Consider the following 144,179-nt stretch of genomic DNA (forward strand, 5'->3'; position numbering starts at 1 on the left):
TGAGCTCGATGAAACTGGAGCCTTTTATACAGAGTGAAGTAAGCCAGAAAAAAAAATATACCAATACGGTATAGTAACACATATATATGGAATTTAGAAAGACGGTAAGGATAACGCTATATGTGAGACAGCAAAAGAGACACAGATGTTTAGAACAGTCTTTTGTACTCTGTGAGAGAAGGCCCAGAGAAGGCCCACAGGCCTTCTATGAGGGTGGAATGAATTGAGAAAATAGCACTGAAACATGTATATTATCATATGTGAAACACATGGCCAGTCCAAGCTCAATGTGTGAGACAGGGTGCTCAGAGTTGGTGCACTGGGATGATGCAGAGGCATGGGATGGGGAGGGAGGTGGGAGGGGTTCTCAGGATGGGAAACACATGTACACCCATGGCTGACTCATGTCAATGTATGGCAAAAACCACTAAAACATTGTAAAGTAACTAGCCTTATATTAAAATAATTTTTTTTTCTGTTTTCTCATTGTGTATATGAATTCAAGGGTTTTATCTGTATTGATTTTATATCCTGAATCTTTTAGATATTAATTGATTAGCTCTAGTTATTTTCTGGTAGTGTGTTTAGGGTTTTCTATGTAATGGATCATGTCTGCTGCAAACCATGAAACTTTTCCTTCTTATTCCTTTATTTATTTTTATTCTCTGTTGGCTGTGACTAGGACTTCCAAAACAATGATGAATTGTAATGATGAGAGTGCACACCTTTCTCCTATTACTGTTTTTAGAGGAGAAACTTTCAATTTTTCACCATTGAGGAAAATGTTTGGTGTGGGTTTGTTGTATGTGGCTTTTATTATGTTGGAATATGTTCCTTCTCTCCCTGCTTCCTAGAGGGTTTTTATGTCATAGGTGGATGTTGAATTTTGTTAAAGGCTAGCCTGCCTCCATTGAGATAATCATATGAGTTTTAATCTTTCAATTTGTTAATATGGTATATCACATTGATAGATTTGTGATGTTGAAGAATACTTGTATCCCTGGGATAAAGCCCACCTGGCCATGGTGTCTGATCTTTTAAATATGTTGTTGCATTCTATTTGCTGAAATTTTGTTGAGGATTTTAGCATTTATGTTCATCAGAGATATTGGTCTGAAGTTTTCTATCACTGTGGCGTCTTTGGTTTTAGTATTACAGTGATAGCAGCCTTGTAAAATGAGTTTGGAAGTTAACCATTCACTGTAGTTTCCTAGAAGAGTATAGACAGGATACGTATTAGCTCTTTTTTTGATTTTTGATAAAATTCATCTGTGAAGCCATTTTTTCCCTTGGATTCTGTTAGTTGGAAGACTTTTTATTGCAGTTTTGATTTCTATGCTTGTGTGTGTCTGTTAAGATTTTCTATGTCTTCCTGGTTCACTTTTGGAAAATAATACTCTTCTAAGAATTTCTCCATTTTCCCCCAAACTGTCCATTTTATTGGCATATAATTGCTCATATAGTCTCTTATGATGTTTGTATTTCTGTGTTGTCTGTTGTAATTTCTCCATTTTCAATTCTAATTTATTTATTTGATTCTTTTCCCATTTTTTCCTTGATAAGTCTGACTAATTTTTTCTATCTTGTTTATCTCCTAAAAGAACTAACTTCAAATCCTTGTGATTTTTGCAATAGTCTCCTTCTTTTCTTTTTCATTGATTTCTACAAGGACTTTTATGATTTCTTTCCTTCTATACACTTTGCAAAAAAACAAAGTTTATTTGTTTCAGGGTGGTGAGAGACATGTTCATGCTTGGCAAGCCATGTAGATATATGGCAAAAGCCACCACAATATTGTGAAATAGGTAGCCTCCAGTTAAAATGAATTTTACAAAAAGGAATAATAAAGAACTAACATTTTTAGTAAATTAAAAAGTGTTTATATTAAAATATATATCTGGTAATTTCTTTGGAACTGTTATGGGCAGCGTGGAGTCAGTTCAGTGTCAGATAATTCCTTGTTCTGGCTTGTGCTTGTTCTCAAGTTCTATAGGTGTCTATGAAAGACACAGTCCCCAGCATTAAATGTAGGCTTTTAAGATCTTGCACTTGTCACTTGCAGAGCAGTTCCTCCTCCATTGTTTATTTTGGCTTCTTCTGTTCACAAATCTCTTCAGTGTTTAATTTCTGACCTGACACAATGGGGTAAAAGAAGGAAAGTTACATGGCTCAAAAGAGCCTGGAGTTAAATCTCCTCTCCAGGTCCTCCCCACCATTCTGTGCAAAACAAAGAATCCTCTCATCCAAAGAAATAGACATTAAGGTTGATTACTCCCAGCTCACAGCTGGTCCAGCCTCTGGCTGATCTCCAAAATTCCTTGCCCCAGCCGCTTAAGAGACAACTACTCCAAACAACTAGGAAAAGAACAGGCCCCTTAAGACAACAACTTTCTATATGCATGCCTATATATACTTAATCTTTACATGGTTAAGCGCAGAAGCTTGCTTATCTAACTGCCGCTCCTTTTCACATCATTAAATGTTCTCTGTTTCTGTAAAGTGCCAGTCTTGTTCTTTTTTTGAACATCACCTCCACTATCTTACTTACCTTATAGAAAAGGTGGCCACTTACTTAGGCATACTTGTTCAGTTGTGTTTTGGGGACAGAGGGACATGTCAAATACCACTGGCATGTATAGGGAGTGCTCACATTGGATGGCCCACCCTGGGTATGCCACAGCCCAAGTGGAGTGTACTCCTGTATCTGCACTGCCCAGTCTCCAGGGTGCTCGGCATTGTCACCGTCAAGTGGGCCCTGATTTTCATGCAGTTCCCAGGACCATGTCTCTCAGGTTCTCAGGTGCTCTGTAGGGGTCCAGACCCAGATGGGCTGTGCACTTTGTGCCCTCCCCATGTTTGAGCAGTTCAGGTGAAAGTGTGCTCTGTGAACACACTGTTCAATGTGGGCCATGCATCTTATTCACATGCCTGGTTCAGCTGCTCACTTTCCCAGGTTCACTGAGAGGACATAGTCCCAAATGGGTCATGTGTCTCCTCTGGGGACCTGATATCAGGCTGTGGCACTCTGGCTAATGTCAAATAATCCAGGATACCAGGAAAACATGATTAGCAACTGGGAGACTGTTCACAATTTGGTGGAAGATGCGGTCTTTGGGGTCAACACTGCAGCAGCTCCTTGCCTTCCAGCTTTGGCTGTCATTCTCCTTTCGCTCTGTCTTTGGGAGGGAGGCCCCTATATGTCAGGTAGTTGGCTTACTCTCCTTTGGTATTTCCTCAATCCTTTGTTCTGTGATTGCCAAGAATTAGAGCCTTTAGCGGGAAAAGTCTTTTTCTATTTCTTCTTTTTTTGTCTCTGGCTATCCCACAGTTTGGATTGCTATCTCATGTTAGTTTCCTCAGATTATCCTCCAGGCATTCAACCCAGTCCTTACCATAAGAACCAATGATGCAGCCGATGCCTCCTTGCCCAGCCCCCTCTCACTGGTAACAGACACAAACATTCTGGCCATTTCTCTGCTGCTCATTTCAGCTAGGCACATGTTCTGTGAGCTTCACCCCACTCCTTGTTATATTGCCCTCTGATATTTTAAAATTCTACACAGATATCCATTTGAGAGGGTTTCCTACTGTGTGGAAACTTCTCCTTCTTCATGACTCCCTCTTCAGCGCAAGTCTCCATCCGTAAGTCTTTTGTCTCTGTTTTTCTATTTTATTTTTAGTGGGCTGCCTTTCTGGGTGCTTGATGTCCTCTGTCAGTGTTTAGAAGTTGATTTTTGAGGTCCCTCAACATTCAAATGATCTTTTGATGAATTTTTGGGGAGACAGTGTTCTCCCCATCCTATTCCTCTGCCATCTTAGGGCCACCCCCATAATATTCTCTTATGATTCATTTCTGTATTATTTGTTATAATTTCTCCATTTGCAGTTTTAATTTTATTGATTTGAGTCTCCACCCCACTTTTTTATTGAAGAGTCTGGCTCAGGATTTGTCTATTTTGTTTATCTACTCTAATAAATATTTTTAGTTTTATTGATTTTTCTGTAATCCCCTTCATTTCTTTCTACCAACATGGTGTTTTTTTTGTGTGTATATGTGATACTTTTTAAATTTGTTTTGGATGTAAAGTTAGGTGTTCAATTTGATTTTCTGTCTGAATGATCTGTCCGTTGGTGTGAATGGGGTATCAAAGTCTGTCACTATTACTGTGTTACTGTTAATTTTCCCATTATGAGTTGTTAACATTTTTCCTTGTGTATTGAAGTGCTTCTGTGTGGGTGCATATATAATTCTAATTATTATATCTTCTTTTTGGATTGATCCCTTGATCATTATGTAGGATCCTTCTTTGTAACTTATAATGGTTTTATTTTAAAGTTTGTTTTAACTGATATGTGTATCTCCTTCGCTTTCCTGGTCCAAGTTACTCAATCTCACAGGGATTCTATCTCATCAACCTCCCAGGTCCAAGCCCCTTAAGTTCCTGTGTGTTCCCTGGAGTGGAACACTCCCATGTGGGCAGTGCATTTCAGGAGATCTGGTTGGAGGCTGCGACACTTCTGGCATATGTGAACACTCCAGGATCTCCAGAAGAAGGGATTTGTGACTGGCAGCCAGCTCATGCTTAGAGGTAGATGCAGTCTCTGGGGCCTAGATTACCACAGATCCTCATATTTTACCTCTGAGTGCCGCACATCTGCCTCCCTGCCTCCACAGTGGGCCTAACAGCACCTGTCTTGCTCTCCTTTGGCATTCACTAGGATATAACCCTTTGTTTCATGAGTGTGCCAGTGTGACTTTAAAGCTTTCCTTCAAAAAAGTTCCTCTGTTTTTCTTTGTGTCTCTGGTGTTCCCAATGTTTTGGGTGCTATGTCACAGTAGTCCCCTCAGAGTGAACTCAGGGCTTTTAATCTAGGTCCTTACTCTATGGACTCATGCTGCTGCTCACATCTCTGTAACTATTTCACATTTGGTTCTGGGAAACAAGAGTGTGAGCAGTTTCTTCACTGGTAATTCCATTTTAGTGCAAATTCTGTGATGATTTTCCCCCTCTTCAGTTACCCTGCCCTCTGACAATCCAAAGTTCTCCACTGACTTGCCTGAGAGAGGGTTTCCTATTGTGTGGAAGCTACTCTTCCTTCATGTTTCCCTCCACAGGATGAGTCTCCATCTGTCAATTCTTTGTCTCTTTTTTGTGTTTATATTTTGTACTGCTTCATTAGGAAGATATTGATGTGCCTTTCTGTATATCTAGGTTCCTCAGTAAGCATTCAGAAATTGTTTCGTGGAAGTTGCTCCCAATGCAGATGATCTTTTAATGTATTTATGGTCTTCCTTTACTATTTGTCTATCATCTTGGGACCACCTCAGGCATGCTTCAAATGCTGAGCTAGTGCTTTTAAAACACGTGCTACATTTCCTGAGCTTGCATTCTACAGAATATCTCCATCTCTAGCAAGCCTGTGGTCTAGAGCAGACATGGCAAACTAGTGGGATGGCACTCTGGACCTGTGTCTGACAACTACTGAGTCTGAATTCGAGTACAAGTGCTGAAACTACTGAATTTGCAGCATGTATCACCTCACACTTCCTACCACTATTGTGCTTGCAGTTTAGATCAGGCTGTCTGAAAACACCCATTTCGTTCAAGGAAACATATCCCGCCACTACTGAGCCTACCTTCTACAGCATGGCCCCATCACTATGTAGCCCGTGAACTATAGCAGAATGGCTAAAACTCCTCAATTGCATTCTGGATCATGTGACTTTTTACTATTGAACTTGCATTTTACAACAAATGTTCCATAAGTGCTGAGCCTGTGCTATAAAACTGGTATACCCCAAATACTTTCCTTAACTTTTGGAGCCTGTGCCTTGCAAACGCTGAAACCCTGCTTTAGATCAACTGTTCTGTAATCACTGACCTTGCCAGAGCATACCTGAACCTACATTTATTACCACACATACTGCCACGATGGATGCTGTGTTCTAAAAGCTATGAAGACATAAGGAGTAAGCCAATACTGCAGACTATGTGTGCTACACATTTATTTTCCCTCTGCATCACGCATCTCACCACTACTGACTCCTGGTGCTAAAATAAACATGCTGCAATTACTGAGATACACACTGCAGCATGTGTCACACCGTGAGTGAGCTTCACAGTAAGCAAGTGCACTGCAACTACTCAGCCCATGTACTAGTATATGTATTCACAACCACTGTTGTCACACTCAGGAGCACATATTTCATAACTACTGAGACTGTGCTTTGGAGCTCAGATGCTGCAACCACTGAGTGTCCACTATGAACAACACATTCCACCACTAATGAAATAGTCTATAGAATTTGTGTCCAAGCTAATAAACTTGTACTCCTGATAACCTATCACTTCATTACTGAATCTGAACGCTAAACACGTGTGCTGCCATTTTTGACCATGTGTCTTGAGAAAGTATCTGCAGTTACAGTTTTTGCAGTCTGGAGCATGTGTTCCACCACTGCTGAAACTCAGCTCTTTAAAACACATTCTCTAACTTCTGAACTTTAAGCATGGAACACATGTCCCACAACTACTCAACTTGTACTCCTGAGCTTGCGTATGAGGCTCACATTGCCACTACTGAGCAGGTTCTCTAGCAGGTATTATACCAATGCTGAGCTTGTTTTCTATAGTATCTTTGAGTACTATTGAGCCCAAATGATAGGGATGCATTCATCAAAACTACTGAGCTCACCCTCTACAACAGGTGCCATACAATTATGCAGTTGCACTCTCAATCATGTTTATTATTGCCTCTGTATCTCAGATTATGGTACTTTTCCTGCAACGAATGAGCTGGCATTCTGGAGCACATGAACCCCCATTACTAAGTGCATGCTTATGTGCATGCATCTGGCCCCGAAGGAGCTTGTGCAATCTGAATGCTGCTGCTACTGAACTTGCAATTTGGAGCTTGTGTTCTACAATTAGTATACCTGTGACATTAAGCACTGTGCTACAACTTTGTTGTCTGGAGCATTGCTCTAGTGTGTATTTGCTTGTATTCCAAAGGACCCATCCTGCCTCTCCTAAAGGAGAGCACAAGCCTGTGCTCTTGGTAGACATGAAAAGTCATCTGAACTCTGGAATGTTTTCCCCACAACTTAGGAACTCGAATTCTGAACCAAATGAAAGTTTGCTGCTATGAGCCAGGAATAATGATAGGATTATTGGCCTCTGAAAGAGAGGATTCAATCCGGGACCAGTAATGAGGCTTGATCATTCAGAACTTTTGCATAATACAGTTTTAGTAAATTATTAAAGAGATAGAAAAGGTTTCTGACATAGACATCAGAAGCAGTCAGAGAAAGTCTCCCCTTGCTAATTTTTAGCATGTAATTATATACCTATTAACAAGCTGCTAATTAGAGAAAATAACTGCCTGCAAACTAAGGGTTTCTACCTGGCGCCTCACCCAGAGCATGCATTCTAAGATAGCATTGGCAGAAGTTTAGTCATCCTGGGCCATAAAACAGCTGACATGAATTTTGAAGAAAGGCAGATTTCTAAGCAAATACTCAATTCATTTACATAGCTAAATATGTCATATTAAGAACATATCCATTAGTAAAAGATACTGACTTGCTATGCCATTATTTGTTCTGAGTCTTAGGCAGAATTGACTTGAAGAAAGCAGGTTCTAAGGTGAATACTTAGTTGAACAACATAGATTAATAAAAACATTTCCATAAGATAAAGACATTTTAGAAAAGTTAGTTTCAGTTGGAACCAGATGTTATCATGGTGACATAATTTTAAAAGAAGGCTCCTTTTAATTTTTCTATGGGGAAGGGACATAAAAAAGCCTGACAGTTATAGTCTATTTTCTCTAATTGGAAACCCCTAATCAACACACTTCTGCCTGATTGCAAGTTCATTTATTGTGAAATGTGTGTGCTAGAGTACTCTTCAGCTTGTGTCTCACCATAACAGGATCAGTAGTTTAGTACATAAGCAAGAGATTAATAATCTAGATCAGATATGCTTCAGGAACTAAGCTAAATTATGCTATAGAGAACACGTGCTTCATCTCCTAAGCTTTCAGTCTATAACACACTTCTGACCACTCCTTTTCCAGTGCTCCAGTGCTTATGTGCCAAAATGAGTGGGATGACACTCTGGAGCCTTCATCCTACCACTACAGAGCCTGTGTTCTAGAGTACTAGTGCTAAAACTACTGAGCTTGTGATGTGGAGCAGATACCTTGGTACTAGTCTACTTGCATTTTAGAGTAGTCTATCTGGAACTACTTAACCTGATACGTGGGAAGATGAATCCAATCACTACTGGACCTGCATTCTAGAGCACACTTGCCACCACTATGTAGCACGCGCTTTACAGCAGGATGGCTAAAACTACTCTGTTGCTTTCTGAACATGTGTCTTTCTACTACCGGAATTGCATTCTAAAGGAGATATTCCACAACCACTGGCCCTGTGCTTTATTTTTTAATTTTTCTCTTTTTTAAAAATTTTTATTATTTTTTTAATTTTAATTTTTACTTTATTTTACTTTGCAATACTGTATTGGTTTTGCCATATATTGACATGACTCCACCATGTGTGTACATGTGTTCCCAAACATGAACCGCCCTCCCACCTCCCTCCCCATAACATCTCTCTGAGTCATCACCATGCACCAACCCCAAGCATGCTGTATCCTGCGTCGGACATAGACTGGCGATTCGATTCTTACATGATAGTATACGTGTTACAATGCCATTCCCCCAAATCATCCCACCCTCTCCCTCTCCCTCTGAGTCCAAAAGTCCTTTATACACATCTGTGTCTTTTTTGCTGTCTTGCAAACAGCGTCGTCATTCCCATCTTTCTAAATTCCATATATATGTGTTAGTATACTGTATTGGTGTTTTTCTTTCTGGCTTACTTCACTCTGTATAATCAGCTCCAGTTTCATCCATCTCATCAGAACTGACTCAAATGTATTCTTTTTAATGGCTGAGTAATACTCCATTGTGTGTATATACCACAGCTTTCTTATCCATGCATCTGCTGATGGACATCTAGGTTGTTTCCATGTCCTGGCTATTATAAACAGTGTCAGGCTCTACTACAAAGCCACAGTCATCAAGACAGTATGGTACTGGAACAAAGACAGACATATAGATCAATGGAACAAAATAGAAAGCCCAGAGATAAATCCACACACATATGGACACCTTATCTTTGACAAAGGAGGCACGGATATACAATGGAGGAAAAACAATCTGTTTAACAAGTGGTGCTGGGAAAACTGGTCAACCACTTGTAAAAGAATGAAACTAGATCACTTTCTAACACTGCACATGAAAATAAACTCAAAATGGATTAAAAATCTAAATGTAAGACCAGAAACTGTAAAACTCCTAGAGGAGAATATAGGTAAAACACTCTCCAACATAAATCACAGCAGGATCCTCTATGATCCACCTCCCAGAATACTGGAAATAAAAGAAAAAAGAAACAAATGGGATCTAATTAAAATTAAAAGCTTCTGCACAACAAAGGAAAATATAACCAAAGTGAAAAGACAGCCTTCTGAATGGGAGAAAATAATAGTAAATGAAGCAACTGACAAACAACTTATCTCAAAAATATACAAGCAACTTATGCAGCTCAATTCCAGAAAAATAAACTGCCCAAGCAAAAAATGGGCCACAGAACTAAATAGACATTGCTCCAAAGAAGACATACGGATGGCTAACAAACACATGAAAAGATGCTCAACATCACTCATTATTAGAGAAATGCAAATCAAAACCACAATGAGGTACCACTTCACACCAGTCAGAATGGCTGCGATCCAAAAATCTGCAAGCAATAAATGCTGGAGAGGGTGTGGAGAAAAGGGAACCCTCCTACACTGTTGGTGGGAATGCAAACTACTACAGCCATTTTGGAGAACAGTGTGGAGATTCCTTAAAAAACTGCAAATAGAACTACCGTATGACCCAGCAATCCCACTTCTGGGCATACACACTGAGGAAACCAGAATTGAAAGAGACACATGTACCCTAATATCCATTGTGGCCCTGTGCTTTAGAACTAGCATATGCCAAATGCTGTCCTTGACTTCTAGAGCATGGGCCTCAATATCACTCAGCCCGACTTTAGATCAGCTGTACTGCCATTACTGTGTTTGTTCTCAGGATCATGGCTGAAGCCATGTTTTGTAGCACACCTACTGCCACAACAGAATCTGTAGACTATAACTGTCATGCCACAAATGAGACTGCACTCTTGACTACATGTGTGACAAGTACTGTTTTTTCACCTTGGAGCATGATTCTCACTTCTACTGAATCCTGGCTCTTAGGTATACATGCTACAATTACTGAACTACACTCTTTAGCACTCATAACTGAGCTTCACCCTAAGTGTACTATAACTAATAGGCACACACACTAGACTATCCATTGATGACTAATTTTATGGGAATCAGGAGCACACATTCTATCAATAGTGAGACTGTGCTCTAAAACACAGATGCTGCAACTACTGAGCTTTCACTGAGGAGCACAAATCCCACCACTGTGAAATAGTAGTCTATACTAGGTGTGTCAAAGTTACTGACTTTTCACTCTGAAGAAATTATCATTCATTACTGAGTATGCACTCTAAGCATATGTACATCCACTTGTGATCCAGTGTGTATGGTAAAAATCTGCAGTTACTCTTCTTGCACTGTGGGGTATATATTCCACCACTACTGTGACTGAATTCTAGAAATCACATAAAAGAACTACTGAACTTGGACTGTGGATGACATGCCCCATGACTACTCTACTTGCACTCTAGAGTTGGAACATTGCAATTACTGAGTTTGAAGTATGAGGTTCCTATTCTGCCACCACTAGCATGGGCTCTAAGGCAGGCATCCTGCCAATATTGAACCTCTCTGCTATAACATCTCTGAGTAACATTGAACCAACAGTGTATACAAAGCATGCCTCAAAACTACTGGATCACCCTGTGTAACATGTCCCACAACACCTCAGCTTGCATCTGAAGCATGTTTCTTTCTGCTACTGTACCACACTTTACTTCACTCTTGCTGCAATTAGTGAGCTGGCACCCTGGAGCACATTATCTACCACTACTGAGCACATGCTGAAGTACATGCATCTGGTAAGTCCAGAGCCTGTGTTCCAGAGCAGACATGCCACAGTTACTGAGCTTGCACTCTGTAACTTAGCTTTTACAACTACTATGCCTGTGACATTTAGCATCACTCTACAATGACATAGCATGTCATCTGCTGCATTCCTCCAGTGGCCATCGGGCATAGATTCCAAAGAACAAATCCTGCATTTCATAATCTGAACTTTTGAGTAGACGTGAGAAAACTGCTGAGCCTGCCCTCTAAAATATGTACCTCAGTACTAATGAACTCAGATGTTTTTAATCACATATACACCACTTTTGATCAATATTCCAAGCCACTGTGCTATAACTACAAAGACCAGAAGCTAAATTATGCCTACAAAAATGACTGAACTTGGACATGGAACATATGCCCTGCTTCTAATGAGCATGATATTAGAGCACATGTATTACACATGTATGCACTCTAGAGCATACTTTACAACCCTAGTCAGCCTGCACACCTAAGCATATATATCACAACGGATTTTGCCTATGCTTTGAAACTGGCATGTACTGCTCAACATGTTTTCACCATTCCTAAGCCCTCATTGAAAACTATGAGTGGTACAAATACTGAGATTTCACTCTGAAATATGTTTCTCCTCATTATTGAGGCCACCATCCACAGCACAATTGCTGCAACACTGAGCTTCAATTATGGAGCACCTTTTGTCACCATCACGCCTATGCTCTAGAACCATGTGCTGCAAATACAACATTGTATATAGCCCACTGGTATTGAACTCGTGTTGTTGAGTATATGACCTGCCACTATTAAGCCTGCATCATAAGGCTTGCCTACTGCTAATACCAATACTGCACTCTGGATCTTGCATCACTGTAATATTGAAATTATATTTTAGATAAAGTGTGCCTCACTTTGTGACCCTTCACTGTAAGTAGGCATGCCACAAGTATTAGCTTGCTGTTTTAAATGTAATTCTGGCCCCTTCTCATTCTGCAGTCTAGATCAGGTGTATCAAAGCAATGTTGAACTTTCACTCTGAAGAACAGCTCTTGCCACAACTAAACTATGACTGGCAATCCTCATCATGCATCCCACAATTTGAATCTGAGTACTACAGAACACTTCTTGCCACTTCTGAGTCCTCATATTTAGGCAGGTATAAGAGAGTTAGTGACCCTGTGTTCTATAAGAATTGCATTGAAATTACTGATCTTGCATTCTGAAGCATGTGTTCCTTTATTCCTAATTCCATGCCCCAAAATACCCATGCTGCAACTACTGACGTTGCAGCATGGTGCACTCATACGTACCCTGGAATACACTCTACCCACAATTGAGCCATTACTCTAGATCAAGGGTGGAGCCACGACTGTGCTTGAAAACTGAAGTAGGAATCTCACTTCAAGTGTTCCAATGCTCTAGAGGATCTGCGCAACAACGAATTATGTGTCACTCTAGACCACCCATTAAATTCTTAGTCAACCAATGCTCTACACTCTAGATCATGCAAGCTGCAAATAGTGTACCTGGGATCTCTAGCTGATATGCCACAACTTCATGTTTGGTACAAAGCATCACATTTCCTGCCTCCACTGATCCTGCATCCTGTGATCCAGTGCACATATGCCACAACCCTTAAGTTTCTACTCTTGACCACTTGTCTTGCCTCTACAGAGATCATGTTCTAGAAAAGACATACTGCACCTACTGAGTTTCCTCTCTGGAGCCTGCATCCCAACATAGTGATCCAGCATTCACTCGGGCATGTCGACCAACAACTGAGTTTGCACTCTTGAGCTAGTGCCTCACAACTACTGAGATGATATTGTGCATTATGTGTCAGCCAATACTGACCCACATTTTTAGAACATTCTTGCTGAAACTACCTCACTTCCACTCTAGAGCATGAACCTCACCATCAAGGAACATACACCTTACAACAATGCCTGCCACCATAGACCCATAATCTAGAGAGGGCGTGCTTCAACTCTATCTTGTACTTTTGAGAACATGTGCACATCTCCACAGCTTGCATGCTACAGTATGCATCCCACCACTACTGACCCTACTCTGCCATAGATGTGCCACAAATAGTTGAATGGTACTTCAGAGTCTGTGTCCCAAAACTACTGAATTTGAATTCTAGTGTATGAGACCTGAAACTACTGAGTTTACACTCTGGAGCATGCGTCCAGCCACTAGTGTGCTTGCAGTTCAGAGCAGACTGTCTAATACTGCTAGCTGGTACATGGGAAGACACAATCAGCCAACTACTGAGACAGCATTCTAGAGCACACTCCCATCCCTACTGTTTCATTGCTCTACAGAAGGAGGGCTAAAAGTTATCAGTTACTTTCTGGAGAATGCATCTTTCCAATACTGAACTTGCATTTCAAAGCAAATGTTCCACAACTACGGAACATGTGTTCTAAATCTGAATAACCTCAAGTAATTTCCTTTCCTTTGGGAGCATGTGTCTTGCTAGCATGAATCCTATGTTTGGGTCAGCTGTGCTGCAATCACTGAGTTTGACCTTGACATGTTTTATTTTTTATGTTTTTTTTTTTTGGGGGGGGTGGGAAACCAGTCTTTCCAGTGACTGGCCCATCTTTTATTGTCCAGAAAGGCTTTTTATACTTTTGGTTGTACATAGAGATCAATAGATAATACAAAATTATGCAGTGTCAGCAGCCCTGACTCTTATCGAGACCAGGCTTTCTCTCTGCATACCTAGCTGTTTACACAAGTCTTAGGTGATTTACATCATCTTCTGGCCAGAAGGCCAATTAACATTTTACAGCCCTTTTCTGATAAGGGTAATAGTGTTGTTCTTCCCAAATTCTGGTGCCACTCTCAGAAAGCACTAAGTAAAGTTACATTCTTACATAACAAGGACATAACAATTTATAACAAAGAAAGAGGAGTACAGTGATTTATAACAAAGAGAAAATTCATTAACTCAAAAGTCTAGTATTGCTAACATCAAAACTACTATATTCCTATTTCTGCATCCTGTTTACATTGATTAATATCCTCACAGGTGCCTAAAAGATAAAGGATATGGAGGCCTGGCGTTAAACATTAACTCAACAATCAAACTAATTCTTAGCTCTAAAAGGCTCTATATCTTTAAGATGTTTTAAGCTTCGTGCCTCTCACAGTTGGGGGCTGTAAATAATCACAAGTTGTAAAAGTCCGAGGGAAACTGTCAGGCAAGTTACCCATCAGAGGGATTTGAGATGAAACATTCCTTTCATATGCAGGTGACCAGTTGGAGCTCTAAGTTAACTTTTTCCAGAGAAAGGTGATTGGGTTTAGCCCCCTGTAATGTCAGAAAAGTATAGTATAGCAGACAGTAAACAGACAGATTCTGGTTTTGGGGTAGATGCTCAGAACCCCTTGAGACCTGACTCGCCTTGCCTGTCAGGTCTCTCCGCATGACCTTGTCATGGGTGGGATCTCCCGTGCTGGCTCCCGGCAAGCTCGCTTCTTCATTTCTAAATTGTAATAATTTCAATTTCCACTCCTTGCTTCCTCATCCCTAGGGGTGAAGTACTTCCTCATTTGCTATCTCATTAAAACTGAATGTCTTTTTTAACACTGTGAGTTACCTAGTTATAACACTATACTTGGGCTTTCCTGCTGGCTTAGCAGTCAAGAATCTGCCTGTAATGAGACATGGGTTCAATCCCTGAGTCAGGAAGATTCCCCGGAGGAGGATATGGTAGCCCACTCCAGTATTCTTGCCTGGAGAATCCCAAGGACAGAGGAGCCTGGTGGGCTACAGTCCATAGGGTCACAAAGAGTTGGACACGACTGAAGCCACTTAGCACACACACACAACCCCATACTTAGTTAATAACATTGTATACCAGACTGTCTCTGTTGAAATAACAAATGTAGTAATTTCTGCCTTCTGACAGGTCCTCACAAATCATAAGGAGCAGATCCAAAAGTTCTCAGAGCTAGACAGTATCATGCAAAAAACACAACACTGAGTCTTCTAAATTTCTAATAAAGCCTTAATACCACCTATGTTACATGTGTAATACATAAAAATAAAATAATGATTAGTTAAACTCATTTATTCTCATGACCTGTCAGGTGTATGGGATGTGGTGGTCCCTAAAGTTACCTGGAAAATTGCATTTAAAACACTCTTGTTATCCTTTGGCATTTCTGTGCCTACCATTGTGAGTTTTGCCATCAATCAAATGGGCATCCTTGTCTTCAGCCTCTTTCTTAAACTCTTTTGATCCATTCAAACGTATTCTGTTTTGAAATTCAGAAGCCTTGCCAGTTTGAAAAAAAATAAAAAAAGATGAAGGGCACTCCCCTTCAAGAAAGGCTTGGCATGTTTTAAATGACCTTTAATGTGACATTGGATGCAACTATGGATTCTGTGCTCTAAAACTGTTGTGACACAAGTATTGAGCCTGCACGCTAAACTGAGTGCTACAAGTACTGAGCTTCACTCTGGAGAATCTGTCTCACCACTACTAATCACTAGTTCTTAAGTCTGCAGGTTGCTACTAGAGAACTCTACAATGGAGCACAAATCGCAACAAATCTGAGCATGACCCTAAGCAGGAGTACTGTAACTAATCAGCACACTTGCCAAATTATGCATTCACAATCAGTATTCTTAAACTCAGAAGCATATATTGCTCCACTAATGAAACTGCGCTCTGGAATACTATCTTTTAACTACTGAGCTTCCACTTTGGAGCACACTTTCCAGTACCACTGAACTAGAAGTCTAAAGCTACTGACCAGAGTTACTGACTTTGTGCTCTGTAGGACCTACCATATCACCAATGAAGCTGCACTCTAAGCACATACGTTGCCGCTTGTGAGCCTATGTCCAGAGGAAGCATTTGCAAGTGCTGTTCTTTCATTCAAGAATATGGATTTTATGACTACCGAGACTCATCTCCAGAAAACCCATGCTGTAACTACTGAATTGGATCTTGGAGCATGTGTTCCGCATACTCAATCTGCACTCAAGAGCTGGCATTTTGTAAGTACTGAGCTTGCATCTGAGGCTCTCATACTGGTACACCTGTGTTGTTCTCTAAAGAGGTATCCTGTCAATATTATGTTTGCTCTCTATAGTACCTTTGAGTATTATTGAACTCACAGTGTAAAACATGCATGAATGGAAACTGCTGAGCTCACCTTCTGTCTATAGCATGTGTCCCACAACTACTAAGTTTACACTCTTGAGAGGGTACAGGCAGGAAGGCTAGAAGTCTCCAAAAGGAGGAAATGACTACAAGTGTCAGACTTCTTCTATTTTTTAAATCTCTCTCTTAAGTTGCAGTGGAAAACAAACTATAAATGAAGACTTTTTTTCCCCTTTTCAATGAAAATTGAAAAGGAGGTTTCTTGGTTGCTATGATAACACCTGGCTCTACCTGAGCTTGACTTTTCTCAAAATTTGAGTTAACCAACGCATTTTTCTTATGGAAATGTTTTCTTTAGGGTATGTTAATAAACTATGTATTTTCCCTAGACTCTGTCTTTAAGTCAGTTCCACTTACAACTCTGAAATGGTAATGGCTCAACAGATCAGTATGTTTTACTCATAAAATCGTTTTCCTAATCTATGTTACTGAAACTATGTATTTGCTTGGAAATCTGTGTTTCTTCAAGATTCATGTCAATCATTTTATGAACTAGGATGACTCACATTGTGTCCATGTTATTGCAAAATGCATGTTGTGGGTGAGTGGCCTGATGTCACACTGAGTGCTGAGACATTTACTTCTCTAATTAGTAGCATACTGGTACCTATATAACATCCAGCTAAGGACAAGGTGGGGAGGCACTCTTTCTGCACCCTTCTGATGTCTATGTCATAAGCTTTCTCTATCTCTTTTATACTTTAATAAAACTTTTTACAGAAAAGTTCTGAATGACCAAGTTTCGTCACTGGCCCCAAGTTGAATTCCTCTCCTTTGGAGGCCAGGATTGCCAGCATCTTTCACAACTTACCAACAGACTTCTGCTCTGAAGAATGTTTCTTTCCCTCTACTGTATTGCACGCCTCCACCCAACTTCTGCTACAATTAATGAGCTGGCACTCTGGTGTATGTGAACCACCACTACTGAGTGCAGGCTCAAGTGCATGTAACTGGCCTATACAGAGTCTATGCTCTGCAGCAGGGATGCCACAACTACTGAGATTTTCCCTGGAATATGTGGTTTGCTAAGACATTGCATGCCTTGGAGCAGGATGTTAGGATGACATAGTTTGCAATCTGGAATATTCTCCCATGTCTTTGGGCTTGTATTTCAAAATTCATATCTTGTTCTTATAAGTGCATGTTCTTGAGGAGACATTACACAACTGCTGATCTTGCACTCTGGAGAATTTACCCCAATACTAATTAACCCACATTCTGTAGCACCCAAGTGTCACTTCTGAGGTGATTCTCCAAACTCATACGTCACAACTAAGACCACATTCTAGATTATACATGCTACAATAATGAGTTAGAAAATTAGAGCATAAATCCTGCTTTTCCTTAACATGAAATTAGGACACATATACCACAAGTAATTAACTTACACTATAATGCATACATTGCAACTCTAGTCAGCTCTAAATTTAGAGCATTTACATTACAACTGAGTGTGCCTCCTGTCAGCTGGCATACCAAAACTGTAGAGCATGGATTATTCACAATTTTCATTGGTACTGAAAGGTTGTTGCACTTGATCGCTCAGAGCTTTTGTGTAATAAATGTTTGTTAAAGTGTAAAGGAGATAGAGAGAACTTCTGACATAGGCATCAGAAAGGGAGAGAAAGAGTACCCCCTTGCTAGTGTTACCAATGGAGTTATATACACTAATTAATTATTACAGTGAATCAAAGGATGTCTGGAGGTAGTAAAGACCTCACTAGACCTACTTCCAGAATTTACATTTTAAGATAACAGGACAAGCTAGGAGGTTTTTTGCCTTTCCTCCCCCCCTCCCGCCAGTGACTGTCCTCAAGAGAGATGCATTATTGTTATATAATCCTAAGGAAGATAGAGGGGGAAAAATGTTCTTTTTTTTCCTCCTTGGGAATTCCAGACCCCTCCCTCCTTGGGGACCCCTGGGCTTCCTGAGATGCATTATTGTTATATAATCCTAAGGAAGATAGAGGGGGAAAAAATGTCTTTTTTTTTCCTCCTTGGGAATTCCAGACCCCTCCCTCCTTGGGGACCCCTGGGCTTCCTGTCAATCTGACTAGGAATTGACACTCTGTCTACCCCCCCCCCTTTTCTTTTAGGAAAATAAAGTTGTCAAGGGAAATGGGCCTCATTTTCATTCCATAACTACTTCCTGCTGTTTAGGGCCGTGGTCCCTAAATTGTTAAGGCAACATATTCTCCTAACTCTGATATTGAGGGTCTCTGATCCAGGGGCCCAAAGTAATAGTTGGAGGAGGCTGTGGTACTCGTAGGACCTCGGACAACCATTTGTAACTTAAAAGCCTTCAAGCGACTAGAAACAAATCCAATTACACAATTACAGATGCAGGGAGCAAACAGCAAAAATAGAACTATCAGAATTATTGTAATTAAGACAGTTTTCCACCATGGGGGAATAGTTAATATCTCCAAAAGTGAGGCAGTTGAGGCTTCAGGAGTATCCATAGCCTCAAGCATCTTGTTTATCTGTTTAGCAAAATGAGTAATGTTAGTGCTCACATCAGGTGTATATGCACAGCATTGGGTATGAATAATGGCACAAATTCCTTCTTGTGCACCTGTTAGAATATCTAAACCCAATCTGTTTTGTAAAAACAGCTTTCTAACTTGTGCTTGGTCACAATTAAGGCCTGAAATAGCTTTTCGAGAATCTTGTATGCCTGCCATGTAAAGTTAGTCAAAACATCCACTCACAGAATAATATCTGCAGTTCCCAAAGAGGTGACACAAACACTGCAGCCAAATAATCATACCAGTGAAATACAGACTATGCCCACTGAGTTTTAAGGTGGGGTATATTAGCAGGTTTTTCTGGAAACTCTGAAAATATAAAGCCATGAGTAATGACTAGACCTTGAGTGCATCTCCCTATTCAACCAGGGGAAAGACATGCCCATAGGTAAGAGCCGCATATCCAATAGGTCCAGTTTGGAGCAAGCTGCCATGACTGAGATATCCAGTCTCAATTAGTGCTTGGCCAAGCAAAGGGAGGACCTGGACTGGGGTTGGAAAACACAGGAAAGAATACATTGCATATTTCCTGAGGCAAAAATCCCAAGTGTTTCCAATCATTATAATAAAGTTGTTGATTAACTTCTGGGGATGGCTCCATTTGTTTCTAGCATATAGTTGCAGTAGATATTAAACCTCCTTTTCAGAATTTAGCTGTATAACCTTATCCCATATTTTATAAACATCAGGCAAAAACCATTAGATATATACCAATTTTCCTTATGTGTAGTGAAATAGTCAGTGAACCAAGACATTGTATAATCAAAATTAAAAGGCAAATTATATCCACAGTTAAAGTAAAACATGTTGTTCCAGTCCATTTTAGGGTCTTTTTATGTCATCAGATGAAGAAGAGGCATCACAGATGATTGTTGTCAAAAGTATTCACAGACTTGGAGAAAGTCTTTTCCTTGAAGTGGAGATGTCCACCATGGAAAGACTTCACTGATGCAGAGGGGAGCACTCCACTAGACTGATTGTGAAATGCTGCATAGAAGGAGCCCTGGACAGGAAGGCATTGCCTTGAGGATCAAACAACTCAGGACTTTTGAAGTCAGCAGAAGCAGGCTCACATAAGTTATCAGGCACATCTTAAAAGTACAAAGTCAGAGCATAGAAAGTAAAGACATAAAATGTCTTAGTTCTGGCCCAGGTGCCACCACTTAACTCAAGTATGATGTACTCATGAATCAGTTCCTGGCACTTTGACAGCTGTGGCAGAAGAAAGAATAACCTGGTTAAGGCCTTCCCAAAGGGGCTCAAGGGATAGGCCTCCAGACCCCAGTGTTTTTATGAGGGCCTTGGTTCCTGGCTCAAATGAGTCTTTCTGGACTCACAGGCTGGGTCAGGAGTCGTTTCATGGAGTTTCATTAATGCCTGTTGAAAAACTAAGAGCTGAGTTACATAACTAGTTAATTAAAAGGCTTCAGGGTTTACAGTCATGTCTGTGCATAAGAAAGGCCTTCCATAAACACATTCAAAGGGGAGCAGTCCCCCCTTTTGGGGGGCAGTTCGAGCCCCCCAAAGTTTAGATTAGACTTTAATCTAATTACCCTGTGTATTTTGAGTTAATATGTGCAGATGTCTTTTGATAATATCATTAGATATCATTAGATTTTTCAACATTTCCAGAGGACTTGTCTTCAGGAACTGTGTAAGTGATATTCTGTTCCTAGAGCTTTAGACACCCCCGAGTTACAGCAGCTTTAAAGATGGAGCCATTGTCACTTTGAAGGCTCAGTGGTAGCCAAAACCTGGGGATAATTTCATGGATTAAAATCATTATAATGTCCTTAGTCTGTTCACTATGACAGGAAACAGACTCAATTCATCAAGTAAAGGTATCCACCTAAACTTATAAGCAATAATAACCATTATCTCTTGGCATATGAGTAAAATCAATTTCCCAGTCTTCCTCAGGATAACTCTCAACTTTGTTGTAATCCAGATCTTGCTAGCTTTTCAGATTTGGGGTAATTTTTCTGACAAACATCACATCTTTTGATAATGTTCTTTAAAGTTTTCATTACATTTTTACCTTCAAACAAATGAGAAGCTATCTGGTAAATACTCTCTGCACTCAAATGAAAACTCTAGTGTAAATCATGAAGACTTTTCCATTGAGTGTTTTCAGGAATTATTAATCGTCCATCCTCGAAATATAACCATCCTTTATCAGTAGTCTTTACTCATCTTTTCTCATATCTTTCTAATTCTGTCTCAATATATTGTGGCTTTTCCTGTTCCACAGGACCTGTCCAAATCAAAGGGGTCTGTAGTGATGGGTTTCATACCCTGCTACTTTTTCAGCTTGACAGCCAGTGAGCTGATTACCTTCAGCTACTTTATAGCCATCCCTGTTATGTCCTTTGGAATACATAACAGCTACTTCTTTAGGATAATATATAGCAGTTAAAAGTATCTCAATCTCTCTGATATGGTTAATAAGTTCTCCTGTTGCTGTTTTAAATTATCTTTTTTTTTTTTTCCATATTGCAGCATGAGCATGTAAAGCCAAATAAGCATACTGAGAATCAGTGTAGATATTTACCTGCTGCCCTTTGCTCAACTCTGGAGCTTGAATCAGAGCCACAAGCTAACTAAGCACTGGTTCCCTGAGGGAAAGATTGTTGCAAGTGAAATGCCACAAAGACAAGACACATACAAAAGACAGACAAGACACAAGTCTGGCTGGAGGAAAAAAGAACTGGGCAAAAAAGTTGCGGTTTATTTTTATACAGCCCCCCTAGGCAGAATTCTAGACTGCATGACAAAGCCTTTTCAGTACAGCGCAGGTGCACAAATGTTATCGTACAGCAAGGGGAGTGAAAGCCTTGTTTACTGCAGAGTCTGTCCAGAGCCCTTTCTTCCTCTTTATCACAAGAAGGAAATGTTTCCTTGTTTGCAAGGGACCATTAAACTCAAGGCTGTGTCCAGACTCCTTGGCAGAACATCTTGTTTACAAGCACGTTCTGCCCGAGCAGAGAGTCCCGTTTGCAGGCACATCTCCACTTCCCTATGATGGCCGCATTAACTTCCTTTATCTCCCCCTTTTTTATTTGCTTTAATAAATTGTAGCATGGTCTGGATCTTTTTTGCTTCACGCTTCAGTTGTTTTTCTTTTCTCCATCTCTGGAAGACTAGAAAAGCAACACAACATAAAAGTAATATAAACACAATGTTCCCAAAAGTAGTTCCAATTAGGGAGGATACATGCCCTAATGGATTTAAGTTATTCATTTCCTCTTGAAGACTTTTTAACAAATCAGACCCTGCAATGTCAGGTAAAGTCCTGCTAAAAGTAGACAAAATTTGTCATTCTAGGTCCATAATCTCCGTAGTGAGATTTTGATGCCCAGTCTAAGATCTTTTTACTCTTTCCCATCTCTCTCTCATGTTAAATAGTACAGGTATTATACAAAACTGAGGAGAATTCCAATCACATTTCAACACACTTCATGTAGATAAAACAGCTAATTGATCTCCAAGCCAGGAAACGGTATGTTGAAGATTGAGCACGTCGGTAGCAAGTTGTGCATCTAAATCACGCTGTTGTTGCCATAACAAATGAGAGTCTTTATGCCAGTCCTGAACAAAATCAGCTGTTGAATTTCTTGGTGTAATGCAAGGCCTGCCACCACTGCTGTTGCCGTTACTGACGCAACTGCTACCATCAAAGCAATGACCACACCAAGCATACATCGAGACCAGTGTAGCAAAGTCTGTACAGCGGTTACTAGATGAGAAACAGCAAAATAATCTGACCACGGCCAAGTCAGATTTATACATAACCATACTTCTATCTGAGCCTTAACAATTACTAATGAAAAATTGGAGGTATTGGCCTGCCTTTCAAATTCTTCCCACCAAGACTGATTTACACATTGAGTTAGATTACAATAATCACATGACACAGACCCCACAGTATCATTTTATGTCCAATTTCCATATAACAATGCAAAAGGATATTTTACACGTGCCACTGTGGAATAAGATTTATTAACATGTAAATTAACATGAAATGGACCCGAAGAGTCGCCACTATCCAAAGTATAGTTTTCTGACCAGATAGTGAGATTAACTGAAACTGCCCATAGTTTCCAAACATCCCCTTCAATGTGCGGATATCCTTGCAGTTGTAATTGAGGAGGGACAAATGCAAATTGCTGCCATTTAACCGTTTCATTACCATTACCCATGAAAGTGCTATTTGCACGATGCCACCTAAGATATTTATTTGACCATTTTTCTAAGAATTGCCCGTGATTTGGACTCCAATCTACAATGATAGACCCAGAATAATTCATGACTTTAAAGGGTCCATGACCTCGGCAATGTTCCCATTACAAAGATTTTAGAGAAGGAACAAAAAAGTTAACAGGACATAGTGACATGTGTATTCTATTATGAACGTCTATCTGTTCTGTCGAGTTGTTAAATCCCCTAGTGGAAACAAGCACAGTAAAAGTAGCAAAATGGTAATTATTATACTTTACCCCCATGTATTATGGGAATGATGAGAATGTTTCTTGGTGGACAGAGAAAAGTTGTGTCCTCCTATGCACAAAGAAATACCTTTCACTGTAATGGTCAAATTACTAATATTATATTATTGTTTATGATGAGATAGCTGGCGGGGGAAAGAAGGCAGTCTCGTTAGTACATACCTGCACTTCTGGTTGCCCCCAGGAAACTGCTCTTACTAATGGGGGATTAGGTATATATGCCCAATATGTATGATTGCTTGCCGATACACCAATTACCTGACATGTCGCCATCGTCATCATGGCAAGCAAAAGATTGGTAGGATTTAGAGGTTGCCCCACCTTCATTAACTTATTTTCTGCTTCCTGGGTCAACTTCTTCATTTGAACCCACATAGGAGGTGTTGCTTCCCTTGTAAGGAAAGTAAAGCTTCTCTGCATAGTAAGCTCTTTGAATTTTTGAACAAAGGGATCAGCCATTGTTGATTTTGATCAGTCTTGCTGGGGTCCAAAACCTGTAATGATCAGCAGAAATGAAAGCATACCCTCATCCCAGATGTATTAACGATGCTGGGATCCAACCTTTCTCTTTATCTTTATACCAAATAGGCATATTCAAGATCTTCTTATCTTCTTCTTTCCCATGAAAATGCAACTCTGCTGCTGATCGATTTCCCTTGCTCCAAACATTCAAAAAAATTAAGGTAAGTAAGGTTTTATTCAGAATGTCCTTAGGTTTCATAAATCTCTCCTGTTCCCCCTTTTTTATTTTTTCAAGATATTTATGCAAGGTATGATTAGCCCTTTTAATGACAGCTTGCCCTTGGCTATCATAAGGAATACCAAAAGTATGAGTTATATGGTATTGAGATAAAAAGTGAGCTAATTTTGCGGATTGGTAGGAAGGTGCATTATCAGTATTCAATTTAATTGGTAATTCCATAACTGCAAAACAAGATAACAAATGAGTAATAAAAGTGTCAGCCTTTTCAGAATGTAATGCAGTGGCCTATTGAAAATATGTTGAAGTATCTATAGTATGATGCACACATCTTTGTTGTCCGAAAGAAGTGTAAATTGCATCCATTTGCCATATCTGATTTACTTGTTGTCCTCTCATGTTGACACCTGGTGGGGTAAATGGCAAAGCAAAGGGTGCACATATGGAACAAGAATGAACAATATTTTGAGCTTGTTTTTGAGAAATAGCATGAGATTTTTGTAATCCTTTAGAATTGGTATGCTGTAAAAGATGTTTTTGTTTTGTTGCTTTTATAGGATAAAGTAAGACATCGATTGCAGCATTTTCGAATGATAAGGGTCCAGAAAGGGCAGAATGTAGACGGATGTGAGTAAAGAAAATTAACTCTGAACACTGCAAGAGCAATTGTTGTACTTGGTAAAACAATTTATTAATAGCCGTTTTAAGGGTCAGTGGAAGGGAGACATGGGGAAGCTGTAGGCAAGAGAGAACAGCATATCGAGAATCTGAAACAATGTTAATAAGAAGTTGGGGAAAATCGTGCAAAACTAAATAGATAGCCCACAACTCAGTGGGCTGTACAGAAGAAAATGAGTGGGGGAGAACCTTAGAACTTTCCGGGGTCCAATATCCAGCAGTATATTTATTTGCCTCTGTAAAAATAGTGGGTCCCTTAACTGGAACATCTGAAATTGAGGACTGAGATATCATAGAGTTATTCTGGAGAAAATCAATCAATTTAGATGATGGACAGTGATTAGAAAATGAACCAGGAAATGAGGCAAGATAAATTTGCCAGTTTTCATTAAATTGTAAACATCGAGATATTTGAGCAGTTGTTAACTGAGTAACAATCTGGTGCAGTTCACATCTTGACAATTGTAAAATACGATGGCGACCTTTCCGTATAAGGAAGCCCAATTTATCCATATATGTAGTCAATTTTTTGGAAAATCTGTTAGCTAAGAAAACCCATTCTACTAATCCTTTTTCTTGAGCAGTTACACCAGATGGGGAATAAGGAATTATTACAAATGAAATAGGTTGAGACACATGTAATTAAGTAAAAGAGCCATCATTTAGTCGTTGCTCAACAAATTGAAGTTCCTGTGAAGCCAAAGGGGTTAAAATTCGGGGGCTCTCCAGAGCTATATCTCCCTCTAAAGTTGAAAACAAATGTTGTAATTGATAAGTAGGAATTGCAAGTACTGGGCATAGCCAATTGATATCTCCCAATAACTTTTGAAAATCTTTTAAGGTTTTGAGATGGTCCCATCTAATTTGCAACTTTTGGGGCCTTATTTTATGTTGCTCCAATACCGTCCCTAAATACGAAATAGGAAAGTCTTTTTAAATTTTTTTGGGAAGGCTATTTTAAATTTTATACTGTTAAATCCTCCTGTACTTTTAGAAAGAATTCATCACGTTTAGCAATACTAGGAGCTGCTAATAGGAGATCATCCATATAGTGATATAGAATATAATTGGGGTATTTTTGATGGAGAGATTGTAAAGAGCGAGCTACGAATTTTTGGCATAAGGTAGGGCTATTTGTCATTCCCTGTGGTAAGACTGTCCACTGATAATGTTTAACAGGCTGAGCATGATTAAGAACAGGAACTGTAAAAGCAAATTTATCTCTATCTTGCAATTATTGGGGAATGGTAAAAAAAAAAACAGTCTTTAAGATCTAGTACCATTAAGCACCAATTCTGAGGAATAAGAGCTGGAGAGGGGAGTCCCAACTGTAATATTTGCATAGGTTTAATACATTTATTAACTTTTCGTAAATTGGTTAACATTTTCAATTATATATATATACAAAATTATATATATATATAATATATATTAATAACAAAAACTGGAGAATTACAGGGAGAGGTAGAGGGCTCTATATGACCAAGTTGGAGTTGTTTTTGTATTAACTGTTTTAACGCCTCGAGCTTCATTTGTGGTAACGACCACTGCTCAATCCATTTTGGAGTATTAGTTAACAATTTTAATGGGAGTGCTCGAGGAATTTGAGCAGTGGCTAGTAGTCTTTTGATGGAATGGTTACAGAAGGCCCCAAAGGAGAGACAAGGTCCCTTCCGCATATATTAATAGGTATGTTTACAATATAGAAGTTAACAAATGCTGATATTCCATTATGGAATTGGCATTGCAAGGGATGGGCATTCTTCCAGACATCTGCAATGGAGCTCAGTCCCATCAGCATTAGAGGTGTTTTTTTTTTTTTTTCTCAATCTTGGGGCCATTGTTGAGAAGAAATGACTGTAACATCTGCCCCTGTGTCTACTAGTCCCTCAAAGGTTTTTTTTTTGTATAATCAAGGAGAGAATAGGGTGATAATTTTTGTTAAGCATTTTTCAAAATATGTGTCACTCAGTATTTTTGAATCTTCCTGTTTGTTCATTAGGAAGAACCAAAAAGGGGTGATAAGGTAGAAGTATTTGAGCAATACCCTCCCCAGCTAAAAATGAAAGCGTGGTAGAAGTAGAAACCATAATTAAAATTTTTTCAACATAGTCAGAGTCTTTTACCCCAGGAATTATGGTTAGACCTCTTAAAGCCACACTGCTACAGCCTAATATAAAGCCAAAAGTGCCTTTAGGCAATGGTCTGAATACATTTGTTTTTAATCTCTAAATGCCTCCTCCTGGCCACAAAAGAACATTTTTAGCTAGTGGAAAATTAGCCGCAGCATTCCCTGAAGTAGAAGACTCTAAGTCTGAAATCACCATTAGAGGTTTCTGTTTTTTGTTTGTTTGTTTTGATTTTTGTTTTGTTGTTGTTGTTGTTTTAAATAAGGCATTGTCTCCTAACGGTTGTTGGGAGGGAACAGGGTTGGGGTAGGTGGGACGGCAGGAGGGTAGGGAGGAGAAGTCCCTGGTATTGTTCCTGGGCCCCAAGGACTCAGGCCTGCAGGATAGTTTTCCGGCATTGGGTTGCCCATTTTATCTGTTTTAGATCTGCACTCATTAGTCTAATGAAGCCACTTCTCGCATCAACGGTAAGGTCCAGGAGGAGTCTTATTCTTCCCAGCAAGAGATCTGTCTTTAGGAATTACACCTTGATCAGCTTTTAATTTTTGACTTTTTTTTTTTTTTTTTAATATGACCAGGTTTTTTACAATGGAAGCAGTTACCTCCCTTTTGTGGTCTCATAGTTCTGGCCAAGGCTGTAGCAAAGACATTAGCCTGATGTTCTGCTCTTTCTATTTCCGAGCAGGCTCTGATATATTTAGCTACAGATGTACCCTGTCCCTTTAATGGTCTCAGTATACACTTGCATTTAGGATTTGCATTTTTAAATGCTAAAGTTTGCAATAATGTCTCTGAAATCTCTTCCCTCCCTACAGCTTGTTTCACAGCTATCCTCAATCTTGCTAGAAAATCAGTATATGGCTTATTGAGGCCTTGCATTGTTTTAACAAAGGAGGGCTGATTGTGGCCAGTAGGCACCACACGGTGCCATGCTAGTAAAAAGACCTGGTGGACTTGTCGTATGTCTTGGTCAGAGTACTGAGCCTGTTCTCTTAAAGCCCGATAATGGCCCTCTCCCATTAGCTTGTCCTCAAGAAGACCAGGGGGATTCTGTCTTTTATTAATCCAAGCCTGGTTGTTTGTTGGTATTAAACCAACCTGTTTGGTTCTTCTTCCCACCAGCTACGAAGTCTCAACCACTGAGAACACTCCACGACAGCTTGGGCAATAGATTTCCAATCTAACAGAATGATTAATTTGCCTTTCCCCAGTGATTTCAGCATAGCCAAAACAAAGGGAGATTGAGGACCATACTGCACTACTGCAGCTTTAAGATCTTTAACAATTTTATATTCTAAAGGAGTGTCGTGAACATTTGCCACACTGGCATTTTGCTGTCTCTGGATGGGAAATAATTGTGGAGGATCGATAAACCCATCAGGGGGAGCATGTAAGTAATCATCATAAAACATAGACAAAGGAAAGGAGAACCCACAACGTTCCCTGTCCACATCGGGCTGATCAACCGCAGTGGGGAAAAGAGAAGCATAAGGAGGAGCAGAAGGTGTAGATTTCTTTTCTTTACAGGATTTCCACCACTCTTGGAATAGACGGGTCATTTTTTTAAATCTCTTTACCCTCCTCTGATGAAACCGAAAAAGCCTCCAAATCTGATTTGAACTATCAGATGTTTCACCATTTACCAGAGGAGGCTCAACCGTATCTCTACCTTCTGGCGATGCAGAAGCCCCACCAACCTCTGGCACATCCTCATAAATTGCCTCTTCCTTCATTGAAGCAGTAGATTTAGTATCACTATCAGTAGATAGCGAGGTCAAAGGCTGTGTTATAGCACTACATAGAGACCACAACTTCAAAGGGATCACATTGCCCTTTTGATGTTGCTTTTTCAATTTCTTTTGGATTGTTTTTCATTCCTTCAAATTTAACTGTAGCTTAGTTTGATATTGAAACCAACAACAATATTGCTCCACCAAGCGAAAGAGCTCACTCAATCGATGAGTTGAGGCCTTAACGTCTATGGAGTGGAAAAGTCCTTTGACCAACTCCATGAATTGTGTCCATAATGATGAGGAATTCCCCATGATTTTCCTGAAAGTTCCCCTCCTATGGATTTAAAATTCCCCCGGCATTACTCACCCTTTAGGTTTCACTCGTGCCCCACATTGGGCGCCAGATGTTGCGAACAAAATGATGCAAACACAAGACACACACAAAAGACAGACAAGACACAACTTCTGCCGGAGGAAAAAAGAACTGCACAAACAAGCTGTGGTTAATTTTTATACAGCCCTCTAGGTAGAATTCCACACTGCATGACTAAGCCTTTTCAGTACAGCACAGGTGCACATATGTTATCGTACAGCAAGGGGAGTGAAACTCCTGGTTACTGAAGAGTCTGTCCAGAGCCCTTTCTTCCTCCTGATCACAAGAAGGGAATGTTCCCTCATTTGCAAGGGACCATTAAACTCAAGGCTGTGTCCAGACTCCTTGGCAGAACATCTTGTTTGCAAGCACGTTCCACCCGAGCAGAGAGTCCCATTTGCAGGCACATCTCCACTTCCCTATTATGGCTGCATTAACTTCCTTCAAAAGATTTTCTTCTAAAATCTGTTCAGCAGTAAGCACGGCATAACCTGCTTTACACTTTCCATCTCGAATGAAGGAACTGCCATCAGTAAATATTTCCATGTCAGAATTGTCTAAGGGGGTACCCATTAGATCTTCCTGAGCTGCATAGTTTAAAGTTTGGAATTGGGATCAATCATGATCAGGTGGTTAATTTTCCTTCTCAGGGAGGAATGTGGAAGGATTTAAATTTCCACAAACTTTAAACTTACTTACTGGTCCTTCTAACAATGACTGATATTTAAGAAGCCAACTGTCTGTCATCCAAATATTATTCTTGGAATTTAAGATTCCACTCACATCATGAGAAGTCAGTACAGTAAGGTTTCATCCATTAATTATTTTTAAAGCTTCAGGTGCTAATAAAGCCGCTGCCCCAATTACTCTTAAGCACTGGGGCCACCCAAGAGAGAGTACATGTAATTATCTTCTTAGATAAGCAATAGGTTACTGGTGAGGCCCTCAGGGTTGTGTCAAAACTCCTAAGGCCACATCTTTTCTTTCAGTGACAAACAAATTAAATTCTGACCCTGTGGGCAAGCTCAGAGTGCGAGCTTGCAGGAGAGCAGTCTGAAGAACCTTAAAAGCCTTTTGAGTATCTGGATACCAAACCAGTTTGTGGGTTTGGGCCTGCTGTGCTTCAACTATAAGCTTATACAAATACTGGGCAAGTTCCCCATAACCTGGAATCCAAATGCAACAGGAACCTCAGATTCCCCCAAATCCTCTCAATTGTCTTAAATTCATAGGTAGGGGATGATTTAGTGTAGTTTTAATTCTCTCGGGGCTTATGGCCTTAGTCTCTTCTGATATGATTAGGCCCAGATATCTAAAATATTGTTGATAAAGCTGAGTCTTTTCTCTTGAGGCCTGCAACTGCAGCCTGCCAGAAAGTTTAAGAATTCTTCTGAAGCTCGTGAAGAAGCTTCCTCTGTCTCAACACTGAGCAAAATATCATCTATATATTGTAACATCACTGTTTCAGAGCTATTAAAGTTTTTTAGATTCCCGTGACAAACTTTGTCCAAATAAGTGAGGACTGTCAAGAAATCCCTGGGGTTAACTGAGAAGCTGGCTACATAGGGTACACAAGGGCAAATGGAAATTGAATTTCCTCTGCCAAATGGACTGAAAAGAATGCAGCTTTCAAATCAGTTACTTAGAAATATTTGGTTCATTCAGGAATTTCAGACAATAGAATATAAAGATTAAACACCACAGAGTGTAAAAGAACTAGAGCCTCATTCATTATTTGTAAATCTTGAACTAGTCTCCATTTACCATTTGATTTCTTTAAATAGGAGTGCTGCATGGATTGTTACAAGGAATTAATAGTCCCTGGTTCTTTAAAACCCCTGATGGGTTTTAAACATTCCTTAAACTCAGGTTTCACTGGATACTGCTTCTTATGTGGAAATAAGTGCAGGTCTTTGAGCTTGAAAACTACAGGAATAGCATTCTGTGCTTGACTCACAGATTTTCCATCAGCCCATAATGTAGAATTTACATTTGTTAAATTAAATGGAGAGAAAGAGAGGGCTCTATATTCATGAAAACAGAGGCAAGGACCTTTCCACTATATCTCTGTTTAACACAGGTGAAGGAAATTCTGGCATGATCAGAAACTCGTGTGAAAATAGCACAGAGTCTCCATTATAGCTTAAAGAACAACTGAAGTAATACCTTTTGGCTCATTCAGACAATACCATTACAAAAGCAGATTGGGAAGATTGTGGGCCAGCTGCTTCAGTACGTACAGAGTAATGCCGGAAGCCAGCGTGAGGAATCCTACCCATGGCAAAGGTCATGAGGAAGGAAGCCCGACAAAACGCAAAGGCGTGATCTGGCTTCAGGGGTTCCCCCTGAGTTTTCCTGAACATCTACCCCCAAAATACCAGAGCCGTGGCCTGATTTTATTGTATTGTGCTTTTCCAATCTTCTGACACTCTCTGGAAAATATTAACTTAGGGCTTCACTCATCTGCATTTGAAAGGAGTGTTTCAGCTTAAACCCCTCTGATGGCTCTCTAACTTGCCTTACCTGGACTTTTACAACTACGCATGTGATTGTTTTCAGTGCCCCTCCCCCCCACCCCCCCACACACAACTGTTAGAGGCATGGGAAGCCTAAAACATAAAGACTTTCAAAGAGTTAAAAGTTATTAGAGTAGTGCTGATGTAAGATTTCACTGTTGAGCCAGTGCTTGTTGCTAAGTTCCCACATCTCTTATCCACTGGGCACCTGGGAGTTCATTAGTTAGAATGTAAGAAAAACAAGTGTAGCCTTGAAACTAACCACATCAGACTTTTGAGCTAATTGGTTCTTTCTTTGTTGTAACTCGCTGCATTGCTTCATGAAAATGTAACTTTTTTGATACTTTCTGAGGCTGACATAGATTAGAAATATAAGAGAAAAAGCACTTCAAGGGAAAATAAGTTTTCTGGTTGATCAACCTTTATCAAAAGAGGGTCTTAAAATGTTTCACAGGCCTCCAAAGCCAGAAGATAATGTACACAACATCATTTGTGGGAAAGGTATAAAGTCCTTTAAAAAATAAAGTTATTGGGCCTCGCTCATCAAAACAGCTTGGTCTCCCTGTGTCAATGATTCTCTCCTCCTCTTACTCTCTTTCAGGCTAATTTCCATCTGGAATACAGAGGTCCATTGTGCCTACTTATTTGCCTGGGTTTCTAAGACCTGAATGGAAAGGAGCCCTGTGCCTTCACTCCCTTGGGAGACCGGGAAGGCACCTGTGGCCTTACGTAGATGGTGCAAGTGTCTTTTCTTGAGACTTTATTGATTTTCTGTATAAACCAAGGAACATCAGCCTCTTCTCTCCTCTATTTTCTTATCCTCAACATTCTTTCCTTATCTATCTCTCTCTAAATCAATCACCGATTCAGTCCACCCTTTGAGTTCCCTGGATCCACTGGTGCTGGACCCCGGCAGAGTAAGTTTTCCCAGTGTCTAAAAGGAAATAGACAGATTGCTCCCCCACCCACCCCCCCCCACACACACACACAGTTATTAATACCCAGGGTTCTTTAGGTGTAATTAAGACGGGAGCTTCTGTGGGGAACCACGGGCACATTCAGTCCTGATTGCCTTGAGAGTTTGACACCTGAAACATACGCCTCTGGGGGCAGACTCTCTTCCAGTGTAGTCCTTTGCACACCAGATATGGAGCCCGGGTGGCTTAGATGTCTGAATGAAATCCCACTTGAGGTTCCCCTCCTTTCCACAGTAATAGCAAGCCAATCCCTTTTCACCTGGGCCCCTCTGCACATTTTTCTCAGATTGTTTAAGAATGGTTCTCATAGGCATTGTGACAGCTTCTGGCTGTTCCTTTGTCTTTTTATGCCTTTCTTTCTTTTCCTTATATTCACTACCATAATAGACTGTCTGAGCCAGATATGACAGATTATCTAAAGACTGTTTTGGTCCATATGCCCATTTTAATAGCTTATGGCAGATATCTGGAGCCAACTGAGTGATAAATCTATCTTTTAAAATCACTTTTCCCTCTTTGCCGGGGTCCAGCCCAGGTGGATCCAGGGAATTTGAAGGGTGGATGGCGTTGGCATGGAAAGACTTGTTTATTTAATAATATAAGATTAGATTAAGAAACTGTAGCATAGTAGGAAGATTAAGTGGAGGAAGAGGGCTGAATAGCTTGGTTTACGTGGAAGACCAATAAAATTCCAGACAAGGAATTTGCACCATCTACGTTGGGCCACCGGCACCCGCTTGAATATCTAAGGGTGCCTCGCCTTAAGCTCCCTTTCGTGCGAGTCTTAACAGCCAAGGCAAGTAAGTAGACCTGGTGAGCCTCCGCGCCCCAGGTGGAGATTCAGCCTGAAGTTAAAGTAAAGAGCAGAGAGAGGGAAAGGGAGAGAAGAAGAAAGAGAGAGAAAGACACGGGGGGAGCCAGAGTCCCAAGAAACCAGGCCGAGAGACTAGTTCGAGAAACTGGTCTGAGAAGCTGGTCCGAGAAGCTGGTCCGAGAAACTGGTCCCCTCCTTTATTGTTCAGAAGGCCTTTTATACTTTTGATAAAACATGGAGATCAATGGGTAACACAAAATTATGTAGCCTTCGCAACCCAGATTCTTTCTGTATATCATTTTGTATACAAAAGGTCTCATGTGATTTACATTATCTTCTGGCCAAGAGGCTTGTTAACACTTTTTGGCTCTCTTCCTTAATGAATGTTAATTTTGTTTCCCCTGAAGTGTTTTTCTTTAATCTACATCTCCTTAAAGCATTAAAGTTACATCTCTCTAGAACAAAGGTGCAGTGGGATATAACAAAGAAGGTACTTAAAGATCTAATGTTGCTAATACAAGGTCTACTGCTTGTTTTTCTATATACCAACTATATGTAAAAATAAAGGATATGAAAATTTGGCAGCAAGCATTGACTCAACAAATGAAACTTTTAATCAGTCCTATTCTAAAGATTTTGACTCCTCGGAAGCTCCTACATTCCTAGGATGTTTTAAGCTTCCTGTGCCTCCTGCGGTCAGGAGGCCTCAAACAATCACATGCGCAGCTGTGCGAGTCCTGCAGGCAGGCTAGAAAGCCATCAGAGGAGTATTTGGATTGAAACACTCTTTCAAATGCAGAAGACTAAAGCCCTGGAATTGACTTTTTCCAGAAAATGTCAGAAGAGTGGAAAAGCAGAGCACAAAAACAGGCAGATTTTTGTTGGGGTACATGCTTAGGAATTTCCAGAGGGGCCCCTGAAGTCTGAGCACGCCTTGCGTATGTCAGCTTCCTTCCTCATGACCTTGTCACAGGCGGGATTCCTCACACTGGCTCCCGGCACCTCTTCATTTTTGGGATCAATCTCAGTGAATCTGCAAAGGGCTTCTCTCATTCTATCTAGGAATCGACCAGGAGCTTCCTTCACCTCCTGTCCTATGTTTGCCAATTTGCCATAGTTTTAAAGGCTTAGCCTGTGTCCTTCAAGAATACATCTGACAAAATGACTCAGATCCCATATTCCTTTAGCTGTGTTGTAGTCCCAGTCTGGTTCTGTAACTGTGACTGCCTGATTCCCAGTGGGGAGGGTGGTTATCTCATCCACCCTCTTCCATACCAATCCATTATCAAGATATTCATCTCCATAAGCAAGCACTTTCCCCGAAACTAGAGTTTTTGAGTCGAGTCTGGACTCAGCATTTGTCCTAAGATGTACATCATATCCTTCCATGTAAGCTCGTAAGGCAGAGTAACACCTTTAAAAGATTTAGTATATTTTTTCTTGGTCCTCTGAATGGTATCCCAGATCCTCCTTGATTCTTTGTATTTCTTGATAAGATAAAGGCTTATTAGTACTCATAGACTAATTATTTATCCAGGTGGGTCCTTCATGAAGTGGCAACAGCTTGTGTGGCTGTTCCTCTGTCTCTCTGGCTGCTCTGTACATATGATGCCAGGGGTAGATTGGAGAAACCTGTTTTTCTTTATCTCTTTGTCTGCTGTCCTCCATCTCTTCTAGCAAAATAGGAGGACAGGAGGGAGCTGAAGTTTCCACACCCAAATCTATACTCTTAGAACACAAGTCTGGCATATTTCTCAGAGATAAAAAGGGCAATGCATATGCTGCTGCTACTGCTGCTGTTGCTGCTATGTCAGTTCAGTCATATCTGACTCTGTGCGACCCCAGAAATTAGAACCCACCAGGCTCCCCCGTTCCTGGGATTCTCCAGGCAAGAACACTGGAGTGGGTTGCTTCTACCCAGTTTCCTTGTTTTCTACAGAGCTGGTCTAATTGTATGAAAGTATTATAATTCAGCTGGATAAAGTTCAAAGGAGTGAAGCTGGAATTGTTAGCTCCAACTTGTAATAGAGGAAAAAAGCGACCAGCTCCATCTTTCTACCAGAGGCATCCCTCTCTACTCTAGATGATGGTGTAGACACACCTTACACCAAAGCTTTTCCCTTCTGGTTGGGCTTTATCTGTCCCTTCCTGACACAGGTGCTGTACTTGTTCCTCCTGGGTCTACCAGCAAGATGGGGTGGGGATGCCAGAAGTAGACCTGGTGCCAGAAGTAGACTTGATGCCATCCCTAACTGATGTCCAGCTCCTCACCATTAAAACCTTGCTTGCTTCTGATGCCACTCGGGGTGTGACCAGAGTAAGCTTCCAGAATGTCCCACAAGCTAAAACTGCTGGGGGAAACATTCCTCACCTCAGTGCCTGTGCACGACCATGAGTATATTTGACCACAATCAGACTGACATGAACATAAAACTGAGATGTTCCTTCTAAGCATCACCACACAGTATAAGCCCCTCCTCTGTCTCATTAAGAGCCAGTGTTATCAAATGAAAAAAATATCCATTGTAGCTCCATTGTAGTTCTGAGTAACCATTATCCTGAGAGATGCTCTTGGAGCTGGAGACCCATCTAGCTTCTGAACTTTGGATTCCTAGCAGAGCTAAATGCTTCCTGACTACCAATCCAAGTTTGGGATCAAAGTAACTGTACACAATAAAAGATCACAAGTTCCTTGAAAGTCTATGATCCAACAGATTAGTTTGGCACTTCTAATACCCAAGGATTTATGAAGTGGTCAAACACCAAAATGTCTGACCAAGAAAGGAGAGTTCAGAGCACATGCTTTGCCCATTACTGGTTGGCAAGAGAGTTCCAGGAAAATATCTATTTCTGCTTTATTGACTATGCTAAAGCCTTTGTGTGGAGCACAATAAACTGTGGCAAATTCTTCAAGAAATGGGAATACTAGACCTCCTGACCTACCTGTTGAGAAACCTGTATGCAGGACAGGAAGCAACAGTTAGAACTAGACATGGAACAATGGACTGGTTCCAAATAGGAAAAGGAATATCTCAAGGCAATAATAAGTTCCTGCTTATTTAAGTTCCATGCAGAGGACATCATGAGAAATTCTGGGCTGGAGGAAACATAAGCAGGAATAAAGACTGCTGGGAGAAAGAGCAATAACCTCAGATTTGAAGATGACATCACCCTTAGGGCAGAAAGTGAAGAAGACATAAACAGCCTCTTGATGAAAATGAAAGAAGAGAGTGAAAAAGTTAACTTAAATTTCAACATTCAGAAAACTAAGATTATGGAGTTCAGTTCGAAAACTTCATGGGAGATAGAAGGGAAAACAGTGGGAAAAGTGGTTGACATTATTTTCTAGGCTCCAAAATGATTGTAGATGGTGATTGCAGCCATGAAGTGAAAAGACACTTACTCCTCAGAAGGCAAGTTAGACCAACTTAGACAGCATACTAAAAAGCAGAGACATTACTTTGTCAACAAAGGTGCGTCTTGTCAAGGCTATGGTTTTTCCAGTGGTCATTTATGGATGTGTGTGTTGGAGTATAAAGAAAGCTGAGCACCAAAGAACTGATGCTTTTTAACTGTGATATTGAAGAATATTCTTGAGAGTCCCTTGGACTGCAAAGATATCTAACCAGTCCATCCTAAAGAAGATCAGTCCTGGGTGTTCTTTGGAAAGACTGATTTTGAAGCTGAAATTCCAATAATTTGACCTCCTGATGCAAAGAACCAACTCATTGGAAAATACCCAGATGCTGAGAAACATTGAGGGCAGGAGGAGAAGGGGATTATGGAGAGGAATATGGATGGATGGCATCACCGACTCAATGGACATAGCTTTGAGTGGACTCCAGGTATTAGCAATGGACAGGGAGGCTGCTGTCATGGGGTCAAAAAGAGTCGGACACGACTGAGGGATTGAACTTAACTGAAAGAGCCACAAACTGTTTTCAAAATCCTCCTCATCCTTTTGACCTTAACCTAGAAATTTTAGCTTTCCTTGTCACTCAGTTCGTAAAGAATCTGCCTAAAGTGCAGAAGGGCTGGGTTTGATTCCTGGGTTGGGAAGGTCGACTGGAAAAGGGAAAGGTTACCCACCCCAGTATTGTGGTGAGGAGATTCCACAGACTGTATAGTCCAGGAAGTTTCAAAGAGTTGGATACAAGTGAGTGGCTCTAATTTTCTTTTCTCAAAAAGGTTATGTGTCCTCCTCAAAATTTTTCAAATGATCGAAGCCACCATACTCTCTGCAGCCCTAACCCTAGGCTCCTTGTTTACTTAGTGGGTTGATGCCCTTTTCCTTTTAACTAAACTAATCTCTGAAGAATACATGTATGAGGCCATGTAGCTCCCAAATCTAAACTTCAATATGTACAAAAAACAAACAAACTGTTACTTGGTTGAGATGGGAGATGTTAGAAATTGTTCAGAGAGTCACCCTAACTGTCAGCTGGTACCTGTCCATCATACTTCCTATCCTCAAACACCAATAGTCTTTGTACAACCTATTGTTACTCTGATTAATCTTGACTTTTTTTTAATGCAAACAGCACAATCCAAACTGTTAACTTATGCCAGTTTACCACTGCCTGACATAATTATCTGACTGCTGGTCATGCTGGCATCTAGACACTGCTAAAGAATCTGAAGTATTCTTTGTTCCTATGGATGTGAACGTTTGATGGTCCAAGTATGGGGGATGGATGAAGAAGTTATGGGACCCACGGCTAAGAAAATTTTCCTTTGGCTATTTTTCTGCTGAGTTCATGGATCTTGGCTGACTTCTGTGGAAGATCAAGAACTGTCCCTTGCACAAATAAAAACTGTCACCTTAGTGTGAAAAAAAAAAAAAAACTTGATATTATTTCTATCCCTAGAGACACACTGGGACCATGATACACATAGAGTCTACATTTTGACTCCATAATTGGCACTTCAGACTTTTGAAAAGCATTATAATTGACTGCAGTAGGCTATACATAAACTGCATAAGGGTGGTCAGTGCAAAAATTTAGACTCACTTGGCTACAGGATCAAGATTTGAAGTTGGCAATGCCAGAGTTCAGGCCTCCTGTACCAACTCTTTTGCAACCCATTCTACTCTCACAGTATGACAGGAAATTATGGAAAATGGAAACATAGAGATGCTAGCATTACCAATGGCAAAGGTCAGGGAATACACCAGATGCTGGAGGTTACAGGTTCCATCCTAACCTTGTCTACCAACCATACTGGTCTTTCTAATTTAGGGGGCAATGATGTATATAGAGAGTGTCCATCTGAATGGTCAGGACGATGGGGAATTTGGTAGCTGAATCCTTCACTACCCTAAATTCCAGTCAAAGTAGAAAACGTGGCTCCTTTGCTCATTAATCTCTGCCCCATAAATACCTTAGTGGGGTAATCATAGACAAGTGACTGTATATCACAACTCTTAGTTGTTTTTTTTTTTTTTTTTTTCAGTTTTCAGGATCTTATTCCCATTCTCTAGAGGCTGTAAATTGGAAAGGCCATCTTATCTTCCTCTATTTTAGCGGAACAAGAGTTCAGTTATTTTACCCTATGCAAACTTTGAAAAAGCTTAAGCCACAGGTTAACATCCTAGCCTCAGTCATCCTCTAAAATAGACTTGCTCTGAGAATCCTAAATACTCAACCTAGAAAATCTTGTGAATCATTTCACTAAAACTGCTGCTTCTATGTAAATCAAATGGGAGAAAATATGTACAAATTATTGAAAGTGAAGAAAACATTTCTGTTAAGTCAAGAAACGCTATTTTATTGGACTAATCTACTCCCAGGAATGGAGAAAGGTTTCAGTAGGGTTTGAGAAGGTGTACTTTGACTTGATTTGTTCTTTTCAGTTCCTTCATCTTCATTCTAATCTATGTTCTTGTCTTTCTCTGCAGCTATCTTAACACTGAGCTACTGACCTAGTTTTGCTCTCCATAACTTCCAAATTAGCTTTTAGTTTGCAAAATTTCCAGGAAAGATGAAGAGGTGGAAACTCTAGGGGCTCCTGTCAGGCTTCTCAAGACATACCTTACTAACTTGTTGACTGTTCTGAATAAAGCCATCCTGGAAAGCTGTCAATAAAGTGAAATGATTAAAAACAAAAATAAAAGTATTATAGGCCCCGACCTCCGCCTGAATGTAGGAAATGAATTCATATGATGTTACCATCCTTATGACAAGAACATAGAAATGATCCTTGTCCCCAGAGTTAGGGAATTCAAGGGTAAGAAATCTACATAAACATACTCTGATAGTCCTCTATTAATGTTCTTTCCCAAGCATAAGCTTCTTTGTTTGTGAAATCTACAAATAAATATCTGTCCAAAAATCATATAGAGTCCTCTTTCATCTTGGCTAGGGGTTAGATATTATCCCTCAGTTTCTGAAGAAGACATTAGCTTCTTCTCATGATTGGAGAGCTATATATTTTATCTTTATTAAAATAAATACATCTATATATTGAGCGTGCTTTGGTCACTTCAGACAACCCATTTCTTTGAGACCTCTGTCTGTATGAATTAAATTAGTTGATTTTTCCTGTCTTCAGGTAATGATATATGCGTGGGTTGCCATTGGCATTGGAGGAGTATGCCACACACGAGGGAACCTGCTGGTCTAACTTCCAAGTGGCCACATGCAGTTGGACATTACTGAAAGAACTTAGCACACAAAATAACAGTTTAACTGATGGCTAATATATATGTAGTACACCTGTCCTTCTCATATTTGCCATTTACATGCTCATAAAAATATTGGGTACAGTACAAAATAAGAACATCTAGTTATATGCCACTACTGATGGAAAATATGATTCCTAATACATCTGCTTTGTTTAAGTCCATTCACATTTCCTTATGTTTTAAATTGTTTCAGTTAATTTGTTCTTATAGCAATTTACTTTTTAAAAAAAAAATATTTGTCCAAAGTACTTAACAACCCTCTTTATTTAGTATGAATTCATAGCAATGCCATCTTAATCATTCTTCTTTCAGTAACTGAATATCTTCCCCTTCTGTTTGTTCAGTTCACCTGGGTTTTTTTCCCCATTTTTATTAACTTTGTTTTTAGCATTTGTTCTCTTCTTTTTCTATTCAGTTCAGTTAAGTTCAGTCTCTCAATTGTGTCCTACTCTTTGCAGCCCCATGAATCGCAGCACGCCAGGCCTGCCTATATGTCACCAACTCCCGGAGTTCACTCAGACTCACATCCATCAAATCAGTCATGCCATTCAGCGATCTCATCCTCTGTCGTCCTCTTCTCCTCCTGCCCCCAAACCCTTGGAGCATCACAGTATTTTCCCCCAATCCCTTCCAGCATCACAGTCTTTTCCAATGAGTCAACTCTTTGCATGAGGTAGCCAAAGTACTAAAGTTTCAGCTTTAGTGTTATTCCTTCCACAGAAATCCCAGGGCTGATCTCCTTCAGAGTGGACTGGTTGGATCTCCTTGCAGTTAAAGGGACTCTCAAGAGTCTTCCCCAACATCACAGTTCAAAGGCATCAATTCTTCAGCAATCAGCCTTCTTCACAGCCCAACTCTCACATCCATATATGACTACTGGAAAAACTGTAAATATTATTACTTTAATCTATCACCTGTCTTTGGGGTTAGATTTTTTCATCCTGTTTCTGAAGGAGACAGAAACTTCTTCTCTTGATTGGAAACATATATGCCTATATTTATATTTATTAAATAGGTGTACATTGGATGCTTACTGTGTACTTTGAAGTTCATTAAATGATCGTGCCTCAGCTCAGTTCAGTAGCTCAGTCATGTCCGACTCTTTGTGACCCCATGAATCACAGCACACCAGGCCTCCCTGTCCATCACCATCTCCGGGAGTTCACTCAAACACATGACCATAGAGTCAGTGATGCCATTCAGCCATCTCATCCTTTGTCGTCCCCTTTTCCTCCTGTCCCCAAACCCTCCCAGAATCAGAGTCTTTTCCAATTAGTCAACTCTTCTCATGAAGTGGTCAAAGTACTGGAGTTTCAACTTTAGCATCATTCCTTCCAAAGAACACCCAGGACAGATCTCCTTCAGAATGGAGTGGTTGGATCTCCCTGTAGTCCATGGGACTCTCAAGAGTCTTCTCTAACACCACAGTTCAAAAGCATCAATTCTTCAGCACTCAGCTTTCTTCACAGTCCAACTCTGACATCCATACATGACTACTGGAAAGCCATAGTCTTGACTAGACAGACCTTGTTGGCAAAGTAGTCTCTGCTTTTGAATATGTGATCTAGGTTGGTCATAACTTTCCTTCCAAGGAGTAAGCGTCTTTTAATTTCATGGCTGCACTCACCATCTGCAGCCCTAAAAAATAAAATCTGACACTTTCCAATGTTTCTCCATATATTTCCCAAAAACTGATAGGACCAGATGACGTGATCTTTGTTTTCTGAATGTTGAGCTGTAAGCCAGCTTTTTCACGCTCCACTTTCACTTTCATCAAGAAGCTTTTTAGTTCCTCTTCACTTTCTGCCATAAGGATGTTTTCATCTGCATATCTGAGATTTTTATATTTCTCCCGGCAATCTTGATTCCAGCTTGTATTTCTTCCAGCCCAGTATTTCTCATAATGTTTTTTGCATAGAAGTTAAATAAGCAATGTGACAATATACAGCCTTTTGTACTCCTTTTCCTATTTGGAACCAGTCTGTTGTTCTGTGTCCAGTTTTAACTGTTCCTTTCTGATCTGCATACAGTTTTCTTAAGAAGCAGGTCAAGTGGTCTGGTATTCCTGTCTTTTTCAGAATTTTCCAGTTTATTGTGATCCACAGAGTCAAAGATTTTGGCATAGTCAATAAAGCAGAAATAGATGTTTCTCTGGAACTCTCTTGCTTTTTTCATGATCCAGTGGATGTTGGCAGTTTGATCTCTGGTTCCTCTGATGTTTCTAAAACCAGCTGGAACATTTGGAATTTCAGGGTTCATGTAGTGCTGAAAGCTGGCTTAGAGAATTTTGAGCATTATTTTATTAGCGTGTGAGATGAGTGCAATTGTGCGATATTCGGAGCATTCTTTGGCATTGCCTTTCTTTGTGATTGGAATGAAAAACTGATATTTTCCATTCCTGTGGCCACTACTGAGTTCTCCAGATTCACAGCATTATCTTTCAGGATTTGAAATAGCTCAGTTGGAGTTCCATCACCTCCTCTAGCTTTGTATATAGTGATGCTTTCTAAGGCCCACTTGACTTGACATTCCAGGTTATCTGGCTGTAGGTGAGTGATCACACCATCGTGATTATCTTGGTCATGAATATCTTTTTGTACAGTTCTTATGTGTATTCTTGCAACCTCTTCTTAATATCTTCTGCTTCTGTTAGGTCCATACCATTTTTGTTTTTTATCGAGCTCATCTTTGCATGAAATTTTCCCTTGGTATCTCTAGTTTTCTTCAAGAGATCTCTAGTCTTTATCATTCTGTTTTTGTCCTCTCTTTCTTTGCACTGATCACTGAGGAAGGTGTTCTTATCTTTTGTTGCTATTCTTTGGAATTCTGCATTCAGATACTTCTATCTTTCCTTTTCTCCTTTGCTTTTTGCTTCTCTTCTTTTCACAGCTATTTGTAAGGCCTCCCCAGACAGCCATTTTGCTTTTTTGCATTTCTTTTCCAAGGAGATGGTCTTGATCCCTGACTCCTGTGCAATGTCACAAAATTCAGTCCATAGTTCAAGAGGAACTGTATCTATCATACCTATTCCCTTAAGTCTATTTCTCACTTCTACTGTATAATCATAAGGAAAATGACACTTATTGTTTTACTTATTTCATTTTATTAAAATAAGAAATTGTTTTGGTAATATCAGCCTTTTTCTTTTGAGGCTCATGGACTTATTAGAAAATAATGTTCCCAAATGGAGGTTTCTCTGGTGTCTGGGTATATCATAATCCAAATCATAATCCATAATAGTGTATGTCTGGGCCTGATTCAAAACAAAGTCCTTATTTCTCTTCTGCTTGTTCTTTAATGTTCAAAGAACCATCAGAATCATCCAGCGTGAGTGTCTCTGACATAAATCTTGAATGTGGGATGTTACTGTTGCTGGTGGGAAAGTATCTGTGTTATTTTGTAGCTCTTATTTTGTCTTGTTGAAACTTTTACCCCTGTATTCCTAGGGAATGCAAAAACATAGCAGTAAAACACACATATATGAAGGTCTTTACTCTGGACAGTTGTAAGTGTGACTCAGCCTGGTTATATGAAGCAGTGGAGGGACGCAGAATATAAAGAGAGGTGAGCCAGACCATGATACAGAGTCTTCTTCAAATCTGGCAGATATGTCCTTGGCCATGCGGCTATGAAACATCTCCAGGCATCCAGTGTGCTGGTATCAGGCCTTCGGGGCCTAGGGGTGGAGATTGCCAGGAATATCATCCTTTGTGGTGTCAAAGCTGTCACCCTGCATCATCAGGGTACTGCTCAGTGGGCTGACCTATTGCCCCAGGTACCTCTTCCTGACTCACTTTCCTTGCCCAAGCAAAAAACTTCCTCACCTCTGCATTCACATCACTTTTTTCTTTTGTGTAACTTGTATTTCTACCTGCAAGAGGAGGGCATTGGTAAAAACTGGGCTGAGGAATCACAGCCTCACCTTGCTGAACTCAACTGCTATGTGCCAGTCAGCATCTACACTGTGGCCCTTGTGGATGACTTCCTTAGTGGTTTCCAGGTATCTTGCCTCATCAAATCACCTTATGCTTCTCAGATCCATTTTCTGGTTTGTTTGTTTGTCTGTTGTTTTATCGGACTGGGCCTGTTGGGTGCTGAAACACTGCCTAGAGTTTCCTAGAAAACTTGGGTACTGAATCTCTTCTTTTGTTGTAGGCACTTACTCTGGTGAAAAGAGAAGAACATTCGGACAAAGATTTTTTTCCAAATTGTTGTGAAACAGGATTAGCTTTGTCCTGTTTTGTTTAGTTTCAAAATGGAATAAAATAAAGTTTAGGATTTGTGGTTAAACACCAACTTTTACAAAGTATGTTAAAGGGCTTACCGGGGAGTAGCCAGGTAGGAGTGTGTGTTTATTTTTTAAAATAAGTGAATTAGTTGGTCTTCTGATTCTGTCCTGTTACTTTTCTTGTCATAGTCTGGGAATTCATATTTATCTTGAGTTTTCACCACCACTGAGTGTTATACACACTTTATTTTTGTAGAAAATATAGAAACAGGAATCTTGAGCCCTGACCTTCTGCCAGTTCCTGACTTGCCTTTCTCCTTTGTTTTCTTACTCCCCTTCACCCTAGTGTCAATCCTTTTCGCAGTGAGCATCTTTCTTGTTAAATGTGGTGGTCCTTACTAACTCTGCTTTGGAGGACTAGCTGCAGGTGGGTGAGTTCTATCATGGACATGGAATCACGCTGGTGGTAGCAGACAATCGAGGTCTTTTTGGGTGAGTTCCAGCTTCTCCATTTATGCCTAAATCCTTCCTAGCCCAGGCAAAACACCCTGGCTCTCAGTGCCCTAATGGATCTCTTACAAAAAGCTTGAAAAGAAGTTTGCATGTCCACCTCTGCCTGTACTGTGAAAGTACTTCCTTATTACCAGCATGATGCCTGAGTACCTGAGTTCCTGGTCTCAGTCCTGTTTTCTCCTTTTACAGGCAGTTGTTCTGTGACTTTGGAGAGGAAATGATCCTCACTGATTCCAATGGGGAACAGCCCCTGACTGCTATGGTGTCTATGGTTACCAAGGTATGGAGTCTGGCCCCAGGTAGACATGTTTGTAGCCTAAGTCCTTGTCTATGCTCCTAGTATCCTGATTCTACATGAGACTTTCTTTTTCTTTTCCAGTCGGGGCAACCCTGGTGTTGTCACTGGTCTGGATGAATCCTAACACAGATTTGAGAGTGGTGACTTTGTCTCCTTTACAGAAGCTCAGGGCATGAATGAACTCAGTGGCATCTACTCACTAGAGATCAAAGTCCTGGGTATGCTAAGCTGGGGGGTAAAGAAATTATTACCTAGAGCAAAGGGAGAATTATCTCTATGGTCATATGTATGTATACTGAATTGCACCATAGGCCAAGAGGAGAAAACTCTCTAATCTCTCACCTAGGATTTATAAGATATGTGTCCATGTAGCCTTAGTTGAGAACTGTGAACTGAACCTAGAAGCAGAAAGATTAATACTGCTAGTATTTAATTCCATCTGGCTCATTGGCTGCACCTCTTTTATTTTTTTCTTTAACTTTGAGACTGTGTAAAAGTAAAGTCTGTGTTTGCTTTTCCAAGTAATAGCTTCATCACTGCACAAAAAGCAAAATATGTGCAATTTCATGTGTGTAATAAACTTCTTCCAGCACTAAAACCTAGAAGAGCCTTTTTTATTTTATAGTTCTCAAATTAAAATTATTTGCTGGGTTTCACAGTTCCATGCTCTATACATTTAAATGTGCATACAGTAACATTTTGCTTCTCCCCAAACTATATCATATGTTGTCCTTTAGTGGTGACTCTTCTTGTGTTTTGATGTTTGAAGTTGTCTTTATTTCAGAATACCTAATTTTGAAAAAAAAATTGCAGAGTGTATCATTCTAGATATCATTTCTTAAATATGTAATACTGTTCTTTCTTGCCTGTTTTCCCCACGAAGTCTCCTGTTCTAATCCTTGTTCCTTTGTATTTAATGTTCTTGTATTTTCTGTCACTGATCTTTAGAAATGGATTGATGATCATAGACCTTAATATATGTTCTGATTATGATAGACCATTGTGTAATTTTCTCGGTGATTCCTTTCAAATTTATTTTACCTCTGAGATCATAGTTTTGTCAAATTTGGGGTATTTCTGCCCTGCTCCCTTTCTTTGGTCTTAATGCTACTTTCTCAGCCCACTCATCACTCCATCATCTCTGTGAAGATCTCCAATTTGATGTAATTTAAGCCACTTTACTTTTTCGGATTTCTCTCCACTCTTTGTTGTACTTTGGATAATTTCTTCTACTTTGTTAAATCTACTACTTTTTTTTCTTGTGTGTTAATTTGTTAAACCTACCAAGTTTACAAAGTCAGTGCACACATATATGCATGTGGTCACTGAAGTGGTGTCCAAGTCTTTGGGACCCTACAGACTATAGTTGATCAGGATCCTCTGTCCATGGATTCTGAAGGCAAGAACACTGGAGTGGAATACAATTTCTTCCTCCAGGGAATCTTCCCACCCAGGGATCAAACCTGGGTCTCTTTTAATGTCTCCTGCATTCGCAGGCGAGATCTTTACAACTAGCACCAGCTGTCAAGTCATAAATATATTTCATGCATCAATGGAGTTCTCAGTAGTCATGAATATAGTAAATAATTATTTGGAACATATAAAAAATACATATGGCTGCTTCAAGTGAAAAGATACGTGGAGTTTAACACATCTCAACAAATGCCAGAGCCAATTTTTTTTAAAAAGAAATAATGTTTCAAACTTTAAAGATTGATGAAAATTAAAGCCAAATACACATGATCTGGAAATTTTTGATGGATGAAAAATACTTGTGGATTATAAATTGTGGAAAATTCTGAAAGAGATGGGAATACCAGATCACCTGACCTGCCTCTTCAGAAACCTATATGCAGATCAGGAAGCAATGGTTTGAACTGGACATGGAACACTAGACTGGTTCCAAATAGGAGAAAGAGTACGTCAAGGATGTATATTGTCACCCTGCTTATTTAACTTATATGCAGAGTACATCGTGAGAAACATTGGGCTGGAAGAAACATAAGCTGGAATCAAGATTTCCAGGAGAAATATCAAAAACCTCAGATATGCAGATGACACCACCCCTATGGCAGAAAGTGAAGAGGAACTAAAAAGCCCCTTGATGAAAGTGAAAGTGTAGAATGAGACAGTTGGCTTAAAGCTCAACATTCAGACAATGAAGATCATGGCATCTGGTCCCATCACATCATGGGAAATAGATGGGGAAACAGTGTCAGATTTATTTTTCTGGGCTCCAAAATCACTGCAGTTGGTGACTGTAGCCATGAAATTAAAAGATGCTTACTCCTTGGAAGAAAAGTTATGACCAACCTAGATTGTATATTCAAAGGCAGAGACATTACTTTGCCGACTAAAGTCCATCTAGTCAAGACTATGGTTTTTCCTGTGGACATGTATGGATGTGAGAGTTGGACTGTGAAGAAGGCTGAGCACCGAAGAAATGATGCTTTTGAACTGTGGTGTTGGAGAAAACTCTTGAGAGTCCCTTGGACTGCAAGGAGATCCAACCAGTCCATTCTGAAGGAGATCAGCCCTTGGATTTCTTTGGAGGGAATGATGCTAAAGCTGAATCTGCAGTATTTTGGCCACCTCAAGTGAAGAGTTGACTCACTGGAAAAAACTGTGATGCTGGGAGGGATTGGGGGCAGGAGGAGAAGGGAACGACAGAGGATGAGATGGCTGGATGGCATCACTGACTCGATGGACGTGAGTCTGAGTGAACTCCAGGGGTTGTTGATGGACAGTCAGGCCTGGCATGCTGCGATTCATGGGGTCACAGATTCATACACAACGGAGTGACTGAACTGAACCGAACTGAAAGCCAGATATACATGATCGGGAAATTTTTAATTGATGCAAAATAATTGTGGATTTTAAAGTGTTCTAGCTGCATTTTAGTTTTTCTTTTTGTAAGTTTTGAACTTCTCTCATTGATGTTGGATCCTTTCAGAACTTGCTTCTTTTTCCTCTGGAGTGACATATTAGAGATAGAATACCTATGTTATTGAGGACATCAGCATTGTGGGTTTTTTCCTTTGTTTGTTTTTAATGAATGTATTTTTAAATGAAGTGTAATTGATGGAGAAGCTTGTGTTAGTTTCTTGTTTATAGTGTTTTAGTTTTATATACATTATTTTATGTATTCTTATCCACTATAGTTTATCACAGCATATTGGAAATGGCTCCTTGTACTATATAACAGGGCCTTGTTGTTTATTCATATTATGTATAGTAGTTTGTATCCTCTAATTCCATACTTGCAATCCAAGGGAGAGGTAGGTTGTAGAGAGGGAGAGTGGGAGCTTCTTCCATTCTGGTTTTGATAGTACTGTTGATCCTGAGAGGGCGTGAAGACACCTTGGAGGGTGAAGACAGATAAGTCTTCATGCTTTTTATCCTCCAAGTCCCTACACCTTTAGTATCTGTGATACCTTAAATTTATCTGAATATATCCGAGGAGGCATTGTCAGTCAGGTCAAGATAATTAGATAAGCTTGTGAGTATGTGCAGGAGGGTGTACTGTAGGGGTTCAGCTATTGCTTGTTTTGTTTAGCTTTTCTAGTTCTGATGTGCTGTTTTCTATTGTTCACCAGAAATCCTTGCTCAACTTACTGGCAGAGCCAGACCTTGTGATAACAGATATTGCCAAGTATTCTCTCTCTGCTCATCTGCACATTGGTTTCCAGGCCTTGCACCAGTTCTGTGCTCAGCATGGCCGGCCCCCTCAGCCCCACAATTAGGTAGGTGGGTGAACAAGCCAGCCTGGGTCCTGACACAAAATTTCCACCATTACTTCTTCTTCTCTTTACTGTTTCTACCTCTCCCTCTCCCTACAGTGGCCTGACTGACTCTTTGTTTCTTGTGTCATACCAGAAGTATGTAGTGGAACATATGTCCCTAGCAGAGGCTAGGAAGGCTCAAGACCTTCCAGTAGTGCAGCAAAACAATTTGGATGAAGACCTCATTCAGAAGCTGGCTTACGTGGCTGCTGGGGATCTAGCACCCATTAATGCCTTCACTGGGGCCTGGCTGCTCAGGAGGTTATGGGGGTATGTTAGGGTGGAAGGACAATGGTGCAGTGGGCTACTTTCTTTCTGACTCTGCTACTTGCTGTTATGCAGTGGCTGTACTCTGATGCCCTTGAGGTTCTCCATGGGAGCAAAAGGCTCTTACAGAGGACAGATACCTTTCAGTATGTGATCATGGCCCACAGAGAAGGCATTTCTTTGGTCTTCTCTGACACCTTTTCTCTAATCCTCTCCTCCCTTCACATTACACAGTGACAGAACCATTACTATGGGCAGGTAGCTGTATTTGGCTCCGGCCTGCAAGTGAAGCTGGGTAAGCAGAGATACTTCTTGGCTAGAACTCCTATTAGGCAAACACTACTTTCATTTATTCTAGCTCTGGCCACCTCTTCTGGAGTCTCCTGTTGGCTTAGAAGGGAGGGTGTTTGATTGTACCTTCATCTCTTCTGTGTACTTTTTTTTTTTTTTCATATTAGGTCCTTTGTTCTTGGTCTTCTGCCTCTTTCTTGATGTCCATGCATTTTCATGCTCCTGGTACTTCAATATTCAATACTAGATCCTCTTCACCAATCCTCTCTTTCAGACTCCAGGAGGAATAAGGACTGAGGGGTGGCTTTGTTTCCCTAGTGCCCCTAACCATTACCTCTCTCTCTTCTTGACTGCCTCTCAGGTTGGTGCAGAGGGCATTGGGTGTGAATTGATCAAAAACTTTGCCATGATTGGGCTAGGCTGTGGGGATGGTGGGTCAATCACAGTTACAGACATGGAAATCATTGAGAAGTCAAATCTGAACTGAGAGTTTCTGTTTGGGATGTCACGGTGAGTGAGATGGACAGGGTTAAGTTGTGTTTTTCTCCCTTTTCTTCTAATCTGTCATACTGACTTAGGTGTTTTTTGTTTCCCCCTTTCCTTCAGTTCCTCCATTAATTTTTCTCTACAGTTCAGTGTTTCAGCAGATATTCACTGAGTACTTATATCTTGCATTGGCCATATTATATCTCTTCCTATTCTTTTTTTCCATTGAATTTTAGTTTCTGCTTACATGAGATTACAGAAGCTAGATTATACGAGTGAGTCTTATGTAAAATTCAGGGTTATTTTTTGCCTGTTAAGTGTTTTCCTTTCACTTTATCATGCAGGTACTAGGCACAACTTTGATACTTGAGATATATAAGAAAATAGAGAAGTTTCTACTCTCAACGAGCAGTGGTATAAGATTAGGGAGATTCTCAACATTCAGTGGAGGTAGTCAGCCGCTCCAGTGTTCTTGCCTGGAGAATCCCAGGGCCGGGGGAGCAGGGTGAGCTGCCGTCTATGGGGTCTCAAGAGTCGAACACAATTGAAGTGACATAGCAGCAGCAGCCACAGAAGCAGACAGCACTCTTTCCTCAAGTCCATACATGTTTCAAGACTTACTAGGATATTATTTTCTTTTTATTCTCATTTCACCAGCGGAATAGGGAATCTTCATCTGTACCTCTGAAAGTTGATTGCAAAGGACGCGGTGTTTTCCAAATGACGAGATCAATATATGATTGTATAGAATTATGCATTAAGGAAAGATACCTTCAAAATGAATTGAAAAGCAGTGGATGTTGATATGAATTTCACATTTTACTTTGCAACTACATTTGTAAACACTTGTCAAGTGTTATGTATTAAAAAAAAAAAATCACCTAAAAACTTACTGAAATATTTTTTGGTAAGGCTGAGTCAGCTCAGTTCAGTCATTCAGTCGTGTCCGACTCTTTGCGAAGCCACGAATTGCAGCACACCAGGCCTCGCTGTCCATCACCAACTCCTGGAGTTCACTCAGAGTCGCATCGATTGAGTCAGTGATGACATCGAGCCATCTCATCTTCTGGCATCACCTTCTCCTCCTGCTCCCAATCCCTCCCAGCATCAGTCTTCTCTAATGAGTCAACTCTTCACATAAGGTGGCCAAAGTGCTGGAGTTTCAGCTTTAGCATCATTCCCTCCAAAGTAATCCCCGAGTTGATCTCCTTCAGAATGGACTGGTTGGATCTCCTTGCAGTCCAAGGGACTCTCAAGAGTCTTCTCCAACACCACAGTTCAAAAGCATCAATTCTTCAGTGCTCAGCCTTCTTCACAGTTTAACTTTCACATCCATACATGACTACTGGAAAAACCATAGCCTTGACTAGACGGACCTTAGTCGGCAAAGTAATGTCTCTGCTTTTGAATACGCTGTCTATGTTGGTCATAACTTTCCTTCCAAGGAGTAAGCATCTTTTAATTTCATGGCTGTAGTCACCATCTGCAGTGATTTTGGAGCCCCCCCAAAATAAAGTCTGACACTATTTGCACTGTTTCCCCATCTATTTCCCATAAAGTAATGGGACCAAATGCCATGATCTTCATTTTCTGAATGTTGAGATTTAAGCCAAATTTTTCACTCTCCTCTTTTACTTTCATTAAGAGGCTTTTAATTCCTCTCCACTGTCTGCCATAAGGCTGGTGTCATCTGCATATCTGATCTTATTGATATTTCTCCTGTCAATCTTGATTCCAGCTTCTGTTTCTTCCAGTCCAGCGCCTCTCATGGTGTACTCAGCATATAAGTTAATTAAGCAGGGTGACAATATACATCCTTGACGTACTCTTTTTCTTATTTGGAACCAGTCTTTTGTTCCATGTCCAGTTCTAACTGTTGCTTCCTGACCTGCATACAGATTTCCAAAGAGGCAGGTTAGGTAGTCTGGTATTCCCATCTCTTTCACAGTTTTCCACAGTTTATTGCAATCCACACAGGCAAAGCCTTTGGCATAGTCAATAAAGCAGAAATAGGTTTTTCTGGAACTCTCTTGCTTTTTCCATGATCCAGCAGATGTTGGCAATTTGTTCTCTGGTTCATCTGCGTTTTCTAAAACCAGCTTGAACATCAGGAAGTTCATGGTTCACGTATTGCTGAAGCCTGGCTTGGAGAATTTTGAGCATTACTTTACTAGCATGTGAGATGAGTGCTAGCTTGTGCATTGTGGTGGTAGCTTGAGCATTCTTTGGCATTGCCTTTCTTTGAGATTGGAATGAAAACTGATTGTGTGGTAGCTTGAACATTCTTTGGCATTGCCTTTCTTCGAGATTGGAATGAAAACTGATCTTTTCCAGTCCTGTGGCCACTGCTGAGTTTTCCAAATTTGCTGACATATTGAGTGGAACAATTTATCCTTTATATTCTTTTAAACAAAATATATAATGTGTTGACTGCAGTAGTTGTGAAAATTCATCTGCCTTCTAAAATATCTTCAGAGAAAATTGCAAAACCATAAATACACTCGATTCCCGTCTAATATGAAGGTTTTCATGTTGTGATATTTTTCTTAATGATTGTGTTATATAATGGGATTATCCCAGTCTTAAACAGACAAATACTATTTAAACTTTTCTCTGTTTAGATGTCTAATATTAAAAAAAAAATTAAGAGCTCTAATTTTGTCAGCTGCCACCATGGATAAATACCAAGAGCAAAATGTACAGTTTGAACGTGGAGTGAAAAATGTTTTGGGCTAAGAATGAAAATTAAGATAAAGAACATAGTGCCATGATATGGTAGTTTGCAATGTGTTAAAAAAAAGTATCGTTGGAGAGGTGACATTTCCAGAGAATTAAAGATGAGATAGGTGAAGGGAAAGAAATCTCAGGAACGAGTATACCACATAAATGTAGTCGCATAAGGAAAATCTCAAGGTTGAAGTATTCTTTCGGTAATCAAGAACAGTGAAAGTGAGATACCATGGGAATACAGAAACTTATAAAAGTAATAGGGGCCATCTCATCTTACCCTTAGTTGAAAGTGGGAACTGATAAAGGGTTTTGAACAGAAAAGGAACTTGAGCTGATACAGGGTTTCAGAGTATCTCAGTTTTGTAAACCAGATGATCTTGGTTTTCTAACAGTGAATGCATCACACGTGCATTCTGGCTGCTGGTAAGTAAAACTAACAATTCAAATTGGGTTGATAGAAGAAACAGGTGCTCAACACATTGTCACCTTTGTATCACTGTTTGTTTGTTTGTTTTTCCCAGCCCTGATCCCAATTTCTTTCGTCCTCAGCTGTGTGGCAATTTTTATGTGCCACAGAGCCTCTAAACTCACAGTGTTGGTCCTGAGCATCATTACTTAATCAGTTTTTAGAATAGATCTTAACAGATTAGTTGGGTGATTATATGAATGACAGTTCTGTTTCCTCTGTTCCCACCAAGAAATCGAAGTCTGACACAGCTGCTGCAGCTGTGAGCCAAATAAATCCACACTCTGGGTTATAAGCCATCAGAACTGTGTGAACCCTGAGACAGAGCGTGTGTATGATGATGACTTCTTCCAAAATCTGAATGGTGTGGCCAATGTCCTAGACAGTGTGGATGCCCGTAAGTGTTCTGGATGGGTGAGAACAAGGCCAGAGCCATGTTTTTGTTTTCAGAAGGCAGTGTCATCATCTTATGTAGTGGTGTTTACCTCCCCTTCATCTGCTGACTAATTTCCACAGGCATGTACATGGACTGGCCGTGTGTTTACCACTGTAAGTCACTTCTGAAGTCAGGCACCCTGGGAACCAAGGGTAATGTACAAGTGGTAATCCCCTTCCTGACAGAGGCATACAGCTTCAGCCAGGACCCTCCTGAGAAATCCATCTCCATTTGCAGGCTGAAGCACTTCCCGAATGCCATCGAGCACACTTTGCACGTGATCAGCTATGGGAGTAGAAAGAGGTGGAACAGATAAGCATTTAGGCAGTGTGAAGCTCTTTTTATTCCAGTGATGTAAGCAAGCCTCAGTGTATATAAAATGTGCTCTGCCTTCAAATCTCCTTCATTCACTTTAAACTTAGCACCATAAACTTTTTGAAATGCTTTTTCTTAACTTGTGAATTTTATTTTGCAAACATACAGGGAAGCATTATGTATACTATGCAAAATATTTTACATAAGAATTGTATATCTAACAACTGAAGGTGTTTTTCTTAATATACAGGATATTGTTTACTTGTAAACAAGATCCTCTTCTTAAAATCTGCTCTGTTCATGGTTTAAACCCCTCTCTAATACTGAGTACATAGTTTTGAATATAGCTTTCTTATTTTTGTCAAAAATACATTTAGCAGCTTGTCAGAATAATTTTATTTATATAATGTTCATATATACAGAAGTACATATCTTTCATCTCAATTGACAACATAAAAGCCTCCCGTTATCTGGCACTCAGAACCTACCACTAATTCCTGTCTTCATTTCTGTCCCCAAGTAATTATCATTTTACAAAAATAATCCTTAATGTATTTTTTGAGTATATTTAGGAAGTATGGGAATACTAAGAAAGGGAGAAGAAACAGTCGGATCTGTCACATTTTCTTTCAGGATGAGTTTATACTTGAATCAGGTATTCAGAACACAGTTTTTATCTCTGCCTGTCCATGCCTCCCATGTTTGTGTGTGTGTATATATACATATATTTATAGTTAGAGACAGAGGGAGAGGTAGTAAGATGTGTTGATGTGTGTGTCTGAGTCTGTTTCTCTCAATATATAAAACTTTGCAAGATTATGGTTTCATTACTCTGTTTCTTTCTACTAATATACAGAGAGGCCAATAAAAGGGCTTTTGAAACAAATACCTGTTTAACACTTGGACTTAAGCTCTTCATGCTTCAGATCCCTTATCTGTAAAATGGAAATGAAAGTTGTAACTCTCACAGGACATTTGTAAAGAATTTACATTTGGTATATCCATGTGACATTCACAATAAGTTTAAAATACATACCTGTGTGCTTATTCTTTGAAAAATTTTCCTTGAGGTGTAGATATTAGTGACATAGAATTTTGAAATGAGGATTCAAAAGACAAGATGTACCTGAAAGTCACAAAAGTGTATCAGAGCTGGCATTTGAACCTGGATCTCCACCAACAGGATGTTTCACCTCACTTTTCCTGAAACTGTATTTATTTATCTCTGTAATTCTAAGGGTCACAAAGTGCTATTATTACTTTCTGCCCAGTCCTTAGAAGATTACTGTGGAGAGATCACTCATGTTCTATTATTTCTGTGAACTTTTTTTTTCTATAATTGAGTCATGAGATCCTAGGTTAACATGTACAACCTCAGAAGACGGTTTACACAAACAAGCTTGGCAATAATCTCTGCCCATACTAACATCACTGATTTTTAAATGGAATGATGGGGGCTTCAAAAGTTTGAATAGCCCCATTGAAGAGCTTCATCCCTCTGTTTTCCCAAAGCAGATATGCCAGTCCTGTTTCCTATATTTTCCAGATGGTCTCTCTAAATGCCTGCAGAAAACTTAACTTTGCTTCCCATATCTCACGTAATGTTTTCTGCTCTGTCTGCAGTGGGCTCGGGATGAGTTTGAAGGTCTTTTCAAGAAATCAGAGGAAAACATCAATCAATAACTTATGTGAGTACTTTGGTGCAAATGCCTGCTCACCCTGCCTCTGGCCTGTCAGTCAAAGTACTCTGTAACCATTTAACATTTAGGAGCTACTGTATTTTTTTATTTTGGGTGTTTGAGTGATACACCAAGAATCACACCGGTGATGTGTGGACACTTAGTTCCACAGTCAAGGATTGAAACCATACCCCTTTGGTAGAAGCACAGTTAGTGGTGACCAGGGAATTGCTTGGTCTACTTTCTAAATAAATTAATGGTTGCTTAGGTGACAGGACTGAATTTCCACAGATATAAACTTACTCCTAAGACCACTTTGTAATTCTGTGTTGGTTTCCACTCTAATTCTTGATAAAGATGCAATGTTTGTGGAACGAACACTGTGCCTGGCAACCAGCCAACCTCTGGAGGTACTGGAGGCTGTGCAATGAAGCTTAGTGCTGCAGTGGTCACCATCATGGGCTGACTGTGTGACCTGAGTGTACTATCACTGGCATACCCTGTACTCCAAAAACATCAGACAGCTGCTGTATAACTTTACTTCTAACCAGGTAATAACACAGTTGCAGGGACCATTTGTCAGAATAGGTCTACAGGGAACAGTCTGCCCCAGCGTTTTGTAATTTATTTTTATTTATTTTTAAATGGAGAGTAGTTGCTTTACACTGTTGTATTGACTTCTGCCATGCGTTTGACATGATTCATTCCAGTTAATCCAGTTGTGGCAGGCTCAGCAAAGCATTGAGAGCTCTTAAAATGAATAAGAAAAATGATTTTTGAGGTCAAAGACTGCCACTGTTCTCCCTTAATCCCCAGTTAGTGTTTACTCTAGCCCTTGTATGCTTGGTATCAGTTTCCTTTAGATGTAGGATGTGTCATTCCAGATTCCAATCAAGACTGCCGAAATTGTAGAAGAAACAATTCAGAGTTAATCTCATAGAATCTATCTGTTTTCTCTTGGAACAAGTTATTCAGTTCATCTTTTCACCTCAGTATACTCACCATGGAATTAGGAATAGTTATGGCCTAATTTCATTAGAGTTTTGTGAAGGTAAATTGCTCTTTATTAAGTTAGTAAGTTAATTTGTTAGTACAGTGCCTGGTGGGCTTCCCTGGTGGCTCAATGGTAAAGAATCTGCCTGAAGTGCAGGCGACCTGGGTTCGATCCCTGGGTCAGGGAGATCCACCAGAGAAGGGAATAGCTACTCATGCCAGCATTCTTGTCTGGAGGCTCCCATGGACAGAGGAGCCTGGTGTGCTTCAGTCCACAAGGTCACCAAGAATTGGACATGACTTAGCATCTGAACAACAACAACACATTGGCTGGCAGTCCGTAAAAGTTTCATCAATATCTCTGTATATGGCAGAAAGTGAGTGTCAAAGTATGGTGAGTTGGGAGTTTCAGGACTGAAAAAAAAAGAGTTGTGGTTATCAAAGAGAATTCTTGTGTCAGGTTCTGTTCCCCTACATTTTTCTGTTTTCTAGCTTACAGGTTCAGGAGGCCCTCTCTGGTCTGGGCCTAAACGCAGGCCATACCCACTCATCTTTGATGTCAATGATGTAAGTCTATTCTCCTGTGTCTCCTGCAGTTGGGTAGAATGTCACTGAATGGGTGCTAAGGAGGCTGAGCCTCTGTAGATGAGTACTGATGTTCTTACCCCTCCATACCTTGCCTCCTTTAAGGCTCTGCATCTGGACTACATGACAGCTGCTGCCAACAGCTTTGCCCGGACTTATGGGAGAAGGAAATGGCAACCCACTCCAGTGTTCTTGCCTCGAGAGTCCCAGGGATGGGGGAGCCTGGTGGGCTGCTGTCTATGGGGTCGCGCAGAGTCTGACATGACTGAAGCGACTTAGGAGCAGCAGCAGCAGCAGCATGGGTTGATGGGCTCTCAGCATCAGAATGCTGTCACCACACTCATTCAGTCTATGCAGGTCCCTGAGTTCATCCCAAATTCCTGCGTCAGGATCCAAGTCTCTGATAAGGAGCTGCAAACCTGTTCCTCTGTTAGTGAGAGCACTTGATTTGGGCTGGAACCACCACACTACTGTAGCCCATGTCAATGCAAGGCTTCTGTGCCCTTTTGCTTTGCCCCTGGCTCTGCTCTGATATCTCAGGTCTGAGATTTACCCTCTGCTCTTTTTCCTTGCTTCTTCATTTGATTGAGACAAATTCTCTCTCACATTACTTCTTTCTTCTCCTTCTTTCAGATAGACCATGTCTTTTCTATGTTTTTTTTTTTTTCCCCTGTTTTGTTCCTTTTTTCCTATACTTCTGTAGAAGAGCTGGACAAAAATATCTTCACGAACCAGATAATCATGATGATGTGATCACTCATCTAAGCCAGACATCCTGGAATATGAAGTCAAGTGTGCCTTAGAAAGCATCACTATGAACAAAGCTACTGAAGGTGATGGAATTTCAGTTGAACTATTTCAAATCCTGAAAGATGATGCTGTGAAAGTGTTGCATTCAATATGCTAGCAAATTTGGAAAACTCAGCAGTAGTCACATGACTGGAAAAGGTCAGTTTTCATTCCAATCCCAAAGAAAGGCAATGCTCAAACTACTGCACAATTGCACTCATCTCACATGCTAGTAAAGTAATGCTCAAAATTCTCCAAGCCAGGCTTCAGCAATACATGAACCACGAACTTCCAGATGTTCAAGTTGGTTTTAGAAAAGGCAGAGGAACCAGAGATCAAACTGCCAATATCCGCTGGTTCATGGAAAAAGCAAGAGAGTTCCAGAAAAACATCTATTTTTGCTTTATTGACTATGCCAAAGCTGTTGACTGTGTGGATCACAATAAACTGTGGAAAATTGTGAAAGAGATGGGAATACCAGACCACCTGACCTGCCTCTTGAGGAATCTGTATGCAGGTCAGAAAGCAACAGTTAAAACTGGACATGGAACAAGAGACTCTTTCCAAACGGGAAAAGGAGTACGTCTAGGCTGTATATTGTAACCCTGCTTACTTAACTTATATGCAGAGTGCATCATGAGAAATGCTTGACTGGAAGAAACACAAGATGGAATCAAGATTACAGGGAGAAATATCAATAATCTCAGATATGCAGAGATTATGCATAATACCCATATGGCAGAAAGTGAAGAAGACATAAACAGCCTCTTGATGAAAGTGAAAATGGAGAGTGAAATGTTGGCTTAAAGCTCAACATTCAGAAAACGAAGATCATGGCATTTGGTCCCATCACTTTATGGGAAATAGATGGGGAAATAGTGTAAATAATGTCACACTTTATTTTTTGGGGGGCTCCAAAATCACTGCAGATTGTGATTGCAGCCATGAAATTAAAAGACGCTTACCCCTTGGAAGAAAAGTTATGGCCAAACTAGATAGCATATTCAAAAGCAGAGACATTACTTTGCAGACTAGGGTCCATCTAGTCAAGGCTATGGTTTTTCCAGTGGTGATGTATGGATGTGAATGTTGGACTGTAAAGAAAGCTGAGTGCTGAATAGTTGATGCTTTTGAACTGTGGTGTTGGAGAAGACTCTTGAGAGTCACTTGGACTTCAAGGAGATCCAACTAGTCCATTCTGAAGGAGATCAGCCATGGGATTACTTTGGAAGGAATGATGCTAAAGCTGAAAATCCAGTACTTTGATTACCTCATGAGAAGAGTTGACTCATTGGAAAAGACTATGATGCTGGGATGGATTGGGGACAGGACGAGAAGGGGACGACGGAGGATGAGATGGCTGCATAGTATCACTGACTCGATGGATGCACATCTGAGTGAACTCTGGGAGTTGGTGATGTAACAGGGAGCCCTGGCATGCTGCAATTCATGGGGTCGCAAAGAATCAGACGAGACTGAGTCACTGAATTGAACAAAACTGAGATAGAAATGGATATGATTTCTACCAGTAGTCTCTGTGCCTGATTTCTCCTCTGCTTCATTTTGACAGATCTCCTCATCTCAGTGCAGTTCGGTCGCTCAGTCGTGTCCGACTTTGTGATGCCATGAATTGCAGCACTCCAGGCCTTCCTGTCCATCACCAACTCTTGGAGTTTGCCCAAACTCATGTCCATCGAGTCAGTGATGTCTTCCAGCCATTTCATCCTCTGTCGTTCCCTTGTTCTCCTGCTCCCAATACCTCCCAACATTAGCGGCCTTTCCAATGAGTCAACTGGCTGCAAGAGGCTTCCAAAGTATTGGAGTTTCAGCTTTAGCATCATTCCTTCAAAAATACAGCCAGGACTGATCTCCTTTAGAATGGACTGGTTCTATCTCCTTGCAGTCCAAGGGACTCTTAAGAATCTTCTCCACTGCCACAATTTAAAAGCATCAATACCTCTGTGCTCAGCTTTCTTCACAGCCCAACTCTTTAACGTGTTATTAATTTGTGTGTATATCTTTTCTCATCTTTCTCTCAAGAATTTCCTCATGTCTCCATGTGTAAATGTTCCCCAACTCAAAATTCCAAGTCTCCTCCTACCTTTCTTGTGTTCTATAAACCTCTCTATATATTTTATCTTCTTGTTTATATCCCTCAATTTCTTCCTTTGTATATCTGTCCTCTCCACCTAAATCTCTTCCATTTTCTGTCTGAAATAGCTACTCACTCAGATGCCTCTTTGTATATTTCTCTTTAGGCATCTCCCTACCTATCTCCCCTTCAGATGTTTTCTACTGTCTATATATATATATATATATATATATATATATATATATATGAATATATATATGAATATATATGAATATATATATGAATATATATATGAATATACAATATATATATTTTAATCTGCACTATTTTTCCCCTCCTTCCTTCTCATATATGTCCTGTTTACCGGGTTCACTACTCCCTTTCCTATTGGTGCATTTCCTGGCAATATTCTTTTCTGTATCATTTATACCCTGGTATCTTCTCTGCCCTTTATCTTATTTCTTATCTTCTCTCTTCTCTGTCTTGCGTCTTTAAGATATCTTATATTTATGTTCTCACTGACATCCCGTGTTTGTTTGTTTGTTTAAGATTTTGGTAAAAAATCACAGGAGTTTTACCGTCTTAATCATGTTTCAAATTATGCTTCAGTTCATTTCAGTTCAGTCGCTCAGTCGTGTCTGACTCCTTGTGACCCCATAAATCTCAGCATGGCAGGCCTCCCTGTCCATCACCAATTCCCAGAGTTCATTCAGATTCACGACCATCGAGTCAGTGATGCCATACTGCCATCTCATCCTCTGCCGTCCGCTTCTCCTCCTGCCCCCAAATCCCTCCCAGCATAAGAGTCTTTTGTAATGAGTCAACTCTTTGCATGGGGTGGCCAAAGTACTGGATTTTCCGCTTTAGCATCATTCCTTCCAAAGAAATCCCAGGGATGATCTTCTTCAGAATGGACTGGTTGGATCTCCTTGCAGTCCAGGTGACTCTCAAGAGTCTTCTCCAACACCACAGTTCAAAGGCATCAATACTTTGGCGCTCAGACTTCTTCACTGTCCAACTCTCACATCCATACATGACCACAGGAAAAACCATAGCCTTGACTAGGTGGACCTTAGTCTGCAAAGTAATGTCTCTGCTTTTGAATATGCTATCTAGGTTGATCATAACTTTTCTTCCAAGAAGTAAGCATCTTTTAATTTCATGGCTGCAGTCACCATGTGCAGTGATTTTGGATCCCCAAAAATAAAGTCTGACACTGTTTCCAGTGTTTCCCCATCTATTTCCCATGAAGTGATTGGATTGGATACCATGATCTTCGTTTTCTGAATGTTGAGCTTTAAGCCAACTTTTTCACTCTCCTCTTTCACTTTCATCAATAGGCTTTTTAATTCCTCTTCACTTTCTGTCGTAATGGTGGTGTCATCTGCATATCTGAAGTTATTGATATTTTAAGCAGTATTAAATACAGTTACATTGTGCAGGAAATTTCTAGAACTTAACTTGCAAATCTTAAACCCTATACCCATCAAGCGGTAACACCCCAGGTCCCTTCCCCTCTGCCTCTGGCAGACAATACTGTATATTCCAGTTGTATGATTTTTATTTTTAGGTACCTTATGCAACATTTTACTTTCTCTCCCTGTCTAAACATGTAGTTCTGAGTCCATTTATGCTGTTAAACTTCCAGGATTTAAATGTTCCTTTTAGGGAGGCTTAATGTTTCACTGAATGGATAGATCATGTTTTTGCATCCATACATCCTTCAGTGAGTAACTTGGGTTGTTCCCAAATTTTTTACAAATAGTATCACTGTCTAAACCTTTCTCAGTGTCTCAGTCTTTTCCCTCAGTGTCCCACACACCAGTTTACTTCTTTTTTCTTTGGGGTGTTTCTGACTTATCTTTCCCACTTTATTTTAGTCTTTCCCATGCTGTCTCTCCATTTAAAACCCTTTATCTGTGTGAATTTCTCTGCCTTACTACAAACTCCTGCTTTAAATTCAGACTCTGGCCTTGAATGTAACGTGTATCTGGGAATTGACATGTACTATCTCTTGACGGCAGATGATAACCACCTACAGGAGCTCATGGCTATGCTGTCCATCCCATCGAGCCTTTCTGGTTTCAAGATGTATCCCATCAACTTTGAGAAGGTGCTTAGGAGGGGAGAACCCTCAGCAGCACAGGAGGATGGGCTAAGACATCTTTAGCTTACATGGGGTTTACATACCCACCATGAAGCCCAGTTATTTTTTGGCCTGGGACATCTTTGGCTGGACTGGCATGTATTGGAGGACAATAGATATCAGTCCTTACTATCTAAAAAAACCTTTGGTTCCTAATCTGCTTCCTCTTTTTGCTCTGTCTCCCCTCAACAATAGGATGATGACACTAACTTTCACATGGATTTCACTGTGGCTGCATCCAACCTCTGGACAGAGAACTATAACATTCCCCCTGCAGACCAGCATAATGTAACAAAAATTTGGATCTAAGTAAGCCAGAAAGAAAAACACCAATACAGTATACTAACACATATATATGGAATTTAGGAAGATGGCAATGACGACCCTGTATGCAAGACAGGGAAAGAGACACAGATGTGTATAACGGACTTTTGGACTCAGAGGGAGAGGGAGAGGGTGGGATGATTTGGGAGAATGACATTCTAACATGTATACTATCATGTGAATTGAATCGCCAGTCTGTGTCTGATGCAGGATGCAGCATGCTTGGGGCTGGTGCATGGGGATGACCCAGAAAGATGTTATGGGGAGGGAGGTGGGAGGGGGGTTCATGTTTGGGAATGTATGTAAGAATTAAAGATTTTAAAATTTAAAAAATAAAAAACTAAAAAAAAAATAATAAAAAAAATAAAAAACTAAAAAAAAAAAAGAAAAAAAAAGAAAAAAAGGAAAAAAAAAATTTGGATCTAACCTTGAACCGTTTCCAAATTTGAATCTGCCATATATGACCTTCTCAGTGGGACCTCAATCTCTCTTAACAACCACCGCTGGTCTCCACAGTCTGTGTCATAGATCAAGCTGACTGCAGGGAAGATCATCCTAGCCATGGCTACAACCACAGCAGCTATATTTGGCCTTGTATGTCTGGAGTTGTACAGAGTGGTACAGGGACACCAACAGTTTGAGTTCAATAAGAATAGCTTCTATAACTTGGCTCTACCCTTTCTCTGCTTCTCTGGGCCCCTTGCCTCACCTCATCACCAGATAAAGTCGTGTTTTATGGAAACCTTTGGTATTACTCATCAGTAAGTGATACTATATATGTGTATGAGTAAGTGGTACATGTATCTTAGCCTTGGAGGTCTGGCTCTGGTTTTCATCATTCTGGAAGTTTAATTTTGTGCCCTCTGTGTTCATTATTTTTGTGCCCTCTGTGTTCATTGTTTGAACCTGTGCACTGTGGAAATGAAACTGTCATATTTGTGATTTATAGAAGAGACTCTATCCTGGGCATGTCCCTTGATTTACTATACTGTGCTTTATCCTACAGTTTTATAACCAAGAGTGAACACTTTGGGACAGCTTTGAGGTCCAGGGGCTGCAGCCTAATGGTAAAGAGAATACCCTCAAGCAGCTCCTTGACCACTTTAAGATGAGGCCCCTTCTTAAATTGCTACACATAGGGTAGTGCTTGCCCAGGTCCATCCTCGTGACACTGTCGCCCCTCCTTTTCACCATCTTCAGACAGAACACAAATTGGAGATCACCATGCTATCTCAAGGTATATGCATGCTCTACTCCTTTTTCATGCCACCCAGCAAGCTGAAGGAATGGATGGACCAATCGCTAGTTGAGGTCACTGGGCAGGGAGAAAGAGGTTCTGTTTCAGCTAGGAGGCATCAGCTATCTATGCAACTCATGTTACTTATTTTCCCCTTTATATCCTTTTATCTTTTTTCTACGTGCCTGACCCTGTTATTCCTCATACTAGGATGACAGAAATCGCGAGTCAAGTATCAAAGCAAAAGTTGGGACAACATCTGCAAGCATTGGTGCTTGAGCTGTACTGTATTGGTGAGGATGGTGAAGATGTGGAACTTCCCCATGTACGATACAGCATTAGCTTATTCCTTTATATTCCTCTTCCATTTTTTCAGTCAACTCAACTTTCTGGCAAATGCTGAGTCTCACATCCTTTTGAGAACTTTTTGTTGCTTCTTCTGTGTTTAGTGTTGGAATTCTTAAAAAAGAAGCATTAATCCAAGTGTGTCATTCCTTCCTTCAGCAAAGGCCCAAATCCAGTTGTCTTTGGAAAAAAACAGGTTCACATATTAATGCAAAAGGCTCCACACTGCACCAACATGGAATTTCTCTCAAAACCAGGATTATCAGATTAGATTAAATCCAGTTGTTCTGCCAGATGCTTGTCTTGCACCATTTTCCTCCTGTCCTCTGCTTAGAGAGAAATAGAGACATTTGTAGGTTGGATGTAGAGCATACCTAGCCTTACCACGTGCGTTAAATCTGAATTAAGTTCTACTACCTTCCCTTCCCAGAAGTATCTTGCAATAACAGTTTGAAAGGTGGTAGATTCTGGGTCTGAATAATGGGTCTGAATTCTGAATCTTGCCAATGTGATTATTCTTTGTTTCATCTCTTGAATGATCAGATAAAGAGTTGTTTGGAAGTATAAAAAGGTTTAATTACTACCTATAAGTGCTGCAAGTAGTACTGTACATGGTACTTTTTCATTTTTTCATTGAGAATATACTTTAGCTTCCCTGTGTCCTAGAGCTTTGTCTTCTTCTAGCTTACTTGCACTCAGATGGTTTATAACCACCCTTTGTTGCTGAGTGGAAGCCTCATCTTAAACTCTGCTTGACTGAAGTTTCATGGCCTTAAGATGTATTGTACACTTATGAGGAAATTATTGACTGGAAAAGAAAAGTCCTTTTGTGTTGGACCCTGCTTCCTCATCTCTGGGTTTCCCTGTTTTTCTCTTGAATATCAGCAGACTGGGAAGACTTAAATGGTTTTATGTCATAGATGAACAGTGAGAGTACCAACAGTGGCTACACAAACGTTGTCGAGCACACCATGCACACTGTCCAGATAGGTGAAGCATTTAGTGTTTTCAGCTGCCACTGTATCTCTTCTGTACCCTCTGGTATCAACTCGGGTGCTTAAAGATAGCCACTCATACCCTCTGTATGTCACCCAGATATGTAAGACCCTCTGTATGTCACCCAGATATGTAAGCCCCTTTTTCCTACAGAACATTTGGAAAATCTGGTATTCCTTTTCTCAAACAGGGGTATTGAGAACAGCTCAGCCAGTCCATGAGCCAGGCCGGTCTTTCAAAATCAAGGCTACTGTCTTGGCCAGCTGAAGGCCAGACACCTTGTATGTCCTTGACTCTTTGTGGCCATGCTATTAATCTGTTGGGTGACCTCACTTCTTCCATAAATTCTTTTTGTTCCAAGAAAATCCTTGGACATAAGGAGCAGAACTTTACCTCTGCTATCTTCCTGAATGGCAGTGCTAGTTTTTGATATTAAATGCAGACATTTCTCCAGGATAGGCACTTTAAAACATCATTGTTGTTCTACATCACTGAAGACACTAACATTTATCCACTGTTTCCATCATCGTAGTGTTTGAAGGTTTCCTAGAAACTATATTCTCTTTTCTCCAATCTCATAGGTCCATATCCTCTAGCATATCATTGTGAGTCTGTCTCCATAAATAATTCTGTTGCTCAGCACTGTGGCCATTAAACCCCTTGTGGCTGTTTAGCACTTGATATGAAGCTACTGCTACTGATTTACTTAATGCTTCATTTTTTGAAAATTGAAATTTTAAAATGTAGCAAGGGGCTATGCACTGAACAGAAAAATGTCCCTGTTTCTTGGCCTTCATGTCTATCAACTCATGAATCACTAGAGAGTCATACACACTGCCAAGGATGAGACTCCAGAGAAAGCAAAGAATTCACATCACTACTATCAGGCTGAGCAATGGGGCATATTCAGAAGGACCAAGTCCATGAAATGAATACCAGCTGGCTCTGAACTGTCCAACAAGGTCACTGCCCCCATACCACATCCCTCAATCCCAAGGTCTCTGCATGCAAACTGTGCACATTCTTGTTTCATCACTGTTAGCCCCCTACGAAGTACACTCCAGAAGAGAGCCAAAAACACACACAACACTGAGGCTTTCATGACATTTCTGCACTGCCAGGTAGGTGGATATTTCCTGGTGGCATGGCACATTCACAGCCTGTCCTAGGATGCTTGGGATTTTGCACAGACAACCTATCTTAACATGTCTCATGTTTTGTTTCACATTGTGCCAGTGTATGTCACCTTTGGGGACAGAGCATGCTGCCTGGCAGGCTGATCCTGGGCAGCACTGGCCCAGACCTTCCTGGATCTCCTAACCACATGTGTAGAAGTGCAACAGGTTCTCTGTGCCTCTTCCTCCTTTGGGTTTCTTCCCTTCTTTTCAGGATCTTAGCCTCCTCACCATCCCAGGTCTGCCGTAGCTATGTCCACTATTTCGACTGGCTGGCCCACATCCCCACAGACTGTGGGGTACACAGGCAGTGGTTTCAAAGCCTCACCCCACCTGATTTTCTCTGGGTGAATCCTCAGACCATGTACTACCTCTTCTTGATCCAAACACACACACAGCAACAACATAGTAGAATGATGAGCGTGTTTTGTATTTGGTCTTATTGCAGATTTCTGGAGCCATGGTCTGGAGTTATCACTGGCTATCTTTTGCTCATTCCCATCCTGGCCAGGAGCACTGTGGCAATGTGTCAACCAACCACACTCAGACTCGGGAGGCCTTGTGCCTCCACTTCGGGTTACTCAGCACCTCCTCTCCTGTCACCTTCATCTCTGCATCTGCCTGGGCTGGACACACACAAACACAGACACACATAAACACAGGCAACACAAGCACACATGTGTACACAAACATATGTTCAGCACAGGGACACAAACACAAATAGAGAATACAGGTGTTTCAGTAGCTGAAGATGCCCATGTCCAGCAATATCAGATATGGCATCAGTAGGCACCAAGTCTTGCTCTTGGGGCTTCCTGTCCACCTCCTCCCTGAGCTCTTCCATATTTTCCCAAGGCAGCCTTAAGCTGCTTCCAGTGCTGCATGTGTGGTGGTGGTGAGACGCCAAGTCTTGGATCTGGAAATTCACAGAAGATCCCAAAGTCAGAACTCACATGCACTAGGACCCCAGAGAGGACACCCTTTCAATTATAGGCCTTCCCAGGGTAAGAGCCAGGTGTGAAGGGCTCAGGCCATCATAAACTCAGTGAACATCAGGAGGCTGGGGAATGGTGGGCCCTACTTAAGGATGATTCTAACAAAGATACTTGATTTACCCTGCCTCTCATAGTATCACATAGGACTCTCATGCTGCCAGAACAGCTGATCTGAGGGAGACTTTCTTCACTCATGGACACATGAAGTGTGCATATGTGTGTGCATGTGTGCACATGCACATGCAGCCAAAAACCCCAACATCAATTGCCAACTGTGCACAGGCCCAAGGCAATCCCACCTCAGCAATCTGTGTGTGTGTGTGTGTGTGTGTGTGTGTGCGTGTGTGTGTGTGTGCAGCCAAGAACTCTGTGCAGAGTTCCAAAGCAACACCAACTCAGCAATCATGTTAGATTCTGGGAAGTTGTGGCCTGACAACCAGGTGAGAAATTTAAAGCTCATGGTGTCCAGCCTGCGGCTGAATGCTCCCCATTCAAATTCCCAGAACCAGTGGACTGGAGTGGAGTGATATGCCCTATACCCTGCAGAAAGACATGGGAGGCAAGGGCAGATTCCCAACCATGGATCATCCACACCCTTGCACACCCACACTTACCACCCCGTGAGCCACATTTTGCCAGAGATGCCAAGGTAATACTCCTTAATGATCATCGTGTTCAAAGAGTAGGGGTTGTCTTGAAAGGAAAAGATCAGCCTACAGAGAGACTGCAGATGGCTCTGCAACTGCACCTGCCAGGATAGAGAGGAGGAAAAAGGTGCAAAATTCTAGGGGCCTCATCTTGTCTCACAAGCAGGCATTAACAGATTCTCAGATGCCTCCAAAACGTCACAGAATAAGACCATGAATAACATGATCCCCCAACTCCCTGCCAGGTCCCCTACCAATCCAAAGTCAGTCTCCCTCACTGACCTTTTCTATCATGTAACTAAGGAAGTCTTCATCTTGGTTTCTGAACTTGATGGACACTAGAGTATGCTCATAATCTGCTTTAGGCCATTCAGGTCATATGTCGGGCAAAGAAGAGCAAAGAGCATCAACTCTAGTCTGGGAGGAAGAAGGACCTTGGAACAGACATCTGCAAGGATGCTGTGCACTCCCATTTGCCTGGCCACCAGTGATATCCTCAGGCCCTGCCATACCATCAGACATGGTCATGGCTCTGGGTTCCTTGTGGTGCTGTGCATCTGAGGTGGTCTCTATTCCCCAAGCAGGGGCTGTTTCTGACTGATACTGTCATCCTCCTGAGCTATGAGCTGGGTAGTGGCATGTCACTGCTTAAATGATCAGGAATTTCAGACTTGTGAAAAACCCTGTCTGAAAGCAAGGGGCTGGTGTCTCTGTGTGTGTGTATGTGCATATGTGTGACTGCCATGGCTCAGCTATTTCCTGGGTTTATTCACATTTACAACAATAACTGTCCTTGGAGGCTGCTCTGGTGTACTTTCTCTGGTTATTCCTGACCTAGAGGCCTTGGGTGCTGTTCCTCCTCAGATGCAGGCCTGCAAGAGACATCCAAAGTCATGGCTGTGACACTTACAGGTGTGGCTCTGCCCAGAGACTACTCGGCTGTGCCCTTGGAGCCTGTCAATTGCCCATGACACTTCTTTCAGTGGCCTCTGGCACCCTTCATGTGCCCTGGCCCCCCTGCCTCCTCCTGCTCATACTCCTGCCACTCCTCCTCCTCCTGAGTAGCAGACCTGAAGGAGCAGTGGAAAGGATACAGATTTGACACAAAAGCCAGAGATGCCCTAGATGATGTCTCTTCTTTGAACCAGGTAACACTTCCGCTTCTCATGTTTCTTGTACATTAAACACTGCAGTTTTCTCATGCTCATAGCTCAGTTCTACCTCCAGGGCAGCCAGTGCCTTCAGCTCATTTATCGTTGGCCACTCACTCAGGCCTCAGTGCCTTTCCTGGCCCTGATCCTCCACCCTCTTCTCCTCCAGCTCCTGAAAGGACTGCTGTTCCTGCTCCTAATCCACCACAATCTCCACCTCTTTCATAATGTCCTCTGCCAGCAGCTGGAACATCCCCCACCCCAAATTCCTGCCATGTTACTATCCACTAGGACCCCACCATCATCTACCACCTCCACCCTGAATCAGATGGCCTCTTTGCCTTGCATGCCAACTCATACTGGAACGTTGCAGATTCACACAGCATCATGACGTCAGGATGTGTGGTCTCTGTCCCCTGAGCTCCTGGCTTCACAACTAAGATGGTCCTGAGTCCTGGGATGCTCCCGCCTTCCTCTGGCCACCTCTAACACTCCTCTTGGCCATAGCCATGACCCCCAGCTAGGATAGATGTGAAGGGACCGAACATAATAGACAGCAAGTGGTGCACAATTGTGGCCCAGGCTGCAGTAAGCTTGTGGGGGCCCACTAGCTCTTTGGGGGAAGGGAATGAGGGGGATATTCAGGAGGTGGGGAGTGGTGTTTTGGGGTGGCCTCAGGCTGAAGAAAATGGTGCCACACAGCCCAGGACATGGTGCATGGGCCCTGGGTGAGCAATCTAACATGTGGGATCCCTAGGCTGTGAGCCATGCCCAGGCTGCTGGGCCAAATTTAGACCAATTGCAGAGAGGGTAGTGGGCGGCACCCTTTTGGACACGCCCCTAGACCACTGGGCATCTTTTGTGGTCTGAGGCTCCAGCGCCCCCACATGTCCAGACTCTTCTCCATGAAGGTTGTGGCTTTCTTATCTAGAGCTATCCCAGGCGCTGTCATTGAACTGGCCTCTGGAAATTCAAACCACGTGTTACCACTCCACAATCCAAACAGCACACTCCTGTGTCACATGATACTGTCAATCACAGGGAAATCTCCCTCAGTATCCAAGAATATGCAGGGGTGCAAAGTGACTGGATGGTTTCCTTCATGGGACAGAGAGCCTGTTACTGTCCAGATGGTAGGGGAGTGGGAACAAACTAGCATGTTATATCTGCATTTTCTAGTTTTCAACAACAAAAACAGCAACAGCAACAAGAAAACACGAGACACACAAAGAAATACGTGGTGTCCGGTCACATATAAGGAAGTAAGTAATCGATATAAAGTATGGTTCAGAAAGCCTAGAAGCTGGACATAACATAGACTTTCCATCAGATAGTATAGATAAAAATAATACAAGAAACAATGTGTGTACATATATTTTTTAATTGTCAAGAATATTTCACTAGAGAATCAAGACGTACAGATTCTTTAAAAGAAAACCAGTGGAGATGAAAAGTGGAGTGGATGACTTCAAACTGTCTCTTTAAATCACTAATAGAACAATCCAAAAAGTCAAGAAAACACAAGACTGAAACTTTACAAATCGGAAAGTCTTAGGTATATACAGAAAACATGACCTATAAATAGAATAGAGAAAGGCTAATATTATTTCACTCATAATTTAATGAAGCACAAGTGAGTTTGACACAAAAATCAAAAGGATATCTGTCTCACAAGTCATATTCCAAACATTGAGATCATAGTGGGCAATAACAAGTAGTTCTCTAAGTATTCATTTCAGATTTACAACTTACACTCTAAAAGACCTAGTCTATGTCTTACTTTTCTCCTGTAAGCCAAACAAACAAACAAACAAACAAACACCACTTTTTTTTTTTTTTTGAGATTGAGGTTTTGCTTTATTTAATTTCATCATCTACAGCAGTCAATTCTCAAACTTGGATCTGAGACCTTTAAATTTAAAAATCATAACTGAGAACCCAATATAAGCTTACTAACAGTTTTCTTTTGATGGGTGAGAATACTAATGAAAATCACTGTCATATGCTACTGTTCTTATTTCAGCAAAGGTCATTTTTCAAAAATATTTAACAAGTAAAGCTGGAGGGAGACCTCTGGTGGTCCAATGACTAGGATTCAGGGCTTTTGCAGCAGTATTCTGGGTTTAAACCCTGACTGGGGATATATGATCCCACAAGCTGCAGTGCCATCAAAAACTAAAGAAAAAAAATGAAAGGAAAATAAGTAATCTAGCTCTATGAAATATATACAATAAAATATAAAGATAGCTTCTCATTTTACTACAGAACACTGAAAACTTCAGCCTGTAGCATAATCCCTGAAAACCTAGCACAGAGCCTTGAATACATACGGACTTCAAGGAAGACAGAAGGATGAGCTTTAGTATTTATCCAAATTATAAGAGAATATGTATTGCTTATTATATGTAAAATCAGAAAAGAAACAACCAGTCTTCCCACAGAACAAAGATACCATCACTCATCCAGATCCTGTCATCTTAAACATAAGTGGATCATAACAAATTTTGATGCCAAAAGAAAGAGAATCATAACTTGCTGCTGCTGCTGCTAAGTCACTTCAGTCGTGTCCGACTCTGTGTGACCCCATAGGCAGCAGCCTACCAGGCTCCCCCATCCCTGGAATTCTCCAGGCAAGAACACTGAAGTGGGTTGCCATTTCCTTCTCCAATGCATGAAAGTGAAAAGTGAAAGTGAAGTTGCTCAGTCGTGTCCGAATTCTCGACCCCATGAACTACAGCCTACCAGGCTCCTCCATCCATGGGATTTTTCAGGCAAGAGTACTGGAGTGGGGTGCCATTGTCTTCTCCACATAGCTGGCTAGAATAGGTCAAGTGCATTTTATTGCATCACTAAAATACTGATATTAATGAATTAATGATTCCTAAATTCAAGAAAATTATAATTTAAGCATAATTGTTTCCTGATAGTCTCGAAGACCAACCAATATAATATCTGAAGTATTTATCCAAATCTAGAAAAGAAAACTCACAGTATATTTAAAATGCAAACAAAAAATAATGTTTGATGTTAAGCCATACATAGTGTGATACAAAAAATACAATTCACTCATTGTGTGAAAAGTATCTGCTAAGAATTAGGTGAAAACTACAGATGATTGCATGTGTGTGTGTGTGTGTGCACGTGTGTGTGTGTCTTGTGTACATGTGCAGGTATGTGTTTATGATGTGTGTGTGTTCATGCTAATGAGACAAAGTCAAGTTATAGATAGTTACAGTATATTAAGCAAAAACTAAAGTTAGGCAGTTCAGTTTGTGTCAAATTTTCTAATTTAGTATATTAAATAATTTTACTTCAACTAAAGTCTTTTAAAATGACAAATGCATAGTTCTTTGTTACATTAATTACTTTTATTCACAAATTGCTCCAGGATTTTTCAGTTATTAAAAAAAATATAAATTAGTCATCTACACAAATATACCCATCTAGTTACCAATCTACATTGATTTAGGCCCCAAATCACTAACTGGAAAAGAATGACTCAAAAGAGTAAAATTGTTTTTTAATCTGAAAAATTAGGGTTGAAGGAACTTTTAAACAATGTAATCAATAAATGTGCCAAAATTGCTAAATAAGATGGCCTATCATTGTCCAATTTCAAATGTTCCTAACACCTCCTATAGCTGTTCTCATAAATCAAAATCTTACCCAGGACCATACACTATGTTTAATTAGCAATTAGGCTCTTTTGTCTCAAAAATAATTTTCAGGGATTTTTTTTTCTTTCTTTTATGGGTTAATATTTTTGTTAAGAGTCTAGGACATCTGTTTCATACTCAGAATTTACTTCCTCAAGTGCAAACAAAACTGGAATATGTCAAGCCTAGGTATCACAAATCATTCTTTCTAACTATAAGTCCTATTATGAAAGTTATAAAGGATTTCCTAATTTTATGCATTTATATTGCCACATGAATCACAATTTTCGAAGTCTTCAAAAATTCATGAAATCAGTCACTTGAAGCAAAGATACATTTTTAAAATAGAGTAGAATATATCTCTACACTGACCTTTTGTCTCAAGCTTCCTCGGATATGACATATCCTTGTCACACCATAAAACACATCGCTTCCAATTGCTTCCAACATTTTTATTACCTTAGCATATTCTTCAGAAGGGGCAAAAAAGAAAAAAAATAATTCTAAGATATTGTTCAATTTTTCTTAAAATTTACATTTTGTTATTAGTTTGATAATTGAAGTTTTAGTGCTACCTTTAGACCAAAAAATGATAATAAAAAAAAAAAAAGTTTAAGTATTATAACAAATGAGAACTGTCTCATGGTGACATGTAATATTTTTTTTTTCCATGAAAATGAGAGGACTCTCAAACAATGTCTATAGTCTCTTCCATCTACATTTATTTATTTACCCCCTTATTTTTAGAGCAAGTAAAAAACAACAAAAGTGAAGCTGTTAATCCAAAATCAAAAATTCTATTTCCACAAAATGCTATCTGCTACTGGGAATATTTAAGTTATCCACTAATCTGAGTTATAGTCTTCATGATTGCATGCTATACCTTTGGGCATCAAAACGGTTCATTTCAAACTGCACCCTAAACACTGACTTAGCAACATCTCACACTGAGTATTCCTCAAATTGTGGTTCTCCTTTCCCTCATTAACTACTGATAATAAACAGTGCGTTGTTCATAAAAAAAAACTTTTGCTTGAGAATATGTTGATGCTTATCTAACGTTCTTAAAATTGTATTTAAAGATAAAGTATCAAATGTTTAAAAACAATTATATCTAAGAATAGTCAAGAGGCCACCTGGTTCTACTGTCACTAGAAAACATTGACATATGCATTCACCAGTATGGGAGGATGTTTTCTTGACTTAAATGACAAAAGCAGGCATCAGCAAAGGGAAAAAAAAAAAAAACAGATAGTTAACATAAAATCGATACATGACTAATTTTGTTACTAAGGACTAACATCAAAGTGAGAGCCACTAGATCCATGATTAAAAGGTGCCTGCTCTTTGACCATTAAGATATGACCTAAATCAAATTCCTGATGATTATACAGTGAAAATGAGAAGTAGATTTAAGGACCTAGATCTGATAGAGTACATGATGAACTATGAATGGAGTTTTGTTGCTGAGAGCCAGCATGGGGAATCCCACCCATGGCAAAAGTCATGAGGAAAAGGGGTCTGACAAACGCAAAGGCGGGATCAGGTCTCAAGGGTCTCCCTGCACTTTTTCAAGCATCTATCCCCAGAACCAGAGTCTACCGGCTTTACTGTGTTATGCTTTCCACCAACTCCTCTGACAGTAACAGCGAGCTGTCCCCCCGCCACCTTTTTCTGGAAAAAGTTAATTTAGAGCTTTTAGATAATAAGTCTCCTGGGCATAATAAGAGTGTTTCAATCCAAAACCCCTCTGATGGCTTTCTAACCTGCCTGACAGGTTTGTCCAGACTCTTATAGCTGTGCATGTGATTGTTTGTGGCCTCCTGACCACGAGAGGCACAGAAAGCTTAAAACATTGTAGGAATGTAGGGGCTTCTGAGGAGTTAAAATAATTAGAATAGGACTGATTAAGGGTTTCATTGTTGAGCCAATACTTGCTGCCAAGTTTTCATATATTTTATTTGTTGATATAGTTGGTATGCAGAAAAAAACAGGGAGTAGCCCTGGTATTAGCAACATTAGATCTTTGCATTGAGTATTTTCTTTGTTATAACCCACTGCACCTTTGTTCTTCAGGAATGTAACTTTATTTCTTTGAGGGTGATACAGATTAAAGAAAAAACACTTCAAGGGAAAATGAGTTTTCTGGTTGATAGACATTTATCTAGGAAAAGAGCCATAAAAATGTTAACAAGCCCCCTGGCCAGAAGATGATGTAAATCCACCTGAGACCTTTTGTATATGGGAAGGTATGCAAAAAAAATAGCCTTGTCTCAATAAGGGTCAGGACTGCATCCCCTGCATAATTCTGCATATTCCATTATTTCTTTATGTACAACTTGGGGTATATAAGCTGCTTTTGAAAATAAAGCTGTGGGTCTGGCACCAATGCTTGGCTCCCCCATTTCATTCTTTTCTCCCTTTTCAGATTGAATTCCGATCTGAAGCACAGAGGCTCTCCATGTCTACTTATTTGTCCTGGATTTTAAGACCCATGCGAGAGGGAGCCCAAGGCGGGGCGCACTCCGCTATTCAAGAGGGTGCCAGTGGCCAACAGAGATGGTGCAAGCCCCTTGTCTCAGAGCTTTATGGTCTCCTGTGTAAACCAAGTGATTCATCCTCTTTTCTTCACTAATTTTCCTACTAGACTATTCTTTCCTAATCTCTCTTTATATCTCTAAATAAATAAATCTCTCCTTGCTGACTCTGTCCCTGCTTCAAATTCCCTGGATCCACCAAGTCTAGACACCAGCACTTTGTGACATTGTACACGAGAAGGGAATCAAGAACATCACTGAGAAAAATAAATACAAAAAAGCAAAATGGCTGTCTGATGAAGCCTTACAAAACTATGGGAAGAAGGGAATTGAGAAGCAAACGGAAAAAGGAAAGATATACACATTTGAATGCAGAGTTCCAAAAATAGCAAGGAGAGACAAGAAAGCCTTCCTCAGTGATAAGTGCAAAGAAATAGAGAAAAACAATAGGATGGAAAAGGCTAGAGAGCTCTTCAGGAAAATTAGAGATACTAAGGGTACATTTCATGCAAGATTTGCAAAATAAAGGATAGAAATGGTATGGACTTAAGAGAAGCAGAAGATATTAAGAAGAGGTGGCAAGAATACACAAAATTGTGCAGAAAAGATCTTCATGACCCAGATAATCATGATAGAATGTTCATTTACCTAGAAGCAGACATCCTGGAATGTGATGGGCCTTAGGAAACATCAACACAAACAAAGCTAGTGGAGGTGATGAAATACTTCTTTACTTCAGTTCAGTCACTCAGTTCTGTCCGACTCTTTGCGACCCCATGAATTGCAGCATGTCAGGACTCCCTGTCCATTATCAACTCCTGGAGTTCACTCAAACTCACGTACATTGAGTTGGTGATGCCATCCAGCCATCTCATCCTTGGTCATCCCCTTCTCCTCCTGCCTTCAATCCCTCCCATCATCAGTCTTTTCCAATGAGTCAACTCTTCACATGAGGTGGCCAAAGTGCTGGAGTTTCAGCTTTAGCATCATTTCTTCCAATATCATACCATTCCAGGGCTGATCTCCTTCAGAATGGACTGGTTGGATCTCCTTGCAGTCCAAGGGACTCTCAAGAGTCTTCTCCAACACCACAGTTCAAAAGCATCGATTATTCAGCACTCAGCTTTCTTCACAGTCTAACTTTCATATCCATACATGACCACTGGGAAAACCACAGCCTTGACTAGATGAACTTTTGTAGGCAAAGTAATGTCTCTGCTTTTGAATATGCAATCTAGGTTGGTCATAACTTTCCTTCCAAGGAGTAAGTGTCTTTTAATTTCATGGCCGCAATCACCATCTGCAGTGATTTGGGGGCCCAAAAAAAAAAAAAAGTCTGACATTGTTTCCACTGTTTCCCCATCTATTTCCCATGCAGTCATGGGACCAGATGCCATGATCTTCGTTTTCTGAATGTTGAGCTTTAAGTCAACATTATCACTCTCCTCTTTCATCAAGAGGCTTTTTAGTTCCTCTTCACTTTCTGCCATAAGGGTTGTGTAATCTGCATATCTGAGGTTATTGATAATTCTCCCAGCAATCTTCACTTCAGCTTGTGCTTATTCCAACTCAGCATTTCTCATAATTCCCTTTAAGTTATTTAAATTCCTAAAAGATGATGTTATGACAGTGCTACTCAAAATGCCAGCAAATTTGGAAAACTCAGCAGAGGCCAGGGTACTGGAAACTTAAGTGTTCATTCCAATCCCAAAGAAAGCCAATGCCGAAGAATGCTCAAACTATCAGATAATTGCACTCATCTCACACCTTAGCAAAGTGATGCTCAAAATTCTCAAGCTAGGCTTAAGTAATACATCAACCATGAACTTGAAGACATTCAAATTGGTTTTCAAAAAGGCAGAGAAACCAGAGATCAAGTTGCCAACATCTGCAGGATCATAGAAAAACCAAGTAAGTTCCAGGAGGGTGGGGGGAACAAAACAAAGTATCTCTGATTTATTGACGATGGCAAACCCTTTGCGTGGATCACAATAAACTGTGGAAAATTCTGAAAGGAATGGGAATACCAGACCACCTGACCTGCCTCTTGAGAAATCTGTATGCAGGTCAGGAAGCAACAGTTAGAACTGGACATGGAACAAGAGACTGATTCCAAATAGGAAAAGGAGTTTCTCAAGGCTGTCTATTGCCACCCTGCTTATTGAACTTCTATGCACTGTATATCATGAGAAACTTTGGGCGGGATGAAGCACAAGCTTGAATCAGATATTCAGATGATGCCACCCTTATGGCAGAAAGTGAAGAAGAACTAAAGTTCTTCTTGATGAAATTAAAAGAGGAGAGTGGAACATTTGGCTTAAAGCTCAATATTCATAAAATTGAGATCATGGCATTTGGTCCTGTCACTTCATGGCAAATAGATAGGGAAACATTGGAAACAGGCTACTCATACCGTTTCTAAGTCACCCAGATATGTAAGATCCTAGTTCTTATACAGCACCTGGAAACATCCCTTATTCCTCCAATCAAACCTGGTTATTGGTAACAGCTCAGCCAGTCCATGAACCAGGCAGTCCTGTCAAAATCCAGACTACTGTCTGGGCCAGCTGCAGTCTTTATCTTGGTTGCAGTACACCAAAGCAGCCTCAGCAGTTATTGGTGTAAATGTGGATGACCCCAGGATATAGCTGAGACATGGGAGTCACACACAAATGCACACACTCGTGTACACATACACACAGACACCAACCCCTTTGCTTTCAGACATGGTCTGACAATGCAAGTCTGACCATGGTCTTACTGCAAGTTTGACCATGTAAGCAGTAACATGGCACTACCCAGCATACCCAGGTCTGGAGAAGAACAGTAGCAGTAAGAAAGAGCCCCTGTTTTGGAAATGCAGACTGTCTCATATCCACAACAGTACAAGGAACTCAGTTTCATGGGCCTTTCTGATGGTACAGCAGGGCCTGAGGACATCAGTGTTGGTCAGTTCATTCCTGACATAGAGGCCTCAGGTGCTGCACTCCCTCAGATGCAGGCATAAAGGAGACACTCAAAGGCATGACTGAAATGCTTGCAAGTGTGGTCCTGCCCAGACCCTACTCGCCTGTGCTTTTGAGCCTTCCAATTGCCCAGGACCACACTTCCTTGAGGGGCCTCCATGTGCCCTTCCTGTGCCCTTGCCCTCACCCCTCTTCCTGCTCCTACAATGCCCCTCATCCTCTTCCTGAGCAGCGGACCCCAAGGAACAGCAGAAAGGATACAGCTTTGGCCTAAAAGTCAGGGATGCTCTGGATGATGGTGATCCTCTGAGCCAAGTGATGCTTCCTCCTCTGATGGTTCTTGCACATGAACCGAACCCAGGGCCTGCAGTTTTTGTCAGTTTTGCAGTGTTTTGTCAGTTTTGCAGTGTTCAGTTACACCTGTAGGGCAGCCAGTGCCTGAAGGGCATCTAATACCCAGTGCTCACTTAGGCTTCCGTGCCTTTCCTGGCCCTGCTCCTCCACCATCTTCTCCTCCATCTCCTGGGAGGACCCCTGTTCCCACTCCTCATCCGTCAAAACCTCCACCTCCTCAATAATGTCTTCTACTAGCAGCTGGAACTCCCATCCGATCCCCGCCATGTCTCCATTCAACAGGATTTCACCATCCTCCACCGCCTCCATCCTGAAGAGGGTGGCCTCTTCACCTGGCATGACAACTGATGGCTGCAAGGACCAGCCCCGCAGAGCATTGCAATGGCAGGCCACGGGGCCTCTTCCACCTGAGCACCTGGACTCACAACTAAGAAGTTCCAGAGTCCTGTGATGCTCCCACTTTTTTCTGAATGCCTCCCACACTTCTCTTGGCCCTGGACAGAACCCTGAGCTGCAACAGATGCAAAGGGATAAACATAATAGCACAGCAAGTGGTGAGCAATGGCGGCCCAGGATGCAGTAAATCTGTGGCCCACTAGCTCTTTGAGAGCGGGGAGTGAGGGGGATTGTCAGGCGGCTGGGTCTGGTGAGTCAGGGGTGGCCTGAGTCTGAAGAAATGGGTCACAGACAGCCTAGGACAGGGTGAATAGGCCCTGGGAGATCAGCTGAACAGGCGGGGCCCTAGGCTGTGAGCCATGCACAGGCTGCTGGCCCAAGTCTATACCAGTGGCTGAGAGGGTACTGAGTAGCACATTTACGGACATGCCACTAGACCAGAGGGCATCTTTCACGGTTCCTACGATGCATCTCCCCCACATAGCCATACTTTACTCCAGGGAGGTAGAGGGTTATGCATCTGCCTGGGGTAGCCCCAAGTGCTGTCATTGATCTGGTTCTGGAAATTCCAACCATGGATTCCTGCTCTGCAATCTGAATAGCACACTCCTATGTCCCTAGGGACTGTAAAACTGGGTGCTGTCCCTGAGTATCCAAAAGATACGCACGGGTGCTAAGTGGCTGGATAATTTTCTCCATAGGACAGAGAGCCTGTTGCTTCTGGATGCTAGGGGAGAATGGAAAAATCCCACAGTTTGCTATGGTTGATCTCCATAGTTCAGGGACAGCAGAGCAGTAGGGTACAGAGCAAGTTCTGCGTCTCTTTATCTTTGTTTCTGGCATAGCACTGTATTGAGGAATACCTCTGTATGTGTACCAGGAGCTGATGTCTGTGTGCCTCCGTCTCTCTAAGTCATGTTTTGCTGTCTGCCACTCTCTGGACACAAGCGCTCAGAAAAGATGCTTATCCTTAGTGTGAAGGCAAGCCCTTCTCCTCCGGAGTGAGTTGCACCAATGGGAGATCAGACTGTTTTAGTCCACACGTTCGGAGAGTGCTTTCTCAAACCGGAAAGCCAACAGAGGGTGATCACTGCTGTATTGCAGAAGGGGACGGGCAACCCTCCCTCCCATGCTGGCAGAAGTGAACGTTACACAGGATGGAGGCAGCTTGGCCACACTTTGCTCAGAGGGAGAAACGGGGCATGCTCTGCTGGCATGAGGAAATTCCCTGAACCTTGTTCGAATGCCTGCCAGGGAGAGGCTAAGGACAGCTCCCCATTAAGTTCCACAACTCATCAGTGTCGGAGACATGACTGTCTGCCATTTACCCTATCGAGTCCCTTTCAAAGTGGTTCTGCTGTCAGTGTGAGAACACATCCCAGCCTGCCTGGTTGCCCAACCCTGTGGGACTGGGAGCAGCAAGAGGATCAAACTAAGTCATCCATCCTATAGTCCTGATACCCGATATATGCATTCTGCAAAGAGTGCAGAGACTGATGTTTCAAACTGGAAGACTCTGCAGGTAGCAGGTGCATAAGCTGTAGTGCTGGTCCATCTTGAAACCTCACAAAAAAGGCAAGGGGTGCTTGTGTTCATGGCTAGGTCAGGGAAAGAATGCCTGACACTAGCAAAGGATGGAAAGGCCCTTGTAGCTGGGTGTTTTAGGGGCTATGGGGTCACCCACCACAGCTTCTGTGTCTGGGATTACAGCCTGCTCTGTGTCTCAGCTCCTCTGCACTCTCACTGGTCAACCCAGGCACTTTCCTACTACCTTTCCCTTCTGCAAGGCATCCTGGGTATTCTGTTGTGATTCCACTGAGAACTTGCCTGTTCAGTGAGATAACAGGGATCGATTCCCTGGCTTTACTGCATTTTCTAGCCAGAGTCTATGTACCTTTCCCTATGACCTTCATGTTTTCTCAATTAAACATTCATCACTTGGCTAAGTCAGTTCCATCAGCTCATACTCACAAGCCTGCTGGTAGGCACTTCTAGGCACACATGAGCTTGTACACACTAACATCCTTGAGAAGAAACTTGCACATATGGAGCTTTCTTCAACAATATGAAATTGGATAAGCACCCAAATTTCTTTGTCCAGGTTTTTGTTGTTGTTGTTTCACTTGCTCATCAATCACGCCAGGTTGCACTGCTAACTCTGTGACTTATCCTCAAAGTTTACAATGTCTTAACCTTTGCTCATAACAGGAACTGACCTGCAGAGCACCAGGCAAGGTTGAAAGCACTCGCTTTGGACGGCTGAGTGACATTCGCCTGTGTTCTGCCTTCTGCCATCACCTTGGACAGCTTCACACTACCACTCACATTGCCCTGATCCATTGTGCATTCTTTCAAGGAACCAGAAAAGAAGGACTCGCTAAGTTGGAGACCCACTTTCTTGATGTGCACCTATCTAGGTCATTCCTTGTCAGTGTAGTGCCCCTGTTGCTAGCCCACCAATCCTTAGGGCCCACAACATTCTGAGTGAGGCCCCTGTTCTTCCTATCTGTGTATCTTTCTGTGTGCACCTGTCTATCTGTGCCCCCAAGTGCTATCTCCTTGTAGCAGGGAAAGGCCAACAAGACACTTCAGCCTCCAAGAGCCCCAAGAGACTGGGACAGGCCTGGGTCTGATCCAATGTTGTGAAGAAGGTGTACATGGAAAAGGGTCTCTTCTGATACAAGGCATGGAACCTGAGGCCATAAAGGTAAGGGGGCATTCCTACACCTCCTCCCTTCTGTTTAACACTACCCAGACACACAGAGTCCCCGAACAGATGATGCTCTGGCAACCCCTTTCTAGGCACACAGCTCATGGCTCCCTTGGGCATAAAGCAGCTTTTCTATCTCAAATGCACCAAGAGGGCTTGAAACATCCAGGCCTCACTGGATGTTTTATAACTACCAAGACTCACTTTTAGTTGCTCTCATTTGGTCCAGGTACAACTCCCTACAGTCAGGCATCCCTGCTTGCCTACACAGCCCACATGCCAAGGAAGCCAGTCCCCATTTGGGCCCAAAGACATCCAAGATGATCACCTGGAAGGCAGGGTCCCTCTTTGTGTTATATGGTGCAGATCCCCTATGACAAAATCAGAAATTCTTCTCCAGTGAGACTGCCAGAATCCTCCCTCAGGTGAAGACACACACCTTTGCCCCTCTGGCCCCCACAACCAGGGGCAAGACCACAAAGGAAATAAGAAATTAATGTCAGGACTTTTCATATGCACCATGGAGTACCTTTGGCAGGATAGCTATTGCCTAGACCCTGGACCCTCAAATCAGCAGGTTCCAGACTGAACCCAAGGGCTTCCATGACTCGTACTCTCCTGAGGTCCCTTGGGACAGGCAATTAGGAAACCATCCTTGCTTCCACCCTGTTCCATCTCTCACAGGCACACCCCGGCAGGGAAACACACATGTACACCACACCTGCACTTTGCTGCCTTTCTTAACTGCCAGGGAGGCTGAAAGTGCCTAGAGGCATGCCACACTCTCACCCTGTCTCTCCTAGCATTCCTGTGATTTTTCTTGGATGGCCCATCGTGCAAGTGTGTGCCACCCTCACGGAGAGAGTGTGTGGGCTAATAGGCCAATCCTGGGGAGCACTGGCACAGGACTTTCCCTGGTCTCCTTCTCACATGTGTGGAACAAGTCTCCAGTGCAGCAGGCAGTTTGTGCATCTTTCTCCTTCAGGTCTCTGCTCTTCTCACAGGACCTTAGCCTCCTCACCATCCCAGATCTTGCCGTAGCCATGTTCACCATTCAACAGGTCAACCCACGTCCCCAGAGACTGAGGGCTCCACAGGCAGTGGTTTCAAAGCCCCACCACACCTGATTTGCCCTGGGTGAATCCTGAGACCATGAACCCCCTCTTGAACACACACAATATGATAAAAATTGTGTGCATTTTGTATTTTGTCTAATTGCAGATTTGTGGAGTCACGATCAAGAGTTGTCACTGATCATCCTCTCCACATTCCCATCCTGGACCAGGTCACTGTGGAAACTCGGTGACAAACCACCCTCAGACTGGAGACGCCTTGTGCATCCTCTTTTGGTTACTCAGCACCTCCTCTCTTGTCACCTTCATCATTGCTTCTGCCTTAGGCTGGACACACACAAACCCACATAAAAACAGGTGACACAAGCACACGCATTTATACAACATACACTCTGGACAGGGACAGGAATGCAAACAGAGAACACAGGTGTTTCAGGAGCTGAAGACGCCCATGTCCTGTAGTGTTGGAGATGGCATCAGTTGGCACCATGCCCTGCACTTGAGGCTCTTTGTCCACCTCCTCCCCAAGGTCTTCTGCATTTTCCCAAGGAGCCTGAAGCCACTTCCAGTGCAGCACTTGAGGTGGTGATATGATGCCAAGTGGTGGATGTGGAAATTCACAGAAGATCCCAAAGTCAGCAGAAAGGTGCATTGGAACCTCAGAGAGGATGCCCTTTCAATGATAGGCCTTCTGAGAGTAAGGAACGTGAAAGAAAGGCACAGACAACCTCAAACTCAGTGAGCAGCAGGAGGCCAAGTGATTGCAGGACCCATGAAAGGATAATTTTGACATACTTAATTCACACTGTGTCTAGTAGTATCACCTAGGACTCTCATGCTGCAACTACAGCTGATTTGAGGGAAACTTGCTTCACTCGCACACACACTGAGTCCACAAGCCCCCAGCCCCAGCAGGTCACGTGTTACATGTATCACCCAAATTCAGGCTCCCCAGCCAGCTGAATAAGAGCTTGAGCATCCCCATTTGGGAAACAACAGTGTCCCAGCTACTACATGGCTGTCCCTTTAGGGCCCTTCTCCAACCACCCCTTCGCCTTGCATGCCAACTCATACTGCAATGTCCCAGCTTCACACAGCATCACAGCATCAGGACACATGGCCCCTGTCCCCTGAAAACCCGGGCTCACAACTAAGATGGTCTGCAGTTCCGGGACACTCCTGCCTTCCTCTGGCTACCTCTAACGCTTCTCTTGGTGCTGATTGTGACCCCGAACTGGGGCAGATGTAAAGGTTGCAAACATAATAGATAGCAAGTGGTGCACAATTGTGGCCCAGCATATAATAACTCTGTGGGGCCCACTAGCTCTTTGGGGAGGGGAGTGAGGGGGATTGTTGGGAGGTGGGGAGTGGTATGTGGGGGTGGCCTGAGGGTGAAAAAAGTGGTGCCACACCTTTCAGGAGGTGGTGCCCGGACCCTGGGAGATCAACCTAACACACAGGATCCATACACTGTGAGCCACACTCAGGCTGCTGAGCCAAATCCAGAACAATGGCAGAAGGGGTAGTGGGAAACACCCTTGTAAACATGCCCTTAGACCAGTGGGCATCTTCTGTGGTTCCCTGGGCTCCAGAGCCCCCATGTGTCCAGACTCTCTTCCATGGACGTTGCGGGTTCTGAATCTGAACCTATCCTAGGTACTGTCATTGAATTGGCCTCTGGAAATTCAAACCACATGTTTCTGCTTCACAATCCAAACAGCACACTCCTGTGTTGAATGGTACTGTCAATCCCTGGGAGCTCTCCTTGAGTATCCAAATAATACTTAGGGGTGCAAACTGATTGGATGGTTTCCTCCATGGGACAGAGAGACTGTACTATTCCGATGGTAGGGGAGTGGGGACAAAGCAGCATGCCATATCTGCATTTTCTAGTTTTCAAAAACGGCAACAACAGCACCAAAACACAAAACCAACCAACCAACCAAACAAACAAACAAAACACGAGACACGCAAAGAAATAGGAGAAATTGTCAGGGTACATATAAGGAAATAAGCAGTAAATACAAAGCGTGGTTCAGAAAGCCTAGAAGCTGGACTTAGCAGACACATTATATCAGGTAGTATAGATAAAAAATACAAGAAAAAAATGAGTATTTTTTTTAATTGTCGAGAATATTTCACTAGAGAATCAAAACATACAGGTTTTTTTTAAAGAAATCCATTGGAGATGAAAAGAGGAGTGGCTGACTTCAAACTGTCTCTTTAAATCACTAATAGAGCAATCACACTAAAAAATCAACAAGGAAGCACAAGACTTAAACTTTATAATGAAAAAGTCTTAGGTATTTACAGAAAACATTACCTGATAGTAGAAGAGAAACAAATATAATTTCACTCAAAAGTTGATGAAGCACAAGTGATGGGTTTGACACAGAAATCAAAAGGATTTCTGTCTCACAAGTCATATTCCAAACATTGAGATCATAGTGGGCAACAATCAAGTAGTTCTCTAAGTATTCATTTCAGATCTTACCTTTCTCTTATAAGCCAAAAACAAACGAACAAATCAAAAACAGACAAACAAACAAAAAACAAACAAACAAACAAACAAACTAAACAAAAAAAAAAAACTTTGGAGGTTGAGGCTTTGCCTTATTTAATTTCATCATATACAGCAGCGGATTCTTAAACTTGGATCTGAGACCTTTAAATTTAGAAATCAGAACTGTGAACCCAATGTAAACTTACTAATTTTTTTTTCTTTTGATGAGTAAGAATACTAATGAAAATCACTGTCATATGCTATTGTTCTTATTTCATAAAGGTCATTTTTCCAAAAATATTTATAAGGCAAAACTTGAGGGAGTCCACTGGTGGTCCAGTGATTAGGACTCAGGGCTTTCTCAGCAGTATTCTGGGCTCAATTCCTGACTGGGGATCTAAGATTCCACAAGCTGCAGTGCCAACAAAAATTAAGGAAATAACAAAAAAGAAAGGAAAATGAGCAACCTAGCTCTGTAAAATATATATCATAAAATAGAAAGATACCTTCTCATTTTACTACAGAACACTGAAAATGTCAGCTTGCAGCATAATCCCTGAAAACCTAGCACAGAGCCTTGAATACACCTGGTCTTTAAAGGAGGACAGAAGGATGAGCTGTAGTATTTATCCAAAATTATAAGAGAATATGTATTGCATATTATATTTAAAATCAGAAAAGAAACAACCAGTCTTCCCACACAACACATATACTCTCAGTCAGCCAGAATCTTGTTATCTTAAATATAAGTGGATTGTAACAAATTTTGATGCCAGAATGATGAGAATCACAGGTCAAAAGCATTTTATTGCTTCACTGAAATACTGATATTAATGATTCCTAAATTCAAAAACATTATAAATTTAAGTGTAATTGTTACCAGATAGACTGGAAGACCAATGAATATAATATCTGCAGTATTTATCCAAATCTATAAAAGAAAACTCACAGTATATTATATTTAAAATGCAAACAAACAGTAATGTTTCATGTTAAGCCATACTTAAAGAGATACCAAAAATACAATTCACTCAGTGTGTCAAAAGTATCTGCTAAGAATTAGGGGAAAACTACAGATTAGTGTGTGTGTGTGTCTTGTGTACATGTGCAGGTATGTGTGTATGGTATGTGTGTGTGCTCATGCCTATGAGACAATGACTAGTTATAGATAGTTACATTATATTAAGCAAAAATTAAAGTTAGGCAGTTCAGTTTTTGTCTAACAGTATATTAAAATATACAATAATTTTACATCAACTAGTCTTTTAAACTTACAAAAGCATAGTTCTGTGTCATGGAAGTTACTTTTATTCACGAATTGTTCCTGGAATTTTTAGTTATTTAAAAAAAATGAAAAGAAGTCATCTACACAAATATAGCCATCTAGTTATCAACCTACATCAATTCAGGTCCCAATTCACTATCTGGAAAAGAATGACTTAACAACAAAATTGATTTTTAATCCAAAAAATTAGGGTTGAAGTAATTTTTAAACAATATGATCAACAAATGTGCCAAAATTACTAAATACGATGGTCCATCTTGTTCCAATTTCAAATGCTCCTTACAACCCCTACAGCTGTTCTCACAAATAATAACTTTACTCAGGACAATACACTATATTTAATTAGCAATTAGACTCCTTTTGTCTTAAAAGTAGTTTTTTTTTTTTTCTATCTTTCCAGGCTTAATGTTTTTGTTAAGTGTCTAGGCCATTTGTTTCATACACAGAATTTGTTTCCTCAAGTGCAAACACATCTGGCATAAGTCCAGCCTATGTGTCACAAATCATTCTTTCTAAATATCAATCCTATTATGAAAGTTATCAAGGATTTTCTAATTATATGCATTTATGCTGCTAAGTCACTTCGGTCGTTTCTAACTCTGTGCCACCATATAGATGGCAGCCCACCAGGCTCCCCTGTCCCTGGGATTCTCCATGCAAGAACATTGGAGTGGGTTGCCATTTCCTTCTCCAATGCATGAAAGTGAAAAGTGAAAGGGAAGTCGCTCAGTCATGGCCAACTCTTCACGACCCCAAGGGCCGCAGCCTACTAGGCTCCTCCACCCATGGGATTTTCCAGGCAAGAGTACTGGAGAGCAGTGCCATTTATATTGCCATATAAATCATTATTTTTGAAGTATTCAGGAATTCACAAAAGTCAGTCACTTGGAAATAAAGGCTAATTTTATAAAGGTAAGTTTTTTATTAAAGTAAAATGTACCTCTTTGCTAACATCTGCTGGATAGTGGAAAAAGCAAGAAAGTTCCAGAAAAACATCTATTTCTGCTTTATTGACTATGCCAAAGCCATTGACTGTGTGGATCACAATAAACTTTGGGAAATTCTGAAAGAGATGGGAATACCAGACCACCAAACCTGCCTCTTGAGAAATCTGTATGCAGGTCAGGAAGAAACAGTTAGAACTGGACATAGAAAAACAGCCTAGTTCAAAATAGGAAAAGGAGTACGTCAAGGCTGTATATTGTCACCCTGCTTATTTAATTTATATGCAGAGTACATCATGAGAAATGCTGCACTGGAAGAAACAGAAGCTGGAATCAAGATTGACAGGAGAAATATCCATAACCTCAGATATGCAGATGACACCACCCTTATGGCAGAAAGTGAAGAGGAGCTAAAAAGCCTCTTGATGAAAGTAAAAGAGGAGAGTGGAAAAAGTTGACTTAAAGCTCAACATTCAGAAAACGAAGATCATGGCATCTGGTCCCATGACTTCATGGGAAATAGATGGGGAAACAGTAGAAAGTGTTAGACTTTACTTTTGGGGGCTCAAAAAACAAACTGCAGATGGTGACTGCAGCCATAAAACTAAAAGACACTTAGTATTTGGAAGAAAAGTTATGACCAACCTAGATAGCACATTCAAAAGCAGAGACATTACTTTGCCGACTAAGGTCCATCTAGTCAAGGCTATGTTTTTTCCAGTGGTCATGTATGGATGTGACAGTTGGACTGTGAAGAAGGTTGAGCATCGAAGAATTGATGCATTTGAACTGTGGTGTTGGAAAAGAAACTTGAGAGTCCCTTGGACTGCAAGGAGATCCAACCAGCACATTCTGAAGGAGATCAAACCTGGGATTTCTTTGGAAGCAATGATGCTAAAGCTGAAGCTCCGGTACTTTGGCCACCCCATGCAAAGAGCTGACTCATTGGAAAAGACTCTGATGCTGGGAAAGATTGGGACAGGAGGATAAGGGGACGACCCAGGATGAGATGGCTGGATGGAATCACGGACTCTATGGACATGAGTCTGAGAGAACTCCAGGAGATGGTGATGGACAGGGACGCCTGGCTTGCTGCGATTCATGGGGTCGCAAAGAGTCTGACACGACTGAGTGACTGAAATGACTGACTGATACCTTCACACTGACCTTTTGTTTCAAGCTTCCTCAGATATGACATATCCTTGTCACACCATCAAAATACATTGCTTCCATTTGTGCATTTCCCAACATTTTGGTTACTTGAGCATATTCTTTAGAAGTGTCAAAAAAGTAAAAAATCAAAACAAAACTAAGATACTGTTCAATTTTTCTTAAACTGTAACATTTTTCATTAGGTTGGTAACTTTTAGTACTACCTTTGGACCAAACCATGAGTTAAAAAAATAAAATAAAATGGTCAAGTATTATAACAAAAGAGAAATATCTCAATGTGATAGGTAATAATTTTCTCCATAGAAATGAGAGGACTTTTAATCTCTCAAACAATGTCTGTATTCTTTTCCAGCTACATTTATGTATTTACCCCCTTATTTTTAGAGGAAGTAAAAATCAACAAAAGTGAAGTTGTTAATCCAAAATCACAAATGCTATTTCAAATGAAAATCTATCTGCTACTAGGAATATTTAAGTTATCCACTAATTTGAGAAAAACAACTCAGTCTTAAATCTTCATGACTGCATGCTCTACCTTTGGACATCAAAGCGGCTCATTTCAAACTGCACCTTAAATATGCTGACTTAGCAACTTCTCACTCTGAGTATTTCTTAAATTGTGTCTCTCCTTTCCCTCATTAACTCTACTGATAATAAACAGTACATTGATCATTAACAAACTTTTGCTTGAGAACACGTTGATGCTTATTCTAATATTCTTAAAATCATATTTCAAGATAAAGCATCAAATGTTTAAGAACAATTATATGTAAGAATAGTCAAGAGGCCACCTGATTCTACTGTCACATGAAAACTTTGACATAAGCATTAGCCAGTACAGTACGATGTCTTCTTGACTTAAATGACAAAAGCAGGCATCAGAATAAAGAGAAAAAAACAGGTAGTTAATATAAAACTTGTACATTATTAAATTTTTTACTAACAACTTACGTCAAATTGAAGCCACTGCAGTTATGATTAAAAGGTGTCTGCAGCTTGACCATTAAGGTACAACCTAAATCAAATTCCTGATGATTATACAGTGGAAGTGAGAAAAGATTTAAAGGACTAGATCTGATAGATGCATGATGAACTATGGACGGAGATTTGTGACACTGTAGAAGAGACAGGAATGGAGACCATTCCAAGAAAAAGAAATGCAAAAAAGCAAGATGGCTATTTGAGGAGGGCTTACAAAACTGTGAAAAGAAGGGCTTTAAAATGCAAAGCAAAAAAAGAAAGGTACCAATTAGAAAGTAGAGTTCCAAAGAACATCAAGGAGAGAAAAGAAAGCCTTCCTCAGAAATCAGTGCAAAGAAATAGAGGAAAACAATAGAATGGAAAAGACTAGCACTCTCTTCAAGGAAATTAGAGATACCAAGGGAACATTTCATGCTAATATATGCACAATAAAGAATATAAATGGTATGGATTTAAGAGAAACAGAGGATATTAAGAAGAGGTGGCAAGAATACACAGAAGAATTGTACAAAAAAGATCTTCATGACCCAGATAATCACGATAGAATGTTGACTCACCTAGAGCCAGACATCCTGGAATGTAATGGGCCTTAAGAAGCATCACTATGATCAAAGCTAGTGGAGGTGATGGAATTCCCATTAAGGTATGTCAAATCCTAAAAAAATGATGCCTTGAAAGTGCTGCACTCAAAATGCCAGCAAATTTGGAAAACTCAGCAGTGCCAGGACCTGGGAAATGTCAGTTTTCATTCCAACCCCAAAGAAAAGCAATGCCAAAGAATGCTCAAATACCACACAATTGCACTCATCTCACACACTAGCGAAATATTCCTCAAAATTCTCCAAACTATGCTTCAGTAATACAAGTGTGACCTTCCAGATGTTCTGTCCAAGCTGGTTTTCAAAAAGGCACAGAAATCAGAGATCAAGTTGACAACATCTGTAGGACCATTGAAAAAGCAAGCACGTTCCAGAAAAAAAAAATATATATGTATATATATATATACACACAGATATACATATGACTATGACTATATATATATATATAAAACTATATATATATATAAAACTATATATATATATGTATATATACATATATGACTATGACAAAGCCTTTGACTGTGTAGATCAAAACAAACTGGAAAATTCTGTAAGAGATGGGATTACCAGACCACTTGACCTGCCTCTTGAGAAATCTGTATGCAGGTCTGGAAACAACAGTGAGAACTGGACATGGAGAACAGCCTGGTTCCAAATAGGAAAAGGAGTATGTCAAGTCTGTCTATTGTCACCCTGCTTATTTAACTTCTATGCAATGTATATCATGTGAAATCCTGGGCTGGATGAAACACAGGATGGAATCAAGATTGCTGGGAGAAATGTCAATAACCTCAGATATGCAGACAACACCACCCTTATGGAAGAAAGTGAAGAAGAACTAAAGTTCCACTTGATGAAATTGAAAGAAGAGAGTGAAACAGTTGGCTTAAAGCTCAACATTCAGAAAACTAAGATCATGGCATCTGGTCGCAACATTTCACGGCAAATAGATGGAGAAACATTGGAAACAGAGGCTACTCATACCCTCTGTATGTCACCCAGATTTGTAAAATCCTAGTTCTTATACACCATTTGGAAACATCCCTTATTCCTCCAATCAAACCTGGGTATCGGGAACAGCTTAGCCAATCCGTGAATCAGGCACTCCTGTTAAAATCCAGGCTAATGTTTGGGCCAGCTGCAGTCTTTACTTGGTTTCTTTTCATGACAGAAACTTGAGGCTGGTTCATAATCTGTTTTAGGTCAAGGAGCCATTCTGGGCACATGCCAGGCAAAGAAGAGCCAGGAGCATCAGCCCTAGACTGGGGTGTGAGCAGGACAATGGAACAGGCATCTGCAAGATGCTGGTCAGTGCCGCTGGCCCAGCCACCACTGATATCCTCAGGCCCATAATTTCAGACATGCGCATGGCTGTGGGTTCCTTGTGGGGTTGTGCATTTGATGTGGTCTGCTTTTCCAAGCAGGGGCTGTTTCTTACCCCTACTTTTCTCCTCCAGAACTGTGTATGGTGGGTAGTGGCATGTCACTGCTTCCATGGTCAGACTGGCAGTCCTTGTTAGAAACTGTGGCTGCAACCCAAGGGGTTGGTGTGTGTGTGTATGTGTACATCTGTATGTGTGTGTGCGTGTGCATGTGTGTGTGTGTGTGTGTGTGTGTGTGTGTGTGTGTGTGACTCCCATGTCTCAGCTATATCCTGGGATAATCCATATTTACAACAATAACTGTCTGCTGAGGCTGCCCTGGTGTACTATCTATGGTTGTTCCTAACTTAGAGGACTTGGATGCTGCTCCTCCTTAGATGCAGGCTTGAAAGAGACACTCAAAGACATAGCTGTGACACTTACAGCTGTGTCCATGATCAGATCCTATTTGGCTGTGCCGTTGGAGACTGGCAATTGCCCAGGACCACACTTCCTTCAGGGGCTTCTAGGTGCCCTTCTTGTGCCCTCGCCCCCACCCATCCTGCATCTCCTGCTCTTTTCCATTCTCCTCCTCTTCCACCTGAGCAGAAGACCCCAAGGTTCAGCACAAAGGATACAGCTTTGCTCCAGAAGCCAGGGATGCCTTGAATGATGGCACTACTCTGAGCCAAGTGACACTTCCTACACTGATGGTTCTCGCACATGAACCGAATGTAGGCCCTGCAGTTCTTTTCTTTCTCACAACTCAGTTTCACCTGCAGGGCTGCCAGGGCCTGAAGGGCATCTAGCGCCTGGCATTCACTCGGGCTTCTGGGGATTTCTTGGCCCTGCTCCTCCACTGTCTTCTCCTACAGCTCCTGGGAGGACTGCTGTTTCTGCTCCTCATCCACCACAACCTCTACCTCCTCCATGATGCCTTCCACCAGCAGCTGGAAATTCCGCCCGATTCCCACCACATCTCTGTCCACAACAGCCTAGCTGTCCTTCACTGCCTCCACCATGAAGAGTGTGGCCCCTTAGCCTGGCGTGACACTTGGTGGCTGCAAACTCAGAGATTCTGCTCCAGCGAGACTGCCAGAATCCTCCCTCAGGTGTAGATGCACACCTTTTCTGGTCTGGCCCCACAGCTAGGGCAAGACCCCAGAGGAAGGAAAGAATTCATGTCAGGACTTTCAGCAATAGCCATGGGGTATCTTTGGCAGGATCACTGTTGCCTAGACCATGGACCCTGAAAACCAGCAGGCTCTGAACTGACCCCAGGGGCTTCCCTGTCTCCCAGTTTCTCGAGGTCCCTTGGCGCAAAAAGTAGCACACTGTCTTTCTTTCCTGTTCCCTCCCTCATAGGCACACCCTGACAGAGGGGCATACATATACACCCATATCTGCATTTTCCTTTTCTTTCTGCAGTGCCAGGAGAGCTGGAAGTGCCTGGTGCATGCCACACTCACACCCTGTCTCATCTAGCATACCTGTGGTTTTGTATGGAGAACCTACTTTGGCATATCTTGTGTTTTGTGTTGCATCGTGCCAGTGTATGCAACCCTTGGGGAGAGAGCATGCTGGCTGTCCAGGACCTTCCCAGGTCTCCTTCTTACATGTGTGGAAAAAGTCTCCAGTGAAGCAGGCAATCTATGCCTCTTTCTCCTTCAGGTCTCTGCTCTTCTCTGCATGACCTTAGCCTCCTCACCATTCCAGGTCCTCCTGCAGCCATGTCCAACATTTCCACAGGCCAGCCCATGTCCCTACAGACTGAGGACTCCACAGGCACTGATTTCAAGGCCCTACATCACTTGATTTTCCCTGTGTGAATCCTGACCATGACCCCCTTTTCCCAGTCAAAACACACAACACAGTAGAAATTGTGAACATGTTTTGTATTTGGTCTAACTGTAGATTTGTGGAGCCACAGTCTCTAGTTATCACTGGCCATCTTCTCCCCATTCCACTCTGGACAGGATCACTGAGGAGACTCAGCGACCTACCAACCTCAGACTGGGGACACATACCTTATTTCCTGGTTGCTTGGCACCTGCTCTCCTATTGCCTTCATCTCTGCATATGCCCTGGGCTGAACACACCCACAAAAACACAGGTGACACAAGCACACATTATGTATACAAGAGCATCTACCGCAAAACCAGAATCTGTCTGTCTTACTATTTTGTGCCTTTCACCAACTCTCCTGACATACAGGGGGCTATCCACAACCACCTTTCTCTGGAGTAAATCAGCTTAGGGTTCTAGCTAATAAGTCTCCTGGACATGAGACAAATATTTCAAATCAAACCCCCACTGTTAGCATTCTAGCATGCTTGACAGGTTTATCCAGACTCTTGCAGTTACGCATATGATTGTTCACAGCCTCCCTACTGTGAGAAGCACAGGAAGCCTAAAACATAGAGCCTTTCAAAGAATTAAAAGTTATTAGAGTAGTGCTGGCATAGGATTTCATTACTGGGCCAAAGCTTGTTGCTGAGTTCCCATGTCTCTTATCCATCGGACACCTGAGAGTGCATTAGTTAACATAGTTGTAATGTAAGAAGAACAAGTGTAGCCTTGAAATTAACTACATCAGACCTTTGAGCTAATTGGTTCTTTCTTTCTTGTAACTCACTGCGCCTTTCCTCCATGAGAAATGTAACTTGTTTGATACTTTCTGAGGGTGACATAGATTAGAAATATAAAGAAAACACATTTCAAGGGAAAATAAGTTTTCTGGTTGAAGAGCCTTTATCTAAAGAGGGTCATAAAATGTTCACAGGCCTCCAAGGCCAGAAGATAATGTACACAATATTGTTTATCAGAAAGGCATGCAGAAAAAAAAAAAGTCATGGTTTTGATAAAGATGTAATGTTTGGGCTGACTCTGTATGACTTTGCATCTTTCATTTCCCTCTATACACAACTTAAGGTATAAAAGTCTCTTTTGAAAGTAAAATAATGGGCCTTGCTCACCGAAGAAGCTTGGTCACCCCGTGTTTTTATTTTTTTCTCTTTCTTTCTTTCTCTCTCCCTCTCCCTCCCTCCCTTTTTCAGGCTGATCCCTTGGAACACAGAAGCTCCCTCTTGCCCGGCCAAGGAATAACAGCCACTTTCTCTCCCTTATTTTCTTATCTACAACATTCTTTCCTTATCTGTCTCTAAATCATTCGCCATTTCTCCTGAGGGTTTGCCTGAATCCTGCATGTGCTGGACCCTGGCAATTGTGGGATGAACAGTGGCGTACATGTGTCTCTTTCAGTTTTGCTTTCCTTGGAGTGTATGCTTGGGTGATTGCTGGTCATAAGAGAGTTCCATTTCCAGGTTTTTAAGAAATCATATGGTTTTTTGTGGCTACATCAGTTTTCATTCGTAGCAACAGTGTAAGTTGGTTACCTTTTCACTCCCTCTCCAGTGTTTCCTGTTTGAGACTTTGGGTGATGGTCCTTGGGACCAGTGTGAGATGACATCTCACTGTGGTATTGACTGTCATCTCTCTGATAATGAGGGATGTTGAGCATGTGTCCTGTGTTCATTAGCCATCTGTATATGTTCTCTAGAGAAATATCTATTTAGTTCTTTTGCCCACTTTTTGGTTGGGTTGTTTATTTCTCTGGTATTGAGTTGCATGAGCTGCTTGTATATGTGGGAGATTAACTCTTGGGCAGTTCTTTGATTTGTTGTAATTTGCTCCAGTTCTGAAGGCTGTCTTTTCACCTTGCTTATAGTTTCCTTCACTGTGCAGAAGCTTAGAAATTTAAATCGGTCACTGTTGTTTCCTTCTGTGTTTATTTCCATTACTCTGGGAGGTGTGTCACTGAGGAGAAGATCTTGCTATGATTTCTGTCAGAGAGTGTTCTACCTTTGTTTTTCTCTAAGAACATTATAGTTTCTGGTCTTCCGCTTAGGTCTTTAATCCATTTTGCATTTGTTTGTGTGTGTGCCATTAGCAAACATTTTATTCTTTTAATGTGGTTGACCTGTTTTCCCAGACCTGCTTGTTCAAGAGGTTGTCTTTGCTCCGTTGCATATTGATGCCTCCTCTGTCAGAGACAAGGAGGCCGTGGGTGTGTGGCTTTGTCTCTGGACTTCCTATTTTGTTCCATGGATCTGTATATCTGTCTTTTGCCCAGGACCTTATAATCTTGATGATTAGCTTTGTAGTATAGTCTGAAGTCAGGAAGTCTGATTCCTCCGTTTCCATGATTTCTAAAGAGTGATTTCCTCATTGGAGGTCTTTTGTGTTTCCACACAGATTGTGAAATCATTTGTTCTAGTTCAGTGAAAAACACCATTGGTGTTTTGATAGGGATTTCACAGTGGAATATGAGAATATCAATGTGAATGAACGTACTGATAGATTGCCTTGAGTTGCACACTCATGGTCACTATATTGATTCTTCTGACCCAAGAACATGACACACTTCTTCATCTATTTGTGTGATCTTTGATTTCTTTCACCATGGCTTTATGGTTTTCTGTACCAGGTCCTTGCTTTCTTCAAGTGAACATATTCCTAAATATTTGATTCTCTTCCCTGGATGGTGAATGAGATACTTTCCTTAAGTTCTCTTTTTTGCTTTTCATTGCTAGTGTATCAGAATGAAAGGGATTCCTGAGTATTAATTTTGTATCCTGAAGATATACTCTATTCATTGATTAGCTCAAGTAATTTTCTGCTGACATCCTTATTGTTCGCTGTGTAGATGGTCATGTCATCTTCTAACAGTATTTTTTTTTCTTCCAATCTTTATTCCTATTATTTCCTTTTTCCCTGATTGCGATGTCTAGGACTAACTTAAAAACTAAAGCCAATGTGTTTTTCACCTTAGAAAAGCTTACTGATGAAAATACGAAGCACTGAGAAATCTCAATTCTACCAGATTCCTGCAATAAAATCATGAAGATCTTCAGGAGTTAGGGGTAATTTATTAGGTGGTGGGGAAGCAGAATCTGTTAAGTATTTAGAAACCTATGTCATCATCAAATTAGTCTGGAATACTTGTAGTCTTTCCTTTGTTTCAGAGGCTTCTAGAGCCCTAAGAGTAATGCAGGGCTTCCTAACTGAAACCAAGAAACTCAACAAGAGCTCATCAAACTCTAACAGTGCACATTAGAAAAATTATGTTACTGTGCTGTTAAAAGTTGTGAGCTTAAAGAATGGCAAAGGTACATTCAAGATGATTGTGCTGAAGATCATGCTAAAACAGGTGAGGCTACAGGGCAAGGGAACAGGGGAAGCATGGGAGACCCCTGAATGAAGTGTGGTCCAAGGCAGAGGCAGGCTCCAAAGGCACAGCTGAGAAGAGTCCCTTAGGGCCACAGCTGTAAGTGTCACAGCCATGACTTTGGGTGTCTCCCTCAGGCCTGCATCTGAGGAGGATCAGCACCTGAGGCCTCTAGGTCAGGAATGACAAAAAACAGTACACCAGAGCGGCCACCAGAGACAGTTATTATTGTAAATGTTGATGATCCTGCGAAATAGCTGAGATAGCAGGAGTCCAAGACCCATGCCATTCAGTCAGAGCCCCTGTAGTTGCTCTCACTAGTGCAATGCAAAGGCATGAGGTGGTCCACCAGCAAAGAGGAACTGGAAGGGGCTGCTATTCTCATCTGCTCTGAGTGCCAGACAAATTCAGACACATGCCCACCATCTGTTGTAAAGACAGGGAGCAGGTCAGAGACCTAGGGCTTTCTTGCTGAAGACACATACACACACACATACATGCACACATACACATGCACACCACCCCCTTGCTTAAAGACACAGTGTGCAACAGGGATTGCAAATCCTGACACAATAAGCAGAGATGAAGGGAACAAGAGAGGAGATGCCAAGCAACCAGAAGAGAAGACACAAGGCATCACAACTCTGAGGGTGGTTGCTCACTGTATCTCTGCCGTGACCCTGTCCAGGATGGGAGTGAGGAAAGGATGGCCAGTAATAACACAGGAACTTGGCTCGAGAAATCTTCCATTAGACGAAATACAGAAAAACGCTCACCGTTTCTATTGTGTTGTAGTATGTGTTTGGACCAGGAAGAGGAGGTGCATCCTGGGTGACTGTCTTTGATGTCTCTGTGCCCAACCGAGGACTGGCTTCCTAGGCACATGGGCTCTGTAGGTAAGCAGGGATGCCTGACTGTATGGAGTTCTACCTGGGCCTAATGAAACCCACTGAAAGAGAGTATTTACATTTAGCAAATCAGTGAGGGTGGGTGGAATCAAGCCCTCTTGTTGTTTTTGAGACAGAAAAGCTGCTATCTGCCCAAGGGAGGCTTGATCTGTGGGCTCAGTAAGGGCAGGTTTTCCAGGTCATCATCTGTTTGGGGATTCCGTGGGTCAGGGTAGTCATAAACAGAAGGTGAAATGCCACCTTATCTTTATGGCCTCAGGTTGCACGCCTTGTATCAGAAGTGGCCCTCTATCTATGTGCACGTTCCTCACTACATTGTTATGTATTTATTTATTTTTTAAAGCTTTATAACTTTTTATTGAAATGCACATATAGAAAAATACATAAATCATGAGTGTACAGTTCAATGGATACTCACAAACTAAACACATCCGCATAATTAGCATCCAAATCAAGAAACAGAAAATTACTGGCAACCCTGAAAACTCTCTTGTGTCTCTCGCAATCACTGCACTCCAAAGATAACTAGGGTATCTGACTTTCAACACATAGATTAGTTTTATCTCTTTTGGACCTTTACATGAACAGAATCATACAGTATGCATCTCTGTGTCTAGCTTACATTACTTAACATTATACTTAATGAGACGTATCTATGTTTTCCATGCAGCAATAGCTTGTTCATTCTTGGGCTACAGTTCAAGATCTTTCTTAAATCTAAATCTTGGCAAATTCATCTTCAAGAAGTAGATTGGAGATACCCAGCTGGAGTTTTTATCATGTTCCATTATCACTTGACTTTCCACGTTTCAGTGAAGACAGTTTCTGCCTCTTGTTTTGGAACACTATTTCACAAGTCCTGACATGTAGAAAATGTTCCTGAGAGTCTGAATTTTTCTTCCCAAGAATCCTTTATATATTATCTAATTACTCTCCCTGGGACCATTACATTTTTCCAATGATAGAAGACTATTATTGTTTCCTCTGTGTCATCTTTTTGGCAGTAGTGCCTTTATTCTTGCTTTTGTAGAACAACATCTAAATGTCTTTCTGCCTTCTGCCATCATGTTGAAGTTTAGGGTCCATCAGCAAAATTCCAAGGACCATGTCCAGCCAATGGACACACACTGGGTTGTAAACAATCTTCATTTCTGGGAAGAATTTGTTTGTTTAATTTTTTTTAAATTTTTTTTATTTCACTTTACAGATTGTATTGGTTTTGCCAAACATAAACACGAATCCTCACAGCATTGGATCACATGCAGGCTCATCACAGTCCCTGGGGGCCCTTGGAGGCTCCGGCATCTCTTTGGACTTTTCCTGCTAAAGGGAGATAGCACTTGGAAGCACAGGTAGACATGTGCACATAGAAAGCTACACAGATAGAAAGAACAGGGGGCCTCACTCAGAATGTTGTGGGCCCTAACGGGTGGTAGGCTAGCCAAAGGGACATGAATTTAATGAGGAATGACCTAGATAGGTGCACACCAAAAAGACAGTTCTCCAAGTCAGCTGAGCCCAGACATCCTTGTTTTCTTGTCCCCTGAAGGATTGCACAGACAACGGATCAGAATAGCCTGACTGGTACTGGGAAGCTGTCCAAGGTGATGGGAGAATGCAGAACGCAGGTGCCTGTCACTCAGCTGTCCAGGGCGAGTGTTTCCAACCTGCCCAGTTCTCTGCAGATCGGTCCCTGTCAGGAGCAAATGCCAAAATTTTGTAGCCTTTGAGGCTAAATCACAGAGTTAGAAGTGCAACCTGACGTGATTGATGAGCATGTGAAAGAAAATAACCAGGACAAAGAAACTCGGGTGGTTACCAAAACCCATGTTCCTGGAGAAGAAAGCTTGTACTTCTGCATATCTGCAAGTTTCCTTTCAGGGAAATTAGTGTGTACACACCCACGTGTGTGCATATGTGTGCACATAATCGCCTGACAGTACGCTTGTGAATATGAAGTGTCGGAACTGACCTAGCCAGGTGATGGAAGTTGGATAGCGAAAACATGAAAGCCATAGGGAAACGTACATACTCAGGCCATCAGAAGCACTGGAAACACCGTACTAATGCCTGTTATCTCACTGAGTGAGCAATTTCTAAGTGGAATCACAGTGGTGCACCCAGGAAGCCTGGCAGAAAGGAGAGGCAGGAAGAAATTGACTGGGGGCCACCAGTGAGAGTGCAGAGGATCCAAGACACAGAACAGGCTGCAATCCCAGATACAGAAGCCACAGTGGGTGACCCCACAGCCCCTTGGACATGCAGCTACAATGGCCTTTCCATCCTTCTCGAGCACTGGACATTCTTTCCCTGACTTTACCATGAGCATGAGCAACACTTGCCATTTATGTGAGGTTTCTGAAATGGACCAGCAAGGCAGCATAGGCACTTGCTACCTGCATAGTCTTCCAGTCTGAAACATCACTCTTTGTACTCTTTGCACAAAGCATATACAGGGGGTCAGGACTATAGGATGGATGGCTTAGATTGATCCTGTTGCTGCTCCCAGCCCCACAGGATTGGGTAACTGGGCAGGCTGGTACATGTTCTCAGATGGAGAACAGAACCACTTGAAAGGGCCTCAATAGGGTAAATGGGCAGACGTACATGTCTCCCGCACCAGTGAGTCATGGAACTTAACAGGGAGCTGTCCTTAGCGACTCACTGGCAGGAATTTGAACAAGGTTCAGGGAGCTTCCTCATGCCAGCAGAGCATGCCCCATTTCTCCCTCTGTGGAAAGTGTGGCCAAGCCACCTCAGGCCTGTGCAGGTTCATGTCTGTCCAGTGAGGGAGGGAGGGTTACCCGACCCATTCTGCAGTTCAGCAGTGGCTGCCCACTGTTGGCTTTCAAGATTGAGAAAGCACTCTCCAAACCTGCAGACTAAAAATATCTGATCTCCCATTGGTCCAACTCACTCAGGTGGAGAAGGGCTTGCCTTCACTCCAAGGATAAGCTTCTCCTATGAGCGCTGGTGTCCATACAGTGGGAAACAGCAACGGCACCACTTAAAGAGATGGAGACACACAGACACCAGCCCTGGTACACACAAGGAAGGATTGCTCCAAACAGTGCTATGCCAAAGCAGAGACAAAGAGAGAGCTCTGTACCCTAAGGTCCTGGTGTCCCTGAACAACAGAGATCAACGTGGCAAACGGTGGGGTTTTTCCCTACTCCCCTAGCATCCGGCCAGCAACAGTCTGTCTGTCACATGGAGAAAAGTATCCAGCCACTTGGCACCCCTGTGTATCCTTTGGATACTCAGGGAGAGCTCCCAGTTATTGAAGGTCCTGTGGGACACAGGTGTGTGCTGTTTGGATTGTGGATCAGGAATCCGTGGTTGGAATTTCCAGATCTAGATCAATGACAACCCCTGAGGTAGCGGCAGATGCAAAACCTGATAGTTCTCTGGAGCAGAGACTGGCCACGTAGTGGAGCTGGATCCCAGGAACACGGAAGATGTCATCTGGTCTAAGAGCATGTCCATCGTGTGCTGTCCACTACTCTCTTGGCTGTTGGTCTAGATTTGGGTCAGCTGCCTGTGCGTGGCTCACAGCCTAGGGCCCCGCCTGTTTGGCTGATGTCCCAGGGCCCGTTCACCCTGTCCTGGGCTGCCACCACCCGTTTCTATAGTCTCAGGCCACCCCCCCCACAACACCAGCCATAGCCTCTGAACCATGCCCCATACTCCCCACACCAAAAACGCTAGTGGGCCCCACAGGATTACTGCACTCTGGGCCGCCATTGCTCACCACTTGCTGTGGTGCTATTATGTCCTGTCCCTTAGCATCTGACCCAGGCTGGGGTCATGGTCAGAGCCAAGAGGAGTGTGAGAGGCAGTCAGAGGAACGTGGGAGTGTCCTGGGACCCTGGGTCTTCTTAGCTGTGAGCATGGGTGCTCAGGGGGATGGGGCCCCATAGCCTGTCCTGCTGATGCTGCGCATGGCTGGGACGTTGCAGCCATGAGTGGTCACACCAGGTGAAGATGCCACCCTCTTCAGAGTGGAGGCAGGAGAGCACAGCGAGGCCCAGGTGGACAGAGTTGTGGCAGGTATCAGACGGGGTTTCCAGCTGCTTGCAGAGGACATCATTGAGGATGTGGAGGTTGTGACGGATGAGTAACAGCAACAGGGGTCCTCCCTAGAGCTGGAAGAGAAGACGGTGGAGGAGCAGTGCCAGGAAAGGCCTGGAGGCCCGAGTGAGCTCCCGGCACTAGATGTGCTGCAGGCACTGGCGACCCTGCAAGTGGAACTTAGCTCTGAGCCTGAGAAAACCTGCAGGGCCTACGTTTGGTTCATGTGCAAGAGCCAGGAGAGGAGGAAGCGTGACTTGGCTCAGAAGAGTGCCATCATCCAGGGCATCCCTGGCTTCTGGGCCAACGTGGTATATCCTTTCTGCTACTCCTTGTGGTCCACTGCGCAGGAGGAGGGGGAGGTGCAGAGGCAGGAGCAAGAGGAGGAGTGGAGGCAAGGGCACAAGATGGGTGCTGGTGGACCCTGAAGAAAGTGCGGTACTGGGGCAGGCTCCAAAGGCACAGCTGAGTAGAGTCCGGGCAGGACCACACCTGTAAGTGTCGCAGCCATGACTTTGTGTGTCTACCTCAGGTCTCCATCTGAGAAGGAATAGCCTTTAAGTCAGAAATGACCAGAGACAGTACACTGGAGCAGCCTTAGCTGACAGTTATTGTTGTAAAGCTGAATGATTCCAAAAATAACTGAGATATGGGAGTCACACACACACACACACACACATACACACACACACACACACCAAACCCACACAACATATGTACACATACGCTAGCCAACACCAACCCGTTTGCTTTCAGACATGGTTTGTCACAATGACTGTAAGTCCTACCATGTAAGCAGTGACATGCCACTACCCAGCATACACAGGTCTGGGAAATAACAGCTATCAGAAACAGCTCCTGCTTGGGGAATGCAGACCACCTCAGATGAGAGAACACCACCAGGAACACAGAGCCATGAGCTTGTCTGATGGTATGGCAGGGCCTGAGCTCATCAGTAGTGGCTGGGTAAGCAGATGTGCCCAGCATTGTTGAAGATGCCTGTTCCCGTGCCCTTCTTCCACCCCAGACTAGGGCTGATGCTCCTGGCTCTTCCTGGCCCAGCATGTGGCATAAATGGCTCCTTGACCTCAAGCAGATTATGAACCACCCTCAAGTTTCTGTCATGATCAGCGACAAAGATAAAGACATTCTCAGCTACATGATTGACTAGAATGTCAGTGAGGGAGACTGAACACAGGTGGGTATGGGACTTGGGGTGGTGTGGGAGGATCATGTTATCCATGTTCCTACACTGTGAGAGTTTGGAGAAGCTTCATGGAAGCTGTTAATGCCTGCCTGGGAGGCAAGCTGAGGAGCCTAGAAGCTTGCACCTTTTCCCTCCTCCCTATCCTAGCAGGTACAGGTGCAAGCCATCCATGGTCATGCTTCAAGCTGATCTTTTCCTTTCGGGAGCACCCCTATTTCTTGAAAAGAGTGATCATTAAGGAGAATTACCTTGACATCACTGGTAAAATGTGAGTCCAGGAATGATGATTGTGGGTGTGCAGGGGTGTGGATGATCCACCTATGGGATCCACACCCATCTCCCCTCTCTTCCTGCAGGGTATAGGGTACATCGTTCCACTCCAGTCCATTGCTTCTAGGACTTTGAACAGGGAGCAGCAGCTGCAGGCTGGACACCAGGAGCCTTAACTTTCTCAACTGGTTGTCAGGCCACAGCTGCCCAGAATCAAACAGGATTGCTGAGGTGGTATTGTTTTGGTCCTGCATACAGTTGATGAGTGTTGTTGGAGTTCTTGGCTGCTCATGTGAGGGTTCTGATCCTGGTCAGCCCAGGGCTGAGCTTGCTCAGCAGCAAAGTGTTGCAAGCAGATTTTCAGCTAAGACAAGTGGGATGATCCCCTGAAGGACTACCCCAGGAGAGAAGATTCTTTAATGACAGAGACACGTGCGGTGAAGGGGTTTGGAGGTGGGCCATGAAGGGACAGCTGTGTACTAGCCAGGACACTGTCCTTTCCCAAATGCAGATGCTCAGTCTCATGAAAGCTGGCTGTGGAGTCTGAATTTGGGCCATGCATGTAGCAAGTGGACTGCTAAAACTGGGGCTTGGGGATTCAGTGTGTCCGTGAGTGAAACAAGTGCCCTCAAATCAGTTGTGGTTGCAGAGTGAGAGTCCTAGGTGATTCCACTAGAGGCAGGATGAATTAAGTTTCTTTGTCAGAATCATCCTTCCATGGGTCCTGCCATCCCCTGGCCTCCTTTTGCTCACTGAGTTTGAGATTGCCTGGGCCCTTCAAACCCACCCATTACTCTGGGAAGGCCTATCATTGCAAGAGCATCCTCTCTGGCATCCCAGTGCACCTGTGTGCTGACTTTGGGATCTTCTGTGGATTTCCACCTCCGCCACTCGGTGGCCCAGCACCACCACACATGCTGCATTGGAAACGGCTTCAGGCTACCTTGGGAAAATATGGAAGAGCTCGGGGAGGAGGTGGACAGGAAGCCACAAGGACAGGACATGGTGCCTACTGACTCCATCTCCGACATTGCAGCGACCAACCACCCTTAGACTGGGGACACCTCGTGCTTCCCCTTATGGTTGTTCAGCACCTGCTCTCCTGTCGCCTTCATATCTACATCTTCCTTGGGCCAGACACATGTACACACACACACACACACACACACACACACACACACACACACACACACACACCCAGCTGACCCAAACACATGTGTGTATACATACACATGCTCAGCATGGGGACACAAATACAAACAGGGAACACAGGCTCCTGAAACACCTTTGTTTCCTGTTTGGGTTTGTGTCCCCATGCTGAGCATGAGTGTGTATACACACATGTGCTTGTGTCATACGTGTGTGTGTGGGGGGGGGGTGTCAGGCCTAGGGCAGATGCAGAGATGAAGACCAAATACAAAAACACACTCACCATTTCTACCTTGCTATTGTGTGTGTTTGGACCGGGAAGAGGGGTTACATGCTCTGAGGATTCACCCAGGACAAATCAGATGGGCTGGGTCTTTGAAACCACTGGCTGTAAAGCTCTCATTCTGTGGGCACATGGGCCGTTCTGTGGAAATGTGGATGTGGCTATGGCAGGACTGGGTTGGTGAGGAGGCTAAGGTCCTGTAGAGAAGGGCAGAAACCCAAAGGAGAATGAGGCACAGATTGTCTGCTGCACTGGAGTCTTTTTCCACACATGTGAGGAACACCAGGAATGTCCTGGGCCTGTGCTGCCCAGGATCAGCCCATCAGCCAGCACACTCTTTCCATGAGGGTGGCACACACTCACATTATGTGATGCACAACACAAGATGAGCTTAGGTAGGCTGTCTGTGAAAAACCACAGGCATCCTTGGAGAGACAGGATGTGAGTGTGGCATGCCTCCAGGCACTTCCAGCCTCCCTGGCAGTGCAGATAGGCAAAGAAAGTGCAGGGGTGGGTGTCCATATGTGGCACTCTGCCAGGACGTACCTATGAAGGAGGTAACAGGGAGGAAGCAAGAATGGTGGGCTTGCTGCATGTCCCAAGGGATCTCTAGAGAGTGGGAGACAGGGAAGCCCCTGGGGTCAATTTGAACCTGCTGGTTTTCAGGGTCAGGGTCTAGGCAATAGCAGTCCTGCCAAAGATAACCAACCCATGGCTCGTGCTGAAAGTCCGGATGTGAATTCCTTCTTTCCTCTGGGGTCATACCCCTTGCTGTGGTTCTAGACAGGAAAAGGAACACGGCTGCACCTGAGGGAGGATTCTGGCAGTCTTGCTGGAGCAGATACTCTGATTTTGTCATAGCAGATCTTCCCCAGGTGACCCTCAGATGGACGCTGCCTTCCCAGTGACTGTCTTAGATGTCTTTGGGCCCAACCAAGGACAGGCTTCATTGGCACTTCAGCTGTGTGGGCAAGCAGATATAGCTGATTGTATGAAGACCTACCTGGCCCCAATGAGAGCAACTGAAAGGGAGTCTTGGTATTTAGTAAATCAGTGAGGCATGGGTGACTCAAACACTCTTGGTGCTGTCACAGGGTTAGAAGTACAACCTGACATGATTGACGAGCAAGTGGAAAAAAAAAAAATAGCCAGAACAAAGAAAGTCGGGTGGTTACCAAAAATCACGTTCCGGGAGAAGAAAGCCTGTACTTCTGCATATGTGCAAGTTTCCTCTCAGGGACGTTAGTGTGTTCACGCATGTGCATGCAGATGCACCTGCCAGTACGCTTATGAGCATGAGCTGTCAGAACTGACCTAACCAGGTGACGGAAGTTGAATAGCAAAAACATGAAAGCCATAGGAAAAGGTACGTAGACTCTAGCTAGCAGAAGCACTGAAGCCAGGGTACTTACTGATCCCAGTTATCTCACTGAGTAAGCAAGTTCTGAGTGGAATCACAGTGGTACAGCAAGGATGCCTGGCAGAAAGGAGAGGCAGGAATAAAGTGCCTGGGGGCGACCAGTGAGTGTGCAGAAGATCTGAGACACAGAACAGGCTGCAATCCCAGACACAGAAGCCATGGTGGGTGAACCCCACAGCCGCTTGCACACCCGGATACAAGGGCCTTTCCATCCTTCCCAAGTGCCAGGCATACTTTCCCTGACCTTACCATGAGCATGAGCAACCCTTGCCTTTTTTGTGTGGTTTCAGTGATGGACCAGAACTACAGCATAAGCACCTGCTACCTGCAGTCTTCCAGTCTGAATCATCACTCTTTGTACACTTTGCAGAACACATATATTGGGTATCAGGACTATAGGACGGATAATTTAGCTTGATCCTCCGCGGGAGGGAGGGTCACACCACACCTTCTGCAGTTCAGCAGTGACCACCCACTGTTGACTTTCAAGGCTGAGAAAGCACTCTCCGAATGTGTGGACTAACAAAGTCTGATCTCCCATGGGTGCAACTTACTAAGGAGGAGAAGGGCTTGCCTTCTCATATAAACTTCTCGTATGAGTTCTGGTGTCCAGAGAGTGGCAGACAGCAAGAGCACCACTTAGAGAGGTGGAGACAAACAGACACCAGCCCTTGGTACACACATGGAAGGATTGCCCAAAACAGTGTTATGCCAGAAGCAGAGATGAAGAGACACAGAGCGAGCTCTGTACCCTAAGGCTCTGGTGTCCCTGAACAGTGGAGATCAACTGTAGCAAACAGTGGGGTTTTTCCCTTCTCCCCTAGCATTCGGACAACAGGTTCTGTGTCCCATGGAGAAAAGTATCCAGCCATGTCCAGCCCCTGTTTATCCTTTGGATATACAGGGAGAGTTCTCAGTTACTGAGGGTCCAGAGGGACACAGGAGTGTGCTGTTCAGACTGTGAAGCAGGAACCCATCATTGGAATTTCCAGAGCCTGGTCAATGACAGCGCCTGGGGTATCAGCAGATGCAAAACCCATTACCTCCCTGGAGTGTTATATGCCATGTGGGTGCGCTGCAGCCCAGGAACCATAGAAGATGCCCTACGTTTGAGGGGCGTGTCCGTAAGGGTGCCACCCACCATGCTCTCGGCCATTGGACTAGATTTGAGCCAGCAGCCTGTGCGTGGCTTACAGCCTAGAGATCCACCTATTCGGCTGATTTCCCCAGGGCCTGTTCACCCTGTCCCGTGCTGTCTGCCACCCCTTTCTTCAGCCTCAGGCCACTGGACACACACCAGCCCCTGCTTCCCTACCATCCCCCTCACTCCCCAACCCTAAAGAGCCAGTGGGTCCCACAGGATTACTGCAGCCTGACCCGCATTTGAGCACTACTTGTGCTATTATGTCCCGTCCCTTCACATCTGCCCCAGCCTGGGGTCACGATCAGGGCCAAGAGGAGTGTGAAAGGTGGTCAGAGGAATGCGGGAGCATCCTGGGATCCCAGACCTTCCTAGTTGTGAGCTGTGGTTTCAGGGCGCTGGGGTTGGTGGCCTGCCATCCTCAGGCTTTTTGAGGCTGGGACCTTGCAGCCACAAGTTGTCATGCCAGGCAAAGGAGCCACCCTATGCAGGGTGGAGGCAGTGGACGACAGTGAGCCCCTGTTGGATGGAGACGTGGTGGGGATGGGTGGTTGTTCCAGCTGCTTGCGGAAAACGTCATGGAGGAGGTGGATGTTGTGGCAGATGAGGAGCAGCAATAGGGGTTCTTCCAGGAGCTGAGAAGACGGTGGAGGAGCAGGGCCAGGAAAGGCCCAGGAGCATTACTGAGGTTCCAGGGCAAGATGTGCTGAAGGTAATGGCTGCCCTGCTGGTGGAACTGAGCTCTGAGCATAAAGAAAAACTGCAGGGCCTACTTCCAGTTCATGTGCAAGAACCATCAGAGGAGGAAGTCTGACTTGGCTTGGAGGATCGCCATCACCTGGGGCATCCCTTGCTTCTGGGCCGTAGCTGTATCCTTTCTGCTTCTCTTTGAAGTCTGCTGCTCAGGAAGAGGAGGTGGCGCAGGAACCTTTTCCCTGCTCCCTATCCTGACAGGTGCTGTTGCGGAGCCATCCATCGTCCCACTGCAAGTTGATATTTTCCTTTCAGGACCCCCTTACTTCTTGAACTCAGTGACCACTAAGTAGAATTACCTTGACATCACTTGTAAAACGTGGTTCCTGGGGTGATGAGTGTGGGTGTGCAAGGTTGTGGATTGTCCACCTGTGGGATCCACACCCATCTCCTGTCTCTCTGTAGGGCATAAGGCACGTTGTTTCACTCCTATCCACTGGTTCTGGGACTTTGAATGGGGAGCATCCAGCCGCAGCATGGAGTCGGCTGGTTGTCAGGTCACAACTGCTTGGAATCGAACAGGATTGCTGAGGTGTGGTTGCTTTGGGCCTGAACACAGTTAGCAATTCATTTTGGGATTCTTGGCTGCTAGCTCACCTTGCTCATATTGCCAGCAGATTGTTGGCCAAGATGTGTGGGACGATCCCCTGAAGTAGTACCCTGGGCAGAAAGGTTCTTCCATGAGAGTAACTGACAGAAACATGTGTGGAGATGGGGTCTGAAGGTGGGCCCTGAAGGGACACTCATGTGATACTACAGGGACACTGTCCTTTCCCAAATGGGGATGCTCAGACTCATGCAAGCTGGCTGTGGAGCCTGAATTTGGGTCGTGCATGTAGCAGGTGACCTCCTGAGACTGTCTATTTGGGGACTTGGTGTGTCTGTGAGTGAAGCAAGTCTCCATCAAATCAGCTGTTTGGCAGCACCAGAATCCAGGTGATACTACTAGAGGCAGTGTGTATTAAGTATCTTTGTAAGAATTATCCTTTGTGGGTCCTTCCATCCCCTGGCCTCCTGCTGCTCACTGAGTTTGAGATTGCCTGGGCATTTCACTCCCGCCCCTTACCCTGGGAAGGCCTATCATTGAAAAGGTGTCCTCTCCGGGTTCCCAGTGCACCTGTGTGCTGACTCTAGGATCTTCTATGAATTTCCACATTCACCACTCAGTGTCTCACAACCACCAAACATGCTGTGCTGGAAGCGGCTTCAGGCTCCCTTGGGAAAATATGGAAGGGTTGGTGGAGAAGGTGAACAGGGAGACCCAAGGGCAGGACATGGTGCCTGCTGTTGCCATCTTCAACATTGCTGTACTTGGTCATCTTCACCTCCTGAAACACCTATGCTCGTTGTTTGCATCTGTGTCCCCGTGCTGAGCATGTGTGTGTATACACACATGTGCTTATTTATGCTGGCTGTGATTGTGTGTGTGTGTGTGTATGTGTGTATGTGTTTGTGTGTGTCCAGCCCAGGGCAGAGGCAGAGATGAAGTTGCCAGGAGAGGAGGTGCTGAGCAACCAGAAGAGGAGTCATGAGGCGACCAGGCTGAAGGTGGTTTGTTGCCTTATCTCTGCATTGACCCTGCCCAGGATGGGGATGAGGAAAGGATGGCCAGTGATAACTCCAGGCTGTGGCTCCAGATATCTGCAACTAGACCAGATAGAAAACACGCTCATCAGTTCTACCATGTTGTTGTGTGTGCTTGGATCAGGAAGAGGGTTTCATGGTCTAAGGATTCACACAGAGCAAATCACGTGGGGTGGGGCTTTGAAACCCACTGCCTGTGGAGCTCTCAGTGTGTGGGGCCATGGGCTGGCCTGTGGAAATGATGGACGTGGCTATGGCAAGACCTGGGATGTTGAGGTTCAGGTCCTGCCAAGATGGGCAGAGAGCTGAAGGAGAAAGAGTCATAGATTGCCTGCTGCACTGGAGATTGTTCCACACACATGTGAAAAGGAGAACTGGGAAGGTCCTGGGCCAGTGCTGCCCCGGATCAGCCCAGCAGCCAGCACATGCCCTCCGTGAGGTTGGCACACACTGGCACGATGTGACACAAAACATAAGATGTGCTAAAGTATGCTGTATCTCCCAAACCACAGGCATCCTAGGAGAGACATGGTCTGTAAGCATGGCATGCCTCCAGGCATTTCCAGTCTGCCTCCCTGGCAGTGCCCAAAGGTGAGGAAAGTGCAAGTGGGTTTACCTGTGTGACCCTATGCCGGGATATGCCTGTGAGGGAGGGAACAGAGAAAAGACAAGGGCGGTGGGTAAACTGCATGTCCCAAGGGACCTCAGGAGAGTGGGAAGACAGAGAAGACCCTGGGGCAGTTCAGGGCCTGCTAGATTTCAGGGTCCAGACTCTAGGCAGTAGCTGTCATGCCAAAGATACCCCGTGGTCCATGCTGAAAGTTCTGACATGAATTCCTTCTTTTCTTTGGGGTCTTGCCCCTGGCTTTGGGGGCCTGAGTGTCAAATGTGCACCTCTGCCCCTGAAGGAGGATTCTGGTAGTCTTGCTGGAGCAGATCTCTGATTGTGTTGTAGGGGATCTGCACCCAGGTGACACTCAGAGGGATGCTGCCTTCCAGGTGACCGTTTTGGATGTCCCTGGGCCCAACCGGGCACTGGCTTCCTTGGAACGGGTGCTGTGTAGGGAAGCAGGGATGTGTGCCTGTAGGGAGTCCTACCTGGGCCTAATGAGAGCAACTGAAAGAGAGCCTTGGCATTTAGCAAATCACTGAGGCATGGGTTGTTCAAGCCCTCTTGGTCCATTTGAGATAGTAACGCTGCTTTCTGTCCAACGGAGGCATTAGCTCTGGGCCCAGAAACTGCAGGTTTCCCAGGGCATCATTTGTTGGGGGACTCCATGTGCATGGGTAGTGTTAAACAGAAAGGAAGATGTGTAGGGATGCCACCTTACTTTTACGGCCTCTGGTTCCATTCTTTGTATTGGAAGAGACCCTGTATCCATGTGCACCTTCTTTACAACCTTGGATCAAACCCAGGCCTATCACAGTCTCTGGGGGCTTTTGGAGGCTCAGGCATTTCTGGCCTTTTCCTGATACATGGAGATAGCACATGGGGCCACAGGTAGATGGTGCACACAGAAACCTACACAGATAGGAAGAACAGGGGGCCTCATCCAGAATGCTGTGGGCTGTAAGGGGTGGTAGGCTAGCAAGAGGGGCACAGCATTGACACGGAATGACCTAGATAGGTGCACACCAAGAAAGCAGTTCTTCAAGTCAGCTGAGCTCAGAGGTCCTTGTTTTCTGGTCCCCTGAAAGAATGCACAGGCAATGGATCAGGCCAACGTGACTGGTACTGTGAAGCTGTCCAAGATGATGGGAGAATGCAGAAGGCAGGCACATGTTACACAGCTGTTCATGGCAAGAACTTCCAACGCTGCCCGCTGCTCTGCAGGCCAGTCCCTGTCAATAGCAAATGCCAAGGTTTTGGCACCTTTGAGGATAAGGCACAGAGTTAGAAGTGTAACATGACATGATTGATGAGCAAGTGAAAAAAACAAGGACAAAGAAATGTGGGTGCTTACCAAAATTCATGTTCCTGGAAAAGAAAGCTTGTACTTCTGCATATGGACAAGTTTCCTCTCAGCGATATTACTGTGTACACGCGTATGTTTGTGCACATGTGCACCTAGAAATTTGAGTGCTTACCAAAATTCATGTTCCTGAAAAAGAAAGCTTGTACTTCAGCATATGGACAAGTCTCCTCTCAGCGATGTTACTGTGTACACGAGCATGTTTGTGCACATGTGCGTGCAGAAATTTGAGTGCTTACCAAAATTCATGTTCCTGGAAAAGAAAACTTGTACTTCTGTGTATGGACTACTTTCCTCCTAGCAATGTTACTGTGTACATGTGTATATACACATGTGGACGGAGAAATTTGAGTGGTTATCAAAATTCATGTTCCTGAAAAAGAAAGCTTGTACTTCTGCATATGGACAAGTTTCCTCTGAGCGATGTTACTGTGTACACGCACATGTTTGTGCACATGTGGGCGTAGAAATCCCTGCCAGTTTGCTTGTGAGTATGAGCTATTGCAACTGACCTAGCCAGGTGATAGAAGTTGGACAGTGAAAACAGGAAGTTCTTAGGGAAAGGTACATCGTCTCTGGCCAGCAGAAGCACTGAAGCCAGGGAATCACTCCCCGTTATCTCACTGAGCAAACACGTTCTAAGTGGAATCACAGTGGTGCACCTAGAATGCCTGGCAGAAAGGAGAGGCAGGAGGAAAGAGCCTGGGGAGTGTGAAGATGAAAGTCCACTACACCTGCAGTTTATGAAAAGTAGAAAATGTACCGAATGAGCTGGGAGGACAAACTGTACTTAATTAATTGAGTTATCTAAGAGGATTTCCATCCAAACAGCCAAAAGTGTTTCCAGGTTTCTTCTTGCTGCCTGTAGTGAAACATGAAGGAAATATTTTTTTTTTTTAATGTTTAAGATAAAGACTATTAAAACAGGAGACAAAATTTGCTGATTTGGGAATTTTCCAGTCTTTTAAGATGACAGAAGATGTTAAAATTAATGTCCTCAAGCAAGATCATATCCAGGGCATTGAGATTAGGTGGTCTAAATATGACATTTTACACCACCTATAGGCCAGTTCTTCTTCATATTATTTTTTATAAACAAAGGTGTTCTAAAGATGAGTGTGACTGTAAAATTCTTTGTTCAGCCTCAGAAAGCTGGAAGGGGATGCCTCATGGCATTATTTAGTCAGGCCAATACCCTCCAAAGACTTTAGGGGTGTCACTCAGAGATCATTTCAGTCACACGGTAAGACTTCTACTAAGGTTCAGGGTGTTATCCCTTAGCTATCTCAGCAGAAACCAAGACAGAGTAAGCCTTATTATGAAGACATGTGTGATTGTGGCTTTGGAGTGGGGTGCTTTGCCTTGAACACCAGTAAGAGTATCAGGAGACAGCTCAGACTGAAAGGACCAGCAATAGTACAATGTAAGAGCTCTGGACTTCTACCTTCTACAAGCAGGAAGCAGGCTAGGGAGACTGTTTCATGTAACCATATACTAGCCACCTTTCATGCAATGGCATCATGTCAGGGGGTAGAATTAAAAAATCAGAGACTGAAGCCTAGGAAATCTCCAGGCTGTAAATACTAATCAAAGGACTGCCCACAAGAACCCATGGGATTTCAGAACTGCTACTACTGACTCCCATCTCCCCTCCCCTTTCTGGAACAGGAGTGTCTATGAAGGTTATCTGTGCCTTTCCCACCACTGTATGTTGGCTGTGAAAGTGAGCAGATTAACTTATCTCTTTTGTTCACAGATCCTCAGGTCTAGAGGAACTACACTTGTATAATTTGAACTGATGTGTTGGAGACTTGACAGGCTCTTGGACTGCAAGGAGATCAAACAAGTCAATCGTAAACTAAATCTCTCCTGCATATTCATTGGAAGGACTGATGCTGAAGCGGAAGCTCCAAAACTTAGGCTACCTGATGCGAATAACTGTCTCATTGGAAAAGACCATGATGAGGAAAAAAATGAGGGTAGGAGAAGGGGGCAGCAGAGGATGGGATTGTTGGATAGCATCATCGACTCAATGGACTTGAGTTTGAGCAAGCTCCTGGAGTTGATGGACAGGGAAGCCTGCAGTGCTGCAGCCCATGGGGTCGCAAAGAATACGACACAACTGAGCAACAGAACACTTGAGATACTGTACACGTGGACCCTGATCCATAGCTGGACCTGACTTAGATGACAAGGTCCTGAACTTCAAGTTAATGCTGTAACAGATAAATTGTTTAAAAGCATTGGCAGGAAAAGGCATTTTGGACATACACGCATGTGAACAATTTGTGGCCATGTGTGTACCATATGGTTTTAAATTATGTCCATGGTTCCTTCCTTCTCCCCTTCACATGTGTGGTGGACTTAGTGGCTCACTTCTCATGTTAGAATATTGTAGAAACGAACAATGAAGCATCTGAGACTAGGTCATAAAAGGCACTGCAGCCTCCTTGCTCATCCTCTTGGTTCACTCACTCTAGAAGCCAGCTTAGTCATATCTTGAGAACACTCACGTAGCCCTTTAGAGAGGCCCATGTGAAAGAACCGAGGCTTTCTCCAGACAGCCAGCAAGCAAACTGGTTTCAACAGCTATGTGAGTAAGCCATCTTGGAAGGAAATCCACCAGCGCTCTGAAGCCACCAAGGCTTCAGAGGATGGCAATCTCATGAGACGCTGAGCCAGAACACTCAGCTGAATTACCCCTGGATTCCCAACTTTCAGCAGCAGTGTGAAATAACATTGTTTTAAGCTGCTAGTTTGGGGTAATTGGGTATGCAGCAGTAGTTCAGTAATGCACTGCCAACTTTGGGCAATGTCTTTATTCAGGGCTGCCTGTCCATCTAGTCCAATCTAATCCAGAATCTGCTACTTCAGTTTAGAAAACATAGCCCACCCTTGATCTGACCACCCTCAGTATCAGATCAAATATCATTTCACTCACCTGAATATCTTATCAGCCTTGCCTAGCCTCAGCAATGATCCTCTCAGTTGAGCCAGAATCCACGCTCACCCTTATAGTCCTCTTAATAAGTTTTCATCCACTGACACCCATTCTGTTATTGTTTTCCATTGCTTTTCAGTCTCCCAGTCTCTCTTTGCAATCCCATGGACCCACCCTCTTCCTTAGGTATAAATTCCAGCTGCATCCGTGCTGGAGTCAGACATAAGCTCAAGCTCTCTCCCATATTATAGTAGCCCCCTGTGGTATTCTTACCTTGAATAAAGTTTTTCTTACCACCTTTCATAAGTGTTATGAATAATTTTTTAACATTTCCAAGTTCTGTTAGTAAGGATTATTCTCAAAGGAATATAGTTTTATACCTTTACTCTTTACACTATGTTCATTTGGGGGAACAAATTTCTAGAAATAAAACATTTCATGTTTTACCATACAAACAGAAAATATCTTTTAAAATATATTTACATATCTTAAAACGCAGTAATCTGAAAAAGGATGTATATATAGACATGTCAGTGTATATACACACATACCCTCAGAGCGCCAAGGAAAACTTAATTCTCAGTAAACTATAAATGAAAACATTCAGCCTGAACATAGTGAAATCTTTGGAATCAACTTGCCAAAAATCTTAGACAATGAAATTTTAATTTAAAAAAGTATACATAAAAATATTTTGGATTCAGAGAAAATTGCTAAATAAAATAGGTCAATCCCTATACCATCTATGGGGGGGGGGAAGAAAAGAAAAGAAATCCTCAGTATCATGTAATAACCTATGATGAAAAAGAACCTACAAAAGAATAGATACGTATCTGCACAACTAAATCACTCTGATATACATCTGAAATTCAACATTGTAAATCAAATATATTTACAGAAAAAATTGTAAAGAAAGCTTTTAAAATACGAAGTTACAAAGAAAAAAAAATCCTAAAGAATGTAGAAAGTGTGAAGGGTTAATAGGGTAGCAGAGATGTGCCTGCAAACGGGTCTCTCTGCTCAGGCTGAGCGTCCTTGCATATGAGGCGTTCTGCCAAAGAGTCTGGACACAGCCTTGAGTTTCATGGTCCCTTGCAAACAAGGGAGCATTCCCTTCTTGAGATAAGAAGGAGATGAGGGCTTTGTGCAGACTCTGCAGTAGACAGAGATTTCACTCCCCTTTGCTGTACGACAACATGTATGCACCTGCACTGTACTGAAAAGGCTTATTCTTACAGTCTGGAATTCTGCCTAAGGAGGGCTTTATAATAGTAAACGGCAATTAGTTTGCCCAGTTCTGTTCCTCTGGCCAGAGTGGTGTCCTGTGTGTCTCTTGTGTGTCTTCTATGTTCTGTGTCATTTCACTCGTAGTAACCAACATCTGGCGCCAATGTGGGGCTCGAGTGAAACCAAAAGAGGTAAGAAACCCTGGGGGGATTTTAGATCCATAGCATGGGAGCTTTCAGAAACATGGGGAATTCCTCACCCTAGCGGAAAAAAAAATTGCTAGGTGAATTCTTGTACATAATCACGGGAAATTCTCCACCCTAGCAGATGGGAACTTTCAAAAGTTCATGGTTCAAAAAACCATGGGGAAATCCTGCTAGGAAGAAATAAATGTTCATTATGGGCACAATATGTGAATTTATATATTGAACCATGTTATAGAATTTATGTAATGCTATAACACAGGCTTTGACTTTGCTGTCTACTGATAATAAGACCAAATCTAATGCTTTAATGAAGGAAGAGGCAGTTTATGAGGATATGCCAAATTTTGGTGGAATTTCTGCATTGCCTGAAAGTAAGGATACGAATAAGCCTCCTTCTGGAAAAGGTGAAACATCTGATAGTTCAGAATACAATTCGGAGGCTTCTTCGGTTTTGTCAGAGGAGGGCAAAGAGATTAAAGAAATGACCCATCTATTCTGGGAATAGTGGAAATCCTGTAAGGAGGAGAAAAATTCTACACCTTCTGCTCCTCCTTGTGCTTCTCTTTTCCCCACTGCAGTTAATCGGCCCGATGTGCACAGGGAACATTTTCGGTTCTCCTTTTCTTGTATATGCTTCATGATGATGACTTGTCTGCTCCCCCTGGTGGGTTTATTGATCCTCCACAATTGTTTCCCATCCCGAGACAGCAAGATGGCAATGTGATAAATGTTCAATATGCTCCTTTGGAATATAAATTTTTTAAAGATCTTAAAGCTGCAGTAGAGCAATACAGTCTTCAATCTCCCTTTGTTTTGGCTATGTTGAAATCATTGGAAAAAGGCAAATTAATCCTTCCATTAGATTGAAAATCTATTGCCCAAGCTGTCTTGGAGGGCTCTAAATGGTTGCAACTTCATAGCGGTGAAAAGAAGAAGCTAGAAAGCAGGCTCAGATTAATGAGGGACAAAATCCCCCTGGTCCTCTTGAGGACAAACTAATGGGAGAGAGCCAATATCCAGCTTTAACAGAACAGGCTCAATACTCTGATCAGGACTTAAAACAAGTCCACCAAGTCTTTTTACGAGCATGGCGCCGTGTGGTGCCTACTGGCCAAGCCCAGCCCTCCTTTGTTAAAACAATTCAAGGCCCTAATGAGCTATATACTGATTTTCTAGCAAGATTGAGGGTAGCTATGAAATGGGCTGTAGGGAGGGATGAAATTTCAGAGATATTATTACAAACGTTAGCATTTGAAAATGCAAATCCTGAATGCAAGCGTATACTGGGACCTTTAAAGGGACAGGGTGCATCTATAGCTGAATATATCAGAGCCTGCTTGGGAGTAGGAGGAACTGAGCACCAGGCTAATGTCTTTGCTACGGCCTTGGCCAAAGTTATAAGACCACCAAAGGGAGGTAACTGCTTTCATTGTGAAAAACCTGGTCATATGAAAAAAGAGTGTCAGAAATTAAAAGCTGATAAATACAGATCTCTTGCTGGGAAGAATAAGGCTCCTCCTGCACTTTGCCGTCAGCACAGGAGGGGATTTCACTGGACTAATGAATGGAAATCTAAAACAGTCAAAATGGGCGACTTGATACTGGGAAACTATCCTGCGGGCCTGAGTCCTTGGGGCCCAGGAACAATACCAGGGACTTCTCCTCCTTGCCCTCCTCCCATTCCATCTGACCCAACCCTGTTCCCTCCCAGCAACCGTTATGAGTCAAAGCCCTGTTAAAAGGACCTCAGATGACGATTTCAGACTTATGGTCTGCTACTTCAGGAAGTGCTGCTGCTGATTTGCCACTAGCTGATAATGTTCTTTTGTTACCAGGGGGAGGCATTTATAAATTAAAAACAAATGTATTTGGACCACTGCCTAAAGGCACTTTTGGATTGATATTAGGCTGTAGCAGTGCGGCTTTGAGAGGTTTAACCATAATTCCTGGGGTAATAGACTCTGACTATGTTGGGGAAATTTTAATTATGGTCTCTATTTCTACCACACTTTCATTGTTAGCTGGGGAACGTATTGCCCAAATACTTCTCCTACCTTATCACCCCTTTTTGGCTCTTCCTAATGAATGAACAGGAGGATTTGGAAGTACTGGACGACATATATTTTGGGAAATGCTTATTAAAGATTCTCGCCCTGTTCTCTCTTTAATTATACAAGAAAACAACTTTAAGGGACTAGTAGATACAGTGACAAATGTTTCAATCATTTCTTCTCAGCAATGGCCCCAAGACTGGGAAAAGGAAAAAAAGCCCTTTAATGCTGACGGGATTGGGCTCCATTGCAGATGTCTGGAAGAGTACCCATCCCTTGCAATGTCAATTCCATAATGGAGATCAGTGTTTGTTACCTTTTATACTGTAAATATACCTACTAACATATGGGGGAGAGATCTCCTCTCTCCTTTGGTGGCTTCTGTAACCATTCCATCGGAAAACTAGCGGCCACTGCTCAAATTCCTCGAGCACTCCCATTAAAATGGTTAACTAATACTCATAAATGGGTTCAGCAGTGGCCATTACCACAAAGGAAGCTCGAGGCATTAGAACAAGTAGTACAAGAACAACTCCAACTTGGTCATATAGAGCCCCCTACCTCACCCTGAAATTCTCCTGTTTTCATTATAAAAAAGAAATCTGAAAAATGGAAAATGTTAACTGATTCACGAAAAGTTAATAAATGTATTGAACCTATGGGAGCCTTGCAATTGGGACTCCTCTCTCCAGCTCTTATTCCTCAAAATTGGTCCTTCATGGTGCTAGATCTTAAAGACTTTTTTTTTTTTTACCATTCCTCTACAATTGCAAGATAAAAATAAATTTGCTTTTACAGTTCCTGTTCTTAATCATGCTCAACCTGTTAAGCGTTATCAATAGGCAGTCCTACCACAAAGAATGATAAATAGTCCTACATTATGTCAAAAATTTGTAGCTCGCTCTTTGCAATTAGGGTATTCTCCGTCAAGAATACCCTAATTATATTCTATATCATTATATGGATGATCTCCTATTGGCAGCTCCTAGTATTGCTAAACGTGCTAAATTCTTTTTAAAAGTACAAGAGGCTTTAACACTATACAATTTGCAAATAGCCCCAGAAAAAATTCAAAAAGACTTTCCTATTTCATATTTAGAGACAATATTAAAACAACATAAAATTAGGCCTCAAAAGTTACAAATTAAAACAGAACATCTCAAAACCTTAATGATTTTCAAAAACATTGGGAGATATTAATTGGCTATGCCTGGTACTTGGGATTCCTACTTATCAGTTACGACATTTGTTTTCTACTTTAGAAGGAGATTCAGCTTTGGATAGCCCCCGGACCTTAACCCCATCGGCTTTACAGGAACTTCAATTTGTTGAACAAGGACTAAATGACGTTTTTTTGACTTACTTACATGCATCTCTACCTATTTCTCTTATCGTATTTCATACCCCTTATTCCCCATCTGGTGTAATTGCTCAAGAAAAAGGATTAATAGAATGGGTTTTCTTACCTAACAGTTTTTCCAAAAAATTGACTATATATATGGATAAATTAGCCTTCCTTATACAAAAAGGTCGCTATCATATTTTACAACTATCAGGATGTGAACCACACCAGACTGTTACTCAGTTAACAACTGCTCAAATATCTCGATGTCTACAATTTAATGAAAACTGGCAAATTTCTCTTGCCTCATATCCTGGTTTGTTTTCTAATCATTATCCATCATCTAAATTGATTTATTTTCTCCAGACTAACACTATGATATCTCATTCCCCAACTTCAGATGTTCCAGTTAAGGGACCCACTATTTTTACAGATGCAAATAAAAATACTGCTGGATATTGGACCCCCCAAAATTTCAAGGTTCTGGCCCACTCATTTTCTTCTGTACACCCTGCTGAATTGCGGGCTATCTATTTAGTTTTACAAAATTTTCCCCAACTTCCTATTAGCATTGTTTCCGATTCTTGATATACTGTTCTCTCTTGCCTACAGCTTCCTCATGTCTCCCTTCCACTGACTCTTAAAATAGCTATTGATAAATTGTTTTACCAAGTAAAAGAATTGCTCTTGCAATGTTCAGAGTTAATTTATTTTTACTCACATCCATGCACATTCTGCCCTCCTGGACCATTATCATTCAAAAATGCTACAATTAATGCTTTACTTTATCCTATAGAAGCAGCAAAACGAAAACATCTCTTACAACATACCAATTCCAAAGGGTTACAAAAATCTCATGCTATTACTCAAAAACAAGCTCAAAATATTGTTCGTTCCTGTTCCATATGTGCACCTTTTGCTTTACCATTTACCCCACCAGGTGTCAACGTAAGAAGACTACAAACAAATCAGATATGGCAAATAAATGTAATTTACATTTCTTCTTTCGGACAACAAAAATGTGTGCATCATACTATAGACACTTGCACACATTTTCAATGGGCCACCACATTACTTTCTGAAAAGGCTGACGCTGTTATTACTCATTTGTTATCTTGTTTTGCAGTTATGGGATTACCAATTGAATTGAAAACTAATAATGCACCTGCTTACCAATCCGCAAAATTAGCTCACTTTTTATCTCAATACCATATAACTCATACTTTTGGTATTCCTTATAACAGTCAAGGGCAAGCTATCATTGCAAGAGCTAATCGTACCTTGCGAGAGATTTATGAAACCTAAAGACATTCTGAATAAAACTTTACTTACCCTAAATTTTTTGAATGTTTGGAGCAGGGGAAATCTATCAGCAGCAGAGTTGCACTTTCAAGGGAAAGAAGAGGATAAGAAGATCTTGAATACGCCCATTTGGTATAAAGATAAAGAGAAAGGCTGGATCCCAGCATCATTAATATATTTGGGATGACGGTATGCTTTCATTTCTGTTGATAATTACAGGTTTTGGACCCCAGCAAGATTGGTCAAAATCGACAATGGCTGATCCCCTTGTTCATAAATTTGAAGAGCTTACTATGCAGAGAAGCCTTACCTCCCGTACAAGGGAGGCAACAACTCCTACGTGGAGTCAAATGAAGAGGTTAACCCAGGAAGCAGAGAAGACATTAATGAAGGTGGGGCAATCTCTGAATCCTACCAATCTTTTGCTTGCCATGATGGCAGTGGTGACATGTCAGGTAATCGGTGTATCGGCAAGTAATCATACATATTGGGCATATATACCTAATCCCCCATTAGTAAGAGCAGTTTCCTGGGGGGGGGGGGAACCAGAGGTGCAAGTGTGTATTAATGAGACTGCCTTCTTTCCCCCGCCAGCTTGCAGGGGAAGAGAACAACTATCTCATCATAAACAACAATATAATATTAGTAATTTGACCATTGCCGTGGAAGGTATTCCTTTATGTATGGGGGACACCCCTTTTGTCTGTCCACTAAAGAACATTCTCATCACTCTTATAATACATGGGGGGTAAAATATAATAATTACTGTTTTGCTACTTTTATTGTGCTTGTTTCCACTAGGGGATTTAGTACCTCGACAGAACTGATGGATACTCATAATCGAAAACACGTCACTATGTCCTGTTAACTTTTTCGTCCCTTCTCTAGAAACTTTGGAGTGGGAACGTTGCCAAGGTCATCAACCCTTTAAGGTCATGAATTATTCTGGGGCCATCATTGTAGATTGGAGTCCAGATCATGGGCAATTCTTAGAAAAATGGTCAGATAAATCTCTTAGGTGGCATCGTGCAAATGGCACTTTGATGGGCAATGGTAATGAAACAGTTAAATGGCAGCAATTTGCACTTGTCCCTCCTCAATTACAATTGCAAGGATATCCGCGCATTCAAAGAGATATTTAGAAACAATGGGCGGTTTCTGGTAATCTCACTATCTGGTCAGGAAACTATATTTTGGACAGTGGTGACTCTTCGGGTCCATTCCATGTTAATTTACATGTTAATAAATCTTATTCCGCAATGGCATGTGTAAAATATCCTCTTGCATTGTTATATGGGAATTGGACCTGGAATGAAACTGTGGGGCCTGTGTCATGTGACTATTGTAATTTAACTCAATGTGTAAATGTCTTGGTGGGAAAAATTTGAAAGACGAGCCTTTAACTACAATTTCTCGCTAGTAATTGTTAAAGCTCAGACAAAAGTATGGTTGCCTATAAATCTGACTCGGCCGTGGTCATTCTTTTGCTGTTTCTCATCTAGTAACCATTGTACAGACTTTGCTACACCGATCTTGACGTATGCTTGCTGTGGTCATTGCTTCGATTCTCCCAGTCGCATCAATAAATGCAACAGCAGCTGTAGCAGGCCTTGTGTTACACCAAGGAATTCAAACGGCTGATTTTGTTCGGGACTGGCAAAAAGACTCTCATTTGTTATGGCAACAACAGTGAGATTTGGATGCACAACTTGCTACCCACATGCTCAATCTTCAACCGTTTCCTGGCTTGGAGATCAATCGCCTGTTTTATCTACACAAAGTGTGTTAAAATGTGATTGGAATTCTTCTGTTTTGTATAACACCTGCACCATTTAACATGAGCCCTTCAAGAGATTAACCGAGACATATAAACAAAAAGAGTTCTAGATGCCCATCATCTAGAGAGATTCTGCCTAGCCCCTAAGAGGTGGCTGGATAGCCAATGAAGGGTAAGACCCTCAGAGGAGGGCAACCTAAGACAGGCACAGCCTCAAGAGGGGCTGGCGAGGCTGGAGGTTGGCTGCCTACAGCTTTACGCTTTGCTCTACAAAACATCAATACAAATGTCTCGAGGGCTTAAATAAAATTAAAAAGGGGAGATGAAGGGTTAATAGGGTAGCAGAGATGTGCCTGCAAACAGGTCTCTCTGCTCAGGCTGAGCGTCCTTGCATACGAGGCGTTCTGCCAAAGAGTCTGGACACAGCCTTGAGTTTAATGGTCGTCTGCAAACAAGGGAGCATTCCCTTCTTGAGATAAGAAGGAGATGAGGGCTTTGTGCAGACTCTGCAGTAGACAGAGATTTCACTCCCCTTTGCTGTACGACAACATGTATGCACCTGCACTGTACTGAAAAGGCTTATTCTTACAGTCTGGAATTCTGCCTAAGGAGGGCTTTATAATAGTAAACGGCAATTAGTTTGCCCAGTTCTGTTCCTCTGGCCAGAGTGGTGTCCTGTGTGTCTCTTGTGTGTCTTCTATGTTCTGTGTCATTTCACTCATAATCACCAGTAATCTACAAAGTATATATGAATTGAAACAAAAATAGAAAACAACCGAAATAAAACTTGTTGGGATAATAAAACAAGAGCTGCTTCTTGGAAAAAGAAAATCAGAAACATTGATACAACTGTGGCCAATCTAATAAGGGGACAAGGGGGTTAATTCCAATACTAGAAATGAGAAACGAAATGGGATTCTGAGAGGATAATAGTCAACTCTGAGTGGAATCACTTTTGTTTCAGGAAAGGTCCAGTCAAGCAACAACCTGGGGAAAGAAAAGGAAGGAAAGAAAGAGGAAGAGAGACAAGGGAAGAAAGAAAGGAAAGGAGAAGGAAGGAATAGTAAATGTCTCAACAAATGTTGTAAACTATCCAATAAAACAATTCTCTTCAAGATCTAAAAACAGAAACGGAAATTTATTAAGCCAGATACTCATTGCTTTTGATGGTACTCAGAACAAGAAAACCCATTTACACATCACAATTTAGAGTTTAGAACTGGCCAACACAATGCAATTATTTAAAAAAATAAAAATATGCCATGTTATTTGTAAAAAGACAGACAGCAAATTATTTCTACAAATACTAATTTTACTTACAATGTTTTGGCAACATTAATAAAATAATTAATTTTACCTGAAAGAACAAGCAAGGCAGACAAGGAAATTCACAAAGGGCAGTAATAAAATAGTGATCTTGACAGATATTCAATATATTTATAAAGAAAACAAAGTGTCATTGTGTGAACAAAATATAGAGGTATCAATAGAAAAACAGAGGAAGCTCCTGAAAGAACTCAACTCACTATCAACTATCTTTTATCTGCAGGCACAGAAACTGACTCAAGTTAATTCTAAGAAGCAAAAGCAAAGCCCTGATGTTATTCTCTCTTCTTTTTTTTTGGGGGGGGGTGAAAATTTAGGAAATTTAGGCTGGAGAGGGAAGAAGAGGATAGAGACTTCAAGAGCCTTTAAGGAGGAGGAGGAAGGAGAGGGTGTTGGAGATTTGATTGTGTTATTTGAACAGCATTGGTGAAGTTCAAACAAAGGAGGTAGCAAGCCATGCAGGCCTGCGGGAAGAGCATTTCCAGAAGAACAGCACTTGCAGTCTTTGGATTGGGAAGAAATGGAATTTGATGGGGGAAAACCAAGGCCAGTGTTGTCAAAAAGAGTACATTAGTGGGGAAAATAGTAGAGTAGAAGGACCGAGAATGGAAGAGAGGAGCAGTCAGGGACCATATTGCTGGAACCTTTTAATTTGGCAATAAATACAACTTGTACTCCTTAGGAGCATACTTCACAGCAACTAACAGCAACAGTGTTGATAATAGCAACAATAAAAGCACGTAACTAAAACATTTCGTATTTTTACTATAGAAATTGAAGAAAGGAGATACGAATGCAATAGTCTGCATATTTATTTATACAGAGAGTTTTCTCCTGAGACCAGAACACACACATACACACACACACACACACACACTCTTTATACAACTAAAAGTGGTTTAAGCTGACACCTAGCAAAGCGCTTTGGCCCAAGTAAACTAACTGGAAAGGCCTAGTAAAATATTCAAAGTGCAAATAAATCAATCAAGCTTTGAGTAAATAAACACAATTTATTTGAATTTGAATTTACACTCAGGAAATTACCTAAAATGGAGACAACAGATTCACTACAGCTTCATCATCTGCAGTCCTTCCTCTTCAGTTCTGAGAAGGATGCTAACCGCTTGGTGATGATCTGTTTCCAGCATTTTGTGAAAGCTTAGAGGACTTAAATAAATTGAGGAGTGGGGAGACTGGGGAGAGACAAAGAGGAGGAGAAAGGAAGAGGAAACGGAGAGATTGCTCCTGGCATAGGTCGACAGACAGGATGCCAGCTTCCTTGAATGGTGCACAGAGATTGCTAGGCATCTGTGCCAGAAGTGGAGAAAGGGTGACATTCAACTCCAGGAGGAGACTCAACTCCAAGTACCTACAGAGGCAGCCAAGTGTGCTGATGTTCAGGAACCAATACTTAGAGGGTACCCCACAGGTCTGTGAAAGAGCCCTTGGAGACCACAAGAAAAAAGGTTTCCACAAGTATAATCACAGATTAGGTGGCTGGATAGATTAGAGGAAGGATAACTCTATGACCTGATAATTACTGAAATACATGAGACAATTCTTGCACATCAGACTGTGTCAAGAAAGACTGAAACTCAATTAGTTTGATACAATGGGAAATTACACATGCAAAGAATTAGCTGTTAACTGTACTACATTTGTGTCCAAGGCAAGATAAGACACAAAACTGAAATCTTCACATGTTCAACTAGGGTAAGACACATGTAACTGGAAAAGGTAAGGAAAAGTTCTAAAAAGGGTTTAATCACCCTGGACTATTTGTATCCACTATATTCACTATTCTTGGACAACTCTATTGTAGCTTAAGGGTAAGAGAACTCAATTTAGCCCAATTCAAAACCTGAACAGATTCCCTGTGTTTGATCCTTTTCAGTTAAAAGTATGGGTCCAGCACAAATCAAAGTGGATGTCAAGGCTCTTTTTCCTTTGGGAATTTTAACTTGCTTTGCTACTGTGTCTGACACAGATATGGCTACCTCATTGTGACTATAGGCCAGCCAAATGGGAAAGTGGACGGAATGAATCAACTTCCCCTTTTGATTACCCACAGGAGGTCCACAGGCACCAGGTCTCAATCTATTAACTATCTCTGCCTCTCCAACTGCAGTCAATGATACACAGGGCCTGCTTGATGCTTGCAAAGGTCTCTCACCAAACACAGGCATTTCAACAGCTGGCTTCCTTGAGATGTCCCTGGGCTAGGTAAGGACACTCTGAGACAGGGTTCCTTCTACCTTGGCTTTATGCCTGGAGTGAATGTATGCCTCTTCTTCAGCTCGGACAAGAAGCCACAGCTCTTCACTGATTAAATCCTGTGTCTGGTCCAAACTCACATCGTAGCTTCTCCATCAACTTCTCCACTGCACGCTTTCAGAGCCAGGTTATCTTAGATCAGCACAAGAGGCATTTCAGAGAGTGACATTCAAATCTGGCTATATAGTTGATACTGAGATCTTCAAGGCATGAAAACAGTTGAAAATTACGTTGCTAAAACACTCTACAGATTATATGTATAGTAGAGCTTTCGAACTTACAAGTAACATGAAATACCAAAATAGGTTCTTACTTTTCCTTTCTCCACTTCTCTCATTCTCTCTCTCTCTCACACACATGCACACGTTCTTTTTACATGTTAAGACAATTATATGAAAAACAGATAACAGATTTTTAAATAACATCTCAATATGCAGATCAAACAAAATTGTACTTCCTGTATTTAAAACAAAAACACATAAATTACCCATCGGTTTCCCTATATTTGATATTATTGAAAAATGCTATAATTTCATTTTGTTTTTAACGGGGTTTTTAACTTTGACTGGAATACTTGCTTCTGGCTTACTGAAAGTAGAATTAACTTTTTTTTCTTTTATTGACCTCCTACTTTTAGATTTGGGGGATGATGATTCAAAATCAGATGTGTTCACAGTAATGGATGCTATTTCCACCAATCGTGGTTGAAGGGGTTCCAGCAATACCTGAATAACAATTTTTGTTTCAGGAGATAATCCTTCTAGCTGCTTAGGTTTCTTACACATTTGATGACATTGGGTCTTGTGCTTCCTTTCCTCTTCAAAAGTTAAAAACTGTAGCTGACATTTGGAAAACTGGTGAAAACTCTTTTCCCAGTGCCCTCTATAACGACGTCTCTATGGTGTTGCAGTTTTAAAAATTTTGAGACAAAACGGGCAAAGTAAATTCTCAGTGTTACTATGGTATGCTCTGAAATGTGCATCCACATCTGCAAAAAATGATAATGTGTAACTGCAAACCTGGCATACATAGGGCATTTCACCAGGCTTATGATTGCCTTTCATGTGCTCTAAGAGAACCTGATCTGTCTCAAAGGACAACTCACAGATGTGACAGACTGCGGAGGGCTCCTGGGCTGTGTGGACACTTTCAATGTGACACTGCAGCTGGAAGGGAGTAGGAACCTGACAGAGGCAGTGCTGGCAGGTGGTGTGGTTTTACCAGCCGTCACCTCTCTGCCTCTCAAGTTCCAAATGGTGCTTCATGTGATTCATAAACTTGACCATTTTTTTAGAACTTTCAAGCAGCTGAGGCATTTAAAGGCTGTGTGGGTCTTCAGTTCTGGCTGCTCAACTCCTCTATGCTCTCCATAGTAAAAGTCATGAAGTAACACAATCAGATTTCCTTCTGTGGGATCAACAATCTTTTTTGGACTTGCTAAACATGGAAAATCAGTTTTTGTCAGTACATTTTCCCCTAAAGGTCTTACAGGCTTGCAATGAACATTGTCCTTTGGAAAAGGTGTTGGACAAGGTTCTCCATTCTGAACATGGCTTAGTGAGGTACGGACACGGTCTGGTGTGCTTTGCTGAGTGGTCAATGTATGAAAAATACCTGAAGGGGAAAAAAACTAAAGAATGTTCCCTTATAATGCAATCACTGAGCTTAGGCCTTTGGGGATTTCTGCGATTTGTTTCACAAGTGGAAAGTCGCTTTGGTACATGAGGACTTTTATTCATATCTCCTGCAGAAACTGCTGTTTCTACTGGATGCTGCAATGACCTTGTGAAGGTAATCAAAGAAGAACATAACTCCTTCGAAAAGCCATCAGGCACTATTTGTGGTGAAAGATTTTTATAATCAGCTTGAGACGGAGGTTCAATAATAATAGGACTACCTGTTGATCCTGAGTCAGAGTCAGACACTGGCAAGACAGTCTTTGCTTCTGATGTAGGAGTCACATGACTAACAGGCTGTAATCTGTGAGCGTTACCTTTCCTGAAGTGACCATACCTTTTTCTCCTTGAATAAGAACCTGGGGTATCTCTGTTCAGTATGTTTGAAACGACTGGTTTTGAAGCTGAGCTCATCCCAATAAAGATCACGTCAGCATCTTCATTTACATGTTCCACTCCAACCAAGATCACTTCATCATCATCATCATCATCATCCACTTGTTTGGTCTCTCCCTCCCTTTTCCGTACTTCTGGCTCTTGTTCTTCTTCACGTAACATACATGGGAGTTCCATATTTTTAATACTTTTTTATTCTTAGAGGGTGCGGCCACAAGTCCCAGTGCTTCCTTTATACAAACTGCCACCTAAGTATAAACATACTACAGATTAGTTAAGTACAGAAAAATGGGCTATCTGATTATCTCCAAAACTCTAGAGTACTTATACACACCCTTATCTTACAGACAGAGACACTGAGTGTCATCCGGACTCAATGACAGCTGAAAAGACTACGACTACAAGTCTACATGGCTCTAGAATCATAGCTTTGTCCCATGTTCACTTTAACCTCTTCTATTTAAAAAAATAAAGAAAAAAAAAAAAACACCACTACTGATCATTAGGTAAAATCACATGCAAAGGACGAGTAATTTTACAAAATTACTGTTGTACAGCGTTTAGAAACATGGACTTTGGAGTCAAAGAAGATTAAGTTGGAATTCTAAGTTAACCACACACCAGTTGCATCTTCTTGGGCAAATTTAGAACTTTTAAGTGTGTTTCTGTATCTTAAAGACAAACATGCTTATTTCTTAGACATAAGGTTAACAGCTCTTTTGAAAAGGCATCAGCTATTCAATGACATCTTGTCTTGTAGTAAAATTGGAAGAAAATGCATCTTAAATTCACATTACAAGTGATTCACAAATTCTAATTTCATAAATGTTAACAAAGAAAATAGGTAGCAAATTCAAAGTATAATCTATCTATACCTAGTTAACAAACAACATAATTCAATGTCAAGCACTTAATTCAGGCCTAGGAAATTGAGAATGAACTCTCTTGATAATCTCACCCCAATTCCACACTGATATATCCTAAATTTCTCCCTCTAATCCTGGCTAAACTTAAATCCAACAATGCTTCATCCGTAATGCCACAGGTCTCGCCACAGGGGAGCCTGGTGGGCTGCTGTCCATGAGGTTGCAGAGTCGGACACGACTGAAGCCGCTTAGCAGCAGCAGCAGCAGCACACAAGAAGAGTACACAAGCCAAATAATTTGCTCACAGTAACAGGACTGAGATCATATGAAAAAAAAAAAAAAAAAGGCTGGCATGGTGGATTAATATGTATGGTAACCAGCCTTCAAGTGAATCTCCTGATATTCCCACCACTGTGTAGTTCTCTCTCAATCTATCACAGGGTTGACCTGTGAGACTAAGCAAATACAGAAGTGAAGATGTGTAACATCTGAAAAAAGACTCTGCACTTTATCATGGGTGCAAGTGCTCTCCTGAATCACTCATTCTGAGAAAAGACAGCAGCCTCCACAAGAGAAGCCCCTTGGAGAGGCCCACAGATGGAGGAACTGAGGCTTCATGAGTACAGCCAAGTGAGACAGCTTAGATTCAACAAGCTAAGTCTTCAGAGGTTGCCAAGCCAGACAAAAGCTTGACTACTACCTCAGGAGAGATCCTAGGCCAAGAGATAACAAGTGTTAAGTTCTTTCAAACTATTCCATTTTGAGATCATATGTACAACACAAACATTACAAGTTATAATACCATTCACATCATACTTACACACAGTTCTCCTATAAATACAGCAAAAATTAAAACACACACACACACACACACACACACACACCAAACCAAAGCACCGAAACACAGGAGTTGCCTGGCAGTCCAGTGGTTTGGTTAGGACTCAGCCCTCTCACTGCCAGGATCCTGTGTTCGATCCCTGGCTGGGGAACTAATATCCTATGAAGCCACATGTTGTGACCAAAACAAAACATGCTGTGAAGTTCAAAGCTGTACCAGCAAGAGAAGTATACAACACAGCTGTAGGCACAAGTTGCTGGGCATACAGCTTCCTATGATCTTGTTTACTCATATGAAATGAGCTCAGATGGTCTCTCACCCCCCTCCAGTGGAGTTCACTTACTTAATGAAATAAAGCCCGTAAAGGTACAGAAATGAGCAAGTAATCCCACATAAACATGTTAAATCACAACACATTTTCTCTGAATGAACCACTTGATTCATTTATTCATTTGGCCATGCTGCTTGGCTTGTGGGGTCCCAGTTCCCTGACCAGAGATTGAATCCAGACCACTGCAGTGAAAGCCCAGAATCCTAATCACCAGGCCAACAGGGAACCCCTACACCTGCATTGCTTTGCTTTCCTAGCTAAAACCTTAGGATATGTGCATTGCCCCATTTTAGCCTCACCAAGTGGTAGGAGTCAGCTCTACACAGCTTAAGACCCATGGTGCTCTTACTTTTTTTCTTTCAAGAAGGCAGGAGAAAGCAAGCCACCCTGCCTGTTTTTAAGCTTGCCACTCAGAAAGCTGCAAACCTGAAACTATGATTGCCCTGAAGTCAGCACATGCAATCAGGGACAGGTAATCCCCAATCAGGAATACTCTCTATCAGCAGCAACGTGTCAGCCGATGAATGAAAGGAGAAAAACGGAAAGTAAGAACGCCACAGCTTTGCCCCTTATTGTAAAGATGTCTGTCACCTTACCTCAGGGGCCCACTGAAAACCTGAGCGCTTGAGACCTCCCAGGCAGCACACGGTCACATCCTGGGGACGAGCAGAGGGAAAGGTCAGGGTGAGTCACCTGTTCCGGGAACATTCTATCCCCCCAGGCCCTACCTGGTCCTACCCTACGGATGCTGACCAGGCGTCTCACACTCAACCAGACCAAGTGATTGAACTCCTTTGCCCTGAGCTTCTTCCTCCCACCTCCCTTCTCTCAATAACAAACAAACAAATACCTCATCTGCCAACTTCCAGAACCAAAGGCCTGAATCTCGGGGCCGCCAGGGACGGGACAGCCCTGGAGTCCAAAGAGAGGCAGAGGAAACAGGAAAATGACTAAAGCACCAGGGCAGTGAAGAGGCCGCTAGATAGATGTTGTTGTTGTTGTTGTTGTTTGCTGCACCCGCCTGACTGTGCCTGGGTGCAGAACCGGGTTGGGCCGTGAAGATTTGTGCATGTGTGTTTAAATACATTAGGTTCCACAGAAGAGCTGGGGGTGGTGCCGGGGGCCAGCGGCCTAAGAGGCCCTTTCTGCGAGCTGGCTTGTCCCACATCCCGGGGAAGAAAGCTGCTTAAGAGCAGAGCCCGCCCAGACTAGAGAGGGGAGAGGGCGAAAGGAGTCTGAGGCCTGTGGGTCCTGCTGCATGCTCCCTCCTGAGGGCCCTCGGGCCCTCACTGACCCCCCGGCTAGCAAGGCCTCCTGCGAGTGGGGACCCGAGAAACCCTCCCTTTAGCCGTCAGGCACCGCTTTGGCTGAACCACGCTCCAGTCCTTACCAGTCCCCATTGGCGGAGGTGACAGAACTGCTTGGGGCTCACCTGCCCTAGGCAGTTCCCAGATTAGGGCTCGCCTCCTCAGGTCTGGGGCGCCACCTCAGCTCCCCCTACAGGCGTGCGGGCTGCCTCCAATGACTGGCTGCCAGGTGTCGGCGCCTGCAATCTGATTGGCTGGGAGGCCGAGTTGGATGCATGAGTGGGTGATGGACCCCCCCTCCCCACCCCCGCCCACACACCCCGTAAAAGCACCCTCTGTGGGCGTGGTCAGGCTGAATATAAATCTCAAGGGTCCTGGGTCAAGATTGCTCAGCTCCCCAAATGCAAAGATAGAAAAAACAGATGGCGCAGTCCCCAGGGCACAGGGCTGAGAACAGCCTCCGAGTCTACCAGGGGAGTCCAGTGATGGTGTCCAGTACTCACAGCCCTCAGGGGTGACCTCCCTTAAGCAAGTTCTTTGTTTAAGGAATTTGACCCTACAGTGGATCTTGAAGCCCCTCCTCTTGGAATTACATTTCAATCAAGGCAGGGCAGCCTGCCCTTGTTTTTGCACTGTCTATTGTGAGCTGAGAATGAGCTTTACTTTTTCTTCTTGTTCTTTTTTTTTTTTTAATTTTATGCTCTACACTTTTAATGCCTGAGGAAAACCGAAAAGAATTTTATTTTCTGACGTGAAAATATTGTGAAATTCAATTTTTGGAGTCCTTAAAGTTGGAACAGGGACTTGCCAGTTTCTTTGGTTATTGTCTATGGCTGAAAACTTAATTAATTGCCAATGATCATATTCGCAAAGCCTAAAATATTTCTTTTTTGGCCCTTTACAGAGTGTTTTTTAAACGCCCTGTTCTGCTGGAAGTCTCCTAATAGTCATATGGGAGAATAAAGTTTGGTTTTGTTACAATATTTTCTTTTCTATTATATTCATTTTTCATTCTTTACTAATTTCATTCCTTCATATCGCTATGTTTCCTTTAATGGAAGCAATTAAATAACATCAAATAAAATACATCTGTTGGTAGTTTTAACAGGTAACATGTTAGAACATATATGCTCAACTAAAAATATGTTGTATATATACAGTAAATACCACTTTAAGTAGCTTCAGAACTTGTATCTGGTTGCAAGTTGCTAGGAAAGGTTGTTAAACATCCAATATTCTAACCTCCAGCTGTTCTCAACTTCAAAAAAAGAAAACTTTTTCAGTAATTTGTTATCTCAAGTTTAAACTCCATTTTAGCTACATATATGAACATGCTTTCTAGGTCACATGATTTAATCTGACATATTGCCAATAAGTGAAAATTTTGGAATATCTTACTCAAAAGAGAGATGTTGTTTTCTTCTTCCAGAAAGACAGGTAGTGAAGCCGATCTTTGAACAGTTTGTCAGTTTTTATGAAATCCATAAAGGTTAAGCTGTCGAATTAAACTTTTCATACTCTTGGTTTCAAATATTCTGAAAGGCTCCTTTCATTCTAAGACTTATTTCTTAAAGAGTTCTTCATTTAATACTATACATGTGCCTGTGTCATCCCACCAAATAGATTCAAACTGATCATTTTCAACTATATTCCAAAGTTTTTGTGGAAATGTGAGTGAAAGAAAATCATTCACATCATCTGTTTCAGAGACAGAATATGTGTAGTGTGGCCTTTTGATCACAAGATCCTCAAAGACTGAAAAGCATATTCTTGAATCATAGATCTCAAAACTGAGTCCCCAGTTGTATAATCATACCAATAAGATCTAATGGAGGTTTCTGAACCAGTGGATTCATCTTTAGGATGCCCATCTTGAATTTCTGAAGAAATATGTGCCATCTCAGGGAAATCTTTCTTCAGATAATTTTCTCATTTGTCTGCTTTTACACAATGCAACTTCAAATGATGTTTGGCTGCCCTACAGAGAGAAACTCTGTGGACCATCACAGAGGTCCTCCCAGTCAAAAAGCTGTGACATCACAAAATCACTGGTCTCCTAGCAATCAAAGTTTAGTTGTGACATGACAAAGTCACTGGTCTCCTAGCAATTGAAGGGTAATGTTCAACCAGTGTTTACTTCAGCATCAACTTAAAATACAGACTGCTGAGAGAAATAGTAACCAAAACCATGAGGCATGCAAAATCTTGTTACTAAAGTTTTTTGTTGTTGTTTTTCCTGTGTTTGGGTTGGCCTTTCTTTTTCTCGCAGTTTGTGGTTCCTCTTTATTGTGAAGGTTCCTCCCCGTTGCTGGGGTTGGACAAGTGGCTTGTCAGGTTTCCTGGTTAGGGAAGCTTGTGTCAGTGTTCCGGTGGGTGGAGCTGCATCTCTTCTCTCTGGAGGGCAATGAAGTGTCCAGTAGTGAGATTTGAGACATCTATGGGTTTGCTGTTTGGGCAACCTGTATATTGAAGCTCTGGGCTATGTTCCTGTGTTGCTGGAGAATTTGCATGGTATGTCTTCCTCTAGAACTTATTGGCTCTTGGTGGTGCTTGGTTTCAATGTAGGTATGGAGGTTTTTGGATGATTTCTTTTTTTATTAATAAATTTATTTATTTTAATTGTAGGTTAATCACTTTACATTATTGCATTGATTTTGCCATACATTAACATATGTCCACCACAGGTATATACGTGTTCCCTTTCCTGAACCCCTTCCCTTCTCCCAACCCGTACCATTCCTCTGGGTAGTCCCAGTGCACCAGCCCCAAGAATCCAGTATCATGCATTGAACCTGGGCTGGCGACTCATTTCATATATGATGTTATACATGTTTCAATGCCATTCTCCCAAATCTTCCCACTCTCTCACTCTCCCACAGAGTCCAAAAGACTGTTCTATACATCTGTGTCTCTTTTGCTGACTCACATACAGGGTTATAGAAAACTCACATCAGTAAATCTACTTTATCCTTCTCTACACACATTTTTAATATCCTAGCAGACTTGGTCTACTTCCTTCTGTGCAAAAAAAATTATGAATTGACTGTGGGTTTCAGTGGGAAAAAAAAAAAAAAAGTGCTTATTGTAGGACCAAGCAAGGTGGCTTAGCAGCTGGTGCTTCAAAGATGCAAATCCCCAAAAACTTTCAGGGGAAATATTTTAATGGCTGAGTGAGGGTGAAACATGGGATCTGTGATCAATATTGGGGCATTCTACTAATGGCCTATTAATGAGGATATTGGGAGTCCACATCATCGACTGTCTAGTTCCAACTATGTACTTAAATTTCAGCCTGGTTGGGCTTTAGCATCTCTAAAATTGTTCACAGGATATTGCTCAGAATGTCATCGATGGTCCTCGCTGCTGCTGCTGCTAATTCGCTTCAGTCGTGTCCAACTCTGTGTGACTCCAAAGATGGCAACCCACCAGGCTCCCCCATCCCTGGGATTCTCCAGGCAGAACACTGGAGTGGGTCACCATTTCCTTCTCCACGATGGCCCTTGAGGAGGGACTAAAGACCATTGAATTTGATTAATGGGTAAACCATTATTATTCTCTATCACTTGATTATTGTCCTTAGTTTCTGTCTTTTCTAGCTTCTCTGATTAAAATTACTTTTGAGCATGAGGAGGTCAAAAATCTCCTACCTCTCTCTCTCGATTTCCATGCTTTTCAATCTTAAGAAGGGACTGCTTAGTACAAGAAAGGAAAAACAGTCTTGGACTTAGAGCTTGATCATAAATGTGACAGAAAATCTCAGTGCAGGTTCAGTTTCTTTTTCAGGTTTCCCAGCTCTTGGAGTGATTGAGTCAGCAACAACTTTGGCTCTTTCCTGTTGAGATGGAGCATGGAGTTGGAAATAATTCTAAAATCTAAGCTTGCTATCAATAGTTTATGAGATGAAAACATATCTCTCTATTATATATGTTATATATATATATTTCTATATCAGTATTTTGTCATTAAATTGGACAAACATTTGAAAACTGGTATATATTTATGAAAAGGAGAGAGGTGAGTGATATAAAAGAGTCCTCATATTTTACATGCGACCAAGAAAACATATTTTAAAGTATTTCAACTTACATAATATTCAATAATCGAGTAGATTTTGAATCTTTCTACATTTGGGTTTTCTTTTTTTCCCATTTATATTACACCTAACATGAATTAAAAGCCATTGCACTTTTTTTCATACACACACTCATGCATAGACACATGTATATATGTATATATGTCAAAATATAATTTTAGGTAACTTTATTTAGGTGACCAAACTCATTGCTAGCTCCCAAGATCTTAATAAACTGTTTGGGAAGCCCTACATTACTTAATATCCTTGTGGCTGAAACATTCATATCTTGTTCTTGAAAAGCTCTCCTTTAATCCGGCTCATTTTCCACTATTCTTTCGGTAGTAAGAGATAGGGCTCATACTTATGAGGGCACCTTGAACCCAGAAAATTGCAACCCAAATTTACTTAGTGATATTGTTCAAAAAATGCTGTTGTTTTCCTCACGTTGGACACAATTTTATTTTATTTATTTTTAATATAAATTTGTTTATTTTAATAGTGGTCTAATTGCTTTACAATATTGTATTGGTTTTGCCATACATTAACATGGATCTGCCACGGGTGTACACATGTTTGCTATCCTGAAAACCCCTGCTACCTCCCTCCTCAAACCATTCCTCATGGTTAGCTCAGTGCACTAGCCCTAAGTATCCTGTATCACACATCGAACTGGTCTGGCGATTCATTTGACAAATAATATTATACATGTTTCAATGCCATTATCCCAAATCATCCCACCCTCTCGCTTTCTCACAGAGTCCAAAAGACTGTTCTATACATCTGTGTCTATTTTGCTATCTCACGTACAGGTTTTTCATGACCATCTTTCTAAATTCCACATATAAGCGCTAGTTTACTCTATTGGTATTTTTCTTTCTGTCTAACTTCACTCTATATAATAGGCTTCAATTTCATCCAACTCACTAGAACTGATTGAAATGTATTCTTTTTAGTGGCTGAGTAATACTCCATTGTGTATATGTACCACAGTTTCTTATCCATTAGTCTGCTGATGGACATCTAGGTGGCATCCATGTCCTGGCTATTAGAAACAGTGCTGTGATGAACATTGGGGTACATGTGTCTCTTTCAATTCTGGTTTCCTTGGTGTGTATGGCCAGCAGTGGGATTGCTGGGTTATATGACAGTTCTATTTACAGTTTGTTTGTTTGTTTGTTTTTTAAGGAATCTCCACAGTGTTCTCCATAATGGCTGTGCTAGTTTGCAACCCCGCTAACAGTGTCAGAGCGTTCCCTTTTCTCCACACCCTCCCCAGCATTTATTGCTTGTAGACTTTTGGATAGCAGTCATTCTGACTGGTGTGAAATGGTACCTCATTATCGTTTTGATTAGCATTTTTCTGATAGTGAGTGATGTTGAGAATCTTTTCATGTGTTTGTTAGCCATGTGTATGTCGTCTTTGGAGAAATGTTTGTTTACTCCTTTTGCCTATTTTATCATGGGGTCGTTTATTTTCCTGGAATTGAGGTTCAGGAGTTGTTCGTATATTTTTGAGATAAATGATTTGTCAGTTGCTTCAGTTCAGTTCAGTTCAGTTCAGTCGTTTGTGACTTTTTGAAACCCCATAAATTGTAGCACACCAGGATTCCCTGTCCCTCACCAACTCCCGGAGCTCACGCAGACTCATGTCCATCGAGTCAGTGATGCCATCCAGCCATCTCATCGTTTGTCGTCCCCTTCTCCTGCCTCCAATCCCTCCAAGCTTCAGAGTTTTCCAGTGAGTCAACTCTTCATATGAGGTGGCCAAAGTGCTGGAGTTTCAGCTTTAGCATCATTTCTTCCAAAGAACACCCAGGAATGATCTTCTTTAGAATGGACTGGCTCGACCTCCTTGCAGTGCAAGGGACTCTCAAGAGTCTTTTCCAACACTACAGTTCAAAAGCATCAATTCTGCAGTGCTCAGCTTTCTTCACAGTGCAACTCTCATATCCTAACAAGACTATTGGAAAAACCGTAGTCTTGACTAGACGGAACTTTGTTGGCAAAATAATGTCTCTGTTTTTGAATATGCTATCTAGGATGGTCATAACTTTCCTGTCATAGGGTAAGCGTCTTTTAATTTCATGGCTGCAGTTACCATCTGCAGTGATTTTGGAGCCTCCCCCCCCAAATAAAATCTGACACTGTTTCCACTGTTTCCCCATCTATTTCCCATGAAGTCACGCGACCAGATGCCATGATAATTTTCTGAATTTTGAGCTTTCAGCCCACAGTTTCACTCTCCTCTTTCAGTTTCATCAAGAAGCTTTTTAGTTCCTCTTCACTTTCTGCCATAAGGGTGGTGTCATCTGCATATCTGAGGTGATTGATATTACTCCTGGCAGTCTTTGTTCCAGCTTGTGCTTCTTCCAGCCCAGTGTTTCTCGTGATATACTCTGCATATAAATTAAACAAGCAGAGTGACAATACATAGCCTTGACGGACTCGTTTTCCTATTTGGAACCAGTCTGTAGTTCCACGTCCTGTTCGAACTGTTGCTTCCTGACCTGCATATAGGTTTCTCAAGAGGCAGGTCAGGTAGTCTGGTATCCCCATCTCTTTCAGAATTTTCCAGTTTATTGTGATCCACACAGTCAAAGACTTTGGCATAGTCAATAAGGCAGAAATAGATGTTATTCTGGAACTCTCTTGCTTTGTCAATGATCCAGATAATGTTGGCATTTTGATCTCAGGTTCCTCAGCCTTTTGCAAAACCAGCTCGAACATCTGGAAGTTCATGGTTCATGTGTTACTGAAGCCTGGCTTGGAGAATTTGGAGCAGTACTTTACTAGCGTGTGAGATAGATGGAATTGTGCAGTGATTTAAGCATTTTTTGGCTCTGCCTTTCTTTGGGATTAGAATGAAAACTGACTTTTTCCAGTCCTTTAGCCACTACTGAGTTTTCCAAATTTGCTGCCATATTGAGTGAAGCACTTTCACAGCATCATTAAAAGGGGGCAAAATCCCTAAACAGACATTTCTTTAAAGAAGACATACAGATGGCTAACAAACACAGGAAATATGCTTAAAATCATTCATTACTAGAGAAACAAAAATTAAAATTTAACGTGTTGTCATATTACACTGTTCAGAGTGGCCATCACCAGAAATTCTACAAACACAAAATCCTGGGGAGGTTGTGGAGAAAAGTTAACCCTAATACACTGCTAGTGGTAACACAAACTGGTACAACCTGTATGCAGAACAGTTTGGTGATTCCTTGAGAAACTTGGACTAGAACTCTCATATGACTGAACAAACCCCTTCTTGGCATATACCCAGAGGGAATTACAATCAGAAGAGACACATGAACCCCAATGTTTATTATAATTCTCTTTACAAAAGCTATGGCATGGACGTAATCTAGATGCACATCAGCAGATGAAAATGTAAGGAAGTTGTGCTATATATTCAAATAGAATATTACTTAGCTACAGAAAAACATATATTTGTGTCACTTTTAATGAGGCAGTTCAACCTGCAGCCTATTATTCAGAGTAAAAAGAAAGAAAGAGAGAGGCAAATATTGTTTATTAACGCATATAAATGGGATTTAGGAAGACAGTAACAATGATTCTGCATGGAGGCTAGTAAAAAAATCCACATATAAAGAATAGACTCTTAGACTCAATGGGAGAGTTCAAGGATGGGATGATTTGAGAAAATAGCATTGAAACAGGTACATTACCATATATAAAAGAGATGATCAGTGCAAGTTCAATGCATGAAAGATGCATCCAACTCTTGTGCTGTGGAAGAACCCAGAAGCATAGGGTAACAAGGGAGGTTTGAGTTGTGTTCAGGATAGCTGGACATATGTATCCATGTGGCTGATTCATGTTGATTTATATGTCAAAAACCATCACAGTAATACACAGTAATTCTATTCCAATTAAAATAAATCATTTTAAAAAGAAACATGAAAAAATAAAAAAAAATGCATTCATAAATAGCAGGGACATGCTCCAGAATACAACCTCAACAGTTGTTTCATATCTATTCAAGAAAGTGGGCTTGGAGAGGCAGAACATGTGTGCTGGTATAAAAACTGAAAGTCATAGAAGATAAGCTTGAGATTGCAACTATGTAGTTGCAGCATGACCTCAGTATCATAGTCTAAATAGTGAAAGATGCATGCAGCAGAATGCAAGCTTAGCAGATCGGCATGACTACTGTGGAGCATAGGCTCAGTAGGAGTTAAATGCATGCACTTGAGCATCCTTTCAGGAGTGACAGTACATATGTTTCAGAGTGAAGATAAATAGGTGAGGCAAAAGTGCTCTAAAATGGTGGACAAATACTTGTAAGAAGGAAGGTTCAGAGTGGAAGCTCAGTATTTGCTATAGACTTAGACTTAAATTGAAGAAAGTAGGCAAGACCACTAGATGATTCAGGTTTGACCTAAATCAGATCTCTTATGATGGTACAGTGGACATGAGAAAATATTTAAGGGATTAGGTATAATAGAGTGTTTGAAGAACTACATATGGAGGTTCATGAAATTGTACAGCAGGCAGTTATCAACACCATCCCCAAGAAAATGAATGCAAAAAGGTTGTCTGAGGAGGCCTTACAAATAATTGAGAAAAGAACAGAAGCAAAAGGCAAAGGAGAAAGGGAAGATATACCCATACGAATGCAGTGTACCAAAGAATAGCAAAGAGCAATAAGAAAGCCTTCCTCGGTGATGAGTGCAAAAAATAGAGGAAAACAACAGAATGGGAAAGACTAGAGATCTCTTCAAGAAAATTAGAGATACCAAGGGAACATTTCATGCAAAGGTGGACACAATAAAGGACAGAGATTGTATGGACTGAACAGTAGCAGAAGATATTAAGAAGTAGCAAAAATCTATACAGCAAAGATTGAAGAACTATGCAGAAAAGATCTCCATGATCCAGATAATCATCATGATCTAATCACTCACCTAGAGCCATCATCCTAGAATGTGAGGTCAAGCGGGCCGCAAGAAGCATCAATAGAAACAAAGCTAGCGGAGATAGAGAACTCCAGTTGAGTGATTTCAAATCCTAATAGATAGTGCTATGAAAGTGCTGAACTCAATATGCAAGCAAATTTGGAAAACTCAGCAGTGGCTACAAGACTGGAAAAGATCAGATGTTCCAGTATATGCATTTTAGAGCTTCTTCTCCGTAGTGGTGAAATGTGTTCCATACAGAGTTAGACAAGACTGAAGCAATCCTGTGCAAATAGTTGCAAGATTTTTTTTTTTTAAACTGGTAGCAGCTTTTTTCCAATGAGAGTTAACTGTGAAGGTGGAGCAGCTGCTTGGCTTCGAGGGACCCAGGTGGTGTCAAATGGGCAGGGTGCAGGGACACAGACTGACTACACCACAGGAGTCATGGCCCTATCAGAGTCTTTTTTTTTTTTTTTTTTAAGCTCTTCTTTCTGGTGATAAGAAGGCCTCTTTGGCCAGTCTTCTCCCTAGCTCCACCTATTCAGCCATTCAGAAGGCTTCCTTGCCTGGGATCCTTCTCTGTCGTTCAATGGGTCAGCACATAGAGCAAATTTCCTGGCTGGGGTCCTCCTGTGTAAATCAGTGCATCTGACACTTAAAGGAGCATCCTGAATGTGATTCTACTCTAGTATGGTGCATCAGGCACTTAAAGGAGGACCCTGGGTGGTGTCCTGCTCTGCATTTCAGTGTGTTCAGCATTTGATGGGTCAGCCTCACTATTGTAGTAACTGCTGATGCTAGCATGTGGGGAGAGAGAGGCTATGGTGATTGCTCTACCCTCTACATGTGACTTGGTGTTATTGCCTTGCTTCATGGCTGCCTGGCTTTCCTCCACAGGCATACTCTACCACAGTCTCTTCCCTCACACTCGCTCTTTCCATCTCTCCCCAGTAAACAGCAACCCTCCCCATGAATTGTCACAAAATCCCTAAACTGCAGCTCCCAGCCACTGTGCCTTTCAGGGGACACATGTCCTTATATGGGGTATGTATGGCTGCAGCAAGGACCCTCTGATTCTCATTGCAGCTAGCTTTCCACAGATCAGCTGTTTCACTCTCAGCTTTAAATGTGTATTCTATGATTCAGACAACTGACCCAATATGGGATTGGACCTCAGCTTCAGTTCCTTCCCCCACTCAGGGCAGATCCAGTCCAACTAACACTCCTGATTTTTCCCCCAGTTCTTTCATCCTACTGAGTTTTGCGTGGTTCTATATATTCTTTTCCACTTGTCAGGTACTCCTGTCTACTTTCCGGTAATGTTCTGATTACTCTTCTGTGTCAGAAGGTATATGCCTGATGTATCCATGGAGAGATGTACTCCACATCCACTTATAGCTCCACCATCTTGTTCTCTCATCTCACGAGAGTTTTAGAGCACAGGATCCACCGTGGTAGTAGGTGTGCTATAAAATGTGAGTTCAGATATACTCTTGAGGGCAAGCTCAGTGATTTTAGCACAGCTGATCTAAAGCATGGATTTAATGTTGGCCAGACACATGCTTCAGATGTTAAGAAAATTATTTATGGTGTGTCAATTCTAGAGCCCAAGATCAGTGGTTGTGTAACATTTCCTGTAGAATGCAAGTTCAATTGTGGAAAGAGGTATGCTCCGCAATGCAACTGAGCAGTTTTAGACATCTTGTGGTAGAGTACATGCTCAATAGTGGCAGGAACTGTGCTCTAGTGTGCATTCAGCAGTGGCTGCACGCATGTTGCCAGTGCCAATGGGATGGCTTCAGACAGCCTGCTCTAAAGTGCAAGCACACTAGTGGCAGAACGTGTGCTCCAGATTGCAAGCTAAGCTATTTCAGTACTTCCAGGCTAGGGCAGAGATGCAGTAGTGAGGCATGCAGGCTCCAAAGTGCCATCCTACTATTTGGCTCACAGGTTTAAGCACACAGGCCATGGATCAAGATTACTAGTAGTGGAACTCATGCTCTATAAGGCAGGCTCAGCAGTGATAAAGCAGTGTACCAGGGTGCAAAATCAGTAGCTGAAACATCAATATTTAGGGGCCTGGGCTTACAAGGGGCAAGACACAGTCTTCTGAGTGTGAAATTAGTAATAGCCACACACATGCTCTAGACCACATGCTCACTAGCTGTGCCATGCCTGCCTAGTGCAAGGATTCAGAAGTGACAAGTGTGCTGTAATGCTAGGATTTATACTGCTGGGATGCATGATTCAGTGTGTAGTTGTGTAGTTCAGGCATTCTGACACTACAGCACAGTCTCCATAGTGTTAGAACACTGGCTCTTGAAGGTGCACGCAGTCATGATGGGAGATATGCTTCTGAGTAAACCTCAGTAGTGAAAATCCATGATGAAATGTGATCACTCCGCAGTCATGAGATCTGTACCCCCAGCTGCACGTTCAGCTACTGTGGCATGTGTGCAACTAGAGCATGTTCTCAGCAGAGCCCGGATGCCTGCACTTGAGCTCATGCTGAGTAGAGGAGTGACATGTGCTCCATTGTTTAAACTCACTCTGTCCACAGGAGTGCTGGCTCAGTTGTGTCCAGAAAGAAACTTCAGAGTGCAAGTTCAGTAACTGTTTAGGCACACCTGAACTGCAGTACAGGTTGAGTAGTGGCCTGACTTACCTATAAAGCAGCAAGCTAATGATTGTGATAGTTATGCTTCAGAGTGAAAGTTCAGCCAGTGATGAACTCTTGTTTGGGAAGGCAATTTCAGTAGTGCAGGGATGCAGAATCCAGAGTGTAATATACCAAAAGTGTAAGTGTACTTACAACAGGCATGTTTTAAGGACAGGCTCAGTAATGGAAGGCCATACACTAAAGAACCCGGGTTTAGGAGTGATGGGATGTATGCTCTACTGTGCAGTCTTAGTGACAGCAATGCACTTGTTCTAAAGCTTGTTAATAGTCTCCATAGTGGCAGACATGGCGGCCTCAGTATTGACAGGCACGTATTCTAGAGGGCAAGATCAGTGTTTGTAGCATGTGTGATTTGAAATAAGAGAAGGAAGTGGCAACCCACCTCAATATTCTTGCCTGGAGAATCCCGTGGACAGAGGGGCATTGTGGGCTACTGTCCATAGGTTCGCACCGAGTTGAATAAGGCTAAAGCGACTTAGCATGTATGCATGCATTGGAGAAGGAAGTGGCAACGCACTCCAGTATTCTTGCCCCGAGAATCCCAGGGACAGGGGAGCCTGGTCGGCTGCTATCTATGCGGTCACACAGAGTCCAAAACGACTGAAGTGACTTAGCACCAGCAGCAGCAGCAGCAGCAGTTTCAAATCAGGGGTCAGTAATTGTGAAAAGCTTCTTGCGTTTTCAGTCGTTACCACATGCCACCTCCAGAGTGCAGACACACTTGGTTGTGATATTATGCTCTAGAGTTGTAATGTATGTTCCAGAGTGCAAGCTAATTAGTGCACCTGTCCTAATTCAGTTCTTTTAAAAGCAGAATGCAAACTCGTGATTTCAACCTCAGTAGTTGCTGCATGCATAATCAGAAGTATGGTGCATACACTCATGAGTGCCAGATCATGAATTGCAGGATAATTACCGCCAAGTGGGGCACAACAGTGGTAAGAAGCATACTTCAGAGTGCAAACTAAGTAGCTGCTGGATGCATACTACAGAGGGTGAGCTCAGTAGCTTCACTGAGTGCATCCTTCACACTATGAGCTAAATAGTACTTGATGGTGTTATATTGACAGTATGCCTACTTTAGAGCACTTGCTTAGTAGTGTCAGAATGCATACTTTGAAAATAACCTCGGTAGACTGATCCTAAGATGGCAGTGACTTATGAGAAGGAGTTCAAATATTCCTCAGTAAATACCTCCAAAGATTGTCAGGATATGG

General features: G+C 42.1%; 1 long non-coding RNA gene and 5 pseudogenes across 1 annotated transcript; 2 read left to right on the plus strand and 4 right to left on the minus strand.

The window, feature by feature from the left end:
- Nucleotides 1-21,533: 21,533 nt before the first annotated feature.
- Nucleotides 21,534-29,100, minus strand: LOC132659085 (uncharacterized). The gene is made up of 2 exons (XR_009599044.1): nt 28,941-29,100; nt 21,534-21,968 (listed from the first exon to the last, which is right to left on the minus strand). It is a non-coding gene; the product is annotated as an uncharacterized LOC132659085 (long non-coding RNA).
- Nucleotides 29,101-43,235: 14,135 nt separating this feature from the next.
- LOC132658935 (ubiquitin-like modifier-activating enzyme 1) lies at nt 43,236-63,998 on the plus strand (annotated as a pseudogene).
- Nucleotides 63,999-64,069: 71 nt separating this feature from the next.
- LOC132658936 (testis-specific Y-encoded protein 1-like) lies at nt 64,070-101,063 on the minus strand (annotated as a pseudogene).
- A 284-nt stretch (nt 101,064-101,347) lies between these two features.
- Nucleotides 101,348-108,551, plus strand: LOC132659082 (testis-specific Y-encoded protein 1-like; annotated as a pseudogene).
- Nucleotides 108,552-126,500: 17,949 nt separating this feature from the next.
- LOC132659077 (zinc finger protein 280B-like) lies at nt 126,501-128,123 on the minus strand (annotated as a pseudogene).
- Nucleotides 128,124-132,684: 4,561 nt separating this feature from the next.
- Nucleotides 132,685-133,187, minus strand: LOC132659083 (heat shock transcription factor, Y-linked-like; annotated as a pseudogene).
- Nucleotides 133,188-144,179: the final 10,992 nt, after the last annotated feature.

Source organism: Ovis aries, chromosome Y, assembly GCF_016772045.2.
Source record: "Ovis aries strain OAR_USU_Benz2616 breed Rambouillet chromosome Y, ARS-UI_Ramb_v3.0, whole genome shotgun sequence".
In the NCBI taxonomy this organism is placed as follows: Eukaryota; Metazoa; Chordata; class Mammalia; order Artiodactyla; family Bovidae; genus Ovis; species Ovis aries.